This window comes from Acinonyx jubatus, chromosome A1, assembly GCF_027475565.1.
Source record: "Acinonyx jubatus isolate Ajub_Pintada_27869175 chromosome A1, VMU_Ajub_asm_v1.0, whole genome shotgun sequence".
Lineage (NCBI taxonomy): Eukaryota > Metazoa > Chordata > Mammalia > Carnivora > Felidae > Acinonyx > Acinonyx jubatus.
In genome coordinates this window covers 126,919,989-127,038,570 of record NC_069380.1, presented here as the reverse complement: position 1 = coordinate 127,038,570, position 118,582 = coordinate 126,919,989, and the positions used below count along the sequence as shown (strand labels likewise).

Sequence of the window (118,582 nt, the reverse complement as noted above, 5' to 3'; positions counted from 1 at the left end):
GTATGAATGGGGTTCTTTTTAAAAATTAATTTTAGGGGTACCTGTGTGGCTCAGCTGGTTAAGCGTCCAACTTCAGCTCAGGTCATCATCTTGTGGTCTGTGGGTTTGAGCCCTGCATCTGGCTCTGTGCTGACAGCTCGGAGCCTGGAGCCTGCTTCGGATTCTATGTCTCCCTCTCTCTTGGCCCCTACCCTACTCACCCTCTGTGTCTCTCTCTCTCAAAAATAAATAAACATTAAAAAAGTTAATTTTTCAAAAAACAAGAGTTCAGAGCCAGAATGCTTTCCAGGGGAATTCTACCAAACATTTAAGGAAGAGGTAACACGTATTCTCTTGAAGCTGTTCCAAAAAATAGAAATGGAAGGAAAACTTCCAAACTCTTTCTATGAAGCCAACATTACCTTGATTCCAAAACCAGACAAAGACCCCACTAAAAAGAACTCTAGACGAATTTCCCTGATGAACATGGATGCAAAAATCCTCAACAAGATATTAGCCAACCAGATCCAACAATACATTAAAAAAATTATTCACCACAACCAAGCAGGATTTATATCTGGGATCCAGGGCTGTTCAATATCTGCAAATCAACGTGATTCATCACATCAATAAAAGAAAGGACAAGAACCATATGATCCTCTCAATAGATGCAGAGAAAGCATTTGACAAAATACAACATCTTTTCTTGATAAAACCCTCAAGAAAGTAGGGATAGAAGGAGCATACCTCAAGATCATAAAAGCCACATATGAACGACCCAACGCTAATATCATCCTCAGTGGGGAAAAACTGAGAGCTTTCCCCCTAAGGTCAGGAACAAGACAGGGATGTCCACTCTCGCCACTGTTATTCAACATAGTATTGGAAGTCTTAGCCTCTGCAATCAGACAACACAAAGAAATCAAAGGCATCCAAATCGGCCAGGAGGAGGTCAAACTTTCACTCTTCGCAGATGACATGATACTCTATATGGAAAACCCAAAAGATTCCACCAAAAAACTGCTAGAATTGATTCATGAATTTGGCAAAGTTGCAGGATATAAAATCAATGCACAGAAATCGGTTGTGTTCCTTTACATCAACAATGAAGCAACAGAAAGAGAAATCAAGGAATCAATCCCATTTACAGTTGCACAAAAAACCATAAAATACATAGGAATAAATCTAACCAAAGAGGTGAAAAATCCATGCACTGAAAACTATAGAAAGTTAATGAAAGAAATTGAAGAAGACACAAAAAAATGGAAAAAGATTCCATGCTCCTGGTTAGGAAGAACAAATATTGTTAAAATGTCAATACTACTCAAAGCAATCTACATATTCAATGCAATCCCTATCAGACTAACACCAGCATTCTTCACACAGCTAGAACAAATAATCCTAAAATTTGTATGGGACCAGAAAAGACCCTGAATAGCCAAAGCAATCTTGAAACAGAAATCCAAAGCAGGAGGCATCACAATCCCAGACTTCAAGCTATCCTACAAAGCTGTAATCATCAAGACAATATGGTACAAGAACAGACACTCAGATCAATAGAACAGAATAGAGAACCCAGAAATGGACCCACAAACGTATGGCCAACTAATCTTTGACAAAGCAGGAAAGAATATCCAATGGAAAAAAGTCCCTTCAGCAAGTGGTGCTGGGAAAACTGGATAGCGACATGCAGAAGAATGAACCAGGACCACTTTGTTACAGCATACAAAAAAATAAACTCAAAATGGATGAAAGACCTCAATGTAAGACAGGAAGCCATCAAAATCCTTGAGGAGAAAGCAGGCAAAAGCCTCTTTGATCTTGTCTGCAGCAACTTCTTACTCAACACGTCTCCAGAGGCAAGGGAAACAAAAGCAAAAGTGAATTACTGGGACCTCATCAAAATAAAAAGCGTCTGCACAGCAAAGGAAACAATCAGCAAAACTAAAAGGCTACCGACAGAATGGGAGAAGATATTTGCAAATGACATTTCAGATAAAGGGTTAGTATCCAAAATCTGTAAAGAACTTATCAAACTCAACACCCAAAAAACAAATAATCCAATAAAGAAATGGGCAAAAGACATGAATAGACACTTCTCCAAGGTAGACATCCAGATGGCCAACCGACACATGAAAAAATGCTCAACATCACTCATCATCAGGGAAATACAAATCAAAACCACAATGAGATACCATCTGACACCTGTCAGAATGGCTAACATTGACAACTCAGGCAACAACAGATGTTGGTGAGGATGCAGAGAAAGAGGATCTCTTTTGCATTGTTGGTGGGAATGCAAGCTGGTGCAGCCACTCTGGAAAACAGTATGGAGGTTACTCAAAAAACTAAAAATAGAACTACCCTATGACCCAGCAATTGCACTACTAGGCATTTATCCACAGGATACAGGTGTGCTGTTTCGAAGGTGCAAACATACACCCCCATGTTTATAGCAGCACTATCAACAATAGCCAAAGTACGGAAAGAGCCTAAATGTCCATCGATGGATGAATGGATAAAGAAGAAGTGGTATATCTATACAATGGAGTATTACTTGGCAATCAAAAAGAATGGAATCTTGCCATTTGCAACTACATGGATGGAACTGGAGGGTATTATGCTAAGTGAAATTAGCCAGTCAGAGAAAGACAAAAATCATATGACTTCACTCATATGAGGACTTTAAGAGACAAAACGAATTAACATAAGGGGAGGGAAACAAAAGTAATATAAAAACAGGGAGGGGACAAGACAGAAGAGACTCATAAATATGGAGAACAAACTGAGGGTTGCTGGAGGGATTGGGGGAAGGGCTAAATGGGTAAGGGGCACTAAGGAATCTACTCCTGAAATCATTGTTGCACTATATGCTAATTTGGATGTAAATTTAAAAAAAATAAAGAATGAAACAAATTTTTAAAAGGTTAATTTTAGAATAGTTCAGATTTACAGAAAAACTGAAGTTAGTGCAGAGAATTCCCGTATATGTGCACCCAGTTTCCCCTCTTATTAACATCTTACATATGTATAGTACATTTATTACATTTGATGGGCCAATATTGATAATGTATTATTGTCTAAAGTCCATACTTCATTCAGATTTCCTTAGTTTCTATCTAATATCCTTTTTCTTTCCCAGGATTCCATTTAGGATACCACTACATTTAGTTGTCTCCTTACGCTCATTTTGGCTGTCATGGTTTCTCAGATGTTCCTTATTTTTGATGATCTTGAAAGTTTGTGGGGGAATACTGGGCAGGTATTTTGTAGAAAGTCCCTCAGTTGGAATGTATCTGATGTTTTTCTCAAGATGAGATAGGGGTTATTAGTTTTTAGGAGGAAGACAAGAGAGGTAAAGAAGTATCATTCTTATCTCATCATGTCATGGGTACTTACTATCAATATGACTTTTCACTATTGATACTAACCTTGGTTACCTGGTTGAGGTAATGTTACTCTTTTTTTCTCCTTTTATATTGTATTCTTTGGAAGGGAGTCACTGTGCAGTCACACTTCAGGATCACACTTCAGTGCAAAGTATCTACACAAATTATTTGGAATTCTTCTGCCTAGTTGCCTTATGCAATGATTTATTCACATTAGCGTGGATTTGTGAATATCTATTTTCTACTTTGGGATGTAATCTAATACTGCATTACTTATTGAATTGCTCAAATTCTTCCAGGTTTGGCCATTGAGCGTTCTTCTGGATGGCTCTGTGTCATTTTGACATATTCCCACTTCCTTACCTTCTGGCACTGCTAGATGCCCCAAGCTCATCTTGCGTATTTCCTGCCCTAGTTCTACAGTCAGCCAATTCTCCCAGGGGTCTTGGTTACTTTCCCTGGGGAATGGTATTAGAAACCAAGAGCTGGCGCTAAGTGCACTTGTTGCTACTGGAGTGTCATTGCTTCTAGGCCCTCTCAGATGACAGCAAGGAATTACATGTGTGTATACTAACTAGTGCATACACACATCCCTGTAAATATTTCTATATGTAACCATCTGTATTTATATTAAGGAAAACATGAGTTCATATTGATATCCCCAATTCTAATCCATTACCACATGGGTCATTCTAGCCTTTACCCCCCTTGCTTCTCTGTAACTCCAACAGTAAAAAAAAAAACCTAGCTCTCACATCAGCCATCTATTTACTTAATAGTTCAATTCTAATATATGCATATATATATATATATATATATATGCACATACAGTGATTTCAGAATTGTTAACTCATGCCACACTTTATCAACTAGAGTTCCTTTTGTTTTCCATTTACAGATCCCACTCATTTCCAAAATTACTTAGGTTAGCACTCTTCCCTGTCACCCTCTTCAATGAGGTTGTTTCATATATTTATAATACAGTTAGATTCTTTTGTTACCATTCAACATTCCTTCCTGGGACTCCCTCACTTTGTAAATGATTTTTTAAATGTTTATTTATTTATTTTGAGAGAGAGAGAGAGAGCAGGGGAGAGGCAGAGGGAGAGGGAGAGAGATAATTCCAAGCTGTCAGTGCAGAACCTGATGCAGGGCTCGAACTCAGGAATGTTGAGATCATGACCTGAGCCGAAATCAGGAGTCAGATGCTTAACCAACTGAGTCACCCAGGTGCCCCCTAAATGATTTTTGCAATTTTTGCATCTTTTGAGTTTGACTCTGTGCTCTAAAGCTCTTGGAGATTTGACAAATGCGTGGTGTCATATAGTCAATATTACAGTATCATACAGAATAGTTTCACAGCCCTAAAAAAATCCTCTCTGCTTCACTAATTCAGCCTTTTCCCACCATAAGCCCCTATCCACTGACCTGTTTACCATCTCTATAGTTGTGCCTTTTCCAGAGTGTCATATAATTAAGGTTTTGTTTTTTTGTTTTTTTTTTTAAGATGAGTTTAAGATTCACCTATGTTTTTCTTGTGTCTTGATACCCCATTCCTTTTTACTGGTCAATAATATTCCCTTGTCTGGAGAAACCTCAGTTATTTCTTTCTGTTTCTTTCTTTCTTTCTTTCTTTCTTTCTTTCTTTCTTTCTTTCATCTTCTTTCTTCCTTCTTTCTTTCTTTCTTTCTTTCTTTCATCTTCTTTCTTCCTTCTTTCTTTCTTTCTTTCATCTTCTTTCTTCCTTCTTTCTTTCTTTCTTTCTTTCTTTCTTTCTTTCTTTCTTTCTTCCCTTCTTTCTTTTTTTCTTTCTATCTTTCTGTCTTTCTGTCTAGAGGGTAAGTGGAAGAGGGGTGAAGGGAGAGAGAGAACCTCAGGCAGGCTCCATGCTCAGTACAGAGCCCGATGAGGGCTCTATCCCATGGCCCTGGGATCCTGACCTGAGCCGAAATCAAGAGTCGGGTGCTTAAGTCACTGCGCCACCCAGGCATCCCTGAACCACTGTTCTTTATCCACTCACCTATTGAAGGACATCTTGGTTGTTTCCATTTGGGGAGATTTTTATTAAAGAAGCTGTAAACATTCATGTGCTGGTTTTTGTTTTCAAAATCAGGAGGATAAATATGCAGGAGCACAGTTGCTGGATTGTACAGTAAGACTATGTTTAGCCTTGCAAATAAAACTGCCAACATGTCTTCTCAGGTGACCGGACCATTTTGCAGTCCCACCAGCAACAAATGAGAGTTTCTGTTGCTCTACATGTTTACTAGAATTTTGTATTTTCAGGCTTTAGGGTTGTAGGCATTCTCCTACAATGTTTTCTCTCATTGTTTTATTGGGGTTTTTGTTTGTTTGTCTTTAAGTTTTCATGTAAATGCCAATATAGTTAACATACGGTATTATACGGTTCAGGTGTACAATACAGTGATTCAAGAGTCCCCTACAACACCTGGTGCTCATCACAACAGTGCCCTCCTTAATCCCCATCACTTACTTCACCCATCCTCCCAAGCCAAAATCAATTTCATTGCATTTTTCCCGTGACAAATGATGTTTAGTGCAATCGAGTTCTTTTTACTCCTCACATGGGATGCCCTTTATTCTCTGCTGTTTACCAATTTCTATACATTCTCCAGTCTCTGCTCAAGTGCTTTTTCCTCCATGAAATCTTTACAGACCTTGTTAGTCCTCCTAGCAACACCTTCCTCTTTTGATTGCTATTGCACTGTACTACAGTTAACTAATACCCTAATAATATCTACCTTACTCAAACTCACAGATTCCCAGTCTTTTCCTGTGATTATGAGTTCCAAAAGTCCTGAAACCCGAAGTTTGTAAGTTTGCAGCACACTTATTTGGTGGCCAAACCTGACTTGGGCGCCGAGAGACCATTTATCTTTTTATTCATCCACATAAAGTAACTATTAATATATTTCACTGCAGAAATAGGAATGTGTTTGTTTTTTTTTAATTTTTTTTTTTTTACATTTTACTTATTTTTGAGAGAGAGAGAAAGACAGAGCACAAGTGGGGGAGAGGCAGAAAGAGAGGGAGACACAGAATCGGAAGCAGGCTCCAGGCTCTGAGCTGTCAGCACACAGCCCGACGCGGGGCTCGAACTCAAACCATGAGATCATGACCTAAGCTGAAGTCGGATGCTGAACCGACTGAGCCACCCAGGTGCCCCAATAGGAATGTGTTTGACTATGGGGTGCTGGCCAAACCCTGCTGTGATGTTAAATAATATGTGGTATATGTACAGTATAATTCTCTCAGAAACATCCTAGACTGCATTTAGTAATCCTCAGGGAATGGAGGTATTTTAATTTTCTAGGGACCCGTAGGGAATGGATCTGAAGAGGCAGAGGGATATCTTTGGCTCCTGAGAGCTCCCCTCATACAGAGCTCCTGAGAGGGGAACTTCACCTTCCTTCTGATAGTATTTCTGGAGAAGTGGTACTCCAAGAGAAATGGCTGCATGGGGCATTTGGTCAAACAGGGCCAGGAAGAGCCTGGACCCTAAGGTCCTAATGTAGAAAGGAGCTGTTGAATCCATGAGGAGAGGGAGGAGGGTCCACAGACATCACAAGGGCCATCTCTAAAAGTCAGATGACAAAAGGCACATGTCCACCCCCACCTTCCCACTTCACAGCCCACCCTCCCGTACCTGGAGAAAACTGGAAAGAACTGAGGGTATAGTTTCATTGGTTGAAATACATAAGACCAAACCAGTAAGGAAAAGTTCAGTGTTAGAAATTTGGACTATAATAAAAACAGTTTTATTTTTTGGAGTCATGAGTTTGTGGACTAAAAATCATCTCTGACATATAGACGTAAAATTACATCTAGTCCTCACAGAGACGATTTTATTTTTGGTCTTCTTTTTATTTTATTGAAATCAATTGCTCCGGGTCTCACTTCTTGGAGGTCTTTGAATCATCATTGAAGCCTGAGGCTACTGATGGAAAACTCACTGCAGTTTCTTCTGGTTTCTGTTAGTTCATCGCCCTGTGGTGTTCTGTGGATGGATTGCTTACATTATGGTACTTATCCGTGGGTTTTTCTCCACATGTGTACTGTGTGTCTCTCCAGCTTTCTTCTTTACACCATTTTGCAGGTGAATGGAGATAAATTCTTTCCACCATTCTCCTACTCACAGTAAGAGTAGTCACAGTTGCCAGGGGGGAAGCTTTAAGACTGATTTTAGGAGTATGAATCAGTTTCATGCATACAGGCAAGGTAGCCTAGCATGGCAATTCCTCATTTAAAACACATTCCTATTGTCATTATTTACTTCCTTCACTGGAGAGCACTTTTCCGTAAAACCTCGATGTATTTTGTCCCAGTGAAATCAAACCAAGAGTTACTTTAAGGGAGTTATTTTAGCATTTAATTAGAGTTCCTTGAGCATTTAATTTCTTGTCCCTGGCTACAAGAGGGAAGGGAGTGTCTGTTGCTGCTGGATGGTAGTGGTGATGGTGATGGTGGTAGTGATGCGATGTGTGATTGTTTTTCATTTCTAGTGGCCTCCTTCCCCACCTGAGTAACTGCCTCTTGCTTCCTTCTTGGCTACTACTGACTATGTAGACTCTTCTTGGTGTCCTCGGGTGGAACGCATGCCTCTCCAAACTGAACGTAACTACTGCTTTCAGAATCTTTTGCTGAGCCAACCAGGCAGCCCTTTGTTGTCATTTCTTAATAGGCTCTGATGCTTTAGGGTTGTGAGACCTGTACTACCATTAACTTTATCGTGTTTAATTCACTATTGTGTGCTTGTATCATTTTTTCCTTCCTTTTCTTTTCTCAGCTTTATGGAGGTATAATTGACAACTAGGAATTGTACGTTATTTAAGGTGTACAGCTTGATGTTTGTATACATTATGAAACGATCACCACCGTAAAGCCCATTAACATTTTATCTCACATAATAACTATTCTCTTACTTTTTTGTGGTAAGAACACTTAAGACCTACTTTCTTAGTAAATATCAAGTATAACATACAGTGCGGTTTAACTGTAGTCATCACACTGTGCATTAAATCTCTAGAACTTATTCATCTTGCATAATTGAAACTTTGTACCCTTTGACCAATACATCCCCATTCCCCACCACCCCAGCCCCATCCCCTGGCAACCACCATTCTACTTTCTGCTTCTATGGGTTTGACTACTTCAGATCCCACATTTAAGTGAGATGGTGCGGTATTTGTCTTTAAGTGTCTGGCTTATTTCACTTTGTATGATGTCCTCCAGGTTCATTCATGTTGTCACTAATGACAGGATTTCCTTCTTCTTCTTCTTTTTTTTTTTATGATTATTTGGTTTTGAGAGACAGAGTGCAAGTGAGGGAGGGGCAGAGAGAGAAGGAGACACAGAATCTGAAGCAGGCTCCAGACTCTGAGCTGTCAGCACAGAGCCCAATGCAGGGCTCGAACTCACAGACTGCGAGATCATGACCTGAGCTAAAGTCGGATGCTTAACTGACTGAGCCACCCAGGTGCCCCGGATTTCCTTCTTTTTTAAGGCTCAATAACATTCCATTGTATATACACATACCACATTTTCTTTATCCATTTGCCCGTCCATGTACTTTTACGTTGTTTCTGTATCTTGGCTATTGTGAATAATGCAGCACTGAACACGAGGGTGCAGATAACGTGTCAAGATAATGATTCCACTTCCTTTGAATATATACTCAGAAGTGGGATTGCTAGATCATAAGGTAGTTCTTTATAAATTTTTTGAGGAAACTCCATACTGTTTTCCATAATGACGGTAACAATTTATATTCCCATTGCATTGTGCAAGATGTGGATTTTCTCCACACCTTTGCCAACACAAATTATCTTTCATCTTTTTGATAACAGCCATTCTAACAAAAGTGCAGTGATATTGTTGGCCAGGACATAACTAGGGAAGTTACTGAAATCAGAGGGCTAAAAGCTATCAGCAGAGGGAGGAGAGAAAGAGACAAAAGCAGAGAAGGAATGTATTTTCAGTTCCAGCCAAGCAGATGCCGAGCTAGGTCTTTTGCTTGATAACCCTTGTGAGGTGTTTTGCCTGATAGTCCCTTCTTACGAGAGCCAGTTTGAGCCAGATTGGAGCTGAGAACCTGCACGGAAGCCCCTCTGAGTTGCCTTCAGCTCATGAAATACTTTTAGCTCATTATAATTCTCAGAGCTCCTCCTGTGTACAGGGCTTTCCACCATTTTCTGAACATACAATGTATGCACTAGAATATTGACATGGTAGGCATGCACAATTGAAACTTAGTTCCCCAGTAATAGAATAAGTTCCTTAATATATATGGAAGCTCCCTGCCACCACCCCCAATACACTGAATAAAAGTTTCCTGGACAAACTCCACAGGGAGACAGCACTTTGAGAGCTATACATGCCCCACCCCCCACACCCAGGTCTTTTTACTTGTAACAAAGTAATAAAAAAGTTATTTGCTCTCAACGCCTCCTTGGGTTGTGGCCAATTTGATGCACCCCAAGTGGCAAACTTGAGTTCATTTACAGTATCTCATTATGGGTTTGGCTGTAATAATTTTTATTTTCTCATTTGGGGATGAAAAAAACCCCTCATTTTTGTTAGTAAAAACAGTATCTTCCCATTTTAAGAATTTATACCCCAAGAAGCAAAGATAATCAAATTGCTAGAAATAATTTTTACTATAAAACATTCTGCTCGAGGTGCCCGGTTGCTCAGTTGGTTGAATGTCTTAACTCTTGACTTCAGTTCAGGTCATGATCTCACTGTTCCTGAGTTCAGACCCCGTGTTAGGCTCTGGGGCTCTGGGATCTGCACGGGCAGTGCAGAGATTGCTTGGGATTCTCTCTCCCTCTCTCTCTCTTGCCCCTCTCCCACTCATGTGCTTTCTGTCTCTCTCTCAATAAATAAATAAATAAACAAATAAATAAAATCATTCTAGTCTTTGCTTTATTTTTTTTTAATGTTTATTTATTTTTGAAAGGGAGAGAGACAGAATGCAAATGGGTGAGGTGCAGGGAGAGAGGGAGACACAGAAACTGAAGCAGGCTCCAAATTCTGAGCTGTCAGCACAGAGCCTGACGCGGGGCTCCAACCCACGGACCGCGAGACCATGACCTGAGCCGAAGTCAGATGCCCAACCAACTGAGCCACCCAGGCACCCCTACCATTCTGGTCTTTAAACCATTAGTGCATTTAATCCAATCATATTATCAAGTTTTAATTTCTAAATTAATCTTTGGAAGGAATCTGATTCCTTTTTTTTAACGTCATATAGTAATTTCTACCTAATGTGGTTTTGTTCCCTTTCACAGGGTGAAATAAAGAAAAAACAACATCTTTTTCTCCAACAACAACAAAAAAGGGAAACTTAGATATTATGTTATTAAATAAATTATATACGTTTAAGTACTTCTAGTTGCTTTGCCCTAAACGTTTAATAAAAAATCATGTCTCCAATACAGTGAGATTGTAAAAATGACGAATAAAACCTGCTAGTCTAAAATATTTCAGTAATGTCAGATTACAGAATGTTCTTAAATTAACTTTTTCGAATGCATTCTCGTAGGGGACATGTTTTTATGGCTGTACATACGCAGTTGGCAAACATACATAAGACAGTCTTATAACCAAAGGCAATATAGGCTAATATGGAAAAAGACATGGAGTGTGCAGATAAATAACTCTTTACTGTGATACATGAAATGAGAGAATGGGACGGAGCATTACCATGGCTTATAAATGAGTGGGTGTGATTCTTCAGCTTTGTAAGAACTACATTTCAAATTCTTCCCCTCTAAGCAGGTGGTGATTGATAATGTATTGATCCTTCACAGTTTCTCCTTTCCTTAGGTTTAAAATAAAAGGAGAAAAAAAGTTGTTAAATGAGGCAGAAATGTATGGTTTGTGTGTTTAGAGGTAGTAGACGAAAGAAGGGTCTGTGTATCTGCCTAATTCGGGAAGCCTTTAAGGAGAAGAACACCAAGACAGGCCCATAATGATTTTCTTGTTAAGATGTCATACTTTTTTACCACGTTTACAGTGTGAAACTCCCAACACTCATTGACTGATTGTAACCTTGCACACAATGTGGAAAATTAGCAATTTTGTTCTAGTTTAAATACAGAGTGAGAAGAAACATAATTATTTCCATTGTTTTGGGTTTTTTTCTCCTAATCCTTCTTTTTTTATTATTTTTAAATGTTTATTTATTTAGTGTTTATTTTTGAGAGAGCACATGCATGTGAGCAGGGGCAGGGCAGAGAGAGAGAGAGAGAGAGAGAGAGAGAGAGAGAAAATCTGAAGTGGGCTCTGTGCTGACAGCAGAGAGCCCAATGCAGGGCTCAAACTCACAAACCGATCATGACCTGAGCCGAAGTAGGACTCTTTACCCACTGAGCCACCCAGATGCCCCCATGATTCTTTCATCTTAACAGTAAGGCAGCAAAACAGAAACCTTTCATCCTATGACCCGGGCCAAAGTTGGATGCTTAACTGACTAAGCCACCCAGTTGCCCCTCCTAATTGTTCTTTTAAATTGTATTATTTTTTTCCCACCTCAATTTAAAAGGTAACATAGGCTAAGGTTAGAAAATGTGGAAAACACAAAAAGTGAAAAATCTACCATATTCTATTCATCGAAATAAATCCACGATTAATATTTTGTTAGAAGTTTCAGGTAACTATTGGCAAGTAATGCTACATATCGATCAACTTCAAAGTCTCAGTAATTTATAACAACAAATATCTATTTTTTCCCACTCATTGTGCATTTTCCCACTCATCTGTGCATTGGTTGGACTGATTTTGGCTGGACTCAGTTGGATTTTGCTTCAAGCAACCGATGTGGGTTAGGTCCCCTTCATGGGATTTATTTTGGGGGCCCAAATAAGACTGAAGAGCTTGAAGGGCACTACAATTTTCTAGTGAGATGATATGGTGGGATGCATGTTGGGCTGGGGAACAGTGGGTGGGGCTGTAGATGAAACAACATTGGCCTTAAGTTGATCGTTACTGAAACTGAGTATATTATACTATTCTTTATACTCTTGTATATTTTTAAACTTTTACATAATAAAGAGCTAATTTATATCCAGGGTCCTGCCTTTACTATTAGCAGTTTCTTTAAACCAATCTTTAATGTCTACACACTGTAGCAATAGTAGTATAGCAGTTATTGTTGTTATCTGGTAGCAAATACTGTATGTTAGGTATTTAGTCTATAATCCTGTCATGGTCATGAGCTGCTCTTAAGATCAAAGGGCCTATCAAAGGCCCAGCAACTTTTATTGAAGCTCCTGACTTGTTATATTTGTATGATTCATTGTATTTTACAGTAATAGATACGGACAAATCTGTGGAAAGCATTTTAATAGTGGACCCACCAGGATCACCACACGAGCCACTCTGCCTGCCACATCTCCCTGGAATAATCATACCCAAAGCAATTACATGGTTTGTTTACTCATACCCCATCTGCCACCTGTGTATTTACTATAGAATCCCAAAGTTTATTGGCACTATAACTAGCCATGCCACTCTCCTGTTAAACTTCAAGAGAACCCCTGTTAGTGGGCACTGGGCAAAAGAAGGGCCCTCTGCCGCTGACCCAACCCTCCTCCATCTACTACTGCATCCAAGAAGAGAACAAGTCCTCAGTGAGGGGTTTCATCACACTCTCTTCCAGTCTGAGCTCTAAGGAACTCACAGCCAGTAGGGCCATATCTTCTTTCTCACACATGCACAGTCCTACAGGGCATCTTCTTTGTCATCAAACATTATGGTAATGTCCCACAGACATAGGGCATTTCCACGGATAGGAAACTCAGCCTTAAGATCTAGAATGATCTGCTTCCAAATCCTATCAGGACTTCACCCATAAGAATAACTCTACCAGTGGCAGGGAGTCTGGGTGGTTCAGTCAGTTAAGCAACCGACTTCAGGTCATGATCTCATGGTTCATGGGCTCGAGCCCTATGTTGAGCTCTGTGCTGACGGTGTGTTGCCTGGAGCCTGCTTCGGATTCTGTGTCTCCCTTTTTCTCTGCCCCCTCTCTGTCTCAAAAATAAATTAACATTAAAAAATAAAAAAAAAAAAAAAGAATAACTCTACCAGTGGAATGAAGAGTTCCTAGAAAGTTTGACTGGTTGCTGGATAGTCTAAGTTCTTTGCTTTTTAAGCACCTATAACCCTAACAAGTCTCCTACCAGACACAGGTGAATCAAGTCTTAATCAGTAGTTAAAGTTATTTAACGATTTGCAGTGCAAATAACTAACTATTTGTTTAGGTTATCTATTGTTGCACAACAAACTGCCCCAAACTTGTGGCACTGAAAGACAACTAACCATTTGTTATGCTCTCAGATCAGGACAGGACACAACATGCATTGCTTATGTCTACTGTGATATCAGGGCCTCAGTAATGAAGACTTAAAAGGCTGGAATGTCTTGAACGGCTGAAGGTTGAAATCATCTGGAGGCTTTTTCTACATCTGGCATCTAGGCTGAGATGATTCCAAAGCTGGGCTCAGCTGGGACCATCATTCATGCACCAATATTTGACCTCCCACCAGCTTGGCTTTTCACAGAATGGCGGCTGGGGTTCAAGGGGGAGTACCCAGTGAAGGAATTTACATAGAATGAGCAGTCTAAGAAAACTGGGGCAAAGCTGTGAGACCCTTTAGGACCTAATTTCAGAAATCACTCAGTATCACTTCTGTTCTGTTAGTTGAAACTGTCACAAGCCTACCAGATTCACAAGAGGAGATTTAGAGCTCACCTCTTAATGGGAGGAATTTCAAAGTGCTTTGGGGCAAGTTTTAAAACCGAGACACAGAGGCACCTGGGTGGCTCAGTCAGTTACGTATCCCACTCCTTATTTCGGGTCAGGTCACAATCTCATGGTTTTGTGGGCTCTGCATGTGGTACTGCACAAAGCCTGCTGAGAGATTCTGGCTTCCTCTCTCTCTGCCCTTCCCCTGCTCATTCTCTCTCTCTCTCTCAAAATAAATAAATAAACTTAAAAAAATAACATTTAAAACCACCACATCGGTGTTCAGTGGATTCCAGCTCCAGTGGGAACTGCTGTGCCTTCAGAACTCCCCAGGTAAGGTGCTTTGCTACCGGCATGATAATAAATACATATGCAACTTATAACTCCCACCTGGCATTGCAGTCTTGACTAGAGCACTTTAGGAGTCTTGCCTATTTTCCATAAAGGCCCCAGCATTCTTTTCTCTGAAACAAAATGTGTAGTTCATCCATCTCACTTGTGTTTTCAGAGCTTTTTAAGTGCTCAGTTTGAAATGCTAGAGCATTTCAAATGTATCATTGGTTTCAGCGTTATGGATGGAAATGTTTCCTCTGGCTGTCCAGCCTCCATTTTCTCACATTAAACGGATATGTCACTTTGGGTTCTGGTCCTTGCAGAGCAGGACAGAAGCATTTTTGACACCCCTTCTGCTGTAGTAGCCACACAAGGTCCCTTCACTCTTTGTCCTCACAGAGGAAGTGACCAGAGAGCTAGACAGGGTTCCATCCTGTCTCCCCAGCCCCTGCTATCAATCCTTGGACATATTCATTGACTACTTCTGCTTCATCCCTGGCAACCTTCTTGTGCCCATCCTTTACCCACTTTTCTATTAATGTCTTTGTTTTTTTTAAGGAAAGTCTCCTTTACATTAGCATAGCAGCGCTTGGCTTCCATTTGAAATGAAACGTTTTTAAAGTTATTTTTTTAACTTTCTTCTTGCATTTATTTTTCTTTTTTTATTTCCAATTTTCACAATAAACATATGCACTTTTAAAATTTTAAAAAGTAAGCACACACCCATTAGGATGACTACTATTAAAAAAAATAACAGAAAATAACAGGGGTTGGTGAAGACAGAGAAATTGAACCTTGTGTGGCTGCTATGGAGAAAACGATGGTAGTTCCTCAAAAAAATTAAAAATGCAAGTACCGTATGATCCAGCAATTCCACCTTTAGGTATGTAATCAAAGGGACTCAGAGATATTTGTACACCCAGCATTTGCTACATTAGCCAAAAGGTGGAAGCAACCAAAGTGTGCATTGACCAATGGATGGGTAAACAAAATGTGGTCTATGGGCACAGTGGAAAATTACACATCCTTAAAAAGGAAGGAAATTGTGACACATGCTATGACATGGATGAACTTGGAGGCCATTACAATAGGTAACATAACCCAGTCACAAAACGACAAATACTGTGTTGTTCCACATATATGATGTACTCAGAGTAGTCACATTCGTAGAGACTGGGGGTAGAAGGGTGGTTACCAGGGGCTGCGGGAAGGGGTAGTTGTTATTAATGGGTATGGAGTTGCACAATATAGTTGCACAACATTGTGAATGTGCTTGACCTCTACCGAACTGTACGATCAGAATGGTGAAGACAGTGTCTTTTATGTTGCCTCCTTCCCATTTGCATTTACTATGTCTGTCAGATTTGGTGTCAGAGTTATGCTAGTGTTTTGAAAGGACTTGGAAAGCTTTTAAAAAACCTTTATGACACTTTGAAATAGCTTATGAGTTGGATGTGGTTTTAAGGAATCATTCAGGTTATTCTCTGGCTCCCTTCCTCCCAGCTATGTCTGCTAACATTCATCTCTCACACATTCCCCGCCCCCACCTTACTATAGACTTCATTCCTTCCTGCTCTGCTTTCACCATTACCCCTGCTCTCTATTTCAAATCATTTCCACCGCTGGGACAGACCAGGTTTTTTTCATGATGCCACATCTTATGGTGGGAAAAGGGCAGATCCTATAGAGTAAGGGCTGGGTGTGGGAAGTCCTGTGCTCAGCCCTCCATTAACCTCTCATCCATCCTTTCCTCCTCCTCAAAAGACCCAAACAAGGGAGCCTGGGTGGCTCTGTCATTTAAGCATCCAACTCTTGATTTTGGCTCAGCTCGTGATCTCACAGTAGTGAGATGGAACCCCATATCCAGCTCCTTGCTGAGTGTGGAGCCTGCTTGAGATTCTCTCTCTCTCTCTCTCTCTCTCTCTCTCTCTCTCTCTCTCTTTCTGTCTCTCTCTGCCCCTGCCCTGCTCTTGTGCACACTCACATGTTCTCTCTCTCTCTTAATAAAAAAAAAAAAGCCAAACAGATTTCTACCTCCTATCCCATCTCTTTCCCTTCCTCCAGAGACTTCCACCCTACTTGTGACGTATGTTCGGGTTTTGGGTTCTTGTACCTTTCTGTTCCTAAGCTCTTGCCGAGAGATCAACTCTGATCTCCCCTTTGTGTTTTCCCTACTGTATAAAAGAAAAGCGAGGAGCAGAGAGAGTGGGGGCTGGGAGGGAGATCTTAGGGAGGAGCCCATTAACTAGATTCCCCATTGTCTTTAGAAACTTTTAGAGAGCCGAACATGGGTGTGTGCTAGCTTCAGTGACAGGAAGTGACAGTGATGTTTCACAGCCACCACTCTATAACACATTACTTGGCAGCTCTCTATGCACTCCTGCAAAGAGCCTGCCATCTGGAGGCTAACATGCATCCTTTCCTCAGCCAATCTCTTCTGTATGAGCCATTATTCATTTGAAAGTGTAGATCTAATTATGCCTCTCTCCTGCTTAAGTCCTTTAATGGCGTCCCTTTATTTGGAATATGGTAAAGACTAAACCCTGTAACTTGCCCTGAGCTTCCTATGGAGTTAGCATCTGCCCAGTCTTCCAGCAACCCGGCTAGCCTCTTACCCTAGCTCTTGGCTGAATAAAGATCTCACACCCTTCTGTTTTCTCAAGTTCCTCCCTTAACCTGGGTCTGGAACCTACTTGACTGAGAACCCCCCTTACCTTCTGCTACCACCATCACTACCCCCAACATTACACAAATCCCCTACCCTTGGACTGAATAACTGCTCTCCATTTTTCAGTTCATATGTTTAATGAAGCTTTCCCAACTACTCAGAGTATATCAGATTCCCTGTTGTACGCTTAGAACTCTAGAATCATGTGCCTATATTTAGAGTGCTTACGGTATTTTTAAATATTTGTAGGGTCATCTGATGCATATTTGCCCTGCTCCCTAGTCTGTGTGCTCCATGAAGCCCACGAATGTGTTTGTTTTCCTTCACATTTTATCATGGGTGCTTAGCATAACACTGTGAACAATAAGCATTAAAAAAATATTTTGAATCAACATAGAAATGTGAAGATAAGGTGTGAGTCTGTTCTTTATCACATTGGGTCATGTGTTGAGGTGTAGGGGGATTAATTCACAACACCACAAATTCTCCTGCAAACATGGAAATAGATGCAGGAATCAAGCAGATAAAGATAAAAACATTACTGTTACTACTGAACAGAAATGGTATGATAAATGCCATCTCTATTTAAAAGGGATGTCGGCTTCTTGGAGAGATTGTTGATTTCATGTCTAGAGAAGGAAATATACAAAGTGAGCCTGAAGTGTCTTGCAGTAAAAATAAAGGCCCTTCCTAAAGGCTAATGGAGACATGTTGAAAGAACACAAGAGCTGGTTTCAAAAAGACAAATAACAATAATGAATCATAATTTGTCAAATAAGCAAAAATCCATTGGTCCATAATGATACTCAAAAAATCAAGAGGGGCGCCTGGGTGGCTCTGTCGGTTAAGCGTCCGGCTTCAGCTCAGGTCGTGATCTCATGGTCAGTGAGTTTGAGCCCACATCCGGCACTGTGCTGACAGCTCAGAGCCTGGAGCCTGCTTCGGATTCTGTGTCTCCCTCTCCCTCTGCCCCTCCCCCGCTCATGCTCTGTCTCTCTCTGTCTCTCAAAAATGAATAAACATTAAAAAAAAATTTTTTTTAATAAAAATTAAAAAAAATCAAGAAACGGGAAAAAAAGTAGGAAGTGGAGTAAAGGGGAGAAAAGCTCCTATTTATAGTGGAATGTCTGTTAAAAAATGTAGAAGGAATGGCAGAATTAGAAAATTGCTATTGGCAGCCACCATTGTCATAACTGGTTATCAGTGGATGCTAAGACCATTGGGTATAAGTATGTTGGGAAACAGGATATTCATATGGTATTTAATAGTATCATCCTGCAGATTATTTATTCTGTATAAAGTAAAAACATACCTTTAAAACAAAGAGTTCAGGTGGGTGCCACCTTAACTAAGTGATTAAACTCAGCATTGAAGACAATGGGGCAAACTGACTTTATGATCTTCCTGATGTGATACAACTGGAACCACACAACATCATCAACATGGTATTCTTGCTAAATATTTAAGTTGAATCTTAGGGAAGCATCATGACTTTCGGGGTATTCTGCAACATACTCTGGCTCTTTTAAATTTGTCAATGTCTTGTAAAAAGGAGGGAGATTATGCTAGATTATGGAGAGTAAAGAGACAAGTAAATGCAGTGTGAGGTCCTTAAAATAGGTATAAAAGAGATTTTGAGATGATTAGAAAAATTTACTTTTTTTAAAGTTTATTTATTTTGAGAAAGAGACAGAGAAATCATGAGTGGGGGAGGGGTAGAGAGCGAGGGAGAGAGAAAGAATCCCAAGCAGGCTCCACACTGTCAGTGCAGAGCCCAATCCAGGGCCTGAACACACAAACCACAAGATCATGACCTGAGCTGAAATTGGATGCTTAACTGACTGAGCCATCCAGGTGCCCCCAGATAATTAGCAAAATTTAAATATGGATTGTAGATTAGGTAGTATTAGTGTATCAGTGTTAAACTTCTTGAGGGTAAAAATGATATAATGGTTAAGTAGAAAAATGCCCTTGTTTTTGGGAGATACCTATTGAACTATGAAGCTTCAGCAGTGGGTGGGGAGAGGTGGCAAATGAAGCACAGCATTAACAATTAATGAAAGTGGGGGCACCTGGGTGGCTCAGTTGGTTAAGTGTCCAACTTCAGGTCATGATCTTGCGGTTCACGGGTTCGAATCCCACATTGGGCTCTGTGCTGACAGCTCAGAGCCTGGAGCCTGCTTCAGATTCTGTGTCTCCCTCTCTCTCTGCCCCTCCCCCATTTGCACTCTGTCTCTTTCTCTCTCAAAAATAAATAAACAGTAAAAACTACTCCATTAAAAAAAACAATTAAAAGGGGCGCCTGGGTGGTTCAGTCAGTTAGGCATCCGGCTTCGGCTCTGGTCATGATCTCGCTGACCGTGAGTTCAAGCCCCACGTCGGGCTCTGGGCTGACAGCTCAGAGCCTGGAGCCTGTTTCAGATTCTGTGTCTTCCTCTCTCTCTGACCCTCCTCCGTTCATGCTCTGTCTGTCCCTGTCTCAAAAATAAATAAACGTTAAAAAAATTAAAAAAAAAACAATTAATGAATGTATGTGGAGAGTTATGTAGGTTGACGTTTTCCCAAATTAAAGCTGGGAAGGTAAATGTTCGAGGAAGATGGCTTCAAACCTGTTGACTAAGTGGGATTGCTGAAACTTCCTTATACCTAAATTAGATAGCCTTAACTTGTCGTTGTCACTTGTGCACAACCATAGGCTTCTCCCAGCTCCTGTTCCCTGTGCCCCTTGCCATAGGGCCTATCATTTAAAAAATTGATGTCTCTGAGTAGTAGAACAGATTTGGCACACTTTGTAGGCAGGCGGATCCCAAATCAAACCCAGCAGAGCCTGAGCCATGCTTGCTGTCTCACCTCCTGAACTCACTGCTCAGAGAAATTCCAAGGCCAGAAATATGGCTCTAGAGCAATGGTTCTCAAACTAGATTGTGCTTTATAAGCCCTTGACAATCTGATGCCTGGGCCATTCCCAGAACAATTACAGCACAATCTGTGGAGGAGGAACCCAGGCATCAGTTTTTGAAGCTCCCCAAGTGATTCTAATGTACAGACAAGCTTGAGAACCACTACCCTAAAGAAGTCTCTCTGTGTGGAAATCACATTAAGGCAAGGCTCGCAACACCAGTCAGAGAAGAAAAGCTATCTACCAGGGGCCCTCAAGTTGTAATAGGATGCAGGCTCAGAAAGGGAAAAAAGGCTCTTGGGAGCTTACACAATCTAGAACCCTTGTGCCATAACCATCCAGTCCCTACATTGCTGGAATCTCTATCCTTGGCCACAGGATTGCACAACTTTTGCAGCTATTTTGTAGACCTCATAGGATTTTCTGCATAGACAATCACATTGTCTACAAATAAAAACAGTTTTGCTAATTCTTTCTAATCTGGATGCTTTTTATTTTTTTCTTGCCTCATTACACTAGTTAGAATCTCCAGTACAATGTTGAATGAAACTGATGAGAGCAGACATCCTTGTTGTGCTGCTGATCTTAGGGACAAAGTGTTCACTCTTTCACCAGTAAGTATGATGTTAGCTGTAGGATGTTCATGGGTTCTTATCGCATTGAGAAACCTCCCTTTTATTCTCTGGTTTGTTGAGGTATATGTGCGTGTGTTTAAATCAGTAATGGATGTTGGATATGGTCAAATGCTTTTTGTATTTTTTCTTTTCCCTTATCTTAAAAAAAGAACTTTTAAGAACAGAAATTGCAAACATAACAACAGTAGACAGAATAGTCATAGGGAGCCCTCACGTACCCGTCATCCAGCTTGTTAGAAATGTAAAGTTCTCAGACTGCCAAAAAATCCTACAGGACAGAAACTCTGGGAGGAGGGTCCAGTAATCTGTGGCTCACCAAGTCCTCCAGGTGATTCTGAGGCGTGCTAAAGTTCTATGTCCACTGCTGGGAAGAGTAAGGAGGCTTGGAAAAGATAACTACATGGCGATGATCACACCTAATGTTCTAAACTGCAATTCCTGATTATCTTCAAGTATTTGCTCACTGGTTCCAACTCCCAGTTGTCTCTTTTAAAATTTTTTAGTTGTTATTATTTTTCCACTTGGTTGAATTATAATTCAAATAATGTCCACACACTGCAATTACTTCATGTGTCTCTTAAATCTCTTGGGGTTGTCCCTCCACCCTCTGTTCTCCCCCTTCCTTTCAGTGGCAAACACCTGCTCATTACAGCCTCTCCCACATTCCAGATTTTGTTGGTTGCCGCCTTCCATATTCTTCCATCCTCTGCATTGCCTGAAAATTGACAGTGGAGTCATAACAGTGAGGTGTGGCCAGGTTCAAGTTCTACTTGTAGCAGGGGTAGGGGGCAAGAATCCTTAGTAGATGGAATTGTGGTCCTTTTCCCTTTAAAAGCTCCTGGCCCAAACTGGGTTCTAGCTATCTATACTGCAGTTCTGTGATTATACTCCATGCTCTGCCTCAAGTGCATGTCCTTGTACTTCCTCTGTTCCCATCTCCTTGAGTTCTTTGTTTTTCCTGGCCCAGTTTGGAGACCTGACTTGACATTGCTTATGGCCTTTATTGAACATTCCTTTAGGATGCTACTTCTGGTAATGTCAGCTTTGAGCGTAGAACACATGGAAGGCACTCTCTCCTAGAGTGCTGCCCAGGCTCTCAGGACACCTCTTGGAGGGTCAACAGAACCTTACCAGCAGCTGTCAGCTGGCCTGTGGGAGGGGGTCAGATTACAACATTTCTGTGGTCATTCCTCTCTTGTCCCTTCTCCCCAGAGCTGTTACTTTCAGGAGACCTGGAGTCAGGTCTGGCATCAGTATTTTCATTAGTTTTCAGTGTTCTGGTGTGTGGACAGCCTGGGGGTCCACTTCTTAGTGAACTCTGCGTAGATATTCTTCCGCCTACTCCCTCCTTGGAGCTGGAATCAAATCACTGTCCTGTTGTTAATTCCAGGAGTACCCCAATCAGAGATTTTTTAGAGAGAGCTATATAAGAAAATGCATTCAAACAGGTTTGAATGACTACAACGTTTCTGTTTAATTTTAAATGAACGGAGAAGTCTAAAAATGGTATATGTAGGAACGCTTGGGTGGCTCAGTAGGTTAGGCATCTGACTTCGGCGCAGGTCTTGGTCTCACGGTTGTGAGTTCAAGTCCTGCATTGGACTCTGCGCTGATAGCTCAGAGCCTAGAGCCTGCTTCGGATTCTGTGTCTCTCTCTCTCTTTCTGCCCCTCCCCCCCACTCATGCTCTGTGTCTCTCTCTCTGTCTCTCTGTCTCTCTCTCTCTCTCAAAAATAAATAAGGATGAAAAACTTTTAAAAAAATAATATATCTAGTCAAGCTGGAAACCACTGTGTTTTATCCACTAAATAAAATCCTTTCATCCCTTCTCCCTCCACATTCATAGTTGGTTTTTGGATTGCCATATAGATGGACTAAATTCCTAGTAATTTGTGAGTTGACTCCTGTTCCCTCTTTGGTCTGGGATAAACTCCTTCTTGTTTCTTTTTTTTTCTTACACAGCAAAAGACCTGTGACAGTTATCCTTGGGGGTGGAGACCGGAGGTGGTGTGAGAATGTCTGCTCAGGCCATGTTCTGTTTCTGGATTGGAGTGCTTGTTACCAGGGTGTGTTCACTTCGTGAAAATTCCTCAAACTCTCTACAGATAATGTGCGTGTTTTTTGTCTATATATGTTACAGTCCAGTGAAAAGTTGAGAGAAAGAAGGAAGAGAAGAAAGGAAGGAAAGAAGGAAGAAAGGGATCTGTGTCAGGAATGAACAAAAGAAAACTATGAAATAGAAAATAATCATCATTAGTCAGGACAAATGTTTAAAATCATTTTTTAAAAATACATCCAAACAAGTTTCAGTTCCTTGTCCCTGAAAGAAAATAAGAGTGGCAATGTTATAGGCAAACACAATAACCACTGTTGCCTTTGTAAGCCCTTCCAGATAGCTCAACAAGTACAGACACCCTGCCCCAACCCCCACTCACAGACCTTCCTTGTTTGACAACAGCTTTTGCCACACAATCTCATTTGCATCCCTGCTCCGGCTTAGTAACGCTCACCCTGTCCCACTTACTCTCTGGGCTCCTGTGTGTGTTTGTGGTCCACAGGCCCTGGCTACCAGGATTATCTGTTGCTGCTGCCAGAAGAGGAAATACCCCATTACATATCTTACCTTGCAGGATGCAACTCCTGCTACTACTTACAAGTGTCTGGCAGTGAGACCCGAAAGTAGTGTCTTCTGAAAGTTCTGCACATTATCCTTCTCTGTCTACTCTACTTTTATTTTTCCTTGGAAAATTGAATTCTTTTTTGGCTATATTAACTACATTTGCTATTTCAGGGACCACTTGTGATGAATCTTTTTATTTTTTATTTATTTTATTTATTTTTTCTAAGTAGGCTCCATGCCCAGCATGGAGCCCAACACAGGGCTTGAACTCACCGCCCTGAGATCAAGACCTGAGCTGAGATCAAGAGTCAGATGCTTAACCCACTAAATCACCCAGGCTCCCCTGTGATGAATCTTTTAAAAATGCAGACGACGTCATCCTAGATTTTAGGTTTTTCTTAAAAGTGAGCTTAGGTGCTATGGTCAAGGCAATTGATCTACTGAAGCTGGAGTTTATCATTGGTCTCTTTGAGAGCTAGTCAAAAGTTCGGTAACATGTATTGATTTGCAATTCTGGTGAGGCTAAAACTGGAATCTGGTGCCTTTGGCAGTAAAATGGAAGAGAAGGTCTTTGATAGATGTCCAGAGCGTAAGCTTATAGACAGGGAACCAAGAATGGGGACAAGCTCCAGGGAAGCCTGGTGAAATGATGTAAGTGAAGTGACAAGAGTGAGCAGAAAAGCCTAGATTCAGGGGTGAAGCAGCAGGTTTGAGGGCCAAAGAAACAGGTCAGACAGAGTAGTAAGCCCAAAGGTCTGAATGGGATAGTGGAGAAGTCCTTTCTTCTCTCCATATTCTTCCTTCCTCTAAGTCCTCATTTACCTGTAGGGTTCCAACTTACCCAACTCTGTCTCTCCTGCCCTTTTGATTTAATATTTTCAACCATGAGTCATCTCTATTTGGATGTTTCACTGTCAGTCAAATGCTGCATGTCCAAACCCCAACTTCTTTGGCCTTTGACATTTATGGCTTGGGTGAATTCTCAAATACCAGTAGATATGTTCCCCATACCGTGCATAAACATGAAGAGTCGAGAATGTCAAGGTCATATTGAGTGAGGGAATACCTACTCCTACCTAGGTGGTTACATAGGCTCACTTACAATCTGGATGACATACTCTTGCACACCAACCTCCAAGGGGAGTTTTAAGGTTTTGCCTTATCAGAATTAAAAATCTGTACATGTCATGGATCTCTGGAGTCACTGGTAAAGAGTCAAACCATAAATACCTATGGAATATAGATACCTGTAGGTACTTCTGTGGGTAGAATCCATAAAACTGAATTTTAAACAAGCTACTTTGGTGGTTCTTATGAATAGTAAAGTCCCTTCTCTTTGTTCCTTCTTGCTTATGCAGACAAACCCTGTTTCATTGTGACCAACAGTACAATCTTTCTGCCAGTCTTCCAGGTGTCATTTAGAGCCATATGTGGCCTTTTCTTCTCCCTCATCCTTATAGCTAACCGTTCACTAAGCACTGAGATTTCCACTATCCCCTCTATTGCTGTGTAGTAGCTAGAACAAACATTTATTGAGAGCTTGTGTGTACAAGATGTATCAGTTACCTATTGTCAAATAAGAGAGTACTATACATTTAGCAATGAAACACACTCGTTTCTTAGCTTATGTTCAGTAGGTCAGAAGTCTGGAGTGAGGTGGCTGTGCTCTCTGTGCAGCGTATTAGGTGTCAGAAGCCTGAAGTTGAGACATCAGCCAGGCTTGGTTCCCTTGTGGAGGCTCTGGGAGGACATCTGCTTCCATGTTCATTCAGGGTGACAGAATTCTGTTCTACTTCCAATCTCTGACTTCTGCAACCAGCTTAGAGAAAACTCTCCTCTTAAAAGGCTCGTGTCATTAAGTCAGGCTCATCTAGATAATCTCCATGTTCCGAGGTCAACTGATTTGATATCATAGGCAAATTCCCTTTATAGCAGCACCTGGGTTAGTGCTGACAAAATGGGAGAAGTAGGCACATTGGGCCTGGGAATGTTCGAGACCATTTTGGAATCTGCCTACCATACAAGGGAAGTAGAATTCTCAGAAATCTGCATGTATTTCCTTAAGTAAGTCTTTCAATAGCCCTATGAAGCAGATACCACTGTTATTTCCAGTTTTTGGATTAGAAACTGACACACAGGGGTCTTGCCCAAGGCTACACAACTGTTTTCATAACACTCCACTGCTCTTGGATTTTCATGTCTATGTTCATTTGACTACCTTCTAAATGGCTTTCCTGTTTCCACAATCTTCCTCCTTGAAATTACGCAAGCCAGACCAATGTTAGTTAAAAAAATTTTTGCCACCAAGTGGCTTTCCTAGATATAAAGAATCATACTTAGTTATAGCAACAAAGAGGCATGGTTAATGTGCAAGAAACTGAACTTATACTCAAATATGAGAATCCATTCAGCTATATCCTTGGCAAAGGTTTTATTATGCTAACTTAGCACACAATTATGTAATTGTGAAGGGGCAGGAGGTGTGTGTGTGTGTGTGAGAGAGAGAGAGAGAGAGAGAGAGAGAGAGAGAGAGAGAGAGAGATTATAACACAAGGCATCAGGTATGGATTGTGTCTAAGAAAAAAACAGAATAGTAGGTTCAGTAGCAAATTTTATAGGTTATATTGAAAATATAAAAGTTAGCTATTATATTGCAGAGTACATGCAATATAATTAAGACATCAACTTAGAGACAGAATGAATTGATCTTTAAGAGACAAATAACTTACAAAGTTTCGTTTTAATTTGTGCATCCATTTATTCCTTCAGCAACTGTTTGTTGAATGGCACTATGTGCCAAGCACTGTATCAACCACATTTATTTATTGTTTTCTATTAGAGTGTTGCAAGCTTCCTAACTGGTTTTCCTGCTTCCACTCCACACCTACCCTCATTCCAGTCCATTACTCACACAGTGGGGAGAGTGATGCTTTAAAAAACCCACTGAGATATTGACACACTTTTAAAACTTTGTAATACATTTTCAACCAATTCAGAGTAAAATCCAAGTCCTGTGGCCCATAATGTGACCTCTCCTCTCTGTGTCCAAACTCATCTCCTCCCCTCTCCCTTTCACTCATTCCACTCCAGTGACACAGGCTTCCTTCCCATGTTCCCTGGGTGGACAAGCATGTGTCCACCTCATGCTTTCACACAGGCTATTATTCCATCATCTTAGAAGGTCTGCCCCCAGACAGCTAGTCTTTTGACTCAGATTGTTTACTCAGCTGTCACTTCGTCAGAGAGAACTTCCCTGACCACTGGAGCCAAAATAGCATCCTTATCCCCTCACCCTCTCCTCTTTCTTCTACTTTCCTTCCCAGCACTCAGTTATCCCTTGATATAGTATATACATTTTTAGGTATATGGTTGGCTTGCTGTCTCCTCCCACCCTAGGATGTCAGCCTCTGGACTTTGTTTTTTCTTGTGAAGTATTCCAGTGACTGGAAGAGTGTCTGGCACATAGTGGGAATTCATACATATTGAATAAGAGAATGAATGAATGTAAATCTCTATTTTTGTGGTATTTATTTTTTAAATGCTGAAATAAAAATATTATTTAACAGTTTCAATGAAATAGTATGGTTTTACATTTTCCATATATTTTTATCCTTTCTTTGCCACCCATATCCCCAAAGAATATGATGCCCTTATTAGTGAATAGTATTGATACAATTTCTGGGGGAACATTTCCCAGTAGAGTGATGACAGTACAGACTAATAAGTATGGAAATCAAGTCACAGATTTTGCAACTTTTAAGAACCTCAGCAAATGGACTGTCTCAATAGCTTAAATGCCAAGGAACATGACTGAATGGGGTTACAGCATAATCCAAATGGCTCAAGTCTAATAGAAGCAGTGAGTGACTTGGGTTTCAGCAGAGGAGTTCTTTCAAAACGACCCATCCAACCTGCCGGGAGACCTTTCAGGCAGCAGGAGGAATGAATGCGGCAGTCAGGAACCCTCTGGGCAGTGAGGGACTTGCTCCCAACCACTCCCTACTCAGTGATTGAGAAACACAATTTCCAAACCCACATTAAATACACTTGGTGCCTATGTTGCTTTCTGCTCCACAGCCTGGAATTTCCTAACGCCAGTGATAAGTTAGCTGGTGATGGTGAAATTGCCAATACTCACTGCACCTTATAAAGACGTTCTTGAGGCTGAGTCAAAGTTTCTACAGGATCTTGATGGTGTCACACTTAAACGTGCCAGAGAAGAGTATGTAAGCAGTTTCCCAATTGTTTTTATGTGATGCTGAAAGACCGGTAGATTATCAGCAGCCCAATTTAAACTCCAGTCACAAAGACTGTGGCCTCTGATATGTAGATCATTTTGAAATATGTTTTTCCAGTGAAAGTAATTATCTTGTGTATGGCTCATGATGGACTCTTGGGAAAATGCTCAGGAGGCAGGGCATGACATTTTGTATCAGATCGCAGTTTACAACCCCAGTGGCTGGTGACAAATCCCGGATGGATAAGGTTCTGAAGTTACACTTCTTCTTTCTCTTGTGCCTCATTGGAATCCTTTCTGATAAGGATTCACTCAGTGGAGGCAAAAATTACCTTTATATTATCTGTATTGTTTTTTCTGAATATAAAAGTAATACATACATGTCATCTCTGAATTTTTCTGGGCTTTCTAAAATGCAGCTAACTATATATCTAGAGGAGCAAATGGAGGAGGGGGGTCATGAAAGTGGGGGTTTGATCTTATCCCGGGTACTCACTGAGGTGACCAGATATGAACTTTTTTTTTTTCATATTTGAACTTTAAACTCCAGTTGTAGGTATAGAGTGGTGACCTCATTTTTCCTTTAACAATAGCAAATCAGACCAGCACTTCCAAGGGGGAAAATTCTGAGCGGAAAAACAGCCCTCTGGCAAAAGACAGAAATTCTTAGGCTGATATAAAATATAGAATTCAAATTCAAGGGATAGACTATCAAAAGAAAACATAGATGAATTGGCACTCTTCCTGCTCTTTTTTTTCATTAAAAAAAAGTTTATTTATTTTGCCAGAAAGAGAGAGAGAGCGAGAGCAGGAGTGGGGTAAGCACAGAGAGAGGCAGAGAGAATTCCAAACAGACTTAGCTGTCAGCGCAGAGCAGGACATGGCGCTCTATTCCATGACCCCGGGATTCTGACTGGAGCCCAAATCAAGAGTTCAGATCAAGAGTCCCACGCTTACCTGACTGAGCCATCCCCGCGCCTCCCCTCCCCCCCGCTTTTCCCTCATTTTATTTATTTTAGAGAGAGAGCCAGCCGGGGAAGGGGCAGAGGGAGAGAGAAAGAAAATCTTAAGCAGGCTCCACGCTCAGCACAAGCCTGATGCGGGGCTCAATTCCATCATCCTGGGATCAGTACCTGAGCTGAAAGCAAGAGTTGGATCCTTAACCTATTGAGCCACGCAGTCATCCCTGTTTCCAGCTCTTTGCTGCTTCTAGGGGCTGTCGACACTCTTTGGGGCCAAGTGACCTTATCCAGTGTTTCAGTGTCCCTCCACTTGTAGATGCCGTCCACTCGCTTCATTTCACTGCCCACTTCTCCCAATCCTACTAGTAGCACCTGCAGGTTCACTGTACATATGGAATGCTGACTCGGATTTGTTCGCAGTCCACGATTTCCATCACCGAATTATACACTCTTTATTGACCCTCTACCAAAGAAAGCGTATGTATGCCGTTGTCTGAGGTCGGCCAGGTTCGCCCCAGTGCTAAACAGAGACACCCCGCACGGTCAGTGCACATCCTGGCGTGCGCCGGGTGGGATAAGGGAGGACAGCCGACTCGGTCCCCAGTCTGTCTGAGCTCACAGGAGACGCCAACGCAGCCACCAGTCGCCTACGGGGCCCCGCCGTCGCCTACGGGCCCCGCCCCCGCCCCTCAGTTCCCGTCACGTGTCTCCGTGTCGCCCAATCAGCGTCTGTAGCGCTTAGGCTCGCGATTCAAACTGCTGCGCCGCCAGCCTGCAGGGATCCGCGCAGGGGCGGCCGGCGCCGCCACTGCTTACCAGCTATGGAGCACCGCATCGTGGGGCCCGGCCCGTACCGGGCCACCAAGCTGGTGAGTGACCATGCTGGGGCTGGGCGCAGCCGCCGGCCGCGTACTGGTCAATCCTCCCCTCTACAGGGCTGGCGGGGCCCGGGTTTGGAGGCGGGACATATTTCGGCCGGTGCGGACGGGCCCCACCGGAAAACCGGCCGTTTTCCGGACGGTGCGCTAGGAAAGGCTTACCGGGTCTGGAGCTCAGCACGTCGTTGGGGTGCGTGCAGCTTCGTCCCCAGACGTCGGCCTGGTTCTCGGCAGTAAGTGACGCCTTCCGATATAAAGCATCCGAAACACTAGGGTGACCCTTCCCCCCACCCCCTTTGTCCTCTGGAATCGAACGCCTGCTGCCGGGAGAGGAAGGACCCACCTAGTCCGTAACCTCACGGCCGCCCACCCTTTCTAACACCCTTTGCCGCAATCCAGGCAGGGCGTGTCTCCGTCTTGAGTGTCTCGTGTGGTGACACTTGCGGTTCTTTTTAACGGTGCCCCCGGGATGGTGGTGGGTCTTAGCCGCTTTTCTGGCTCCCAGCGTTTCTGGTTCTGGCAGCACCGACCTAAATCAGCGGTTGACCCGAATGGATGTGAAAGGGACTGTGCAGCCCCTGATGGTCCCGGGTGCTGTCTTTTCTTCTGGGAGAAGAACTTTGGTGTTCAGGGCTCTTAGGTGTAGTTGATTTCTTTGTGACCTGGAGCAAGTAATTTTAGTGCTTTGCGTTTCAGAGGATTACTGTAATGGAGTAAGTGGTGACAATTTGTCAATGTCACTGGCAGGTTTTTAGAAGCTTTGTATGAAAGCCTGCTGATAATTTGGCAGGAAGGACATCGCTCCTTGGTCCGTTACCACTTCTGGCCACATCTAACTTGGGAATTCGTTTCATTGTTCTCTGCCACCTAACGGATATCCAGGAAAAGGTAGGAACAGCACGGGAGGAATTATTGCACTCATCCTTGCAAACAATCTGTTTGTTACAGGCATTCATAATGATTCATTCATTAAAAAAAATTCAGCAAATATAAATTTAGAATTTCCATTGGGCTAGCCGCTTAAAGGTGTGGATGGTGCTGACAGAGAACAAATAAGGGTTTAAAAAAATCGTGTTTTCATATCTGCTTCCACTTCACAATTGCTTCTACCATTTGAAACCATCTGGGGTCGGGGCTATTAGTAGGTCCATCTTTAGGAATGAGATATAGATTGTGCTTCATCAGGAACTTTGAAAAAGTTTACTGTCCTTTGTGGAGGGAAAAGACACATCCCTCTCTCCCCAGTTTATTCACAGTAGTTAAGCAAGGGAAACAGAGAGGCTCAGGATCTTGGAGTAACTAGTTTTCATCCTTCCTGCTTTAGACTAAAACAAGTTACATCAGAATTGGAACTGTTTTTAATCTCATTCACTGAATTGTATGAATCACTACTTTTCTTGGATGCAGAGTACCTATGTAACAAGACACCACTTCATTCTGAGTCACATTAAAATATTATCAAAGGAATTTATAAAGGAATGTGTTCTTTGTCCTCCAGAGGCTGTCATCCCCCAAGGAGTGATATACAGGTCAAGTTTAGCCAAGCCTGATCAAGTTAAGCAGAAAATTATGTGAATCATTAATGAAAGCATCTCAATTTTACCAGAATTTCCCGGGTAGTCAGTTCATTTGTCAGCTTTATTCTGTTTGAGATCCTTGATCCTAAACTAAGATTTTGAAAGCCCAAAAAACATTAGCAAAATTTTTTTAAAAAGTGAGACTTTCTGATTTATCAGTAATCTCAGTCATCGTTACAGGTGCTTTCTCCCTCATTATAAAATGTATGTTTCCCCAAGCATAATTCACTTGTGTCTTACACCTCTTACCAGGTAAATCGTGAAGTTTCTGAACAGTCCTCTCTTTACTTATTTATCCCAGCTCCCCTTTCCATCTCCCTCTCCCCACTTATCATTTTCCCCTTCTCCCAGCATCACCCTCAACCCAATCTTCAGGAAAAGCTTGGGAAAATCTGTTGGCATTCCAAGAGCAGACCATTACTTCCTCCTTTCATGCCTTGCTGTACCATGTACAGCTTCATTTTCTAAAGCATCAAAGTCTTATCTGAAAATAATGTTTTATGGATTCGGTGAATTTTTTATGCCAAAAATCAGATGACAGATTCTAAGTCATTACATGATGAATGTGGAAGTTGATTAGCAACTTACTCATCTTCTTTGAAATAGCTTTCACTTTTGTAACCCATATACAAATACAGTTTACCCTTAAACAGTATGGGGGTTAGGAGTGCCCACCCATGTACATTTGAAAATTGGGGGTGTTTGCTGGCTCAGTCAGAAGCATCTGACTTTGGCTTAGGTCATGATCTCATGATTCCTGAGTTCGAACCTTACATTAGACTCTGCTGTCAGCACAGAACCCATTTCAGATTCTCTGCTCCCTCTCTCCCCTGCACCCCCAAAATAAAAAAAACATTTTAAAAAAAGAAAATCTGTGTATAACTTTTGACTCTCCTAAAACTTAAGTACTAACAGCTTACTATTCACCAGAAGTCTTACCAATAACATAAATAGTCAGTAAACACATACAATAAAACCTTGGTTTGTGAGCATAATTTGTTCCGGAAACCTGCTTGTAATCCAAAGCACTTTATATCAAAGCGAATTGCCCCATAAGAAATAATGGAAATTCAGATGATTTATTCCACAACCCAAAAATATTCATATGAAAATGATGACAATCCTGTAATATAATACAAAATAATAAAGAAAATACAAAATATAAAGAAAAATAAACAAATGAACATGCACTTACCTTTGAAAACCTTCGTGGCTGGTGTGAGGGGGACGAGAGAGGAGGGTTATGGTGTAGGACGATTTTCACTGTCATTAATGGAATCACTGCTATCTATTGGCTCAATGGAATTTTTTTCTGCATAGGGGCCATTGTATACACTCCCATCGATGTTGACTACAGTCCAGTATTAATAAGCTCTTGTCATATACTGTATTTAATGAGACTGGCAATAAGGCAGCAGAGGATAGGGTCTGTATCTGCAGGCAGCCTGACCTAGAATGAAGCAAAGCATTCCTAAGCTTACTCTTGTATGAAAAGCAAAGGACCGTCCATAGGTGCTTTGAAGTGACAAAAAATACACTGGTGCCAGTTGTGGGCACCTTGCAGCGTTCTAAAAAATCATTGATTTCTGCCAAACACCATGGCCTGAGACCGAGCATCCAAGCCTAGGAGATGATCATCCACAATCCTACAGTGAGGGAAGGAGAGAGAGAGAGAGAGAGAGAGAAGAACCATTGGGTCAGTTGTGATCATATGATGTTTGGCGTCATGTGCAACTCATATTGCAAGACACCTCTCGTTTAAATTTATTAGAAATGTTTGCTCATCTTGTGGAACACTTGCAGAGCAAGTTACTTGTGATCCGAGTTTTACTGTATTGTGTATGTTTATGTATTATATACTGCATTCTTAGAATGAGCTAGAGAAAAAAGTTACTAAGAAAGTCATAAGGAAGAGAAGATACGTTTACAGTACTGTACTGTATTTATAGACCAAAATGTGTATAAGTGGACCCACGTATTTCAAACCCGTTGTTTAAGGGGCAACCATAGTTGATCATTTTAATAGAAATAATGAGGAGAAAGAAAATAGCTTTTTAAAAACTCCTCTATTATCTATGGATTCTTTCTTTGAACTTAATTCTGAGTTATTTATAGCATTTGAAGCAACTGTTAAACTTTAAAACACAGCTGTCATTGAATCTGAGAACTAGAATGGATGTGAATGATTGTCTAGTCCAGTCCCGCCATTCTGTTGAGACCTAAAGGGGTGAACTGACTCGATTAGGCCTGTCTTGTTAGCACGCGGCAAGTACAACTAGATCTAGAGTTTGGCTGTCTCTGCTCCTAGGTGCTATATCATTGTAGCACCATTATCACAATATTTTTGGTACTAAGAAGGAAGGAAATAGAATAAATATCCTGGAGAAAAGAACAGGAAGCACATTTCAACACTCAGTGCTGTATTTTGTAGTTTGGCTCATGATGTGAAGCAAAAACAATTGTTTGATTCCTTATTTCAGATCCCTAGTTTAAGGGATAAATAAGTAAAACAAAAAAAGTCTTTTAATCACAAAGAAATCTGTTTTATCCCCTTTGCTATAAAGATTATCTCTTCAAATGTAATATGTTGTAGAACAAAATCATTCTGAAGCTCTGCCTTGTTCTTTGTTGATGTAGGTTATTTTCCTTCTAAGTGTGACTGAGAATTGTAACTTGTTTTACGCAGAACTTAATTCTTTGTTTTACAGAGTAACGAAATAGCAACATTATTAGTTTTGGAAATAAGTGGGAACAGAAATCATGGTTCTCACTAGGTTTTAGAATTCTAAAGCGTTTCATGGATTAAGTAAATATAATCCATAATGATAAATGCCATTAAAAAGCAACATAAATTAAAAGTTCTTTTTATAATTTATGTTTGATAAGTATGTCTTATTAGCAAATTTCTAGTGCATAATGAAAACCAGCTGTCCACAGAGTCAGTAAAAATGTTATCATAATGAATTGTTTTTTTCTCTGTGGAAAATGCGTTGAATGAAAAGCTCATACAGAATAGTAAAAGTATGTTCATAAAAATTTTTTTGGAAAAAAAAAGACTGTAGGTGACCTTGACCTACCAGAAATTTAAACTTAGTATTAATTGATTGTAATCACAATTAATTAATTGTAATTAATTAATTGTAATTTCCTGTGGTATAGTATAGCACAGGAAAACACAAGTAGCACAGTGGGGTAAAAAAGAGTTCAGATCTTGATTCAGAACAGAATCAAGAAAGATACTATGTAAGGTAATTTACTATTTCAATTCATTGAAAAAAGGGTATTCTTCCTCCTCCCATAAAAAATTCCAGTTGTAGATTCAAACAGTAAAAAAAAAAAAATCACTCTAAAATATTAGAAGACTTTGATGAATACTTTTAATACATCAGGATGGGAAAATGTCCAACTTCCTTCCCCTAAAGGGGAAAACCCTGAAGCTATAAAGAAAAAGAAGATATATTTGTTTCATTAAAATATCATCATCAACAATAAAACCTTCATGTAGCTAGAGACTACCGAAACAAATTGATAAGCCAGGAGAAAACATTCCTAATATATTTTAAAAAAGATTAATATTCCATATTTTTTAATTCAATACACCTTTATTAAATACATGTACACTGCCTTCAGTTGTGGGGATATGGAACTGAGCAAAATAGACTAACTTTCCTGACTTCTTTGCGCTTTGACTTAAATGCTAGATGTAAACATTTAAAAAAAATTAAGAGACTACCCAATAGAAAAATGTCAAGTCTCAGATGAGTAAATGAAAATTACTAAAGATGAAGAGAGCAACATGCAAACAAAATTTAAGCGATACCATTTCTTGAACGCAGATTGGCAGAAACAGTAACATCTAGATGATAGTAACATCTAGTGATGGACAGAGGTAAGGTAGGATGCGCATACGCTGCTGGTATCACTCTAAATTGTTACATCTGACTTAAATATGCTGATCCTCTCTAGAAATCCATTCTAACAAAAATAAATAAAAACATTGGTCCTTTAGGTTTTTAAAATAAGAATATTTTGAAACAACAAATACTCATTATTTGAGTACTCATTGAAACAACAACTCATTGAAACAACAACTTATTTATAAGAATGAGTAACAACTCATTGAAACCACAATACTCATTGAAACAACAACTTATTCATAAGAATGGGCTGGATCTACAGGTATTCATATGGAAAGACATCCATGCTATGTTCAGTGCAAAAACAAGTTGGGTAATGTGTGCAATAGGATTGATCGTATTTCTTTAAAAAGGAAGCAAACAACAGCAGTAATAATAAATAACACACATATATAAAAAAGGAAAAATCTATATATATGTGCATATGTTTGATAGGTATGTGGGATTGGAGAGAGACTGGGCAGGCTCTATTGTATACACTTCTGCATTTAATTTGTTACAGTGTATATTATACTTACCTAATTAGAATAGAGGAACTGCTTACCATCTTGAGTCAGTTAATAGGCATGTTTACTTCTGTTTTGAAGTATTGGATCCCAGGAACCCATGTCTCCATTACATTTATTAAGTAATGTATAAAGTACGATGTATTAAGTTTAACTGATAATGATTATGATAATTCAGTCAACCTAAAATAAATGCAAATCTTTTTTATTAACTCTTCCCACTCCCAATATGCTTGATCAGGACTAACGTGAAGGCTAGGTGTCAGCAGAGAATAAACAACAACAATGGTTAAAAATATGTGGATATTGTTTAAAAGTATGTTTATGTTTATAGCTATAGGTGCTATAATGAAATGACCACCTAATGAGGAAACCACAGAACAGATTTCAGATTATATTCTGAGACTAACTGCCTGAGGGAGATGTGCCATTTTGCACATCTTCCTTGGGTCTTGGTTTTGCCCCAATTTCTTTCTAGCCCTAGAATAGTTTGAGCCCCAAATTTGTTGTAAGAGATTACCCTGGGGGTGCCTGGGTGGCTCATTCCAACTCTTGATTTCAGCTCAGGTCATGATTCCAGGGTTATGGGATCAGGCCCTTGTTGGGCTTCGCCCTGAGCGAGGAGTCTGCTTAAGATTCTTAAGATACTCTCTGGCTCCCTCTACCCCTCTCCCCCACTCATGCTCTCTCTCTGTCTTTCTAAAAAAACAAACAAACAAAAAAAACCGAACTATAATTATTAGAAAAAGATTTTCTGATTTCATTGGGAAAGGAGGTGAAAAGTAAAAATTCACTTTGTGCAGTGATACAGAAAGAGAAGAGTGGGAGAAGGGACAGTGGTTAGGAGAGTAAGACCGTGAGGTTTTAATACTTTTAGGAGTACTGGCAGGAAGCCTAGAGTCCTAAAAAGAAATTGGTATAATTATGTAGGAAGGATACCTTATGTGAACATTTCATTTAATTTAGGGAAGGCGGATGAAGGGGTGGATGTCTAGATTTTTTTTTAAGAGGGAAATATTTTGCAGGAGTTTTAAACATGTTTTGACATCAGGACTATATCTTGTACATCTACCTTTTCTTCTCTCCATTTGATGCTTTTCATGTAATAAATGATACATATTGCTTAATGATGTAAAATCATATTAGAGCTCCAAGAAGTGAATTAGGCATATTGGGCTCTGGTTTATCAATTTTTTTGATCATATGTTTGTCATTAATGTAAAAATCCATTAAATTCACATAATGGGACAACTTTCTGGTCTTATCTCCAGTAAATACCTATTGAATGAATAAAATACAGTTTTTTAAAATATAAAATACCATTTTAAAAGTTATTTTTCTTTCAAGTGTGAAGGTCGTAAATAAAAAAAAGTCGAGGCTGTCATTAAGACGGATTTCTAAGTGGAAAAACTGCCTTCATCATCTTAAATATTTGGGATGTAATAACTTGAACAAAACCAGTTGATTGCTACATGCTTTTCTCCCTTTTTTCCCCAGTGGAATGAAACAGTTGAGCTTTTTCGCGCTAGGATGCCCTTACGGAAACATCGCTGTCGTTTTAAAAGTTACGAACGCTGCTTCACGGCGGCTGAAGCCGTGGATTGGCTGCATGAGCTGTTGAGGTGCAGTCAGAACTTTGGCCCCGAGGTGACACGTAAGCAAACAGTCCAGCTGCTGAAAAAATTCCTTAAGAATCATGTTATTGAAGACATCAAGGGAAAATGGGGTCAGGAAGATTTTGAAGACAATCGTCACTTGTACAGGTAACGGTGACAAGTAAACCTTAAGGGGGAGGACGGGCGGCTCTGGTCAGTCTCTTGAAACTGCCTCATGTGAAAGAATCTCTCTTGTCCACTGGAGTGATGCTCGTCCTTGTGATTTGTTGAGTGAAGACCTGAATGTGTTGTCACAATAAAGCCTGTTGCCGTGTTCTTAGGTCTGTAGAGTGCCCCCTGGCCGTGTTTTGTTGTAGTGAGTTTTCAGAAAGGACATCTTTTCTTGCCTTTTGCACATCTGGGAGGGTGATCACAGTGGCTCAGTGCTTCTAGAGAATAGGAAAGGGTGAAATAGCTCTGGACCGGGCCTCTCTGGCAGTGAGAATGTATTTATTCAGGGGGTTAGCAGCAGAGTGGGTCTGATCTTTAGGCAGATCTCAGAGCCTGTATGAAGCGTTGTACTAGAATTCCCTGATGTATGTCTGCTTTCCACCAAATGTTTTTGCTCATGTTTTAGTGCTATTTTGTGATTGGTCACTTACCACCTGATCGCCCAAGGGAAAAATGCATGTCTCTCACTCAGACTTTCCTTCTCACTACATGCTAGGTTGTTTTACTGCTGGAGGCGGAGGGGACCTACCTAAGTAAGCTTTAGGGACTGGGAGAGTATTAGAGGAATGAAGCTGCACATGTCCTGAAAAGAGTAAGTATTGAGTTACTGACAGGCCTACCAAAGGGGTGAGAACCTGAAAGGGATTAAAAGAAGAAATGGACAATATGGATCCTTAACATTTGTTTTCTTTTACTCCAAAAGAAAATTGGGCATGCTCTTACAACACATTTAGTAAGGGAGTTTGGGGTCCCTGGGACCCATGACTTTGAGCAGAGAAAACCTGTTTATTTCCTCCCTGAAGCATTTGTTTGGCTCTTTTGTGGACTACCTGCTGAGGAAGCTCACAGAGCAGTGTGAGGGTTGCCACCAGCCCCAAGGCTAAGACCAGACATTGCTGCACATTTAGCATTAACTTCTTTATGGAGTTTCATCGGCAATCTCCAGCTTCTAGATAGCAAGACTGTCATGGGACATTTAGTTGTCTCTCCATTTGGCAGTTATTTCTGGCTTGCTATCCAACTTTTAATTAGGATCTTGGGTGATTTGAGCTTATTCTGAGACCGTAGTGCTTGTTAGCATCAGGCAGTGGAAACTCCAGCCCTGGTTCTGCATGCCATACTTCCCTGGGGATTTGTAAGTGATTATTTCTCTTGGGAAACTGTAATTGCTTGTACCCCGTCACAACTTAGTTAGAACACTTCTGTAAGATTCTCTGGATGAGTAACTTGCAATCTGTTCTCTTGTGACCACCTTACGTTGGGTAACATCCCTTGCATCTCAGGAGGCTTTCAGGGTCCTCAGAAGAGTGAAATGGGAGAATGCTCTAGGAGCCGGCCACCCCGCCCTGGCAGAGCATGCTTCACATCAGGATGAAGATTTAATCAGGTGTCCCACTTTAAAACATCGAGTGCACAGCCAGAGTACATTTGTCCTTTAAATAGCGATTTTCTCTTCACTTTCTCTAATACTTGTGAATCATAAAGGGAGCACTATTTTCTTCTGTTGTTTACCACCTGAAAACTCATAGCTTTCCATTTGCCCCAGTGGAAGTATTCTGAGTTAACCACTGGTGTTTGCCAATTTCTCAGATTACTGTCAGATGAAATCTATTCAGATAAGTAAAGCATTTGTTAAGGAGCATGTGCCCTGAATTGAGAGTGAGCTAATGAGAGAGGCGGCAGCTGTTGCCCGCGTGCAGCTTCCAGGACCGGAGCTCGGATCCTCGCAGCTGTGTGCCAGGGCGCCAGAGAAGAGTGGGATGGGGGCTGCCCTGCCTGCTCTGCTTGCACCTGCTTTCCTGGCAGAGTACGTCTTGCTGCCGGATTATAACGGAAGCAGATGAGGGAGATGAAGATCTAGAGGCAGGTTAGATTTGAAAGTAGATGGAGAGTCAGTAAGGTGGAGAAATTCCAGAACATGCTTCTAAATATCAAGCCTTCCTAGGTAGTATCAAGGAGGCTGGAACAGATAGCCGAGGAGTCTTGCTGGCAAGGAAGGAGCTAAGGTACTCACACACTGATGATGTGCTGACTTGTCACGTTATTGTTATTTAATTCAGCTTCTGTCGATGTAGCGTATTATCCTGATTTTAAAGATTAGGAAGTTATTAAGGCCAAAGTTACTAACTTCTGCAGAGTCACTCAGCTGGTAGTAAGAGTCAGGATTTGAATTGAGGTGTCTGTGTCTGAAGCCTGTGTTCTTACGATAGGCTATATTGCCTCCATTTCCACAACGTGAGATTGACTTAGGTTATTAGATAGTGATTGGATGAGTAAACACACAGTAATAAACAAGATGCATTTGGTGTACCCAACATGCGTTTATGTATTTACAGAATTCCAATAATGTTTTAAGTACCAGGTAATACAGTTAATGATCCCCTGTCTTCAGGAAATTGTCAAAGGATGACTGGGTGGCTCCGTTGGTTTAGTGTCTGACTTCAGCTTAGTTATGATCTCACAGTTCATGAGTTTGAGCCCAAGATTGGGTTCTCTGCTGTCAGCGGGGAGCCTGCTTTGGATCCTCTCACTCCCTCTCTCTCTGCCCTTTCTCTGCTCATGTGCTCTCTGTCCCTGAAAAATAAGCATTAAAAGAAAGAAAAGAAGTTGTCAAATAAAGGAAGTGAGGTAAACATCATCAACCTAAGCACTTACAAATATAGCAGGAGGTGGGTGGTTTCTTGGGTTTGTGAATTACAGAAAGCTACATGAAATACCAAAGGCCCTTACAGCATTTTTTTGAAGACAGAAAACACACACACACATATACACACACACACACATGCATGCACACACAGTATATGTGGGAGAATTTTGTAACAGAAAGTTAAGCTTTTATTTTGGAATGTACCAAATTTTATTTCTAGTTCTTAAAGACTGTGTGTCATATTTCTTCTGTGACTACAGTTACATTTGTTAACCATGATTTTTTCCCCCCCAGAATGAAAGATGTAAGTATAGAAAATAGAAGGAAGTAGTGAATTTTAGCGTGCAAGAAAGGAAAGCAAGATCCCAATATCTGAATGTCCATCATTGTCAGAGATGTTGCAGAGAACTGCCCAGAGCTAGTTACCGAACCACATCCTTCTTGTTAATAATGCCGTTGTCTGGAAAGAATTCTGAATTTGCTGCTACTAAAGACCATTTTAGATTTCACTAAAGGGTCTATGTAGTTGAGCCAGATGCTTTCATCTGTGTCTGACAAAGTTTCCTGGTCCTATACCTCTAATGAGGAGAGGCATTGATATATATTTGTATGAAAAATTTCAGTTTATGAAGCAATTTCCCTTCCATGATCTCCTTTGATCTTCATGGCAACCCTGGGAGGTGGACAGGGTGGATAGTTCATCCAAAGAGAACCAAGGATGTTTCTCTTTGAAATATCTAAACCAAACACCAGGAGTGTTCTAGTTAAGGAAAGTTCATGCTGATCATCAAATGTGTCCATTTATTTATGTGAACAGGCAGTTATATAGGAGTATTTAAGACTAATGTAATGGGTCATATAAAAATTGAAGTCGATATTATGATAATTACTTGTTTTGAATGATTTAATGAGAAAAGTGTTTGTCCTACTGTAGATTTTTAGGAGGATGAGGTTCCTGGTCTGGTGAGATACCTGGCCCTTGACCTGTTCTCATTACTGATGCTAGCTCTGGTGGATCGTGTAAGTGGGAAGGTGTTTGGTGTTCACAGATAGGAATTTGCTTGGCTCAGCTTTAGTGGTTGAGATCTGATGTGTAGGGAACCACTTCCTCTGTTTTCCCACCTTTCCCTGTCCCCTTTATCTCTTCTTTTCCTTTGTTTCTACCTCTTTACGTGTGTCTCTCTCATGTTCCTACTTCTTTCTCTTTGTTTCCTATATTCTTTCTGTTCCCTTTCCTTTATATTTGCTTTTTTTCCTGTCCTATTTCCAAAGTACTGATTTTAATTTGAAACTAGAATTTGTTAGGTAGATATTGCCAGCTCTCTTGAATAATGTTACTTCCACATTCTTAATTTACAAAAGCAAGACTCATGCTGCCCAGTTTTAAGACTTATTACATAAAGCTACAGTAATGGAGACTGTGGTGTTGGTAAAGGAATGGATGCTTAGATTGCTGGCACAGAATTGGTGGTCCAGAATCACACGCAAACTTGGCCACTTGGTTTTTGACAGAAGCGTAAAAGCAATTTAAAGGAAAAAAGAGTAGTCTTTTCAGCAAATGGTGTTAGAACAATTAGATATATATCCTCTATATTAAAAAAATGAACCTCAAATGTAAACTGTGTACTTTATGCAAAAGTTAATTAAAAGTGAATCATAGATTTAAATGTAAAACTAGGAAAAATTTAGAGAAACCAGAGAAGCTCTTTATGCCTTGGGGTTAGGTAAAGAGTTCTTAGACATGACACCAAAAGCATGATTCATAAAAGAAAAAAAAAACATGATAATTTGGACTTCATCAAAATTAAAAACCTTTGCTCTGTGAAAGACACTATTAAGAGTCTGAGGAGATAAGGTACAGATGGGGAGAGACTTTGCAAGCCATATATATGACAATGGACTGGTATCAAGAATATATAAAGAACTTAAAAAACTCAACAGTAAGAAGACAAACAACCCAATTAAAAAATGAACAGAACACTTAAATGGACATTTCACCAAAGATAACTCAAGAGCTACTGATGCCTAAAATGATTTTTATGATTAGTATTAGGGAGATGCAAATTAAACCTGGATAAGATATTACTACATATTTATGGGAATGGTTAAAATAAAAATACTGACAATATCAAGCGCTAGAGAGGATGCAGAGCAATTGGAAATCTGCTCTACTGGTGGTAGGAAGCTTGGATTGGTTATCACCGTGGAGAGAAGTTTGGCATTTTCTTTTAGAGTTGAACCTCTATGTACTGTATAACTCGGTATTCCCATGCTTGGGCATTTACCCTAGAAAAATGAAAACTTATTTTCACACAAAAACTTGTACATGAATATTGATAGCAGCTCTATAGTAATTGCCAGGAGCTGAAAACAAACCAGATGTTCTTCAGTGGGTGAGTGGATAAACATTTTACATCTATAAAATGGAATGCCACTGTGTGTGTTGGGGGGAGATGTGACTGTAAAATCAGAGGAGTGAGTTCTTGGGAAAAATGGAACTGTTCTGTTTCCTGATTGTGGTGGTTGTACAAATGTATACATGTATTAAAATTGATAGAATTGTGGACCAAAAAAAACACATCAATTTTACTGTATGCTAATAACATTTTTTTTTAATGCTGGAGATTTGAAGATCTCCTTTTGTACCTCTGGAGAAAGAAATTTGAATTGTTTAGGTCCGTGGCTCTTTAGTCACATCCTGTGGCCCTGGGAAAATGTTTTCATTATCCGTTTGAGGGGAACACTTTTACGGACCTCACCTTCAAGTTAATGGACTATGGCTCCCTCTAGTGGGCATCCTGTATTCTCATAGTAAGCTCAAAATGTGTGTGTGATTTTGTTTTTCTTTTGTTTTTATTCTTTTCATCAAATCCTGGGTTGTTGTCCTGTCATAATTGGAGGGGCCAACATGGGGGAGAAGTAGGGGGTCCATACTTCCTGTGTCTCTCAAACAAAGAAGTGCAGAAGCCAAAGGACTTTGAACATCAGAGCCTGGGAGGAAAAGAGACTGAATCTACCAGGAAGAAAATGGGAAAGCTGGAAAAAAGGGCTACTGCAAGAAACAAATCAAAGCACACCTGGTGGAGGGTCCAAAATATCACTATGAGTACGGTAATAAAATGACCAAAGTCACAATAACAGAAAGCAAGTAACAGTCTGAGAAAAAACACCTCCTGAAGGGCCAGGCCCTGGACAGTGTATGACCCTCCTTTAATATAGCAGTGCTCACAGGTGCAGAGCACACAACAAGTTTTTAAAGTGCATAAGGGACAGAAAACTAGCCAAAGTGACGAAACGGAAGAATACTCCTCAAAAGAAATTCCAGGAAGTAGCCACAGCTAATGAATTGATCAAAACCGATTTAAGCAATATAACTGAACAAGAATTTAGAATAATAGTCATAAAATTAATTGCTGGGCTTGAAAAAAGCATAGAGTACAGCAGAGAATCTATTGCTACAGAGATCAAGGAACTAAAAAATAATCATAATGAATTAAAAAATGCTGTAAATGAGGTGCAAAATAAAATGGAGGTGGCCACAGTGCAGATTGAAAAGGCAGAGGTGAGAATAGGTGAATTAGAAGATAAAATTATGGGAAAAGAGGAAGCTGAGAAAAAGAGATTAAAAAAAAATCCAGGTGTACGAGGGGGAGAATTAGAGAACTAACTGATGCAATCAAATGGAACAATATCCGTATAATAAGAATTCCAGAAGATGAAGAGAGAGAAAGGGGCTGAAGGTGTACTTGAACAAATCATAGCTGAGAACTTCCCTGATCTGGGGAAGGAAAAAGGCATTGAAATCCAAGAGGCACAGAGAACTCCCTTCAGACGTAACTTGAATCGATCTTCTGCACGACATATCATAGTGAAAGTGGCAAAATAAAGAGAATTCTGAAAGCAGTCAGGGATAAATGGGCCTTAACATACAAAGGTAGACACATAAGGGTAGTAGCAGACCTATGTACTGAAACTTGGCAGGCCAGAAGGGAATGGCAGGAAATCTTCAATGTGATGAACAGAAAAAATATGCAGCCAAGAATCCTTTACCCAGCAAGTCTGTCATTCAGAGTAGAAGGAGAGATAAAGGTTTTCCCAAACAAACAAAAACTGAAGGAATTCATCACCCCTAAACCAGCCCAACAAGAGGTCCTAAGGGGGACTCAGTGAGTGAAATGTTGCAAGGACCACAAAGTAGCAGAGACATCACTACAAGCATGAAACCTACAGACATCACAATGACTCTAAACCTGTATCTTTCAATAATAACACTGAATGTAAATGGACTAAACGCTCCAACTTTTGGGTATCAGAATGGATAAAAAAAAAAACAAGTCCCATCTATTTGCTGTCTACAAGAGACTCATTTTAGACCTGAGGATACCTTCAGATTGAAAGTGAGGGGATGGAGAACTATCTATCATGGTACTGGAAGTCAAAAGAAAGCTGGAGTAGCCATACTTATACCAGACAAACTAGACTTTAAATTAAAGGCTGTAACAAGAGATGAGGAAGGGCATTATATAATAATTACAGGGTCTACCCATCAGGAAGAGCTAACAATTATAAATGTCTATGCACTGAATTCGGAAGCCCCCAAATATATAAAACAATCACAAACATAAGCAACCTTATTGATAAGAATGTGATCATTGCAGGGGACTTTAATACCCCACTTACAACAATGGGTAGATCATCTAGACCCAGGATCAATAAAGAAACAAGGGCCCTGAATGATACACTGGATCAGATGGACTTGACATATATTTAGAACTCTGCATCCCAACGCAACAGAATATACTTTCTTCTCGAGTGCACATGGAACATGGAAAAATATTCATGGTCATGGATTGGAAGTATAAATATTGTTAAAATGTCAATACTACCCAAGCTACACATTCAGTGCAATCCCAATCAAAATTGCACCAGCATTCTTCTTGAAGCTAGAACAAGCAATCCTACAATTTGTATGGAACCACAAAAGACCCCGAGTAGCCCAAGTAATATTGAAGAAGATGACCAAAGTGGGAGGCATCACAATCCCAGACTTTAGCCTCTACTACAAAGCTATAATCATCAAGACAGTATGGTATTGGCACATAAACAGACACATAGACCAGTGGAATAGAATAGAGACTCCAGAATTGGACCCACAAATGTATGGCCAACTAGTCTTTGACAAAGCAGGAAAGAATATCCAATGGAAAAAAGACAGTATCTTTAACAAATGGTGCTGGGAGAACTGGACAGCAACATGCAGAAAGTTGAAACTAGACCACTTTCTTACACCACTCACAAAAACAAACTCAACATGGATGAAGGACCTGACTGTGAGATAGGAAACCATCAAAACCCTAGAGGCAAAAGCAGGAAAAAACCTCTCTGACCTCAGCTGCAGCAATTTCTTACTCGACACATCTCTAAAGCAAGGGAATTAAAAGCAAAAATGAACTATTGGGACCTCATGAAGATAAAAAGCTTCTGCACTGCAAAGGAAACAGTCAAGAAGACTAAAAGGCAAACAATGGAATGGGAAAAGGTATTTGCGAATGACGTATTGGATAAAAGGCTAGTATCCAAAATCTATAAACAACTCACCAAACTCCAAAAAACATCCGAAAAACAAATAATCCAGTGAAGAAATGGGCAGAAAACATGAATAGACACTTCTCTCAAGAAGACATCCAGATGGCCAACGGGCACATGAAAAGATGCTCAACGTCACTCCTCATCAGGGAAATACAAATCTAAACCACACTGAGATACCATCTCACGCTGGTCAGAGTGGCTAAAATGAACAAATCAGGAGACTATAGATGCTGGCAAGGATGTGGAGAAACGGGAACCCTCTTGCACTGTTGGTGGGGATGCAAACTGGTGCAGCTGCTCTGGAAAACAGTGTGGACGTTCCTCAAAAAATTAAAAATAGAGCTACCCTATGACCCAGCAATAGCACTGCTAGGAATTTACCCAAGGGACACAGGAGTGCTGATGCATAGGGGCACTTGTACCCCAATGTTGATAGCAGCACTTTCAACAATAGCCAAATTATGGAAAGAGCTAAATGTCCATCAACTGATGAATGGATAAAGAAGTTGTGGTTTATATATACAATGGAATACTACTTGGCAATGAGAAAGAAGGAAATCTGGCCATTTGTAGCAACATGGGTGGAACTGGAGAGTATTATGCTAAGTGAAATAAGTCAGGCAGAGAAACACAGATACCATATGTTTTCACTCTTATGTGTATCCTGAGAAACTTAAGACCATGGGGGAGGGGAAGGGGAAAAAAGAAAGTTATAGAGGGGGAAGGAGACAAACCATAAGAGACTCTTAAATACTGAGAACAAACCGAGGGTTGATGGGGGGTGGGGGAGAGGGGAAAGTGGGTGATGGGCATTGAGGAGGGCACCTGTTGGGGATGAGCACTGGGTGTTTATGGAAACCAATTTGACAATAAATTTTATATATATAAATAAAAAGAACGAACAGAAAAATAAATAAAATGACGTGATAACCTAGATCTTTAAGGACTTTTAAAATTCTAAATGTTTATGATTCCAAATATTCAGTAGTTTTCCCACGTGTTTGTCATTCTAATGCAATATAACATGATTCATTTCCTCCCTAACTTGGCATTCTCTGGAGAGATAGAGTATACATATATGAAAAAGATAAGTAGCAGAAACAGGGTGTTATTTAATTAATTAACCAAAATGAACCAGAACAAGTAATAAATTAGAGGTGTTACACTGATAGCCCTTGGATTGACACATCTGTTTTGTCTCACTGGCATAGTGTTTTTAGTGATTAAAATGTTTTCATCTCTTTTTTTTTTTTTTTTCCCAATTTTGGGTATTTTGGGAAGATAATACTTTAATGTAGTTCAAAATTTACAAAGTATAATAGAGTATTTGCAATGAAAAAATCTCCATTCCACCTCTCTCCTCCAGCTACCCAGTTCCTTTCCCCAGAGGCTCCTAGTAATTCTGAGCTTTGACACAGTGTCTTAAGAAATTGTGAACCTGAAAGTCTTTAGTTGGGGCAAACCCACTGCACTTGATATTCTTGCCACCATTCCCTTCCATTTTACTGCACTGTATCATGGTGATGTTGTCTGCCTGGCCACTGCAGGATTTGTGTTTGTGACCCACTTGCTATGGGAGTGTTTTGAGATCTCATGGAGCAGGAGGTGGAGGACTTCAACCTGGGTCCCAAGAATGTGGTGGGATCTGGTTAATGAGAAGAGAGAGGGTATTTCAGGTGACAAGGATAGAAGACTGAGGCTATTGTTCAGAAATGTCTAAGTGGGCTTTCCTAGGAGAGGAGAGAGGAGAATGGCCTGACTGGAGAAGTTTAAGGTCGGGAAGTCATAGGGATAAATTTGGTGCAGTTACTTAAATATGTGGTTGTGGAGCAGACTTTAACTTTTAAAATTTATTTTTAATCAAAGTATAGTTGACATATAGTATTATGTTAGTTTCAGGTGTATGACGTAGTGATGAACAGTTATATACATTACAAAGTGCTTACCACGATTAGTATAGTTATTCTCCGTCACCATACAGAGTTATTACAATATTATTGATTATATTTCTTCTGTACTTTTTATTCATGACTTATTTACTTTATAACAAGAATTTTGTACCTCTTAATCTCTTTTGCCTGTTTTACCAATTTCTCTCCCCGCTCCCCTCCAGCAAACACCAGTTTGTTCTTTGTCTTTACGAGTCTGTTTTTGTTGTTGTTCATTTGTTTCGTTTTTAGATTCCATATGTAAGTGAAATCATATGGTATTTGTCTTTCTCGGTCTGATTTATTTCACTTAGCATAATACTCCTTGGGTCCACCTATGTTGTTGTGAATGACAAGATTTCATTCTTTTTTATAGCTGGAAATCCCTTCCTTCCTTCCTTCCTTCCTTCCTTCCTTCCTTCCTTCCTTCCTTCCTTCCTTCCTTCCTCTTTCATCTTCTTTATCCATTTGTCAGTTGATGGACACTTGGGCTCCTTCCATATCTTGGCCGTTGTAAATACTTCTGCAATAAACATAGAGGTGCATATATCTTTTTAAATTAGTGTTTTTGTTTTCTTCAGGTGAATACCCTAATATGGAATTACTGGGTCATATGGTATTTCTTTTTAATTTTTTGAGATACCTTCATGTGGATTTCCACAGTGGCTGCACCAGCTTACATTTCCACCAACACTGCACAAGGGCTCCCTTTTCTCCACATCTTCCCAACCCTTGCTGTTTCTTTTTGATTCTAGCCATTCTGACTGGTGTGAGGTGGTATCTCATGGTTTTGATTTACATTTCTCTGGTGATTAGTGATGTTGAGCATCTTTCCATGTGTCTTTTGGACACTGGTTATGTCTTTGGGAAAATGTCTCTTCAAGTCCTTTGCCCATTTTTAGTTGGATTATTTGGGTTTTTTGCTATTGAGTTGTAGTTCTTTATATATTTTGGGTATTAACCCCCAATCAGATGCATCATTTGCAAATATCTGCCCCTACTTAGTGGGTGGCCTGTTTGTTCTATTGATGGTTTCCTTTGTTGTGCAAAAGCTTTTCAGTTTGATGTAGTCTCAAAAGTTTATTTATTTTTTTTTGTTTCCCTTGCCTGAGGAGGCATAAATAGGTTGCTAAGGGCAATATCTAGGAAATTACTGCCTATGTTTTCTTTTGGGATTTTTATAGTTTCAGGTCTCACATTGAGGACTTTAATCCATTTTGAGTTTATTTTTGTGTATGGTGTAAGAAAGTGGTTCAGTTTCATTCTTTTCACATGTAGCTGTCCAGTTTTCCCAGCACTGTTAATTGAAAAGACCACCTTTTCCCCCATTGTATGTTCTTGCCTCCTCTGTTGTCTATTAGTTGACCCTATAGGCTTGGGTTTATTCTGTCCTCTTCTTTTCATCTACGTGTCTATTTTCATGCTAGTACCATACTGTTTTGATTACTATAACTTTGCAGTATAGTTTGAAATCTGGGTTTGTGATACTTCCAGCTTTGTTCTTCTTTCTCTAGATTGCTTTGACTCTTCAGAGTGTTTTGTGGTTCCATACAAAATGTAGGATTAGTTGTTCTGTCTAGTCCTGTGAAAATTATCATTGGAATTTTAATAGAGATTGCATTAAACCTGTAGATTGCTTTGGATAGTATCAACCTTTAAAAATTTTTTATTTTAGGGGCGCCTCGGTTGGTCAGTCGGTTAAGCGTCTGACTTCAGCTCAGGTCATGATCTCACAGTTCATGAGTTCGGGCCCCACATCAGGCTCTGTGCTGACAGCTCAGGGCCTGGAGCCTGCTTCTGATTCTGTGTCTCCCTCCCCTCAGCTCCTCCCCTGCTCACACTCTGTCTCTCTCTCAAAAATAAATAAAGATTAGAAAAAAATTAAAAAAATTTTTTTTTAAGTTTATTTATTTATTTTCAGAGAAACAGAGACAGCTTGAGTAGGGAAAGGGCAGAGAGAGAGAGAGAGAGAATTCCAAGCAGGCTCCCCATTGCCAGTGCAGAGCCTGATGTGTGGTGCTCGAACTCATGAAACCATAAGATCATGACCTGAGCTGAAACTGAGAGTCGGACGCTTAACTGACTGAGCCACCCAGGTGCCTCTCAACATTTTAACCATATTACCTTCCAATCCATGAGCATGATGTATCTTTTCATTTGTTTCTGTTGTCTTCAATTTCTTTCATCAGTGTCTTAGAGTTTTTAGAGTGCATCTTTTACCCCCTTGGTTAAATTTATTTCTAGGTATTTTATTCTTTTTGGTGTTTGGCTGTTTTGAGGTTTATTTATAATATCCTAAATATATAGCAGTCTGTATTAAGTCTATGGTCACTTAAGTTTGAGCACATTCTAAAAACCGACATTTATATTCTCCCACCTGTGTATTTTTTTCATTTCAGAATTGCCTTATACTTATTGGCCTTTTCTACTTAAAGAAATTCCTTTAACATTTCTTGTAAGGCTGCTTTAATGGTGATAAACTCCTTTAACTTTTGTTTGTCTAGGAAATTCTTTATCTCTCCTTCAATTTTGAATGATATCCTTATTGGGCTGAGTAACTTGGTTATAGGTGTTTTCCTTTCAGCTCTTTGAATATATTATGCCACTCCTGTGTGGCCTACACAGTTTCTGCCGAAAAATCAATTGACAGCCTTAGGGAGTTTCTGTTGTTTATAACCACAGCTGACCCTTGAACAACACAGGGTTTGACTGCATGGGTCTACTTATACGTGGATGTTTTGCAGTACAGTATTATAAATGTATTTTTTCTTTATGATTTTCTCAATAACATTTTCTTTTCTCTAGCTTACTTTATTGTAGGAATATAGTATATGACATATAATACACAAAATATATGTTAATTGACTGTTTATATTCATCGGCAAGGCTCTGGTCACTGGTAGGCTATTCGTAGTTAAGTTTTGGGAGAGTCAAAGTTAGACTTGGGTTTGGGGTGCATGAGGGCAGTGAGTGGGGTGTCATTGCTCCTAACCCCACATTGTTTAAGGGCTTCATTGTTATTTTTCTGTTGCTCCTGTTAAGATTCTCTTTTTATTTTTAATTTTGGGCATCTTAATTATTAGGTGTCTTATTGGGACCTGGATGGACATTTCTTTCCCCAGGTTAGGGAACTTTTCTTCAAATAAGTTTCTGTGATTTTCTGTCTGTCTTCTTCTGGGACCCTTATAATGTGAATGTTAGTATGCTTGTGGTACCAGAGGTCCCTTAATGTGATGTGGTCCCAGAGGTCCCTTAACCTATTATCATCAGTTTTTAAAATTCTGTTTTCTTTTTGCTCTTCAGCTTGGGTGTTCTCTCTTACCCCATGTTCCAGAATGCTGATTCGTTCATCTGCATCCTTTAATCTGCTCTTAATTCCCTCCAGTGTGTTTTTTAATTTCAGTTATTGCGTTCTTCAGCTCTGGTGGTTCTTTTTTATATTTTATCACTTTGTTGAAGTTCTCACTAAGTTCAATCACTCTTCTCTCCAGTCTGGTGAACATCTTTATGAGCATTACTTTGAACTCTTTATCAGGTAGATTGCTTATCACTGTTGTATTTAGTTCTTTTTCAGAGGTTTTGTTAATTCGTTTGGAGTATATTCTTCTGTCTCCTCATATACACTTTGTGTATATGTTTCTGTGAATGAGGTGGTTTGGGCTGGCTGTGTGCAGCCGGAGCTGGAGTGGGGTGGAGGACCCTGCAGAGGGGACATGCTGGTGGGATGGCTGGAGCTAGAGGAGGCATGGGCCGGGAGGTTTCCCAGAGTGAACCATGCGGTAGCCCTTGTTGGGCTGGGTGGAGCTGGGACAGGTGTGGGTGGGGTGGCCACCTTGGCAGCATGGCTGGAGCTGGTGTGGGCCAGGGACCCTGCGCTTGCTGAGGCAGCAGGCTGGCTAGAGTGCCTTGGCCCTGCCCCCCTCTGTGCTGTCAAGATAGGGGAGGAACAAAAACAGGACCCTCACTGGCATCTCCAACCTTCGAGAGAGTTTCAGCAGTTCCCGCACTGTTCCGTGGGTGCTCTAGGGTTAGTAAATGGGATTCCTCCACTCAAAGTCTAGTTGCCCTTGAAACTGCTATTTTTTGCTGTGCCCCAGGTTGTGCAAATCTGCTGAGGGCCCTCTGTTGCTATCCCTTCCTTCTGCAGTTTATAGTGTGGGGGGGTGGTGTTCTCATCGTCACCTTGTCTCTGTCTCTCCTGCCCATTCTCTGTGTGGTCCCTCTATCCTTGGGTGTGCAGAAGCTGTTCACTGACCCTCAGTTCTTTAGGAGCAATTGCTGTACATGTAGGTGTAGATTCCATTTGTCTCTGGGATGAGGTGAGTTCGGGGTCTTCCCATGCTGCCATCTTGGATCTCTCCCTTCACCCCTTTGCATTTAGAATCTTTACTGATGTTTAACATTTTCTTTTATTGAGGTCTGGAGTCTAACTCTTACCTTTGTCAAGGCACCTGTCAATCTGTAAGTCCTTGCAGTTCTTCAAATACATCTGTGGTTAGTGAACATCTAAATCTTTAGGATTTGTTCCTGTATAAAGTCTCTGGGAGCTTAGACCCTTTGGATGCTGGATGAGTATCTCAGAGTCTCTGTACCCACTCCTCCCATAAAAGTCAAGAATGAATGTCCAGGTTTCCATGTCATAGTTGTGGGGATACTGATAAAAAACATATACTGGACATTTCACCTTTTTTGCTGCCAAACATTTTAAGCTCCTTTTCTGTTTTGTGAGATTCCCTGTTTCTGTGAGCCTTGGAGGGAGGCAGAGCCCTGTCTTCCTTGTAGAAGCCGAGGTAGGTGAGATTCTCCGTCTTTCAGCAGTTAGGGTTCAGGGACCTGTCCTGCCCTTGGAGGTTGATACACTCCTGCCTACGACTTTGAATGTCAAGTGAGAGATGTGAAGGGGAAGGGACAGCATAGAATTTCTTGTGACAGCAGTGGTGGCCTGCAGGAGCAAGGGCAGAGCACATAGAGGCAAAGGCATGCAGAGGCCATGGTGTCAGCCGTCGCTCTCACACTAGACTGTCCCTTGTGGTTCCTGCTCTGTGTGCTGCTGTGGCTTCCTTTCTCCCTAGCACTTTTTTTCCCCCTTTCTGATGCTAGTTCTCCAGCTCTCCCTCCTATTGATTTTGTAACCTACTTGGATATTTTCAATTTTTTTGTGTCTGGTTAAATTAGTCAGAATTGGTTTTTGCAACCAACAACTCAAACTGATACGACAGGCAGTGCCTATTGAAGGAGCAAAACTGGGGAATTGTTTTGGGCAGAGGAAACAGTGCCATGATTATGGTGTGTATATAGACTGCCCAAAAGGTAAGCAGCAGTGCAGTCTGTCCCAAGCTGTGGGGATGGATTCCACCTGAGGACCCTGGCAGTCCCTGAGGTGCAGGAGCAGAATCCGCTAAAAATAAGCCGTAAGCTGATCTTTGCCCTGGGGCAGACAGTTCTATACCAGGCTCAGCTCATCCTGAGGTTACATTATCGCTGCCCTCTTTGGATGTAAAATGTGCCAGGGAAAGTAGGTGTGTTAAACAGAGTATTGAATAGACTGTCTTGACTCATGAAAAGCATCTACTGGTTACTGATAAACTTTTGTGGCATCCTTTTTTTTAGGCTTTTTGGTGATTACCTCAGGTTAATTTCGAACCTATGTTTTATCTTTCTACCCTGGCCATTCATGTGTGGTCATATTCCTGTGTTTCATGTTTTGTGTCATGTTTCTTTTTCCCTTCACTTTGTATTTGTTTCACCCATTTGGTCTTTAATTCTTTTTTCCTTTAATCCTTACCCAAGTTTCTTTCCTATGAATTCATGATGCCTAGTGATTATAATTAATAGAGAATGGAGTTTCATCAGTAGAGAATCCAGAAAAATCAGTGAACATAACCCACTGAACTCTCCCCTTAGAGGAAGAGAAGGGTATTTTGGCCAAAGAAGGTAGATTGAACAGTTCTTTTTTTTAAAACTTTTTTTTAAATGTTTATTTATTTTTGAGAGAGAGAGAGATAGAGAGTGAGCAGGGGAGGGAGAGGGGGAGGGAGAGAGAAAGGGAGACAGAATCGCAAGCAGGCTTCATGCCATCAGCACAGAGCCCGATGTGGGGCTTGAACCCATGAACCATGAGATCATGACCGGAGCCGAAATGAAGAGTTGGATGCTTAGCCAACTGAGCCACCCAGGCGCCCCAGGAGTAGTTCTTAAATACTCTGACCTCAAAACAAAATGATCCCATGGGGATCCATCAGTTTTTCTCAGTTAACCCCAGGCCAGAAGTTTCTGAGAAGAGTGGGAACTTGCCTTGAGGTGCAGGCTGTAAGAGTGGACTTGTGAGGGCTGTGGAAGGGTGGGGCAGGCCACTCTCTGAATTTGATAAGCCTGCAAACTAGCAGTGGGAGAGGCCTGACAGGTGTTTTATGGGAGTGTCAGAAAGCATAGTCTGTTTCACCGTTTTTGTTTTTTAATGTTTATTTATTTTGAGAGTTCATGTGCGAGCTGCTGAGCAAGCAGGCTCTTCACTGTCAGTACAGAGCCTGACATGGGGTTTGAACCATGAACTGTGAGATCAAGACCTGAGCTGGAGTCAGATGCTCAACCGACTGAGCCACCCAGGTGCCCCTGTTTCAGTGTTTTTATGCAACTGGTGTCCAGTCAGCATTTCACCACTTGCAAAATACTTCTGGGTTCTTTTTGGTGTTGGTCCTTGTTTGTTACGGTCCTTGTTAGTTAGATTGTCAAGTGTGCTGCTTGTTGCTGTCCTCTTTTTGCTTCCCTTTCTCTTCTCAGGCATCTAGGAATACCTGCTTTATGCCAGGCACAGTGCTAAACACTTTGGATGCATGACCCATGCTTCAAAGAGTTCCATTTTAGTTAGGAAGACAGATAAATCTGAATTCATTATCACAGATGCCATGATTAGGGTGTGTTATAAGAGGACTGAGGAATCAACTCTGCTTGTGTACGTCAGAGAATATTTTGCCCAGAAGTGATGCTTGGGTTCAGTCTTGATGCGTCCGTGGGTGTTTCCAGGCAAGGGAGAGGGTCAGTCAGGGTGGAGGGAATTGCTTATAAAAGTGGTCATCACAAGTGAGCTTGAAGGATATAAGAACGTGGAGGGTGTTATTAGGAAGGATGTGGTGGAAGATAAGGCTGTGAAAGAATTTGCTGTTATCTGTGTCCCCCACACCTAACACAATGCCTAGTATTCATTGAGAAAGAAGTTCAAAGGTTAATAAGGTCCCTTTAAACTGAGAAGTTAAGCAATAATCACTCCACCTGTTCCTGAGTCAGAGTGGCTCAGTCTTTTCCCACATCAAGTGAGCTGCAGTTAAGTATAATTGTGAAGTCAGTAATGGAAGGACTGTAACAAACACACTGGAGTGAGACAGGCCTGAGTCTGTTAGTTCAAGTCTCTGAGAAGAGAAGGAGATTCCACGATGGGGCTAGATGTGAAAGGAAATTAACGCTAGTATTTGGGGCCTGTCTGGAATGGTTGAAGGGGGAAGGGAGCAAGGGGCTGGGACTCTGATGCAGGTCTGATCTCTGGGAAAGCAGAGGGGAAAGAATTGGGCAGGAAGGACCTAAGATGATAGGGTGCAGTTCTGAGAGAGTCTTGGCCAGGTTGATGGGGAGTCCTTGGACAATAGTTGCTTTCTAGAGGAGTCCTATGTCTTCTGGTGGAACTGGCCCAGCTCCAATACCCACTGTGTACTCACTGATGTGCTGGAAGCATCGTGGCAAAGCCTGAAAGGCACAGCGGTTAGAGCCTGGGGACTGTCTTGGAGGCTGTTGGCCTCTTGAAGGGAGGTAGGGACCGTGCATCTCCATGGCTGGCATAGTCAATCACTTGTGCTGCACACATCTGCTTCTCTTTGCGTGGGCATGGGACTTTCCTCCTGAGACGACATGCAGGAGATGGAAATTACTGAGAAGAATATATCCCTTGTTGCCACAGCTGGTCTTAGGGCTACAGCTGGTCCTCATCCTCTTTCTTCTCCTCTTGCCACTGTAAAGTTCCTCACCCTCAGCTATCACCTTGACAAGCTTTGGGTGTGTTACCTCATAGTGTGACCCTAAAGTTCATTCCTGAAAGTGTCTGGACCTTTGACAACCATACACTTCTCAGGTTGATGTTTCTGTCCATACCCATGTACAGTTACAGTGGGACAAAGAAGTACCAACAGGTGCCATAGGTGTTCTTTTTTTGTTCTTTTTTTTTTTTTTTTTCAATATATGAAATTTATTGTCAAATTGGTTTCCATACAACAAGGTGTTCTTGCCCCCACAGGTGAAGAGCCGCCCACCCTCCTCCTGCTGGTCAGGATCAGTTACCCCTACCATGACAGCAGCCCCTCTTCTTGCCTCTGCTTCTTGCCGCAAGGAGTCTAAAGTGTACTTACTATGTCTCCTGGCAGGAATACTTGTTTCTCTTTTGGGAACAGGACCTCTAACTGCAGAACCAAGAGTTGTGGGGGTGGGTCACTGGGAGGGATGGTCAATAGGGCTCTTCTTACTTCCACTCCTTGATCCTGGGCCGTGTACTCTTGCGGATATGGGACATAACATCATATAAAGTCCTGTGACTTAATTTATATATTGTTCCACTGTCCTGTATGTCCAGCTTGTCTCCAGTACAACAGTCTTGATTACTGCAGACATATAATAACTCTCAAAATCAGTTAGTGTAAGTCCTCCAACTTTGTTATTTTTCAAAATTATTTTGACGATTCTAGTTCTTTTGCTTGTCCACATAAATTTTAGACTCTCCTTGTGCATTTCTATAAAAATTTCGTCAAAAATTTTAATGATATTGTATGGACTCTATAGATCAATTTGGAGGATTTGACAAATTAACAAAATTGAGCCCTCCAAATCATGAACATAGCATAGCTCTCAGTTCATTTAGGTCTTTAATTTCTCAGCCGTGCTTTGTTGCTGTGCATGTACTGATGCTGCACAAGTTTTGTTAGATTTAGATCTAAGTAGTTCATGTTTTTTGTTGCTATTGTAAATAGTGGTGATTTTCTTTGTAGATCTCACACATTTCTTTAAGTTATATTTTATATATTTTCTTCTGTTGTAAATGGAATTCATTTTCTAAATAGTTATTGCTAATAAGGTAAGAGTGTCTTTCAGACCAGATCACATTTCTCCCTTCCTTAAAAAAAACTTATTTGATCCTTTACTCATAATGGAATCTTTATTCATATGGAATAAGGAACGATTTCTGATCTCAGAGGTCATGGCTTCCTTAGTTTGGCAACTGTTTTTTCCAGCTTCATCTTTTATTCTCATTCTCTCAGTTACTTTATGTTTCTGATACACCTTTAAGCAGTTTTTGTGAAATATAGTCATTTACGGTTTTTCAGCATTTACACAATACTGTACTATATACCACTCACTACTGGTCCTGAACAATACATTGAATGGGTACAGAGCACATTGGAGCCCAGCAAATTGCTACCGGTTTGCCTAATGCATGGGTTTCTTGGAAACCACAGTCTCAGAGAGGTCAGCTCCTATAATCACTTTCTGCCTGGCTTTTCTTGTACAGAGGCTTAGGTGACTAAGGCAAAGAGGCAAGCTGGCAAAAGCTATAGATGCTGCAAATTTCTGCTGATGCTAAAGAAACAATTTTAGCATATGTAATGGGAAGAACTTTGTTAGTGCATTGTGTCATTTATGACTCAAATTTATTAAGATTTATAAACTATGTTCTCCTTGCAGTTTAGATGCCCTAGAATATTTTAATTGATTGATTAGTTAATTAATTCTAATTTAAGTAAATTTGTCAAAATATATTAAGTTCTGGGATAGTTTATTACTATTCATTTTATTTTTAGCGAGACAGATGCATGAGCTGGGGAGTGAGGCAGAAGGAGAGAGGGAGAGAGGGAGAGGGGGAGGGGGGAGGGAGGGAGAGAGAGAGAGAGAGAGAGAGAGAGAGAGAGAATCTGAAGCAGCTCTATGCTCAGCACAGAGAGAGAGAGAGAGAGAGAGAGAGAGAGAATCTGAAGCAGGCTCTATGCTCAGCACAGAACACGATGCCAGGCTTGATACCATGACTCTGGAATCATGACCTGGACCAAAATCAAGAGTTGGATGCTCAACCGAGCCACCTAGGCACCCTGGAATGGTTTATTTTTAACTGCTTTTTTTCCAACCAAAAATTTGGCAATACAGGTAAGACCTGGATTGTTGTTGTGTTGGATGATTAGCTGGTGCTGATTCCTTTTCTGGTCTCATTTTATTCAGTGTACAACTAGATCATTTCTAAGAAACTATAATTTTGGAATCCATGATCATAATGGTAGAATTAAATTTAGAATTTTAAAAGCAAAGACCAATATAACCCACTGGAGGGAGCTCTGCTCTTTTTAAATGTTGTCAGTTGTATTTAAAATACATGCCGTAGGTGAGTGTATAAACTATCTGAATGATTTATATAAGAATAGTAAACACCTGTTCACTGACAATTTGCATTTTCTTCTGCAAGAGATCATCACTCTTGGCCTTATGTGTTAATCATTTCTTTGCTTCTCTCTATTGTTTTAACACTTATCCTTGGATCATTTTGGCTCCTGAAATATTTTTCTCTGCTTTGAAATTTATATAACAGATATCAAACAGTATGTATTCTTTTCTGACTTTTAGTTCTCATGATTTTTGAGATTCATCCATGTTGGTGTATTTAATTATAGTTAAGGAATTTTCTCAGCTACTTTATATTTTATCAGTATACCACAATCCATTATCTCTTCCTTTTCCAATGAGATTTGGGTTGCTTCCAGTTTTTTGCTTTTATAAGCAGTGCTGCCATGAACATTTATGGACTTGTCTCCTTTTGTACATGTGTAAGAGTTTCTTTAGGCTACCCAGAGTTACATAGAGTGAAATTAGTTTAGAAGATACTGAATATTTGTTCACCTTTACTAGGTAATGCCAACATAGCATAGGGGCTATGCTAAGTTTTATCCAGTAGTAGAAAACATTTGATATTGACTGACTTGATCTTTTGCCAATCTGGTAAGTATGAAATGCTGTCTTGTTGTGATATTATTTGATTATTGATGGATCAAGTGTCTTTTATATGTTTATTCATCATTCCTGGTTCCACATCTGGAAATGCCTGGTTCATGTGTTTACCCTTTTTCTATAGGATTTTTTTTCTTATATGTTTTTAGGAGTTAAAAAAAAGTATATTCTGGATATTAATCCTTTTTGTCAATTATTTGGAATGATATAATTTTTGTCAATTATTTGGATTGCAAAGATCTCCGTTTTTTCATTTTATTGTGTCTTGATAAGCAGAACTTTTTTTATTTTAATGTAAGTGAATGTGTCAATCTTTTTTTAATAGTTTATGTTGTTTTAAAGTTTTTAAAATATTTATTTATTTTTGAGACAGAGATGGGGGTGGTGGCGAGCACAAACAGGGGAGGGGCAGAGAGAATGGGAGACAGAATCTGAAGCAGGCTCTAGGCTCTGAGCTGTCAGCACAGAGCCCAACATGGGACTCGACCTCACGAGCCATGAGATCATGACCTGAGCCCAAGTCAAGTGCTCAACCGACTAAATCACCCAGGTGCCCCATTTACTTTATGGTTTTTGTATCTTGCTTAGCAAGAGTCCTTTTATTACTGAAAGTCAGAGAGATATTTTCTTATATTGTATTCTAAATTTTAAGGTTTTTACCGATGATTTTTATTCATGGTGTGAATTTGGGATTGTTCTGGTATTCTTATTCTGAGAAACAACCTATCTCAAACATTAGTGGCTTTAAGCATTTTATTCTGCTCATAATTTTGTGTCAAGAATTGAGAAAGAGCACATCTGGTAGTTTGCCCATTACCCATAAAGCATCAGTTGGGCTGCACAATTCACTTCCAAGATGACTTCTTTCTCTGCTCAGAGTTGTGGTTGGTGCCTTTGTGCTTCTTGGCCCCTCTCTCTTTTCACATGAGGTTTGATCGTATTGGGCATTTTCACATGGGTTATACTTTTCATGACATGATGGTGTTAGGGTGGTCACTATTCTTATATGGTGGCTGGCTTCCAAGAGGTTATGTCCCAAGAATGAGCATCCCAAGAGCAAGTATTTACAATAGGCTAAAAGAGGAAACTGCCTGCTAGGTAAGGTCTATTCCTGGAATCAGCAAAGTGTCACTTCTGCCATATTCTATTTGTCAAAGCAGCCAAAGGGCCTGTTCACATTCAAAGAGGTAGAGAAATCATCTCATCCTGTTGAATATTTGACCTCATCAAAGTTACACTGAGGAAGAGTCACACTGGGGAAGGATGGGCAATACTGTTGTGGCCATTCTTGCAAAATACACTTTGGCCACAATGGCATTCATTGGCAAACTGCATTCATCCTCTGCATCATGACTCTCTAAATTTGTCCCATTATGGCATCACATAAAACAGTGTTAGCCCATAGCACTTCTAAAATGCAGTTGAACATCTGTCTGCCATTCCTTGATTAGCGCCAGTTCTGCTTCCTGTGAGTGATGGTACATGGTTCCTGGCTCTTCCCCCTAGAGTCTTGTCTCTGCACACTTAGTCATTTTTCCTTTTCCATAAAAAATGGCTCATGTTTGCAGTGAAATAACTTTCTGATAAACTTCCCGCTTACAGAAGCGTGAGATTCTTGACTGGTTTTTTGCATTTTGAACTGTTCACTTTTTAGTCCAAGTGGATGGTGATTCTGCTAGTATTAGTGTCTTAAAAGTGCTGTGGCTTTTCTGTGAATTTTATTTTGATTTATTCCATTAGACAAAAGTCACACAAGTGTCTTTGAAACAGGCTCTTTTCTCCCTGGGCTACTTATATGTCTGCCATGATACAACACCTTCAAGATTCTTAATTTCTAACTTTAACCAAGATGATCTGTAAGGTACTGCCTTAAATCTTTTTAAGGTTATAGTAAAAGTCTTTTATAGCCACGCATGCAACTACCCAAGGACTATGTCTTACTAGAAACATCTTGAATTTGATATTGGTTGTAAGGCCATTTTACTTTGAGAACCTTTTGTTGAGAGAGACTGGGGATGAGAGATAGTTTTGTTTATGAATCAAGTCATAGCTCTTTTATGTTTCCTTTAAATTCTGCTTAAAATTTGAAGTGGTCATTCTTTAGTTTATCTTTGTCCATCCATACCTGGTTATCAAAACTGAAAGAGACTGGTTGGCACTTTCAACATTCATCTTGGAAAATTCCTTATCCAAATCCACCTTTCGTATTTTCCATGTCACTGCAGGGGACAATTTTGACTGGAATTGTTGCCACTAGGCAACATGGGTCTTTCCTATACCTCCAACCTCAGCCTTCTCACAGCCCTTCCACGTTCCTGTAACAAGTCTCCCTGAGGCTCTTCAGAGGTCCACTGACTGCCTGTTCTGATATAAATAAATTTCTTTTCAGCTTATCTGTTGTTGTGTAACAAAACTATGCCCAAACACAGTGGCTTAAGACAGTTATTGTTTTTACATAATTTTGTGAGGAGTTTGGGAAGTCTTAGCTGGACATTGGCTGGGACTGTTGAGCCTGGAAAATGCACCTCCATGGTGACCTCTGCATGCACAAGTCTGGAACTGCCATATACTTGACCTCAAGTTTCTTTCCATGCAGTGTCTCATCTTCTAGGACCTCTTTTTGATGCTTACGTGCCTTGCAGTATTCTGGTCTCAGAGTACTCCCCCTTCTTTACATGATGGCTAGTCTATAAGAGGGAGTTTGGCAAGAAGCGTGGAAGCTCTTAGAGGCAGGAAGGGCATTCCAGGCCATTTTAAGGCTAATGCCCAGAACTGGCACCCCCCCCCCTTTTTTTTCACACTTGAAGTATAAAATTTATTTCTTAATGATCTGAAGCAAATACAGGCTGTAGAACTGGCACCCTCTTACTCTTGCCATCCTAGTTACTAAAGCCCTTGGAGGGAGTCTCACCCAGAACCAAAAGAGTAGAGAAACACACTCTGCCTCTTGATAGAGTGGTGGCAAGATCACTTGCAGAGAAGCATGTGGGAGGGAAGTGCCTTTGTAAAACATCTTTGGAGGTGCAGTCTACAGCAGGGGTGCAATTTCACGTTTCCCATGTGTGCAACTCTTGGACCAGAACTCTTTATTGAACAGTCCATACATTCTCACTGATCTGTAATGTCTGGTCTGCCATAAACCAGGTTTCTAAATAAATGTGTATGTTTGTTTTAGATTATCTGTCTGGGCCCATGATTTTCCACTGGGGGCCATTTTGCTGGGGACAGTGTCTGGAAATATTTTTGGTTGTCACACTTGGGAGGGTGTGCTACTAGCATCTAGTGGGTGGAGGCCAGGGATGCTGCTAAACAACCTATGGTACACAGGATAGCTCTCCACCACAAGATTATCCAGCCCCAAATGTCAATAGTGCTGAGGCTGAGAATCCATAGTCTATGCCATCAGTATAGCTCTACCATATTATCTTAATTAGCCTTGATAGCTGGTAGGGTAAGTCTCCTCGCTTTGTTTTTCTTCTTTAAGAATGTCTTGATTGTTTTTGGCCTCTTGCATTTCCATGTAAACTTAGAATCAGTTTATCATATTTCATAAGAAACTTTATATTCTAATTAGAATTTCTCTGTAAGTGTATATCTTCATGAGGAATATTTACATTGCCATTTTGCTGTTGAATATTGATATTGAATCTTATTTACCAATATGATACATCTATCAATTTACTTCATTAATGTTTTTCAATAAAGTTTTGTGATGTCCTTATTAAAGGGCTTACAAATCTTTTGTGCAAGATGGTTTGTTCGCATGGCCAGTTAGTTGTGAGTCTTTTAATAAGTTGCTTTCCTCTTTTGGGCCTTGATTTCCATAAGTAAAGAACGTGACAGTTGGATTAGATCATCTGTGACTGCCTTTGAAGCCTGAGAAGACATGATTAAAGTGTTAGAATTAAATGGAAAACTTTCAATACACACAATAAAAACAGTCCATGAGAGGGAGCTCTTCTGCATTTCATCTCTGGCCAGGTGGCTGCAAAGACACCACATCTGTTATTGATCTTCCCAGGGCATCTTCTCAGGGCAAAGGCAGAAAGTGACTCCCTGGTATCTCTTCAAGGAACTGCTGCTGTGGGTTTTGGAAGCTATTACTTGTTTCAGGGTGTGGGAATACAAGAAATGCATTTTGAACCCAGGAGGAAATTTATGGATCATCCAGTTTAATCCCTTTGTTTGACAAATGAATAAACTTAGAGACACTGTTATTTTCCAGAGGACACAAAGACTGTTCCGGAGAGAACTAGGGCTGGAGCACAGGTCAAGTTTTCACACTTTAGTTGACAGAGTTGGGGAATAAGCAGTGGGTGTTAGTGGTGGGGTGGTAGTAGGGATGGTGTTTAAATTTTTTTTAATGTTTATTTTTGAGAGAGGATGTGTGAGAGAGAGAGAGTGGGGGGAGGAGCAGAGAGAGAGAGAGGAGAGTATCCAAAGTGGGCTCTGCACTGACAGCAGAGAGCCTGATGTGGAGCTTGAACTCATGAATTGTGAGGTCATGACCTGACCTGAAGTCGGACGCCTAACCGACTGAGCCATCCAGGCACCCCGGGATGGTGTTTAATTTTTAAAGAACTGAGAAGTGGGTGATCTCCGAATTCCCTGGAGACAATTTGCTACACCACATGTGTGTTTGAATGTGAGAGTGTTTGTGTGTACCTGAGTGTGTGCCTACGTGCTGTACGTTGGCAGTAGGACTTGAGTTATGATTGTTGGCTTCTTAGAAATAAGCTGGCTTAAGTAAAAGCCAGCCTTTACTTAAGGAGTAGGGGCAACTGTGTGGCTCAAGCAGTTAAGTGTCCAACTTTGGCTCGGGTCATGATCTCACTGTTCGTGGGTTTAAGCCGTGCATCTGGCTTTGTGCTGACAGCTAAGAGCCTGGAGCCTGCTTCGGATTCTGTGTCCTTCTCTGTCTGCTTCTACCCTGCTCGCACTCTGTCTTTCTATCTCTCAAAAATAAATAAAACATTAAAAAAAAGAAGTAGAGTGACTTTTATGGGCTTTAGAGATTTAATTTATATTTTGGAATTGTTTGAAAATGCCTGTCTTTTAACTTGATTAAAACATTTAAGCTTTCGGTTTATTTATCTTTAGTTTGATTTAATGATTTCATTTTTTTTCTCATTGACTTTTCAAATAAAGCAAAGTCATTGCATATTTTTTTCAGAGAAGATGAAACTTATCTTCATTAGCCATCACTTTTTTTTTTTAATGTTTATTTATTTATTTTTTTTGAGAGAGAGCATACAAGTGGGGCATTGAGAGGGGGAGACACAGAATCCGAAGCAGGCTCCAGGCTCTGAGCTGTTAGCACAGAGCCGGACTCAGGGCTCAAACCCAGGACTACAAGATTATGACCTGAGCCAAAGTTGGACGCTTAACAACTGAGTCACCCAGGTGCCTCTAGCCATCCCTTTCAAGTCTATTGTGACTATTTTTGAAATGTTGCTTCATAGTGCTTATTACTTGTGATTCTTCTGATTCACCTCAATACAAACTCTTTTGGTAAACTATAGGCATTTGAAAACTATTTCTGTCTTCATTTGCCTTAGGAATAAGATCTTTCTAGTTTATTTGGATTATTTTTCCTACAGGTATCATGGATAAGATTTTAAACCTTTATTTTGGCTTAAATAAATGAAAAGTAAACTACCTACTGACTTCCATGTCAACATGAAGAACTAGAGATCTTGTGTTACCTTTTCAATGTCCTGCAGCCTGTCTTTTTCTAACAAACTAACAAGAACAGTTACTCTGAGGAAAGTATGTATTTAGTTACCTTTCTATTGTTGTTTATCAGGTATGGCCTAGCCTGATTTAAGGAGAGTTAGCGTATTTAGGCTTCTCTGTGTTGGTCCAAGGAGTGATGTTGCCAATGACTTGGCGGTATGGGGACAGAGGAGGGGATCAAAAGGCAGAAGGACACTGGGCAGCTTTCACCTCCTCCAGGACTGAGGCTTCCATCTCACTGTGAAGTGTTCCATATTCAAGGGAAAGAGGATTGATTAATCTTCTTTTGAAATAGTTATAAAAATGAACATTAGGGTAAAAGATTCTTGTGCTGATATGCTCTTCCTCAGCAAGTAGCGCTGAACATTCATCGGTCCATATTTTCTTTTGCATACGTACCACCTAGACATTTCAGAGAGTTGTGAGGTACTAAGGATTTCCAGCTGGGTGAAAGAACTGGCTTGCTCCAGCAGTCCATTAAGAACATCTTTATTCGTGAAAATCATTTGATAAGAGAACAACTTTTATTTATTTATTTAATAATGTGTCACAGGTTTGATTCCTGTTTTCATAAATGTTTTCTAGTAGACATAATGAATGAATTTTGAAAAAAATCGTATGTTGGGCATAGTGAGCCATGTGTAATAATTTGAGCATTCATACTCTGATTGATAGTGAGAATTCCATTATCTGAAGTTTGGAATTATTACATAAATTATCAAGGACAGAAGAAATGGGGGCTATTGTTAAAATATCTGTGTCTCCCATTGACTGAAATAATAGAGATTTCCTTCTTGGTTTTTAGGTTTCCTCCTTCCTCACCCCTGAAACCATATCCAAAGAAGCCTACATACCAAAAAGATGCTATAAAATTTCCAGAATGGAATGACCCCCCACCAGGGACTTCACAAGAGAACATCCCAGTGAGGCCACTTGTGATGGTAAGTGTGTTACTAAAAGAGTGGGTGGGATGGTCGGGGCGGAGTGGGGCGATGGTGGTGGCAGTGGCTGGGGCGGGTCTAGCAGCTACCAGAAATAGGATATGATCTGTGAACCACCAGCCTTAGTCTTTTTTCTACTGGTCCCTTAGGAACAATGGTCTGAAAGTACTTTAAAATATCTTAGGTGTCAGTAGCTGAGAGAACAGTGACAAGGAAAGATTAGCTGTTGAACTCTTGCCTGTTGAGGCTTTGGCATATATATGGTACCTATTTTCATATGTTCAGAACAAGTAGGTTTATGTGACAACTCCCTTATAATCTCATTCTCTTGTGTTCTAGAATTTACTCTTTTGCCTCTTTGTCTCCTGGATTTTGTTCTATTACTAGTTGAGAGTGAGAAGGTTAGGATGTGAAGTATTGTGGAATGACCCCTGACACTATAGATGATCAAAGGTAGATTCTGTTAGTTTTGGAAAACCTAAGCTTATTGTTGAATAATCTAATTTTTTTGGTATCCTTTTTCATTAAAATATTCCCAGTAGAAAACTACCATGATTGAGACGATGCTAAAAGATAAAATACAAAGAAAAACTTTTATATGGCAGTTTTTAAGAATTGTACTCACACCAGTGTTTTAAGTTAGTCTAGTCCAATAGGACTAGATGTCCAGTTCATACGTTTGTTTGCGAAGATGGGATGTAAACATTTTTAGGCAATGTAATTAAAAGAAAAAACACTTAAAGAGATTGTATTTTCAGTTTGAAGAGAATAGCTAAGAAGCTTAGGCTTTATCAAAGATAATTCTGGAAAGAGAGTGGCACCAGTAACAGAAATAAGGACTCCTTTAAGGACTTGCAGGTTTGTCAGTCAGGATGGTGATGAATTTGGTTTTAAATATGATTGGTGATAAACCTGGCTTATCTTAAATGGAAATGTCTCATAGGCAGATGGAGATAATGATCCTGGAACTTAAAGGCAAGATCATATTTGGAAGTCATTAATTAATTTATTTATTCAACAAAGATAATATTGAATCAGCGTCTACTGTGTGCCATGAATTGTGCTAGGCTCCACAGACACAGTAATATGTGATACAGTTTTTACTCTAAAAAGGCTCATAGTCTAGTGAAGCATACAGTACCAAAATAGATAATTAGAAAACAGAGTCAAGTGACTTAGGGTATTTGAGGACTTTTAATTAATTCCTAATAAGGAGTACTTGATTGAGGTCTAGTTGATAGTTTCTGTCCCAGAGAAAATTAGAATATAAGTTCCATGAGATCAGGTACATTTTTTTCTTTTAACATTTGCATTTAAACATCTGATATGACCCCATTGGCAGAGTGGCTATTCAACAGACATTTTTTTCATTATAAGGTCTTCAGTGCTGTTTATACAAAGGAGATAAAATCCCGTAAATTAGTATGTATTTATGTCATCGATAATAACTACTTTCCTTTTCTATTCCACTTGGTTCTATGAAGTTGGAATATTCCTGGTATCACCTGCAGAAGACCAAATGCTCATTAGCATACTTTATTGCCCTAGTGACAATGACTTCTGTCTTTTCTTGTCATTTTCTAATTTTTCAGGAGCCCTGAAGTGGTAGACCAATGTTCTAGATTCATCAACCATTTTAGCCCAAAGCTTATCCTTTCCCAGGTCATCTGTACCTGTATTTGTTTTGATGCTTTTGTCTCACCTTCTCTTTCTTATACATCCCCCTTAATTCAAATGGTAGAGGTTTGAGCTCCCTGCTCATTGTAATTCCAGCAAAGCTTAGGCTGCTACCTCTTGAGCATGGTTCACAGGAAGAATGGCAGAGCAGGATCTGTGTCCCCGCTTGGGCCTTGGTGTAGGTTTTAGAATGAGGAGGTTATTAGTCAATAAAGAAATGTCATCTTTCTTAAAAAGAACTTCAACTCATCATTTATTTCTATTTTACTTTCCCTGTTTCTATCTTTGCTTCCTCTTTGCTCGGTGGTTTTTTTGTTTTATCCTGTCTTTTCTCTTGCCTAGCCACTTACACAGTTAAAAAATAAAATAATAAAATGAAACCGTTGTGTTTGCTGAGGGGCAGAATAGTATGGAAAGTAAGATTGTGCACTCTGGAGCGAGTCGACCGGGTTTGGATCTTGGCTCTTCCATTTACTATTTATTTGGACTTGTTTCTCTGTTTTAGTCACTGTGTTTGTGTCTCAGTTTTCTTATTGGTGAAACTGAGATGATAATAGTACCCTCTGAGGTAGGCTTGTTGTGAGAATCAGGTGAGTTCATATCTATAAAGTGCTTAGAATGGTGTCTGGCCCACAGGTAGTCAGTAACTTAACTGCTATTGCTGTAATTCACTTATTCAATAGAATTGTTTTCAGGTAGAGATGAAAAAAAAAATCACCCATGATATCATCCAGAGAGAAGTAATATTAACATTTTTCTTCCGTATCCTTTTTTCTGTACACATTTTTACCTCCAAAAGGAGATCATGTTGAGTTTTTTGTGGCCTGTGTTCTTCACTTACAATAATGTTTTGCTTCTTTTTTCATGTTATTATTTAAAAAAAAAATTTTTTTTTAATGTTTATTTTTGAGACAGAGAGAGACAGAGCATGAACGGGAGAGGGTCAGTGAGAGAGGGAGACACAGAATCCAAAGCTCCAGGCTCCTCCAGGCTCCTCCAGGCTCCGAGCTGTCAGCACAGAGCCCGACGCGGGGCTCAAACTCACAAACCACGATATCATGAGCTGAGTTGAAGTTGGACACTCAACCGACTGAGCCACCCAGACGCCCCATCATGTTATTATTTTTAAGTTTATTTATTTTGAGAGAGAGAGAGAACAAGTGTACAAGCAGGGAAGGGACAGAGAGAGAAGGAGAGAGAGAGAGAGAGAGAGACACAGAGAGAGAGAGACAGAAAGAGAGAAAGAGAAGAGAAGAGAGAGAATCCCATGCAGATTTTATACTGTCAGAACAGAGCCCGATGAGGGGCTTGGACTCATGAATCGTGAGATCATGACCTGAGCCAAAATTATGAGTCGGATGTTTAACCAACTGAGTTACCCAGTCACCCCCTTTTTTCATGTTATTAAACATTTGACATCATATTTAGTATCTGTATCTTGTCTAATATAAAAGCACTACAGTTTATGTATCTAGTCCCTTACTGTTAGTATATACCATGTTTCTAGCTTTCTGGTAAACAATGTAATGAGCAATGTCTTTACAGATAATTAGTTGAGTATGTCCATGGTATTTCTTTAAGATAACCTTTCGGAGGCGCCTGGGTGGCTCGGTCAGTTAAGCGTCTGACTTTGGCTCAGGTCATGATCTCACGGTTTGAGTTCGAGCCCTGCATCGGGCTGTGTGCTGACAGTTCAGAGCCTGGAGCCTGCTTCAGATTCTGTGTCTCCCTCTCTCTCTGACCCTCCCTCACTTGTGTTCTCTCTCTGTCTCTCAAAAATGAATAAATGTAAGAAAAAATTTTTTTTATAAAAGGTAACTTTTGGAAGTAGATTTTTTTGTGTGTGTGTTGCCTAGTGGCAATTTTTTTAAATATGAAATTTATTGTCAAATTGGTTTCCATACAACACCCAGTGCTCATCCCAACAGGTGCCCTCCTCAATATGCCTCAACCACCCTTCCCTCCCTCCCACCCCCCATCAACCCTCAGTTTGTTCTCAGTTGGAAGTAGATTTTCTAGGCAAATGCAACAATTTACATGCCTGCCTTCAAAAATGAACACCTAATTTAATTTAGATACTTAAAAAAAATTCACAAATCCACATGGTCTTCGACTTTCTTTTGTAATTCAGTAATTCTCTAAAAACAAAATCATAAAACAACTTTCTGGCTCCTTTCATCCAAATTTGTAAGATTTTTCTGTAATGATACTTTTGTAAAAAACTATTACAGAAAATCTTTATAAGTGATTTCTTACATGTTTTGTCTGTAAAACCTCAGTGTTTCTCTTTGTGATTATAAAAGGAAGTTTTAAGAATTAAACGTTTAGTAGACTATGTGAGAAAGGAGATACTAAGAATGTTGAACTGGTAAAGCTGTGTGGCTTTGAGCAAATTATTTAACCTCTCTGAATTTTAGTTTTTCTTCCTACTGTCTCAGTTTTCCGGGGAGCTCTTGTTTTTTCTGCCTTCTGCAGTTGCCTAAGATCTGGGGGCTGCTCTTCAAATTGTACTTATTTGATTTTTGCTTATAAAAAATAGAGAGTTCTTGAAAGTAATAGACTTTAATTTTGTTTTAAACAATCACTCAGTTTGGGCAGCGTGTGAATATGGATAGGTATTCTTTTTTTTTTTTTTTTTTGGATAGGTATTCTTTGACTTAATTTTGAATTAATACAATTTTATTTCATGGCTACCTCGTTGATTAGTTGAAATTCCCACAGGAAAAAAAATAGCTAGTCAATGTCATGTTTATTGCTATAGTTCTTTTGCAATTTACAAATACTCATTTATAATATGACCTGATCTTTAACAGTTATACTTCTCTGCAGTCAGTACAAAGAAAGTTAGTTTATATTTCTAGTTAGTATTTTAAATCAAATTACAAATAACCAAGTCAAAGAAATTTCTCATACTACTGCCTGTTGAAATATTTATTCTGTTTTTCTTTGTACTCTCCCCCAATTAGAACTCTGAGATGTGGTTCAAGCGTCACAGTATTGCTATTGGAGAGGTGCCGGCCTGCCGTCTTGTCTACCGCAGACAGCTGACGGAGGCCAATGTAGAAGAGATATGGAAGTCTATGACATTATCATAGTATGTGCATTTGATATTAATGAGAACTTTCAGTGTTTTTTTTTTTTTTTTTTTGTGGTTTGCTTCTCTACTACTCTCTGCATATTTAATTTTCTGAAATTATGTGTTAAAAGCTTAACTTTGCATTATTTGCAGCTATGCTGCTTAGCAAACATAATTTAACTGAATTCTGGGAATTTTCTCTTGTCATTTATAGGACAGTTAAGAATAGAAGTTTAAAAGTTCTTCAACTTTCTAGTAACACTGAAGTTTTATGTTTAATGAAACAGTGGTAAATTTCATCTCCTAGATACTTGCTGTACTATAGGTAATTAAGGTAAATGATGTTACAAAGCATTTTCTTTCCCTCACAAACGTGTACTAATAGCAGTTTCTCATCATTGGATAAGCTATTTTCTGTTTTTATCGTATCTTATGAAATCTTTTTCCTGGCATTGAAGGTGTTATGTTAAATTAGTGAAGCAACATGTTAATGACCCAAGGATCTTTTAAATTTGTTTTGTCATATTTACTTTCTAGCCTTTTTGCCAAAGATTGTATAAAATGCCTAAAAGCAGCACATTTTGAAGATTGATCTTTTACATGCCGGGTTTTTGGGTAATAATGATTTTTTAAAGTAATTAATTATCATTTATCTTTTCAGTTTACAGAAAGTCCTTGGCCTGGATTCTTTGGAAGAAGTCTTAGATATTAAACTGGTCAACTCCAAGTTCATCATCCATAATGTATATAGTGTGAGCAAGCAGGGAGTTGTCATCCTTGATGACAAGTCAAGTAAGTGCATAAAAACCACTGTGGTCCCATTTGATCCACTATGCTGGCTGCACAGCTCCCTCAGCTTCTTTTTGACCATTCCTCAAACCCTCAATGAAGGTACCTCCTCAGTATGTATAGCCTTCTCTCACTTTCATGCCTTTTAAATGATTGTGTGCATAAAGGAGATGTCATGGAAAGTCAGAGCCTCAGCACAGTCCATCCAGAGGCTAGTTCAATGTTAGTCACACTGGGCATTAAGTGGTTCTATATTATTCACAGAAAATCCCTGAAAAGTAGGTAAGTTTAAGACCTGAGTGCTTAAGTCAGTTAGAACTGGGTCTTGGAGATTAATTTTAGGTTTCAGGTGAGTTTGACTGATTTTAGGTTCTCCCCAACCTTTTCATTATGGAGTCTCTGTGGTAGATTTTCCAGAATAGTCTTGGTTTATGTCGGTTTTTTTTTTTTTTTTTTTTTTTTTTTTAAATAATAAGGGTAGTTCTGTAAATGCTGAAGGTGCTTCAATTTTTTTTATACCTTTTATTCCAAGCCAGTTTGCAAATCAGGAAAAAAAGACATTAGGCAGCTGCCTATCCTCTTGTTTTGTTTGGAAAAATGAGGTCATGGTACCCATGGTGGGCCAGAATCCCCGAACTGATTTACTGATTTTAAAGCTTACTTCGCTTGGATCAGGGATGGACCAGAATTAGATGGGTTTTTTGAATAGTTCTTCCTTTACTTCCAACCCTTGGTCCTGGAAATAGCTGGAACTAGAATGACCTTTGGATGTGGGAAGATGGTATAGTACTTTTGGGTTTTTATAAATTATTATTAAATTTAGAGCTGGAGTCTCCTGGGCAACAAGATGGAACTCTACCAGAAGGAGCCTCAGCAGCTGTGAGAGGGGAAGAGGTTTTTCTAGGCCATGTTTCCTGACAGGAACAGAATGTGTCATTGAAACTTGAAACACTTCTTTCATATAGTCCCTGTATTGGGAATGAAGGACATTAAGGAAACAAACGAATTTGTGACCTTGTGAGTTGTCGGGTTAATATCAACATATAAAATTAACTTACATAGAATGATGGAGGTATTGCCTTTGAAATATATCTAAAATCCTTCCACATTCTTTGAGTGCAGCAAACATGAATACTTTTACCTACCAGTTAGATGACCAGTCATCTTTTGTCTTATCAAGTTCTTCAAAAGAAGAGCCTCAGGTTCATTAGATCTAACACAGTTCAGCCAGTATCTTTGTAGTTTTTAGAAAGTGGAGAAGGGGAAGCATGAGTGATGGTCCATCTCATCAGAGGTCCATCTCATCAAAGGAGGAGAGAGACTCCAGAAAAAAGGCTCAGCTGGGACTTTTTGTAGCCGTGTTAACAATTATTATTTTAAGACTGTCCTAAAAGAGGTAGCCTATATTAGTATGTCAGTAGCACTTTCTTGCCCTGAAACATTTTGAAAATTGAAATGTGTAAAATGATGCTTATATTGGACATTGGACATACAGAATTCACCTTTTTTTTTTTTAAGCTGTTTGCTGAACTGAATTCACAAATACAATTGATAACTAATATTTTTGCTTTTTCTGTTTTTTCTTTTCCTTCTTTAATTCCTAGGATAACTGATCTGTTAGTTTGCTTCTTTGGAATAAACTGTCAGATGTATACTTTTCACCAAAGCTTCAAAAGGTGCATCTTATCCTTAGAGAAATTTGTAGGCATGATTTATAAAAGCATATTGGAACACTGCTGCAAAAGAAAAATTTCCATGTTTTTAAAACATTCGGCTATATTAATAGGTGATTTGTGGTTTGCGATTGGCAGATAGGTTTCATATTATTTGGGCAAGTTATATATTCTTAGGATACTATGTATGTATATAATTCTTTGAGTTATATGCAGTTGAGTAAAATACCTTCTTTTTATTTTCATTTCTCTGCAGAAGAACTTCCTTATTGGGTACTGTCAGCTATGAAGTGTTTGGCAAATTGTAAGTACTAATTATCCTCCAGTTTTATGAGATTAACAGAAATTAGTGCCCTGAATTAGAAAATATTTTTGCTCAATGGCCTGAACATTGATTTGACACCTGTGAGACTGGCAGTTAATTATTTTGGGACTTGTGTGCTTTTAGTGATGAATTTGTGACTCGGTGAAAGGGCTGAGTTATAGAACATTTTTAAAGGTATTTTGTGCTTCTTTTTTCTAGTGCATATAATCACACTACAGATTTGCCCATACTACTACTTCTGACTGCTTCATCACAGTAAAGAAAAATTAGTAGTATTGAATATAATATTGTACAGATAGCTGCCTGTTGACTGTTTGCACATTTTTATTTCTAAAGCATGTATTTTATTCCTAAAACATATATCCCTAAATATGCCCTATATTTACATCTCCATTTGCTCAGCAGCTCCTATCTACTATTGGCTTTTTATAGGGCACCAGTTGAAGTGGGAAAGAAATATTTTAGACTAGTCTGACTGATAAGCAGGCTGGTTTGGAAGGAGAAGAACTTGGCGTGCAGAGAAACAAGAAGGGATGTTTCAGTAATTGGATGTAAAACGAAGGGGCTTGGATCACAATGGTCCTTCTGAGGATTTTCATAGGCACCCACAGTCCATTTCACAGGCATGTGATATCCACGTCATCGGATGCTGTAGGCACTGTGAAAAATGTATTATAGTATCCCACTAACATTGCCATTTTTTTCTGGGGATTTTTTAGAAGGGTTAACCCAAAGAAGGGATTCTAATAGTTAATGGCTTAACCCAAACAAGTGATTTTAATGAGAAGAATTCTAGTTCTTTTGCTAATAGTGGTGACATTTGGTCTATGAGGCCTTTAAGCCTCACAGATGGCCTGAGAGAGGTACCTTTTGGGTAGAACTAGCATGTACAGAGACAGGTATAATAAAATTTTGAGTTAGTAGACTCTGAATGATTTATTTAATTGATGTTAGTTTTGTTTGATTATAGAATGAAATTAAGATAACCAGGCAGTTTACTATAGGTAATTCCAGTCATAATATGTGGACAATGATTATATACTATCATTCTGAATATGAATACCAATTATTAGGTTGTATGAAGCCCAAGGTTCTCTGTGTTTAACTATTAAATTTTCATAGGTTTTGGTTAATATTTTGGGACGTCTGAGACGTAGAGTGGTTTTAGCTTGGGAGAGTGCTTTTTATTATTCCCACTCAACCATTTGTAAATTAAATGTAAATTATATCTTTGGACAGTGTTGGCAATGACGAGATAGAAGGTCTAAATGCAAAGTTAAATTACCCATTTCTAAATGCCTGGCAAACCAAGCATTTGTTAATTGATGAACTGGGAAAGAATAGAAGAAGCCAGTATGACAAATCTAGGCTATAATATGTTGTATAATGTATATTAAGGTGGGATTATGATACAGATTTATCAGTGATCAAAACGTTGTGAAGAGTGTAACTTTTCCTGCAAGTAAGATGTATACATAAAGCCACAAAAACTTCTGCAGGAATATTATACTAATTGGAATTACTTATTAATGGAGAGGAAAGATGTAAAGAGCAATTTAATAATGTTCTCCGTGTGTGGTGGTGTTATATTATTAGGTGGAAATTCTTGAGAACAGGGACATGTCTCACATGTATCAAGTGCAGTGTTTTACAGATAGTTGGCATATCCATAAAAATGCTTATTTATGTTTCAAAGACAAAGTGACCAAAAGGCAAGAATATCCTTTTGAATAGTTTTGTGACATTATTAAATTTTCCAAATGCTCCTTGGCCCCTTGAGTTTACTTTGAGTCTATCAAAGTGATGACCTGTTACTTACCCTTCTTATCCTTATTGAGTCTAGATTCCCATTACAGTCATGTAATAGGGAACAAAAAGGATAGGCTGGCTGGTTTATGTGATATTTTGAAGGCTTCTTGCCTCCTTTTCTGTAAATTTCTTGCCTACCTCTTTCTCTCAGGCCCATTGGTAGACCATGTGCACATAGGCCTGCATACTTTCCTTGTCCAGCCTCATGGTTGGCCATAGGATGATGAACTGATACTAAGTATAAAACCAGGTTAACTGTGTCTTCTTTGTGCATGTACATTGCATTCAATAAAAAAAACAAAAAACAAAAAACAAAAACAAAAACAGATACAGACAACTCTTTTCCAAGATCTGTCAGGAATAACATTTATAAAAGCTATTCTGAAGTTCAAGATGATTAAGAAACAGAAGATCTTAGAAATATGGCCTCCTCTCATGGGGCCTACTATGCATTTGCATTTGTATGGAAACTGTTTTTGTTTTGTTTTTGCATATTTTTAGCAAGAATGATGAAATGTTTGTTCAGGGATACAGCTGCTTACAATCAACCGCATACTTATCTTGGGAGGAAGTAATTCACGGCATTATGGATTACTGAGACATTAAACTAATTGTTTCAATGGATGAAGCTTGGAGTATTTCAAAGGAGGAAGCAGGCAAGAATGATGGTTATGTTGGCTGCTAGGTTAACATGGTACCACACAAGAGTCTCTCATAATTTTCATTATTTTAGTCAATCAAATTAAGTTATTTTATGACAAGTGTATACAGAATATTAAAAGGTGAGAGGGTTTTTAAGGAGACCAAGAAAAAGCCATTTTCACTTTGTCCCATTGGCTTTGGGATGTGAAGGCCCAGAATGTTTATCTGTTCTTTTTAGTTTGATCCTTTCTCTTTAGTTACAGTGGTGCTGGAGGAAGGCTTTCTTTTAGTTTTTACTGGCTTTATCTTTCACTCTCCTCTGAGGGTAGAGCTCTGTTTGGATCTAGTTGTTTAGTCTTGTATTCTGCTGGCCCAGAACTGGCCATTGCACTTGCACTGCTTCTCCCTTCCACGCTGTCAGAGCAATTGAGAAGACTGGCCAAACTCTCCCTCATGAGGCTACTTGCCATTTCCCCAAGGCATGGGCAGCTCTGGTTTGTCTCTCCACTTGGCAATGTCAATCTGTAGTCTGTGTGTGGATTCTTGGGGGCATTTACTGCTATATCTGTAGAGGGCTAGGCATTTCTTCTTGTTCCTCTTTGGTCCCAGATACAACTGGATCTTTGCCTTGCTGTCTGCATGGGATATGGCTGGAACCACATTGTTCCAGGCTTCTTATTGGTACCCTAACTTTGGAATATGCTTTGCCTGATATCTTTTAAAGGTTGGTTGGGGATCACATAGAGTTTTACAATCAAAATGAATCACAGGACCCAGTGTAAAATCTCCTTTTTAGAATATCTTTATGAAAAAGAGTGTAAGTTTTTATTAGTCTGAAATAATTTAGTTAGAGGCAGACATCGATTAACTCAACTCTGATTCTAGGATTTCATAATATAGCAATGACAAAATACTAAAAAGCTTTGAAAATTGCTTTATAACTTGTCTATTACATATGTGAGATAATTATCACCTTGGTCAACTGTGTCAAGCCTAGGAAAACATCGAATATTTCAAACAAAATAATCATTGTCTACATTTAATAAAAGTGCCTTTCAGAAGATGTAAAAGAAAGAGTGGGTTTCTCTTAAAATGCAAGTAAGCCATTGATTTTCCTCCTTGTTTTCTAATAGATTTCGATTTAGACATAAAGTATTCATGTAAGCAAATGTATAATGTCCTTTTAAATAACATCAATTTTCCCCATGAAAACCTTTGTGATTTTGAATATCTATACACACCATACATATGCACAGAGACTAATCCTCATAAGTGATCATCCCAGTAATGTTTCTTCTTTCTCTCTTTCTCTTTTTTTAACAGGGCCTAATTGTTCAGATTTGAAGCAGCCTATGTATTTAGGATTTGAAAAGGATGTCTTTAAAACTATAGCAGATTACTATGGTCACTTGAAAGAGCCTCTACTTACATTTCATCTTTTTGATGCCTTTGTCAGTGTATTAGGTAAGTTGGAATATAATGAACGTGTGTCTGTATTATTGATATGGAATCATTTCATTTTCCAGTGTCTTGAGATTTCCATTAGTCAAACCTCCATAGCATTTCTAAAATAAAAATGGATGAGGTGCTTGCCTGGTTACAGTCCTGCTCTGTGAAGGAGGAAAAGAAAATGGTTAAGCTCTGTTAAGAAGCTGAAATCAAGGACCAATAGTTTTTACTTGATAAGAAAGAATAATATGCTATGTGTCACTTTTGTGCAAAACAGTACAACTTCTTTGGTAGAGAAGAATGTCAGTTTGATACTGACTGTTGCATAGATCTACTACTCTGGATGTGCCTTTATGAACAGTCATGTATGGGAGACAGATTTTCATTTAGAAATCTAATTTCTTTTCATAGAAGGAACAGGTTTCTGTAGGGCTATTTGTTATTTGTAACATGAAAAATAAATATAGTAACTTTATCATTCTCTGAAACTTGTTACTATTCTTCACATAGATCTGTATGCCAGAATTTATAGTGTCACAAAAGCAGGGTAGAGAGGAAAAAAAAATCAATGTTATTGCTGTAGGCCTTTGTGGTATTGTTCCTTTCTTCTTGCATATCAGATTTTCCTGTTGCTATTGTGATTGTTCAATAAATATTATTCTTTCATTGTTTGCTTTAATGACCGATCATTGTGTAGATATCATACTCTGTTATGTAAATTTGTAGGAATTTGCATGCTCTTGTTCCTGAGTACTGGGGGGCTTAGCTCCCTGCCCTGCCCTGCCCTTTCTTCTGCTTTCCATCTTATTGGAAAGTATGGATGCTACCATAGAAAATACTCATAGTATGAGTAATTTACCTGATCTCATAGTACAGTACTTTAAATTTTAAGATTCTATAAGTTTTCTGATAAGAAGAAACACAGTACAAAACTATAAATCATGCGCATAAGAGTGAGTTTGTTTTTAGAGGGATTAGTATTGGGAACAGATGAAAGGATTAGGCCTGTTACAGGTGTTTGAGACCACTGGGCTGTCTTGGTATTTTGTTTTAAACCAAAGAGGATCCAGTGCTTATGTCCTTTTGAACATCGTACCTAATGATGAATACTTGCTGTTGTTTAATATGCATTTGGACTCATTGAGTAGATTCTTTTAGCCACTCACTGCCATGTGCCACTGGTAAAATAAGAATTCTAAAGACTGGAATAAAAATTACTTAGGTTTTCTTTTCATTTTCCATTTTCATAATGTTATGTAGTAAAAATGATCAGGTTTGGAAACACAAGTACTTGGAACTTTTTTTGGAGAACAGATTCCAGTTTGAATCAGCTGTGTTTATGACATCACTGGTCTGTTCTACCACAATTGTTCATTTTGATCTCTGCTAGGAATTAAAGCTGATTATTTCCAAATTGATGTCAGAATCAGCCTCCTTCTAAAGTATCACTTATACAGGGGTTAGGGTGGAGAAGGATGGATAGATTGGAGAATTTTGGCAGTTAAGTATCAGCAAGAATAGACTAATGTGTGCAGATAGTCAAGATTTATTATCCTTCTCTGATCCAGTCCTTCTCAAGTGAACATGTTTGAGACACCTTGCATTGAAAACCATATATTTTAGTTCCTTATTAGTAAAAGGAGAAATATAAGGACGTATAGATTGTCATAAATTTGATCATCATTTGATCAATGAAGATCATCTAGTATAGTAATCTTGTTAAGAGTCTGTGGGAATATATAGATATGTGCAAAGCAGATATATAGGTTGAATCTTGGTGTGGTTGACTCAATTCTTCAAACTTTTTGACTTACTTGGACTGCAATAGGATGCTATTAGATTAGATAAGTAAGTAATAAAGCAGGTAATCAGCATACTTTGTGTAGCAGCTAAAAATCCTATAGCATTTTCAGTGGAAATAGTTTTCAGTTTAATTAATGGGCTTTTTTTGAGGCTGATTCCTTTGCTTCTAGAATGAAATAATGCTAGCTTGATGTAAAAGTTGTGACCTTGAGAGCTGTTAGTTATTGATATATGAAAAAAAAACATCTAAGAGTTCTTAAAAAAAAAAAGAAAAAGAAAAAGTAAAAAGATTTTTTGGAGATATGAGAATTATTCTTTAATCACTAGAAAATGATTTAATTTGGGTCAGCAGTCTGACCAAACAACATAGCTGTGTATAATAATAAATTTTCATTTCTAAAATGTCAGTTTGTTATTAAGATAGAATTTGGCTGACTCTTAAGTGGGGTGAATGAGATGGTATAGCATCCTTCACTCCATTCCATGTGTACCCTAAAATCCACTGAGCTGTGTAGCTTGCTGTAATTTGTCATATTGAGGAAAAATGGACACCCGTAGGAGGCACAAAAAGGCATAGCAGCAGGGGATGGTGTTTGGACAGTTGAGAGACTTGTGGGTTGTATAATGTTATAATCTTAGTTCCCAAACTGGTGATCTCTGGGCCAGATCTGAGTTATAAATACATCTGATTTGACCTCTGTGTTTTGTTTTGTTTTGTTAATGTGTATTTATTTTTGAGAGAGAGAGACAGAGACAGAGATGGAGACAGAGTATGGGCGGGGCGTGGGAGAGGGAGACACAGAATCAGAAGCACGCTCCAGGTTCTGAGCCATCAGTGTGGCTTGAACTCACGAACTGCGAGCTTGAGCTGAATCAGACGCTCATCCGACTAAGCCACCCTGGCACACCGACCCCTGTGTTTTAAAAAGAAAATGTTATTAATTGCCAAACTTTAAGAAACAGGAAGTTCAGGTAAGAATTTGTAAATTTGTGAAGAGAAAAAGTGGAAAATGTGGCTGCTCTGGGCTTGAATTTACATGGGCACCAACTGTTGCATCTGTGTGGCTAGTGCCGCCACTAGAAGGAGCAAGTGTTCCAGGGACACAAACTCCAATTTGCAGTGCTTTCCACTGCTTCTCAGACTCTCAAGCTAAGTTCACTTGACTCTTTGCTCATTTATCCCTTTTGTCTGCTCCTGCAGGCGCTTGGGCTTTTGGCTCCTGGTTTATTTGCTCAGAGGCTGGAATACTGAGTAGCTCTTTCCTGCTCCCTACCTTCTAAAATGTCAAGTTTAGAAAATGCCATTGAAATTCACTAGATTGATTGTACACTGGATTATCAAACTAAATAGCTGAGATCTTCTATGTATTTTTTAAGCCAGAGACACCTATAAGGGTTAACTTTCCAATCTTTGATTCTTTTGTCTGATGACTTCTCAGATATCCTGTGGAGCTATATGCCATCATGGACTTATTACCTCTTGTTATGTTCTTCACGTTATCTTAGGGTCTGTGTCCCATAGTAATTCTTTTTTTTTTTAATTTTTTTTTCAACGTTTATTTATTTTTGGGACAGAGAGAGATAGAGCATGAACGGGGGAGGGGCAGAGACAGAGGGAGACACAGAATCGGAAACAGGCTCCAGGCTCTGAGCCATCAGCCCAGAGCCCGACGCGGGGCTCGAACTCCCGGACCGCGAGATCGTGACCTGGCTGAAGTCGGACGCTTAACCGACTGCGCCACCCAGGCGCCCCATGTGTCCCATAGTAATTCTTAAGGGAAAACAATTCTTTTTTTCAGAGAGTGCCTAGTTGGTGTGCTTGACCAGACAGAGGGCTCTTGCCCATGTTAGTCCAAAGTTCTTGCTGGTGGTTCTCTTTGCTCTCAGAGCCCAGGGCTTATGGCTGGAGTTTTTGAAGATGTAGATGAGCCAAGGTAAGGATGTTGAATCACCTCCAAATAAAATGACTACTGTTAAGTCAATTGCTGGAATAAGGTGGGGTTAGCTGCTCCTTAAAGATAGCAATTTAGGGAAGTGCCTAGGTATTTCTTGGCTATAACAAAATATCTAAGCTGTTTGTAAATATACCAGTAATCACTAGGATAGCTGATAAAACTTCTGGGGGAAAAAACTTAAGACTTTTCTCATACCATTCATCAGGATAAATTCCAGCTGAATTAGAGAATTAAATGTAAAAAATGTACATCTAAAATATAGTTGACGTTGGGTGGGTGAAGGACTTTCTCAGCCTGAAAGCAAAAGAAGTCATAAAAGTGCTATAGCAGTTTGGGACTCTTCATGTAGGAAAGGGCATCATGTTGTGGTAGGTGAATCTGTGTCTACTTTTAAGCAATTCAAAGACGATTTGTTTGTGTTTCCTTAAAAGCCCCTAGAGAAATAGTCTCTCTTGATATGTCTTTCTTTAGGCAGGGAGTTCTGACCAATTGATGTGTAGTCTGAATTCTTTTACCTTAGTATAAACCTTATCCTTTTTATACCTCTTCTCTGTGAAAATGAAACTTTTTTTTTTTTTTTCTTTCGTTCGAAAACTTGAGTCTTCTTGAGTCTCTCCTTCTCTGGCTGAACAGACTTGATCCCACTGGCCTTTTGGGGAATGCTGGGCCCTTTCAAAAGTCTTCATATTTCACTATTTTTTTTTTTTTTTATGAAGCTCCCATAAGGGATCGCTTATTGATAACATAGCATATATTAGTAGAAATGCCATTTCTACTTTACAGAAATAAAAATTTGTGTTTTAATGATTTGAGAATGGAAATCTGATGTAACCACTGGAGAACGGGAAGGAGGGTGACAAAGGTAGTTGTCATACAAAGCACTGACAACTCTGAAGCCTGTCATGTGATCTTCATGGCTGAGGTGTCACCTAATCTCTAATCATAGAGAATATTATTTTAATTTTACTTATTTTTATCATAAGGAACACTTGGATTTTTTTGAGTATTCAATTATTTATTCACTCATCCTTCATCACTGGGGCTAAATAATGAAATGTTTCCCTGATTGAAAAAGTCTCAAAGATGAGTTATTTGGTGGATTATTATCTTTTCATTATTTTATTCTTTTTTTGTTTGTTCATTATTTTATTCTTATTTTACCAATGGAAACATCTCCAAACTCAAGAACTTGGTTTGTTCACTGAGGTGTACCCACTTAGATGACTCACTCTGCCTTTCTAGACCCTGGTTTTTTCATTGGTAAATGGCAGTAATGCCTACTATACTTTTAGATATGAAAACATGAAATTTAAAGTAGTGGGTTACACTTGTTTTCCCACTAAGTTTCATTTTTTTTTTGTTTTGAAAAATACAAAAAAATGGCAAAATGTGTAAATTAAGATAGGATAATCATATGTTGCTAGCTAGCCATATCTTCTTTCAAGTGATAGCAAGATTTTTTTAATGTGAAACTACTTGTGGTACATCTTTATAATCCATGATTGGGATAAGCACTAGTATATCATTCTGAAATGCAAGAAACAAGTTACCTTTGGGGCTGCCAAAGGTACTTGTCATTTTCTTGCAAAGGAAGACTCAGTATTTTTATGGTGATGTTGAGGTTGAAGAAATGATGAAAGATGAAAAGTTACTCTTTTAGCTTTTGTTCAGCAAAGTGAAATTAATCCAAAGAATAAAGTAGTTAGTCTTTTAAACTCTTTGGTTATAAAATGAGGAGAGCCTACTAATATCCCTCAGGAGCTCTTAAAACCTAAAACACCCCCCAAGAAGCTCTTTAAAATCAGTAGTAGTTTATGATCTTGAAGAATCCAATAGTACTTGTTGAAGATGTGTTTTGAGTTCAACTGTATGCCATCATGTGTATTTTAAAACTAAATTCTCTTGCAGTCATTTCCCCCTGAGTTCTGTAGTGTGCTTTTGTCAGTAACATTTTATGAAAGAAAATAAACGTAATGGTCAGCAATGAGAAAGAAGTTAGGAAACAGAGAAATCAGATTAAACTGTTTTTGAGAATCTAAGTATTCTGCATGTGTTTGAACTGAGGAAAGCATTATGTCACACTCCAACATTCAAAAGCAGAACTAAAAGTGAGTACTGCTTTGACATTTGGACAGATTGAAAAATAACATCCTTGGAACTGGTTGCCAAGAAGGACTGAAGTATTACAGGCGCTTCAAATCTCAGCTTTTCCCCATACGTCTTCCCTTTGATCATATTCATACCACTTCATAGATGACCCATGTGCTAAGAATTTCCACTCCTTACTTTCATCCTCGATCTGTCTCCTGAGCTCTGACCAGAATATCTCTCTGGCTCTGGCTGTGTATGATGTTCGTTATACAAGAGCCTTGGTTCAAATTCAGGAGTCTCTGTAAGCCACTGTTTCAGAAACTGTGTGTTGGATGTGAATTCTTTGTAGTAGAACAGTGTTAAAAAGACAGAATATACATAGTAGGTATATTTGTAGACTTTGTTTTAAATACCTATGTATATGCGTATATATTGTGATGTAACATATATTTCTTAATTTTTGTTGTAGTAAAAAATTTTTGAAAAAAACTCCTACTTTAAATTTCATCTCCATTTACCTACATAGTAAGATGACTATGAGGATTTAATGAATGAGAAAATCTCTCAAAGTGTAATATTTCTCAGATATTACTAGTAATAGTAGTTAATGGTGAAAGATGCTTATGCTGTATGTGGTTTGTCCTTTAAACTTCGATAAAAAAAATAACTTTTTACTTATGGATCATATATATATATTTAAGTTTATTTATTTTGAGAGAGAGAGGGTGGGGGAGAGGGAGAACACAAACACAGAAGAGGCAGAGAGGGAGAGAGAGAATCCCAAGAAGGCTTGGTGCTGTCAGCCCAGAGCCTGATGTGGGGCTTGAACCCATGAACTGTGAGATCATGACATGAGCCAAAATCAAGAATCGGCCACTTAACCTACTGAGCCACCCAGGCGGCCCCTATGGATCATATTGTTTAGAGTTACATTCAATTTTTCCTTCTTTTTGTGGTGGAATTAGCATTTTAAAGTGGTTTGGAGGTTTCTTCAGGGTTACACTACATTGTAGTTTTACTTGATGAGAGAGAAATGAGGAGAAGAAATGGTTTTATGTGCTCTCTCTGGTATAAAGGAACTAGTTTCAGATTTCACTATGTTGAGAAATTCTCTTCTTTTTACCATCTACTTCTTGCCCCCAGTTGAAGAATGCAGAGCGATATTTTGACTTTCTGTGTATGAAATATTTGTGCATATTCTTTGAGCCAACATTTCTACTTATAGGAATTTATCCTTAGGAAATAATTGGCCACATGGACAAAGTCAGTAATATAGAATGGTATTGAGGCGTGTCTGCCCAAGACCATGTAAGTAAGCTCACACCCCATTTTGCCACTAACTAGCTGTGTGATTTGGGCAAGTGACCTCATTTCTTTAAGTGTCACTGTCTTTACTGTAAGTGGGATTAATGATGGTTAAATACCTTATAGAGTTTTTGTAAAGATTAAATGAGATAATGTTTAGTGTTTACAACATTATTAGGTACATTATAAAGTATGTTTAATGTTAACTCCATTAATGTTAACTATTTTCTTCTCCCATAAAAAAGTTAGTTTTATTATAACACATATATATAATATATATATTAGCTGCTCTTATTTTTTTATTTTGATTTTTAAAGACAGAAAAATAAGCTTCAAAACCACTATCACGCTTTTAAAATTCCTTTCTGTAGTGGAAGATCTTGTACTTTAGTTCAAAAAGTATTTTGTGAAATTCATGTGCTTTTTTACATGTAGTAGACCTATTTACTCTCATCAAGATTAATGGCATGGAAGTGTTGCAAATTGCCACATTCTACAAATATTTTTACTTTTAATCTAGTCTTCTATTTTTCTCTGGCATGTATAGTGATGTGATAAACTGGGGCACAGTTAACTGTCTTTGGGACCATGTTTTTCCCCTTGTCTATAATATCTATATTTCTAATGCTAAGGGAATTCTAGGACTATGACTTTTTATGCTATTGCCTCTTGAAACTTTCCAAAATATTTAAAAAGAATAATTTATAAAGTATTCCCCTGCCAGTTTTCTAAACTTCCTACCAGTTAGTATTTTTGTGATTACAAGTTGTGGCTTTGATGTGGTTGAGCAATGCTATTAGTTTAAGTCTCCTTTATTCCCTAGGTTCAATTTCTTTTAAAATATAGATTTACTTAATGGCTACTAGAGCTTGAAGACTTTTTTTTTCAGGTTCCTGAAGATTTTGGTGGTAGACTCCTTAATGATATAACACAATGATGATGGATGGCTGACAGATAAACTTTTTAAACCTACTCCAAAATTATTATTTTTTTTCTTTAGGACTCTTAGAGTAGTCAAGAAAAATATATCTGTCAGTGTTAATAAAGGATATAGAGTATGGTATTAATTCAAGAGTGTAATCTTTTAATTAGCAATTAATAATCGCTGACCATCAATTTTAAAACTAAATTAAAACCAAGTAGAGTTTATTGGAAGCAGGTTGATGATTATGTGTTGATAATTATGTGTGTAAGGGAGGAAGAGCACATTGGTGTGAATCCCAGGTGTATTTTATGTTTATTTATTTTTGAGAGAGAGATGGGGGTGGGGGAGGGGCAGAGAGAGAGGGAGACACAGAATTGGAAGCAGGCTCCAGGCTCTGAGCTGTTAGCACAGAGCCCAACATGGGCCTTGAACTCACAGACTATGAGATGATGACCTGAGCTGAAGTCTGATGCTCAATTGATGAGCCACCCAGGTGTCCCCCCGATGTATTCTTGGGGCAAGTCTTAACTACTTTGGCATAGCCTTTTTATAAAACAGTTTGGCATTTCTTTAAAAAAGGTTAAACATTGCCATATGAGTCAGCAGTTCCACTCTTAGGTATTTACCAAACAGTTGATAACATATGTCACACAACCACTAAATGTTGATGGCAGCATTATTCATAACAACCAAAAAGTGGAAATAATGGAGATCTCCATGAAATGATGAATGGGGGAGGAGCCAAGATGGCAGAACAGCATGGAAGCTTTTTGTGTGTCTCGCATCCATGAAATACAGCCAGACCAACACTAAACCATCCTACACACCTAGAAAACTGATCTGAGGATTAACACAATCTGCACAACCTGAACCACCGAACTCAGCAGGTACGTGGTGGGGAGAGGTAAACTTGGGGAGCAGGAAGCCACGAGAAGGGAGGTGCTTTTGTGGGTGGAGAGAGGACAGATACGGGGCGGGGGAATATGGGAAAAGCACCCCTCCCCAAAAGCAGCTGGAGAGAAAGTGGAAAATTGGAAACAGCCGCAGGGACGAAACTGAAAAGGGAGAAAGGAGAAAGAAGAGGGTTTAAATTCCATTAAGACTGTAAACAAGGGGAGTGAAAAGACTGCAACTGCACAGCTTGATACCTGGTGGTCGCAGGATATATTCAGTGTGCTGAATCAGAAAAATATGCAGCCAAGAATTTTTTATCCAGCAAGGCTGTCATTCAAAATAGAAGGAGAGATAAAAAGTTTCCCAGACAAAAATTAAAGGAGTTTGTGACCACTAAACCAGCGCTGCAAGAAATTTTAAGAGGGACTTTTCTGAGGGGGGAAAAGACAAAAATATATATATATACACACCAAAAGCAACAAAAGATTAGAAACGACCAGAGAACACCACCAACACTCCAACTCTACAAGCATCATAATGACAACAAATTCATATCTTTCAGTACTCACTCTAAATGTCAATGGACTCAATACTCCAATCAAAAGACATAGGTTAACAGAATGGATAAGAAAACAATATCCATCTATATGCTGTTTACAAGAGACCCACTTTAGACCTAAAGATACCTTCAGATTGAAAATAAGGGGATGGAGAACCATCTATCATGCTAATGGCCGAGGAAAGAAAGCCATGTTTATATCACTCAATCTAGACTTTAAAATAAAGATTGTAACAAGAGATGAAGAAGGGCAGTATATCATAATTAAGGGGTCTATCCACCAAGAAGACCTAACAATTGTAGACATTTATGCTCCAAATATGAGAGCACCCAAATATACAAATCAATTAATCACAAACATAAAGACACTCATTGATAATAATACCATTATAGTAAGGGACTTCAACACCCTCCTTCAGCAATGGACAGATCATCTAAACACAAAATCAACAAGGAAACAATGGCTTTGAATGACACACTGGACCAGATGGACTTAACAGATATATTCAGAACATTTCATCCTAAAGCAGCAGAATATACATTCTTCTCCAGAATAGACCATATACTGGGACACAAATCAGCCCTAAGTAAGTACAAAAAGATCAAGATCATACCGTGCATATTTTCAGACCATAATGCTATGAAACTTGAAATCAACCACAAGAAAAAATTTGCAAAGGTAACAAATACTTGGAGACTGAAGAACATCCTAGTAAAGAATGAATGGGCTAACCAAGCAGTTGAAGAGGAAATTAAAAAGTATATGGAAGTCAATGAAACTGATAACACCACAACCCCAAACCTCTGGGACGCAGCAAAGGCAGTCATAAGAGGAAAGTATATAGCAATCCAGGCCTTCCTAAAGAAGGAAGAAAGATCTCAGGTACACAATCTAACCTTATGCCTTAAGGAGATGGGAAAAGAACAGCAAATAAAACCCCAAACCAGCAGAAGACAGGAAATAAAGATTAGAACAGAAATTAATGCTATCGAAACCAAAAAACCAGATCAATGAAACTAGAGGCTTTTCTTTGAAAGAATTAACAAAATTGATAAACCACTAGCCAGTTTGATCAGAAGAAAAAGGAAAGGACCCAAATAAGTAAAATCAAGAATGAAAGAAGAGAGATCACAATCAACACACAGAAATAAAAACAATAATAAGAGAATATTATGAGCAATTATATGCCAGTGGGTAATCTGGAAGAAATGGACAAATTCCTAGAAACATATACACTACCAAAACTGAAACAGGAAGAAATAGAAAATTTGAACAGACCCATAACCAGTAAGGAAATCGAATTAGTAATAAAAAATCTGCCAAAAAACAAGTGTCCAGGACTAAATGGCTTTCCAGGGGAATTCTACCAAACATTTAAGGAAGAGTTAACACCTATTCTCTTGAAACTGTTCCAAAAAATAGACATGGAAGGAAAACTTCCAAACTCTTTCTATGAAGCCAGCATTACCTTGATTCCAAAACCAGACAGAGACCCCACTAAAAAGGAGAACTATAGACCAATTTCCCTGATGAACATGGATGCAAAAATCCTCAACAAGGTATTAGCCAACCAGATCCAATAATACATTAAAAAAATTATTCACCATGACCAAGTGGGATTTATACCTGGGATGCAGGGCTGGTTCAATATCTGCAAAACAATTCACGGGATTCATCACATCAGTAAAAGAAAGGACAAGAACCATATGATCCTCTCAATAGATGCAGAGAAAGCATTTGACAAAACACAGCATCCTTTCTTGATAAAAACCCTCAAAGTAGGGATAGAAGGAGCATACCTCGAGATCATAAAAGCCATATGTGAAGGACCCAACGGCTATATCATCCTCAATGGTGACAAATTGAGAGCTTTCCCCTAAGGTCAGGAACAAGACAGGGATGTCCACTCTCACCACTGTTATTCAACATAGTATTGGAAGTCTTAGCCTCTGCAATCAGACAACACAAATCAAAGGCATCCAGATGGGCCAGGAGGTGGTCAAACTTTCACTCTTTGCAGATGACATGATACTCTGTATGGAAAACCCAAAAGATTCCACCAAAAAACTGCTAGAACTGATTCATGAATTCAGCAAAGTTGCAGGATATAAAATCAACACACAGAAATCAGTTGCATTCCTATACACCAACAATGAAGCGACAGAGAAATCAAGGAATCGATCCCATTTACAGTTGCACCAAAAACCATAAAATACCTAGGAATAAATCTAACCAAAGAGGTAAAAAATCTGAAAATTATAGAAAGCTTATGAAAGAATTTGAAGACACAAAAAAATGAAAAAGATTCCATGCTCCTGGATAGGAAGAACAGATATTGTTAAAATGTCGATAATACCCAGAGCAATCTACATATTCAATGCAATCCCTATGAAAGTAACACCAGCAATCTTCACAGAGCTAGAACAAACAATCCTAAAATTTGTATGGGAGCAGAAAAGACCCTGAATAGCCAAAGCGATCTTGGAAAAGAAAACCAAAGCAGAAGGCATCACAGTCCCAGACTTCAAGCTATACTACAAAGCTGTAATCGTCAAGACAGTATGGTACTGGCATAAGAACAGACACTCAGATCAATAGAACAGAATAGAGAACCCAGAAATGGACCCACAAACGTATGGCCAATTAATCTTTGACAAAGCAGGAAAGAATATCCAATGGAATAAAGACAGTCTCTTCAGCAAGTGGTGCTGGGAAAACTGGACAGTGACATGCAGAAGAATGAATCTGGACCACTTTCTTATACCATACATACACAAAAACAAACTCAAAATGGATGAAAGACCTCAATGTAAGACAAGAAGCCATCAAATCCTCGAGAAATCAGGCAAAAACCTCTTTGATCTTGGCCGCAGCAACTTCTTACTCAACTTACTCAACTTCTTGCCTCTTGTCTTTGGAGGCAAGGGAAACAAAAGCAAAAGTGAACTACTGGGACCTCATCAAAATAAAAAACTTCTGCACGGTGAAGGAAACAATCAGGAAAACTAAAAGGCAACTGACAGAATGGGAGAAGATATTTGCAAACAACATATCAGATAAAGGGTTAGTATCCAAAATCTATAAAGAACTTATCAAGTTCAACACCCAGAAAACAAAGAATCCAGTGAAGAAATGGGCAAAAGACATGAATAGACACTTCTCCAAGGTAGACATCCAGATGGTCAACTGACACATGAAAAAATGCTCAACATCACTCATCATCAGGGAAATACAAATCAAAACCACAGTGAGATACCACCTCACACCTGTCAGCTTGGCTAACATTAACAACTCAGGCAGCAATAGATATTGGTGAGGATGTAGAAAAAGAGCATCTCTTTTGCATTGTTGGTGGGAATGCAAGCTGGTGCAGCTGCTGTGAAAAACAGTATGGAGGTTCCTCAAAAAACTAAAAATAGAACTACCCTACGACCCAGCAATTGCGCTACTAGGCATTTATCCACGGGATATAGGTGTGTTGTTTTGAAGGTGCAAACATGCACCCCCATGTTTATAGGAGCACTATCCACAATAGCCAAAGTATGGAAAGAACCCAAATGTCCATTGATGGATGAATGGATAAAGAAGAGGTGGTATATCTATACAATGGAGTATTACTCGGCAATCAAAAAGAATGAAATCTTGCCATTTGTAACCACGTGGATGGAACTGGAGGGTATTATGCTAACTGAAATTAGTCAGTCAGAGAAAGACAAAAATCATATGACTTCACTCATATGAGGACTTTAAGAGACAAGACGAATTAACATAAGGGAAGGGAAACAAAAATAATATAAAAACAGGGAAGGCGCTGAAACAGAAGAGACTCATAAATATGGAGAACAAACTGAGGTTTGGTGAAGGGGTTGTGGGAAAGGAGATGGGCTAAATGGGTAAGGGGCATTAAGGAATCTACTCCTGAAATCATTGTTTTACTGTATGCTAACCAATTTGGATGTAAATTTTAAAAAATAAAAAATGAAATTAAAAAACAAAAAAATGAATGCAAATATTTAATATATCCACACGATAGAATATTATGCAGCCATGAAAAGGAATGAAGTATTGTTACATGCTATAACATGGTTGAACCTTGAAACATTATTCTAAGTGAAAGAAGCCAGACACAACATACCTTATTTTGTATGATTCCATTTATATGAAATGTTCAAAACAGGCAAATCTGGGGCTGTGATTAGTGTTTTCTACGAGGTGAGGGGAGGAGAGAATGGGGAGTGAGTGTTAATTGGTATGAGGGTTTCTTTTTTGAGTGACAGAATTATTCTGGAATTAGATAGTGGTGATGGACCTAACTTAATAAATATACTAAAAACTGCTGAATTGTACATTTAAAGATAATTTCATAACAAAAAACAGAGAAAAAGAACCAAATTGGACTTTAGAACTTAAAAAAGCACAATATTATAAGTGGAAATTTCATTGAATGGGTTTAGGAACAGATTAGACATTGCAGAAGAAAAGACCGGTGAACTTGAATATACAGTAATAAAAGCTAGCCTAAAGAAAGCACAGAGGGAACAGGGTCTAGAAACAAAACAAACAACATGCGTCAAACACAGCCCTAGTGACATATAGAGCAATACATGAAGTAGTCTAATATACTTGTAATTGGAGTCCCTGTAGGAGGTCCTTAAAAACTAGCTCATGTATTATATATTTTTTAAACCACATCCCTATCATTCTTGGAACACTTTCTTATTTTCTGGCAGGAAAGGTCCTTATTTTTTCTTTCTCAGGCATTTCTTCAAGGATTCTTGCTTCCTGTGAGTAGAGAATGATATATAGAAGCCAAGATTTAGTAGTTGTTGTGTTCATTTTTATTGGAAATATTGTCTGTAGAAAAAATAATTCTCCAGTGACATGAAATGAGTGACCCTGAAATCTGATTTCCAAACTTTCACTTTAAGTACTATTTGGGAGGAGGATAGTGGTTAAATTGTCAGTGTGGAGAGTAATATAAGAGACATCTATGTGCCCATCACCCTAATTTAACACATATACTGTGCAGTGATACAAAACATCCATGTCTTCTCTATATCTAGAAGCTGAACTACTGGGCTGTTTGCTATTTACATCTTACTAGTTGAAGCAAATTGCTTTCCAGAGTCACAGCAACTTACACATATATTAGAAATATATTTCTGTTGGACCATTTTTTTTTTTACCAATACTTGGTTTCATCAGGCATTAAATTTTTTTAATTGGGAAAAATTTAATTACTAAGCATCAAATGCACTTTACATCAATAACTGCAGTACTGAAATTGTGACATTTTAAGTATTTTTCTCAAAAAAGTGTTGATTTCCACCCCCACCCCCCCCAGGAAACTTGGAGATTCAACTATATACATTAACATGGCCAGTCTATGTCATTACGGTTTATTTAATGCTAATCTCAACAGGTGTTCATATTTCCATCTACAATAAAGTAGATTGTGAACTTCTTATATTGTTGAATTTTAGCAAAACTCCATGAGATAATTTAAAGGAATATCAAATTTTTGAAGGGCAAACTCCTAAAACTCTACATTGGGATTGCATTTTTGCTTCAAGCTCATCTAACTGGAGAATACAGGCAATTTTTCTTTCTTAATCCCTTGGAGAACTATTTCTGCAATAAGTCTTGTGTCTTCTTAACTATGACTGGGTGGTTTTGAGAAAGGTTATCAGCTCTGTGGTTAGTTTCCCACAGTTGTTAAAATTCTGTCAAAAGCATTTTAATAGTTTACAAGAAAAAACACTTGTTTTTTCAAAGGCCACAGGAACAGGAAAGAAGTAGCACTTCTTATTTGTATAAGCACAAACATTTAAAGCTACTCATGCTGCAGGTAAATCCAAGATAGTATTCAGAAGTTCTATAAAAATGAACGAAAGATAATCTTTACTTCTACCGCGCCAAAAGCCAAAATTTAGATCTGCATGAGAGATGCCCTGTAGCAGTTCACTGGTCTAGTTTAAGAGTTCAGAGTCCTTTTTGGCCCAGTGACGTCCACATGCCAGATAAATTCAGTTCATTAAATGGAAATTAGGGCAAAGACTCCGTTCAACAAAGCACAGGGATATGCTACTAGAAGTGGCTGTTCTTCCATGGCTAATGCAGAATTAAAAATTTTGGAAGGGGAAAAACTGCACCATCCAATAATTCCAGCAGTGAGAATGACTTGCCATTCCTTGCAGAGCTGGAAAGTAGGATCATGGGAAGAAGACAGTATCCACGGACACTTGCCACACAACCAAATGAAACACCTGTCATACTCAGTTTAGTAGACAAAAACATTCCTAGACATCCAAGTGCACTTATGCCACATACATAGCCAAACTGGATTTTGCCAGCCAGTAACAATGTGGCTCCAAAGGCAAGGCAAAAAACCATTGGTTGTGCCAAATCATTCACATTCATGATGCTGCCATCTGCCACTTGTAATGGATGTAACACTGTTCATGTTTTTTGCCAGATGTGGTCACAATTGATACCGGATTCTTCTAATAAAGGTGGCTTATCCTCAAAGTGTTTTCCATAGACAAGCTAATGTGTTAGAGTGTATGCCTGAGTTGGCTGGAAAATTGGCCCAGTATGTGGCTGTTATGGCTGCCTCATGTCTAGAGGGACAAATTGGCCTTGCTGTGAGTAGTCATAGCCAGCAAACTGTTTGCTGTAGGGTTCTCCATTTCCTCCATAGTCATAGGATTGCTGTGATTGGTCATCAATGCTGTAACTTGTCTGGTAGAAATCTGTGTTTGTTATCAAAGCCTGTCATTGCACATGATCAAACGTGGCAGCAGTGTCAGCAACCCCCCAAAACCCCCAAACGTGGCTTAAGATCCCCAACTGGCCCTGTTGCTACATGTTACAAGGCCAAACAATTGCTGGGGCTTTTTAATTTTTGCAGTCTGATATGTGTGAAAAGGAATCTTGTTGCTGTTTATTGGTCATATGGATTTCTTCTTGGGTGAAATACTTTTTCTGTCTTTTACCCATTTTTTTCTCTTGGTTTCTTCCTTCCTTCCCTTTTCTTTCTTTCTTTCTTTCTTTCTTTCTTTCTTTCTTTCTTTCTTTCTTTCTTTCTTTCTTTCTTTTTCTTTCTTTCTTCTAAAAATATATTCTAGGTACTAATTCTTCATACCTTGTGTCTTGCAAATACATTTTATAGTCTGTGGCTTCTCTTTTGGTTTTAATCAAAAGGTAAAAAAAAACGTTTTATGTTCTATTTTGGTCAAATTAATTTACTTGTGTATCTTAAGAAATCTTTCACAAAGAGATTCTGTACTTTTAAGATTTTTAAGTTTTGCATTTCTCATGTTTAGGGCTCTAGTTTCTCTTGATTTGTTTAATTTATTTAAATGAATAAATAATTTATTTTAACTTTATAAAGTTGACTTTATTAAGGTATAATTAACATACATAATATACAATTAATATGCACTCATTTTAAGTACAGTTCAGTGAGTTTTGATGAGTTAATACTAGTGTAATTAGCATTAAATTAACAGGTCATTTCCATTAGTTCTGAAGGTTCTCTTGTGCTCTCTCTTAGTCCCCAACGCCACCCCTGGCACCAGACAACCAGAAATAGAAGCTTTTTATCCGATAGATTAGGTTTTCTTTTGAAGCGTTTCATACAAGTGGAATTATACACTGTGTACTTTGTATCTGGCTTGTTTTGCTGAGTATTCTAGTGCATGGATATACTACAAACCATAATTGGTTTATCCATTTACTTGTTGCAGAACAGGTGGATTGTATCCATTCTTGGGCCATTATGAATAAAGCTGTATGAACATGTATCTTAACTCCTTTTGAGTAAATAGTTAGGGGTGGAATTGCTGAGTCATATGATAAATGTATATTTACTTTCATTATGAAACTGACAAGGTATTTTCCAGAATTGTTGTGCCATTTTACATCCCCATCAATGATGTGTAAGAGTTTTGGTAGTTCTACATCCTTGTCAACATTTGATACTGTCAGTCTTTTGTTTTAGCTCACTTAGTAGGTGGGTAGTGCTATATCTGTGGTTTTTAGCTGTATGTTTCTAATGACTAGTTATATTGAGCATGTTTTCATTTGCCCAATGGCTTTTCTGTTATCTTCTTTTGTGAAGTGTCTATTGAAATATTCTGCTTTTTATTGGCTTGTTTGTTCTCTTATTGAGTTGTAAGAGGTGTTTGCATATTCTGCCTATAAGTCCTTTCTTTGATTATGTATTGTAAATATTTTCTCCCAAATTGTGGTCTTTTGTTTCTTTTCCTTAACAATGTCTTGAAAAAGCAGAAGCTTTTAGTTTTGATGAAGTCTATTTTATCATTTTCTTTTATGATTCATGCTTTTTGTCTCAAGAAACCTTTGCTTACCTTTAAATATCATATTTCTTCACATATAATGTTATCATGTTACCGTATCCTTTTTTTTCTCTTTTCTATCCTTTCTGATATTATCATCATCCATTTTGTGTGATATATGCTTTTATAACATTTGTAATAAGCCCTACTGTATGTTATTTTTTCTTTGGGCAGGTAATTTTCTTTTAAAGAAATTAAGGAACACAAAGCAATCTTTTATTCCCATATTATTCCTTTCATGTATTCACATATTAATCTTTTCTGGGAATCTTCATTCCTTTATGCAGATCCATCTGGTATCATTTTCCTTCTGCTGGAATAATGTCCTGTGACATTTTTATGGTATAGGTCTCTTGGCTGTAGATTTTTAGGGGGAGGTTGGGGTTCTGAAACGTCTTTCTTCAGACTTAATTCTGGAAAGTATTTTCAATGGATATAGAATTCTAAGATAATTTTCTTTATTTAGCACTTTGAAGGTGTCTTCTGGCTTGAGTAGTTTCTGAAGAAAAGTCTATGGTCATTACTTTTTTTGTTCTTCTGTTTGTAATGTGCCTTTTTTCCCTCTGACTGTTTTTGAGATTTTCTTTATCACTGATTTTGGGAATTTAATTATAATGTGCTTTTAAGAGTTTTTTTGTGTTTTTTGCCCTTTGATTCATTGAATTTCTTTATTCTGTTGATTTATTGATTTCACCAAATTTGGAACATTTTTAGCAATTATTTCTTCAAATATTTTTTTCTGTGACTCCTAGTTTTCTAATGACACAGAGTTTAGGTCATCTGATGCTTTCCCACAGTTTGCTGCAGCTCTGTTTATTTTTTTCCCTACTTTTTTGCCTACTTTGCTTCTATTTTTGGCTGATTCATTTACTGTGAATTTAAGTTTTCTTTTTTCTTTTTTTGAAGTGTTAATCTGCTATGGTTCTCACCTAGTGAGTGTTTCTTTTGAGGATGAGGATTTTTCATTTCTAGAAGTTCCATTTGGTTTTTCTTTATATCTTCCATTTTCTCCTTCCTGTATTTATACATTTTCTAATAATATGAGAACATAGAATATCTTTTGTAACATACTTTTCTCTAAGTTCTTTATCTGTGGCTATTTTTATGATTTTCTACTAATTTTTTCTCCTGCCATGGGTCATACTTTTTTGCTTCTTGGTATGTCTCGTGATTTTGTTTGAACAAAATGTTTTTCCTTGTTGAGTATCTGAATTTTGTTATCTTCCTTTGAAGAGGGTAAGCTTTGTTCTCTTAGGCAGTTAATTTAATTGAATTTCTTTTTGATTCATTTGTGTCTTATTTTAAAATCTGTTTTTAAGGCCAGATTAGATTAACCTTTACTGAAGTGAAGTTTGGTCCTACTATTGAAGCATAATCCTGCTGGGCTTTCTGTGGAATGCCTTCAGTGACCAGCAGGGCTCTCTTCTATGTGAGCTCTGGGAACTGTTCAGCTCAAAGCTCACTGGTTATTTTTTGTATGACCTCCTAGAGTTTTGCCTTAATCATGTATATGCATTTCAGTGTTCATCAGAGTCTCAGGGGATTTCTATGCAGGTTTATGGAACCCTTCTTCTGTTTAGTTCCCTGCAGTTGGAACTCTGCTTTGCAATGTCCAGCTGACTCAGCCTCCACAAACTCCAGTCTGTCTCTTCCGTCTGCTTGAGCTCTCTGTCTCTGATACATGTTTTAGAATGTGCCTCTAGGCATAATGTGGGGAAATTGTAGAGCTTGTTTGTTTTGTTCTCTTTTCTCAGGAATTATGGTACTGTTTCGCTATCCCATGTATAGAAATTGTTATTGCATAAAATTTGTCCAATTTTCTAGCTGTTTGTGGAGGGAGGGTTAGTCTGGGCCTTGCTGTTCTATCTTGTTTGGAGTCAGAATTTTCTGTATTTTTAATAATTTAATTTTAATGATTTAATTTTTTTCCTGACATATGGTTATTAGGCTATTCCAAACACCTTTTTTGAACAGACCATTCTTTCCTTGCTGATTGGTGATGACATTTCTGTGATATATCAGGTTCCCAAGCATACTTGGGCCTGTTTCTAGACTTCCAAATTTGTCGTGTTGGTCTTTTATGTTTTCTCATGGTAGCATCATACTGTTTAATTAACTATAGCTTTGTAGCAAGTCTTGCTTTCATGTTAGGTGAGTCCCTACTCCTAATTCTTGACACTTATGGACATGAGATAATTTCTTTTGTGTTTTTCTCAGTGAACTTTTTATCTATTTGAATTATTTGATTGGAGTAAGCAACCAAAGCAGGTCAGCTGTTGTAGTTCATCCTTGAAATCTTGTGTTCAGCCACACAGTTGCTATATCAGTTAGCAAATTAAACGCTGTTGAAAGGTAAGCCTTTTGCCTAAAGAACAACTTTCACCTAAGTTTTAAGACTGTAGCGTTGTACATTATACATTAGTAGTTAATTCTAACAAAGACTTCTATAATCTTTAGGTTAACAAGGGGCCAACTACCAAATATTGTGATAGTTCTGTCATTGATGGCAACACAGGCATCCACATTCTTTCAGCTAAAAAGTCAAGAAAAATTTAAGGGTTGTTATAGATCCTTCTAACATCAGTAAGTCAGACATAGCTGTTTTTACCTAATAATAATGTGGGCATGAGATTGTTCCAGTGACCCAAAAAGTCATAACTGTGAGTCTTTCTGAATTACGCATGGTCAAGTTGACATAACCATTGCATGAGATGATGTTTACATATGTTTATATTTTTTTCCATCCTCTGTCATAGGGTTATGCAACTGCTGAGGCATACAGGCTTGAGGAGGGCATTCTTAGATGATTTGTTACTCAGTAATACAGTTCTGCTGGGGCATTGTGGGACTTTATTTATTCTCTCATCACAGAGATCCAGAGCCAAATTCATGTCTGTGTACTAGTGCACAGTACATTTCTTAACTGACTTTTAAAGAAAATCTAGCCAAAGTTGCATCTGATTTGCATCCTATTTTCCACCCTGGTATTAGTCTTAATGCTTTAATTTAGTAGTAGTAATTGTAGTAGTAGCAGCAACAGCACCTAGCATCAATGCTATTAAAAGTTTCAATTCACATAGGCTTTCTTTTATAGCCTATTGGCCCTCAGTTCAGTACAATGATTCGGTTTTATGGCCGTCCACCACAATTTACTGCTGGGTTAATTGGGATTCATGGAGGTTAAGTGACTTGTCCAAGCATATACAATCAATGGCACCGGGGACTTAAGCCAGATATTCTAGTTCCAATCCTAGCAAGAGAGGACTCATTGTTATTCCTTCATTCATATAGTCATTCATTCACATGTTCACCACAGAAAATATTTAGTAAGCACCTGTGATCTACCAGGTGGTGTTCTACCTGTTGGAGGTATCAGTAAACAAAACTGAAAGGAATCCCTGCCCGTGTAGAGCTTACATTTTAGTAAGGCAGAGGGGAAACAATGGTAGATAACAAAAAAGTAAATTCTGTAGTGTATTAGGAGGTGATAATGTATAATTAGAAAAAAAAGAGGTGCCTGGGTGGCTCAGTCGGTTAAGTGTCTGGCTCTTGAATTTGGGTTCAGGTCATGATACCAGGGTCATGGGATTGACCCCTGCCTCAGGCTAAGCGTGGAGCCTGCTTGAGATTCATTCTCTTTCTCTCTTTCTCTGACACCCTTACCCTCCCACTCATGCACACTCTCTCTCTCTCTCTCTAAAAAAAAAAAAAAAAAAAGAACAAGTAGGGGGGATTAGGAGTACCAATTTTTATACCTTTTGGGAGGTAGGAACACTTTAATTTTTTAATTTTATCTGATAAATTATTATGTCAAAATGACAAGTTTTGTTGTAAACCTTTCAGAGTATGTTGTTTAGAACAATGTTCTGCTCCTTGCCTCCCTCCCCAAGAAGCAGTGCTGTAAAGGACAGCTAAGTTATAAGATCAATTTATAGAATATACTTAATTCATTATGAATTTTAGCTGTAGTTAAAATCTAATGGTACTGTAGGCCTAATCATTCCCTACAGTGTTTTATTTTGTTTTGTTCTTCCTTCCTCTGGTAAAATGCATTCCAGGCTCCAGGAGGGAGTATTAGGAGCCTCATAGTTTCATGTTACTCTTCAAGCTTTGGGCATAAGCAACTCTCCTTCCTTCCACATTCTGGAGTGTTGTTCAGCAGGAGCTTCCCTCATTCAAACTATTGATGGTGGCTCCTCCACAGCCAGAGGCTGCGGCATTGTTTGGGGGAGATTAGGAATTTAATGGAGGAAGGTATCAGTAGCATTCTCTTTTTACAGGAGGTGGGAAGTTGGCAATTGGAATGAATTGCAGGGAGTTCTCACTTGGGATCTGTGGCAGAAGGAAGGGAGTCCCTGGCTTCACAGGGGGCCCAGTGAGTTATTGGGATGTATGCGAGCCAAGGGTGGACTTTGTCTCCTATTTGTGTAGGTTTGTGTAGATTAATTCCTGAGATGGATTTACTGATACATTCTCACCCTAATTTTCATAAAACCCAGAATCATGACCAACTCCAAGTTTGGGATTTAAGCAACTGGAAGTTTAGAATTTAGACTTTTTAAAAGATTTGATGAATGTAACTTTTATGTGTTAGTTTAACAGTGTCCCAACAAAGAAATCTGAAAATTAAAAGAAAATTGATGTAGTCTTGATCTTTTCCTTTTTACTACCTTATTTTTATAAGGTTTATTATTGTGATTTTCTTCATAAATATTGTACTGGAAATATTGTTCCATAACTTCAAAATTTACCACTTTTAATAGCCATGTAATACTCTATTGACAAATAGGTATTTGAATGTTCACCTGTACTTTATCAGGAAGTAAGGCTTGCCAAAGGAAATGGATTATGCTTTCAATTAGCTTGCTCTCTCTTTGGTAAAACAGTACATATATACAATATACATATTGTATATATACATGAATCATAATAAAATAAGGTAAAGTCTGTCAAAAGGTGTTTATAATTTGGAAAAAGAAGGGATTTGTGGGCTAATGTGATAGAAAGCTTTATGGAAAAAGTAGAATGCTTTGTGGAGAAAGAGATTTAGAATTTAATTAGTTCTTACTAGTTCCACTTCTATCTTATCCAGACTGTCATCATGCTTCTCATCTTCCTCCTTCTGTGTTACCCCCTTACAATCTCTTCTCTCTAGAGCTGCCAGAGTAAAAAGTAATTCAGGTTAATGATTCCCCTGCCCAGAACCCTCCAGTGTTTTCTGAGGTCACTCATAATAAAACTCAAAATTCTTAATGGTAGCCTACAGGGTTCTGCCTGGTGTGGCTCTTACCTTCCACTCTAACCTCCTTTCCTGTTTGAATGCTCTTATACACTCTTCTGTCTTCATACTGGCCTCACTGCTTTTCCTCACACACTCCAAACATACTCTCGTGTCACAATCTCTGTCATTGCTCTTTCCTCCACCTTGGAAATTTGTCTCTCAGATAACTTCCCTGGCTTACTCTCATTTCCTTCAGATCTCTGCTCAAATTTCACCTCCTTAGAGACTTTTCCCAAAAAACCAGAAACGTTTTTCTGAGCACATCCCATCACTCCCCTGCTCCTTTCTTTTTTCTCCATAGCATTTTTCCACCTGCCATATGTTTGTACCTCTTTGCTTATTATCTGCTGGAAAGTAAGCTCCATGACATCAGGCAAGGATTTTGTTTTTATTTCCTACTGTCTGTCCTCTTCTAAAATAGTTCCTGGAATACAGGCAAGGCTTAATAAATATTTGTTGGATAAGTGAAAGAAAGAATTAATATTTGATCATAAACCTTTTTTCTTTTCATAGACCTGATTATATAGAGTTGAAAGAAGGTCTAGTGATGAGAATCAGCAGCAGTATTTTCAGTGAACATCTAGGATTGCACTTGGTGTATTAAAGCTCCCCTTCTGCTTCCTTTTCTCTCCCATGCCCACCCACTGCCATCAGGGCCAAACCCAAGCTCCTTAGTCTAGCGTTCAAGGCCTTTTCGGATCTCATCTCTGTTGACCTTTCCAGCTTTACTTCTATGCCAAGCCTGTGCTGTGTCCTAAGGAATGACTTATAATTTCCCTAATGTTGCCCTTGCAGATGTCTCTTGCAGCACCTCTCACATTTTGCCATTTACAATTTTTTAATGGGTGTCTCCTCATAGCACATCAGCTCTTCAGAGTGAGGGACCTGGCATATTTTCATATTTCCAGGACTTGGCACAGTTCCTGGCATATCATAGATGGTCAGAAATACTTACTGGGTGCCAAAGATGGTTTTGCCTCTAAGAGAAACCATTGGGAACTTGAAGAGGTTGGACATGGAACAAATAAATTGATGAAAGCAGTTTCTTCTCATTAGAGGGTTTGGATGTGGATGTGTCTGGGGACAAATGTGGTTGAAGAGAGCACAGTATTAGAGAACCGTGATTTGTAGCACAGTATTAGAAGACTGTAGTTTGGTTGAGGAGGGCTGGCATATAACATGATTGAATCGGTACACTTAGCTAGGAAGAACAGCTTATGTGTGAGGAAGGGTTATTTGATGTGTGTTGTTTGGAAAGAAGTGCAGCCATCTGGCAGTGGTCTGACTGTAGGCCAATCGGACCTGTTTTCAGTCCGTGAGAATCCTGTTAGATGGTAACCCTGCTCATCCCAGGGACATAATACAAGGGGGCAATTCAGGGCAGCAGTGGCACATTCATATCTTTGCTCATGCTGTCTTCATCCTGTAGTAACTGTGAGTGTTGAGTGTTAGGTTAGACTTAACCTGACTGCTCTTGGTTTGCTGGGAAAGAATACTACAAAAAATCTGAGAGAGGGAAATGGCTGTATTTGTTTTATATATTTGTCATCCTTAGTTGATGGTTTGTATTTTTGGTGCCAATGCATTAGATCTATAATCATTTGGCCCAGCGTAGTTGGATATGTGTACATGTTCTATATAATTTTAATAGTACATAATTTGAAAAATGTAAACATAATGGAGTCAAGTTGGCTATTGGTTTTAAAAGATTAAAAACTTCTCTCTAAATCAGGTTTGTTACAGAAAGAGAAAATGGCTATTGAAGCATTTCAGATTTGCTGCCTCCTCCTGCCACCTGAAAATAGGAGAAAGTTACAGCTGTTGATGAGGATGATGGCAAGAATCTGCCTAAATAAGGAGATGCCACCCCTGTGTGATGGCCTTGGTACCCGAACACTGGTAGGTTGATCTCTACCATCTAACTTGACTTCAGTTTGGCAATAAAATCCACCTGAGTAGAGTTTACTAGCTTGGCAGCCAGAGGAAGGTGCAAGGCAGGCTTGCTTGTAGAGCCATCGCTTGGAAACCACCCCAACACTAAACACTTTGGGTGTTAGTGTCTTAAATAACATAATGCAAAGTGGAGAGTGAGTAGGGATAGGCTCTGAGTTTAAAGGGGTCTGCTGCCTAGGGCCTACTGTCAACATAAAGAGAAGGAAGGGTGGACAGTGAGGATAAGTGGTCTCTCAAGAAAACAGTATTCTTTCCTCCACGACAAAAAGGGTTGTGAAGCATTTGTCACTATAACAAGTGGACGCAGCCTGTATAATGAGGTAAAGAGGAAAGAAGTAAAATACAGAGTTGGATCAGATAGCCTGGCAGGGAGATTGAGAACTTGTTCACTCAGGTTATGATCTTAGGGTCCATAAAATATTCTCAGTTTTGCTTACCAATGTATGCTAATTTTATTTTATTATTTTTTGAAGTTTTTGTTTATTTTATTATTATTTTTTTAATGTTTATTTATTTTTGAGAGAGACAGAGACAGGATGTGAGTGAGCTAGGGGCAGAGAGAGAGGGAGACACAGAATCCGAAGCAGGCTCCAGGCTCTGAGCTGTCAGCACAGAGCCCGATGTGGGGCTCGAACTCACGAGCTGTGAGATCATGACTTGAGCCAAAGTTGAACGCCCAACCAACCGACTGAGCCACCCAGGCGCCCCTATCTATCTATCTATCTATCTATCTATCTATCTATCTATCTGTCTATCTGTTTATTTTTGAAGGAGAGAAAGAGCAAGCAGGGGAGGAGCAGAGAGGGAAGGAGGGAAAGAGAATCCTAAGCAGGCTGTGCTCTGTCAGTGCAGAACCTGATGTGGGGCTCAAACTCACAAACTGTGAAATTGTGACCTGAGCCAAAGTCAGACGCTTAACTCATTGAGCCACCCATGTGTGCCACATATGCTAATTTTAAATTCTACTTTGCTAATGTTAGTATGTCTTTTAAAATAGGGTTTATGTTTAGAATTTCTTATTACAAAAATTTTTAATTTTCCTCAAAATTGGAGGCCTTAGAGCAAATTTGATGCTTCTTTGAGGTGTATGTCCTTTTCACGTCCAGGTGAACCCTGGTGTACCTCTGGGGGTCCTCTGGTCCAGTTTTAGAAGTGTGGGGTGGGGTAAGATCAGAGGAGCACTCAGTGCCCAGTAGAGGGATTCTTGACCTTGGTTTTGGTTGGGTAGATAGGTAATGGGGCTAATGGGCCTTTGTGAAAGGCTGAAGAAAACTTTGCACTGTTCCCCAGGAGGATACACATGTAAAATTTTGCATACAATTTCAAGGCATTCAGATTCCCTAAGGTCCATAGTCTCCAGGTAAAAAATGTCTGTCTGTGTGTCTCTCTGTACACGTACATGTGAATGAAAAATAAAGGATCCTCTGCAGTAAGTTGATGAAATGAAGTCTAATTAAGCAGAATTACATGATTTCATGCTTGTAGGTTTCAAAATAAGATTGTCAGCAGTAAAATTAGTAGGAAAAGGAAAAAGTATCTATCCAAAGGATGGTATTAAAGAAGGAAATAGTTAATATGCCTTCTATGAAAGCAGCTACATAATATTTTTTATATTTCTGCTTTTTGTAAAGTCTCATCATTTAATGAACTTGTTACAAAGTCTAATGATTTTGTTCAAATGTGATTGTCAAATGTACACCCAAAATCCTAGAGAAAATTACAGTTAACTGGGAAAAAACATAACTGTTGAGGCATTTATGTTGTGCTAGCAGATTTTTAAAAAATCAATAGTGAAATAAGGATATTAGTAAACTAAATGGCTTTAAAGTACTTTGAACTTTGAAATGCAACATGATTCAAGTAATGGTAGTGATAATAATTTTCAGAATTCGTTTATATATGTTTAAAATTGTCTGTAAAGGGGTGTGCTTTAAAAACTGCTCAGACAAGCATGTGTGCTGAGTCTCTGTGAGATGAGACGCACCTTCTGTTTTGCTGGTTGATAAAAATCAGCCCATCTCAGATGACCAGGTATGGCCAGGTGCCAGATTAGATGTGTACCCTGTCCTGTGGGCCATTTCTCCCTGACTAGTCACATTTGTTTTTTGCAAATTAGATTGAACTCAGTAGGGAAAGAAGACTTCATCTGTGTTTCATTAAAAAATACCTCCCCTTCTTGTTTCAGATGGTTCAGACATTTTCCCGTTGCATCTTGTGTTCCAAGGATGAAGTAGACTTGGATGAGTTATTAGCTGTGAGGTTGGTGACGTTTCTAATGGACAATTACCAAGAGATTTTGAAAGTCCCTTTGGCCTTGCAGACCTCCATAGAGGAGCGTGTGGCTCATCTACGAAGAGTCCAGGTAAAGAAAGGGATGGTACCAGTCCTTTAAAACTGCCAGCAGAAAGTCATGTAAACTTGCTAGGTTTCTTGGAACCTCTTGTTGGGAAGAAGTCAGTGAATAAATCTGTACAAAGTGCTTCCAACAGGGCTTGCTGCATGGTAAGCTCTATATGTGTTTGGTATTATTGAAAACTTATAGAATGCTTACTTGGTTTGGTTATGTAATCAATGCTGCATACTTCTGATTGCAACTTCCTTAAATGAATTTGTTTAGAATCTGCATATACTTCCTGATGGAAATGATTTATGTGTAATACATGTCTTGATCATAATCGCCCTGTGACATACATACAATTGATATTTGCATTTTTTCGATCAGTGAGCTAAGGCACGGAGAATTTACGTCACAGAGCCAGGATTCACACAGATAAACTCAGTTTCCAGAATCCGTGGTCTCTCATACCACACTGCCTCCAAAAAACGTGGTGTGGTAGAAGAATGGCCTTAGAGCCGCAAAGTCCTGGCTGGGCCAGTTCCTGGTTTTCCCTTTTCCTGGTTTCGTGGCCTTGGGCAAGTCTGTTAACCTCTCTGAATTGTAGTTTCTGCAAGTGTTAAAATGGGCCATACCTGCTCTATAAAATTGTTGCTAAGAGTAGAATACTGTATTGTAAAACCCCTAGCATAAATGTCTGACTTATAGCAGGTACTCGTTGAAAAGTAGCTTTTACTGTTGTTCTGTTAAAATGATGCAGAAGAAATGTAATGCATAACTATTATGTGGGCCCCAAGTGGGGTTTGTAGGTCAGCCTGTGGGAGCAGAAAGTTGATAAATGCAAGCAAAAGGTCTGCTTAGCTCCTTTGGAATGATTGGCCCTCTTTCTGCTTAAGCACTTTTTGAGGTTCCACAATTAAGGACCAGTGAGCTGCTATCTCCCAAAGTATTTTCAGGGTGAATAACTGTTCATCTGTTTCAGTGTGCAATTTAAAAATTAAAATAAAAAATTTTGGGTAATTGTCAACCTAATCTATTGAAAGAATTTGGAAACTACAGAAAATGTACACCAAAAACTCTAAGAGTAACACTACCTATTCAGTTAGTATTATCGTCTTTCAGATGTTTTTCTGTGTCATGTCTTGTCTTGCCTTGCCTCCCCCCTTCTTCTCCCTTCCCTTTCCTTCCCTTCCATTCCCTCCCCTCCCCTTTCCTCTCTCTCTCTCATTCTTGCTCTTTTCTTTTATACCTTATTTTCTTTTGATAGTACAAGAAATATTTCCCATATCACTAAATATTCTTGACTGACACCAGGGTTGTTGAGAGCTCAGACCCTGGAGCTAAGTGGTACTTGTGTTCTTGATATACCCTTTATTGTCCCTGTGACCTTGGGCACATTTTATAAAATGTCTCTGATTCATCCTCTACCTGACATCCCTCTTTTCTTATCTATAGAGTGGGATAATAATAGTCAATACCTACCTCCTGGGGTTGTTTTAGGGATTGAATGGCTTAAGATGTGTAAAGTGCTTAGAATAATATTTATCACATACTAGGCCCTCAGTTGGTAGCTGCTGTTAATAGTATCATCATCATTAGTGTTATGTCATTCCACAGTATTGTTATTATTGATAGTATAGTGTTCGGTAATATGGATATATACCATAATTTATTTAAATGGGTTTCTTTGGTTAGATTGTTTCCATTTCCCCCTCTATTTTGCAAACAACCTACCAGTAAATGTTTTGGTAGCTAGATTTTTTTGGGGGGGGGGGGTCTGGTGGTAATCCTTGATTATTTTCTAAGAATAATTTGTTTTAAGTTTATTTATTTATTTTGAGAGAGAAAGAGAGAGAATCCCAAGCAGGGTCCATGCCATCAGCACAGAGCCTGATGCAAGGCTCCATATCACAACCATGAGATCACAACCTGAGCTGAAATCAAGAGTCAGACGTGGGTGTATTTTAAGTATTGATTGCATATTGCCCAATTTCCCTTTAGAATTATTATGCCAATGTATATTCCCATGAATTGTCTAAGAAAGTGTTCATTTCTTTGCACCCTTGTGCTACTTTGGGTATTATCATTAACACATATACCTTTGCTGTTTTAACGGGTAAAAAGTGTAACCTTAGTGCTGTTTTAGTTAAATCTTCCCTCCGCCCAATATTTCTATGACCCTAACCTATAAAAAAGGTAAAGAAGAAATACTTCACTGAATTTCTGCAGGGAGAATTGATAGCAGTAGCTATGTCCCTCTATATGCTTGCTGGGTTTGTGTGTCCCATAGCACAGGCATATGCTGCAGCAGCTTATAACTGAGCCCTTTGCTCTCAGTTGAGGATCAGAAGGCTGAGCTGTGCTGATTCATTTAACTGCACATTATCATGATCTTGAGGAGGGCACTGCTCTGGCACTACATAAAACCAGTAAGCACTCATTTGTCCAATTACATTTTCTCTGTTGGAAGTACTCCGTAGAATTGCTGACCAGTTGTTTCAGTATCAGATTTCTGTTCTCTCATGTGGACTACTCAGCCCTTACAGCATGTGAGATTTAGGGAAGTGCTTCTCTGAAAATGAACAATGTTACTTGGATTGTTCTGGGGAAATTACACAGCTGATCCTGGGATAGATAAATTGTGAGGTAGGTGTTTTTGACACCAACCTTTTATCAGCCTTGACTACAGTCCTCTTCTTCCTTTGCTATCTTTAATCATAGATATCTAGAATTTTCCTTACTAGGCTTCTGGCTGCAGAAGAACAAAAGGTGTTATATTTTTGGGAAGATGGAACACTTTAACTGAGGTCTATCCTGATGGGGCTTTGTCTCTAGACCTACATCATTGGAAACTCCTCATAGAGTATATGTGTGGTTTACTGTAGTCACAGAACTATGTGTTTAGATCTGTAGGAAGAACTACAAGACGTCTTTCTGCTAAAACTATGTGAAAGATGTAATAGTCAAATTTTTTAAGTCTTAGGTATTGGCATATCCCAACAATCTCTACAGTTTTAGGGTGGGATAGTTTAGGGGTGATTATGATTTGCACTCATTTACATTTAGAGGTTGTCTGAAATTGAGCACCAGGAAGATCAGATCTACCTACTCTGACCCTAAATGTGTGGGGAATTTTTGAAGTCTGTCCATATTCAAGTGGAGATCAAAGAAGTCCGACTGAAAAGAACTCTGGAGTGACAGTGACAACTGGGGATTGAACCAAAGTGCTTTTCAGAAGGGCTATTTTGAAGATTATGATTCTGATTTTGGAGAAACTGTGGTGATTGGCAGTGCAAAGAATCACATGTAAAATTCTTTAATTAAAAATTTATTGACCTAAGGGGCGTTCAGGAATCTACTCCTGAAATCATTGTTGCACTACATGCTAACTTGGGTGTAAAGTAAAAAAAAAAAAAAAAAAAATCATTGTCTACTAAAGTCTGAGGCCTGTGTTTTGTTAGGCTTGCTTTCTGGAGATTTAGGATTTGATTTTAGTGGACCATGTTTCCAAGTTTCTTTGTATGCCTTATGATCTTTTGTTGAAACTTGGGCATTTGATAAAACACCCACATCACCTCTTTGCAGACTGGCTCCATGCAAAGAAAAGTCTTCCCCTTCAGCCTAGCATGAAGGCCTTTATTGGGCATGGGTCTTCCCTGCGTCTGTGGGTGTGCTTTGTTCCCAATCCCCCTGTAAAAAGGTCTGCTTTTTAAATGTATTAATTTCTATAAGAGTTTCACAAGTCCAAATCCTAGACCATTTGACCACCTTCGCATTGACAGACACCACTGTTCTTGTTTTTTAAAAGATTTAATTTTTTTAAAGTAATCTCTACACCTAACGTGAGGCTTGAGCTCACAACCCCGAGATCGAGTCGCGTGCTCCCCCAACTGAACCAGCCAGGTACCCCAATACAATCCCATTGTTATTTATGGTTTGTGGTCATCTTTAGCAGTACAATTCATTCTACCTCTCTCTTTTTGACCACAGATGTCATCCTGGTAATCTTTGGCAAGAAGGCACTGGCAAAACCGTGATGTAAATTTTTGGAATTAAGAATAATGAGAAATTTAATAAAATTTAATAAAAAATAAAATTGGAGGAAAAAATATTTGAACTTGTATGCACATTATGATCCTCAGAATGTATAATGATGACAAAATTACAAGTTGACTTGAAAATCCACAATTGCAATGGGACGTTTTAATATATCCTATCAGGAAATGGATAAGATAATATTTGTTAATATCTAACAGTTAATAAAACATTTTAAGGAACATGTACAGAAAAAAATTATTACCTAAAAAAACACTTTAATTTCTTTCTAATTGAAGTATAATTGCCATAGTGTTACATTAGTTTCAGGTGTATAACATAGCCATTCCATAGTTCTGTACATTACTCAGTGCTCCTCACAATGAGTATGGTAACTATACAACATTGTTACATTATTGACTGTATTCTCTATGTTGTACTTTTCATGTCTGTGACTTATTTATAATTTCTAACTGGAAGTTTTTACCTCTTAATTCCCTTCATCTATTTGCCTATCTCCTCCCATCCCTGTGCCCCTTCTTCTGTATATGAGAGTAAATTTGTTTTTTTTTTTAATTTGTTTGGTTTTTTTATATTCCAGATATAAGTGAAATCATATGGTGTTTGACTTTCTCTATCTGACTTCACTTAGCAAAATATCTTATAGGTCCATCTATGTTGCCACAAATGGCAAGATATCATTCTTTTTATGGCTGAGTAATGTTCCATGTATATACCACTTTTTTTTTTTGAAGTTGCAGTATAGCTAACATACAGTGCTATATTAGTTTCAAGAGTGTAATATAGTGATTCAACAGTTCTGTACATCACCCAGTGTTCATCATGACAAGTGCACTGTTTAATCCCCATAACCTTTTTTACCCATCCCCCACCATCTGTCCTGTGGTAACCATCAGTTTGTTCTCTATAGCTGAGAGTCTGTTTCTTGGTTTGTCTTTCTCTTTATCCCTTTGCTTGCTTGCTTTTTTGTTTGTTTGTTTATTTATTTATTTATTTATTTATTTTTGGTTTGTTTCTTAAATTCCACATATGAGTGAAATTATATGGTAATTTTTTTCTCTAAGTAACTTATTTCTGTTAGCATTATACTCTCTAGCTCTATCCTTAATTGTTGCAAATGGCAAGGTTTTGTTCTTCGTGTGTGAATAACGTAGGTGTGTGCATATTTATTTTCAAATTAGTATTTTCATTCTGTTTGGGTAAACATCCAGAAGAGGAATTACTGGATCATATGGTAGTTCTGTTTTTAATTTTTTGAGGAACTTTCATACTATTTTCCAAAATGGTTGCACCAATTTACATTCCACTAACAGTGCACGAGGGTTCCTTTTCTCCACATCCTTGCCAGCAGTTGTTATTTCCTGTCTTTTTGATTCTAGCCATTGTGACTGGTATGAGGTGGTATCTAATTGTGGTTTTGATTTCTGTTTCCTGGATGATTAGTGATGTTGAGCATCTTTGCATGTTTCTATTGGCCATCTGTACGTCTTTGGAAAAATGTCTTTTCCGGTCTTCTGCCCATTTTTAAATCACATTATTTGTTTTTTTGATGTTGAGTTATATAAGTTCTATATTTTGGGTAGTATAACCTTATTGGATATATCATATGCAGATATTTTCTCCCATTCACTGTGTTGTCTTTTTGTTTTGTTGAGGGGTTTTTTGTTTTTGTTTGGTTTGGTTTGTTTTGATTTGGTTTGTTTGTTTGCTATACAAAATCTCTTTATTTTAGTGTAGTCCCAGGAGCTTATTTTTACTTTTGTTTGCCTTGCCTGAGGAGACATATCCATAAATATGTTGTTTAGGGTAATGTCCAAGAGATTATAGCCTATGTTTTCTTTTGGGAGTTTTAAGATTTTGGGTCTCAACTGACTAAGCTACCCAGGTGCCCCGGACCATTGTGTTTTCATTTTCATTTGTCTTCATGTATTTTTTTTTTAATTTCTTCTTTGATTTCTTCATTGATCCATTGATTATTTAGTTGTACATGTTTTTGTTTATTTCAGGTTTTTTGTTTTTTTGTTTGCTTTTGATAACTGATTTCTACTTTTACACTGTTGTGATTGGAAAAGATGCTTGATATGATTTCAGTCTTCTTAAATTTACTGAGTCTTGTTTTGTGGCCTAAGATGTGATCTATGCTGGAGAGTGTTCCATGTACATTTGAAAAGAATGTGTATTCTGCTGTATTTGAATGAAATATTCTGTATATATTTATTACGTCCATCTAACCTTGTTGATTTTCTGTCTGGATGACTTCTCCATTGATGTAAGTGGAGTGTTAAAGTCTCCTATTATGATTGTATTACTATCAGTTTCTCCCTTTATACCTGTTGATATTTGCTTTATGTAAATTAAATATATTTATTTTTAAGGTTTTTACGTACTTATTTGTGAGAGAGAGAGAGAGAGAATGAGCAGGGAGGGGCAGAGAGAGAGGGGGACAGAGAATCTGAAGCAGGCTCTGTGCTGACAGCATAGAGCCTGATGTGGGGCTAGAACTCACAAACCATGGGATCATGACCTGAGCAAGGTCCAATGCTTATTCAACTGGGCCACCCAAATGCCCCTGAAATTAAATATTTTTAATGGATGCTCGTTTATTTATAGGTCTTGGTATTATGTTTCCTCTTTTTTCTTCCTTCTCCCTTTTGCCCTATCCAATGTCTGAATATTTATTTTCTTGATTTTCAGTGTTAACATATTTGGAGATGGTTGTAGAACTTCTCTCTACATAACAGCCAAGCTATATGTGTTTCTCTGTCCATCCCCAAGAAAGAGAGGATCAGATTCTCCCGATGTGGGAAGGGATCCACAAAGTGTGGTCAATATTATAATTGTTTTGAATCATTTTTGTCAACCTGTTTAGTTTATGTTTCAACTTAAGATTTTATTTAAAAGAACACGCAGGTTTTTTATTTATTAAAATGGATCTTGGGTTTAAAAAGGTAAACATCTCTTACTTAAAACTGTGACTGTGGTATTTTTTTTGAAGTTATAGAAACACTGTTACCTTTTACCAAAGAGTTTTCCCCAAATTGAAGAATGATGTGGTACCCTTAGTAGGAGATATGCTGTATTTGATCTGAACTAATTTTTGCAGTTTATGTGAAAATATACTTATTCCATTCACTATTAATCCTTTTGCCTTAGATAAAATACCCAGGAGCTGATATGGATATCACTCTATCTGCTCCCTCATTTTGCCGTCAGATCAGTCCAGGGGAGTTTGAATACCAGAGAGCATACGGCTCTCAGGAACCTCTGGCAGCCTTGCTGGAAGAAGTCATAACAGATGCCAAACTCTCCAGCAAAGAGAAGAAGAAAAAACTGAAGCAGGTAAAAGAAGAATGTTCTTTAGAAGTCATTTCTTCTTCTGCCTGCTGTTCTTATATTTTTTCTTTTTATTCTCTGTTTTACTAAGTTTCATATAAATCTCATCTTCTATGACATAGCAGTTTTGAAAGTATATTACTCAATTTATACATTCCGGCAGTCTCATTGTTTTACACAATTGTGGTCTGTTTTCCACGTCTTTATTTTCCAGTGTAGATATTTTACCATTGTTGAACTCTTCATTTGTGGAGCTCTTCTCTATTATTTGTCCTTTGTTTTGTTATGTGGCTTGATGTGTTAGTGGAGTAATTAAATTCAGAGAAACTATCAAATGAGGACAGGTTCCTTTTGATTTTTTTTTTGAAAGGCAAATTATACTGAATTTGCGAATAGAAAATGTGTAAAACTGGAAAGGCTTTGGTTTTAGATCACCAGTATCATATTGTTTTTTTGCCTCGGGCAGCGCTAAAAGTTTTAAGTTCCTGCTAGGAACAAGGTTTAGGGTTTCATTGAATAGTGTTTAACTCACACTAGATTTACTTCAACCATTCTTAAAGTATTGATTCCAGATTAAGTGAATTGTTTTTATTTTTGAAGTCTGACTCCTGCAAGCTTGATCCCTGATCACATCATGCATATAGGATTATACACAGATCACCAGAGTTCTAGACTCCCAATCGTATTTTTCTCAGTAATTTTGGAGAAGAGTTCAGTGTTGAGGATGAAGGAAAAGCATATTGCCTCTCTTTAAGCTTTTCATAAAGTCATATATACTGGAATGTTTTCCCTTCCATTTGAGCAGAAGCAGGTGGGACTGAGTTGGAGAAGCTGGGAGATCGTGAAATGTAGTTGGGCCAAAATTTTCTTTAACTGTGTAGAACATAAGTTATTTTCAAGTCAGGATTACTTGTGAATATTTTTAAAGTGAAGTCTATTTATAGTTAGCAGTGGGGGAAATTTTAAGAAATAAGACCAAAATGAGAAGTGTATTTGAAGCTTTGATCAAATTTAAATTGAATTAGATCTATAGCAAGTGGAATCAAATGATCTTACCAAAAGAAATGGATTTGTGTTGGAGTGAATTTGATTACGATTAGTTGTCTTGTTATTCTCTTTTCTGATAGAGAACAATAAACATTGAAACAAAACAAAAACAGCTTGTATGGAATCAGATCAGAAAGTCTTTAATTTTAAAATTAGATCGCCTAATTTTATTGGCCCTTATGTGGGTTTTTTTTTTTGACTCATCTTGAATCTTTTTTTTTTTTTTTTTTTTTAGTTTCAAAAATCCTATCCTGAAGTCTACCAAGAACGATTTCCTACACCAGAAAGTGAAGCACTTCTGTTTCCTGAAAAACCGAAACCGAAACCACAGCTCCTGATGTGGGCACTAAAAAACCCTTTCCAACCATTTCAAAGAACTAGAAGTTTTCGGATGTAGTACTTAACATTGCTCTTAGAGATCTCTGTTGCTGTTGCCTCGAGCAAATTGGTGGTTATAGGAGGATTATGGTGATGGAAGAAAGAAGAGCAGAAAATAGAGGCTACGGAAAATATAAAGTTACCGGACTTCCTAATGTTGAGCCATTATCAGTATTTTTGTAAAACCCAATGCTATTTTTAAAGTGTACAAATCAGTTGAAAGTTGAGACAAACGTATAGTGGTATGGTTAATATGCGTGTCTGTAATTGTTACAAAATTTGTGGGTAGTTTTATTTTTTTATTTGTTATCTTTCATGGTGTTAATAAAATAATTGTACATTTCAGTTACTGATGTCTTCGTTATAACCAAGTTTTAAAAATAGTGTATGTACTTGAATAAGAGAGACACTGGGTACTGCTACTGTGATGCTCTTGACTTCACAGCTTAATAGTTGTGACTTCTCTTTGTGTAAAATTTGGTTTTCATTGTTGTACAGAGAGTCTTAAGGCTCCACATTATGATGACTGTGTCTTTTATTGCAGATTTGTTGGATGTTATGACAGCTTTAACTAAAGCTGGTTCTTTTAGAACATATATTAACTGGTGTTCACCTATATGTGGGGTTGATTTTCATTTGCCTGCAGTGGTATAATTTCAGTCTTGGCTGGAGATGGAAAATTGAACTGAGTAATCTTTTTGGGTCCCCTTGTTCCTGTGATTGTGAGTCAGGTCTTTGTTGTTTCGTGAAAAGCACAAATAGGTTAAGTAAAACAAGACTACTTCCTTTGTATTTCTCCCACCTTCCTCGTCCTTTGGAAAGTAAATGGAATGTAAATAAATACTGGTTTTTGTTTTTTTATGCTCTGTGGTGTTTATTTTTTGGTATTTATTTAGTTCAGTTAGAAAACATCTTCAGATGCTGAAGTTCATCGTCTTGGCCAGTGTCCTCACATCATTTATTTCTATGATAAAATGAGTGATGTAGGGCTTTTTATGAGCCTTCAGGAGCCTTTGTCCGTTGTGGCTAAGTGATAGGATATCTCTTGAGATTAGAGTACATAAAGACCCAGTTTGCTTTGCCCCTTTGCAAATAATGGTACACTTAGAGTATGGAGCATCTGGAAGCCTTCTTCTGTAAGTAATTACCCTAAATTTTAAGAGTAACAGTCACTAGTTGGCTTTGGACTGAATTTCCTTGCCTTTGCCCTGGCCCTGTTCTTTTGTTGCAGAATGCCTCCTACATGTGACTCAGATTTTGTTTACTTACAAGTGGATAAAAGTATTCCTCTTGGTTTGGATACCACCTTTTCCTCCGAATAGGTAAAGGAATGGGAGATTTTTAGTATTTTAGGATTTGTTTTCAGATCTTAGAATGATGTTTAGAGCAAAGAATAAGTCTACTTCTGCTTTCTTTGAGCTCTGGTAAACCTTCCCATTGACAGTGTCTAAGAGTTCTTTTTGCTTAATGTCCTCACCAAAACTTGCTATTGTCAGAGTTTGAATTGTTGTCAATGTGGTGGGTGTATAATGGTATCTCATTATGGTTTTACTTTGTGTTATGGGTATGGTTTAGCCAAAGACTTCTACTATATATGTTTTTTTACTTTTTCCATTTTTATTCAGATTTTAGTATCAGCCTGTCAAGCTTTACACATGTGTGCACACATACACCTCTGAGATTTTGATTTGGATTGTATTGAATTTATAAATCAATTTGGAGATAATTGCTATATTTACAATATTAAGTCTTCCAGTGGATGAACATAGTTTATCTTTCCATTTATTTAGAACAAATGAGAAAAAAAATCTCTGCAAAGGTTTGCAAATCGTTTGTTAGATGTGTTCCTAGGTATTTGATACTTTTAAAAAATATGTTAGTATCAAAAATTTCAAGTATACGGAAAAGTAAATAGTATCCATCCCTAACTTCACTAGTTATTATTTAACTGAAAAATACCTCTTGTTTGATCCTATTGTGAAGGGGGTTATTTTTAAAATTTCCACTTTCAGCTTCTTGCTTATATATAGTATAAAACTGATTTTTGTGTACTGATATTTGTATCCAAACTCCCTGCTAGGCTTTCCTGTTTTTTTTAATGTTTATTTATTTTTGAGAGAGAGAGGAAGGCATAGAGAGAGAGGGAGACACAAAATCTGAAGCAGGTTCCAGGCTCTGAGCTGTCAGCACAGAGCCTGATGTGAGGCTTGAACTCAAGAAACGTGAGATCACGATTTGAGCTGAAGTTGGACTCAACTGACTGAGCCACCCAGGTGCCCCTAGTCTTTCCTATTAATTCTAAACATCTAGTGTGATTTTTTTTTATTTCCTACATATTTATTTCCTACATAATAAGCAAACAATGACAGTTTTGTTTTTCATTTCTGCAGTCTATGGCATTTAAAATGTCCCCAGTGACATTTTAAGTCCCCTGTTGGTACTTGTGTAATCTTTCCTTGAATGTTAAGTTGGGTGTAGTGACACATTTGTAACAAATAGAATATGACAAAAGTGATAGGATATCTCTTGAGATTAGAGTACATAAAGACCCAGTTTCCCTCTTGCTTGCCCTCCCTCTTTCCCAGGCCTGCTCTGAGGGGAAAGCCAGCTGACCTGCGTGAGCAGCTCTATGGAGAGGCCCCTCAGGCCAGGAACTCCTGTCTGTGCCTTCTAGTGAGCGAGGACGTGAGGCCTGCCAACAGCTGTGTGAGCAATCTTGGAAGTGGCTGTTCTGAAACCTGCCAGCAGTCACGTGAGTGATCCTGCAAGCACACTCTCTCTTAAACCTTGAGGTGAAGGCAGCCTTAGCTGACGCTTTGACTGAAGCCTGAGGTCCTGAGCCAGAGGACTCAGCTTCATTGTGCCTGGATTCCAGACCCACAGAAACTGTGAGATAATAAATATTTGGGTTTTCCAGTCACTTAATCTGGGGGTAATTTGTTATGAAGTGATAGATACAATACACCTGCCAATTCGTTTTCCCTCCTTTTCTCCCTCCCTCCCTCTGTCCCTCCTTTCTTCCTTCCCTCCTTCATTTTTTAGAATTATTATAAACTGTCACTCTTTATCTTTAGCAATGTACTTGTTTGCAGTCTTTCCATATTATATTTTAATTGTGTCCCTTATAACCATCATATAGATTATTTTTTAAGATGCCAACTTGACAATTTTTGTTTCTAGTCAAAATTTTGTAACAAATTATATTTAATAAAATCCTGTATTTGGGTATAAACATTTATTGATGTTTTACGCCTCTTTGTCTCTACTTTCTTGACTTTTTTTGAATCTTACACCTAATTTCATGTTTTCTTCTAATTTGAAACTCAATATTCTGTTTCTAATTTTCTTATTGGGTCCCTGGAAATTGCATTTTACATACTAATTTATCAAAGTTTAAAGTCAGTAAATACCTTTTACCCTCCACGGAGGCTGTTCAGGGACCTTAAAGCACTAACAACACCCTCCCAAATGAGGTATTATTCTTCTGATATATCTTAACTTTATAATTTTTAAACCTCATACTATATCGTTTTTATATATAGTATTTGTTTATTAGACTTACCCATGTTTTACCACATTTCTCCTTAGAGTACATTCTTCAGAACTTAGTATTTGCTGGTTTTTGTCCTTTTCATTTTGCCCTCATTCCTTTTTTAAATAAATAACTTTATTGAGATGTAATTCACATGTCATGTAATTAACCCTTTTAAAGTGTATAATTCAGTGGGTTTTAGTATTTTACATTTTATGTTTTTCTTACATCAAAACTTGCCATTTTAATCATTTTTAAGCATACAATTCTGTATAAAGAATGCCTTCATTCTTTACAAATATTTCTGCTGCTTATAGAATTCTAGGTTGAAGGTTTTTGTATCTCAGTACGTTTTAGTCATTCATTTGTTAGCTGGCTTCCATTGTTACTGATGAGAAGTCTGTTGACACTCTTTATAGATAGTGTGTCATGTTTTGGCAGCTGCTGTTTATAATTTTCTCTTTATCTTTGGTGGTCTGCGGTTTACAATGACGTTTCTGGTTTTTATAATGTACTCTTTCAGTGATTATTCTGATTGGTTATTTGTGGGGCTTCTTAAATAAGAAGATCAAGGTCTTTTACTCTCTTAAATATTCCCTTTCTCACAATCTCTCCTCTGCTTTTGATTCTTTAAACATATTTTAGATCTTTTCATACTATTCTCTGTTTCTTAATCTCTCATGTACCTTCCATATTTTTGCCTTTCTGTGCTGCATTCTGGATAATTTCTTTACTCTTTCTTCCATTCCAGCACATTTCTCTTCAGGTATGTTTAGTCTACTATTAAATTCTTGGATTTGCTACTTTCGAATTTATATCCAGTTTACAGCTCAGGAAACAAGACTCAGTAAGGTTGGGTAACTGCCCTAAGATCACCCATCTTGTGAACAGCATAGTAAGCGGTCATGACCAGCTGTGACTGCATTGTCCAGGCTCCTGACTCCGATGTCTTATCGTCTCCCATTGAGCATTGTTTCATGGTTTTTATGAGCACCGTTTGATATTTGTGTATAAGCTCAGACGTTATTTTTTTGGCCTATGCTTTGTAAAACTTAAGAACTCAAATTTCTTTTTTATTGGCAGTGTTTTCAGTGGCCTAACCTACCTTGCCAAATTCATTTCCACTCTTTTTCTGGTCACTTTCTATGAATATCTACTGAAGATTTTTCACTGAATTTTCTACATATCCCTATAAAAAAAATTTCAACAGTGACGAAACTAGAGTCTTTTGTAGAAGCTCTCTGGGGCAGTCATGTATCGGCTTTGTAGGTATGCCTTTTAAGGTATTGTGATAGGCAGGATGAGTAGAAAATGTCATAGGGATTATCATTGATCTGAGAGACTGCGATCAGGAATTTATCAAATGAGTGTTCCATACAGAAAATTTGGGGGTTCTAAGGCACATTTCAAGATTGAGTATATCCTATGTAATGGAATTCAGCCATTCTTCATTCTCATTTCTCATACATCATTGTGTTCCTGCATCTACCTTCAGGGAAGTCATATTTGGGCTCTAGCAAATGCAGCAGATGTATCAGTCATGACTTAGCATTTGTGTCCTCCAGGAGCTCTGTTTGGATTCCCACAGCCAGAAGAGCGTTTCTATACATTTTTATAGGAAATGTAACTTAAAAAGAGCCAGTATTTGTGAACTGTTAATGTATAAGAATAGGTAACTGAATATTTCTATGTTTAGAAGAGCACAAAATCTTTTCGCATGATTGAGAAAGGAATCAATTAAAATGCCTCTTTACTATATGGGGTGGCTGAATCTTTAACATCTTTCCTTTTGCCTTGAAGAACAAAAACGGACGTTAAACATTAAAGTCCTGGAGTAATTGACTAAAACCAATATTGTTACTAAATAAATATTTATTTATGAAATAATTATTATTTACTACAGTCAGTAGCAAGAGGCAATTCAACTGTATGTCTCTCCATCATTATAGCATTGGCCCAAATTTGAAGTGTTTACTTCAAAATGAAGCATTGGAAATTCTAATTTTGTGGCATTTGGAATCATTTTGCACTTGCATTTTCTTGCCTAAGACAACATAACCTGCAAAAAAGTATACTACCTTGAATCATTACATGTTGGGTCTCCCAGGCGAACAAATTACTGTAAAACAAACTATGATTATTAGGACTTAAAGAAAATATTTGCTCCTGGGTACGCAAGTAATTTGTAAGTTGGGATCTGGTACAGCATTAATAAACAGAGAATTTGCTTCTTTTTATCAACTTGAAAATGCATTTGTTAGTTAATTTTGTA

At 38.6% G+C, this 118,582-nt stretch overlaps 1 protein-coding gene, 1 non-coding gene and 1 pseudogene across 4 annotated transcripts; 2 read left to right on the top strand and 1 right to left on the bottom strand.

The window, feature by feature from the left end:
- Positions 1-29,206: 29,206 nt before the first annotated feature.
- DEPDC1B (DEP domain containing 1B) lies at positions 29,207-113,639 on the top strand. Of its 3 annotated transcripts, XM_027041369.2 has the most exons (12): positions 29,242-29,358; positions 30,115-30,255; positions 36,865-37,130; positions 64,927-65,062; positions 69,706-69,833; positions 70,477-70,607; positions 72,534-72,581; positions 76,377-76,517; positions 101,409-101,575; positions 103,815-103,991; positions 111,174-111,359; positions 112,636-113,639. In XM_027041369.2, exons 3-12 carry the CDS (start codon positions 36,898-36,900, stop codon positions 112,795-112,797), a joined length of 1,509 nt encoding a protein of 502 aa, XP_026897170.1. In that variant the 5' UTR covers positions 29,242-29,358; positions 30,115-30,255; positions 36,865-36,897; the 3' UTR covers positions 112,798-113,639. The 3 variants fall into 3 exon arrangements, with proteins under 3 accessions (XP_053079208.1, XP_026897159.1, XP_026897170.1); XM_053223233.1 differs by lacking the exon at positions 30,115-30,255 and having other exon boundaries at positions 29,207-29,358; positions 111,234-111,359; XM_027041358.2 differs by lacking the exon at positions 30,115-30,255 and having other exon boundaries at positions 29,207-29,358.
- Positions 92,070-92,813, bottom strand: LOC106976396 (protein YIPF5-like; annotated as a pseudogene).
- On the top strand, positions 106,766-106,896 carry LOC113594908 (small nucleolar RNA SNORA18). The gene has a single exon (XR_003415395.1). It is a non-coding gene; the product is annotated as a small nucleolar RNA SNORA18 (small nucleolar RNA).
- Positions 113,640-118,582: the final 4,943 nt, after the last annotated feature.

What these genes read in the sequence shown, in the direction of transcription:
- DEPDC1B (XM_027041358.2), top strand. Translation starts at nt 29,311, where the DNA reads ATGGAGCACCGCATCGTGGGGCCCGGCCCGTACCGGGCCACCAAGCTG. An exon ending in CGTACCGGGCCACCAAGCTG is followed by an intron (nt 29,359 to 36,864) that starts GTGAGTGACCAT and finishes TTTTTTCCCCAG; the next exon opens with TGGAATGAAACAGTTGAGCT. An exon ending in CATCCTTGATGACAAGTCAA is followed by an intron (nt 70,608 to 72,533) that starts GTAAGTGCATAA and finishes ATTTCTCTGCAG; the next exon opens with AAGAACTTCCTTATTGGGTA.